The 121,896-nt window shown below is 48.8% G+C and overlaps 1 protein-coding gene across 12 annotated transcripts; it reads right to left on the bottom strand.

Annotated features, from left to right (window-relative positions):
- Positions 1-385: 385 nt before the first annotated feature.
- Positions 386-107,191, bottom strand: AHNAK2 (AHNAK nucleoprotein 2). 12 transcript variants are annotated; one of them, XM_077323823.1, is made up of 8 exons: positions 79,185-79,560; positions 35,286-35,353; positions 33,235-33,330; positions 32,115-32,177; positions 30,942-31,083; positions 24,559-24,740; positions 16,000-23,058; positions 386-15,282 (listed from the first exon to the last, which is right to left on the bottom strand). In XM_077323823.1, exons 1-8 carry the CDS (start codon positions 79,507-79,509, stop codon positions 3,814-3,816), a joined length of 19,404 nt encoding a protein of 6,467 aa, XP_077179938.1. In that variant the 5' UTR covers positions 79,510-79,560; the 3' UTR covers positions 386-3,813. The 12 variants fall into 12 exon arrangements, with proteins under 12 accessions (XP_077179938.1, XP_077179942.1, XP_077179939.1 ...); XM_077323827.1 differs by having other exon boundaries at positions 386-17,325; positions 18,043-23,058; XM_077323824.1 differs by having other exon boundaries at positions 386-11,466; positions 12,184-23,058; positions 79,185-79,559.
- Between the last annotated feature and the right edge of the window lie 14,705 nt (positions 107,192-121,896).

Below are 121,896 nucleotides of genomic sequence, written 5' to 3'. Positions count from 1 at the left end.
TATTGTTGAATGTGGACTCTGGGGAATGGTAGAGGACAGGAAGGCCTGGAGGATCATTGTCCATGGGGTTGCGATGGGTCGGACACGACTTCGCACCTAACAACGACAACAACATTGTTGCATGTAATTGTCATTTTTAATATTTTATAATTTCATGGGGTATATTGTTTTTATTGTTGTAAGCTGCCTTGAGACGACTTAGTCAGTTAAAGGTGGGATATAAATTAAAGGATAAATAAATAGAATAAATTCTTTTTTCTTAGTGAACCCACTGGGGAATCCTTCTCCTAAGGACCAAAGGTATAATTCAGACTTCCCAGACAGAAAAAAAAAAATCCATTCGCTTGTTTTGTATTTCATTAGACCAGGAACAACGATCACAACATGAGTAGTATTGCATTTATTTCCATACCAGGAACATAACCAGAAATACTTTCAACATTCTTGCTGCACAGTAATCCAAAGTACCCTCTGGTTGGCTGCATATTTGTAAGAAGCAATCGTATACTCCGAAAGCCAAATAACTATTTACAACTTCTCTCTCTAGAAGAGTCTTAACGCTGCTTGGATACGTTCCACCCTGAACATATTTGAAAGTCCTTACTCCCATGTATTATTCTCAGTTTTGAAGCTACCAGTCTATGATCCAGTTCCATTTAACTTCAGGCCCCAATGAATTCAATGGGGTCCGTGTTTGAATACTGACGTTTGATTCAGAGGTTTCTTTTTATCAAAGAGCCGTGCCAATTATTGGTCCTTTGGGATGGTTTGATGTGTTTCTTGCCAGTTTCGTAGTACGGATGCCTTTTTGGCAAAAAAATGGAATTTAATCTGCCTGGTGCAACTCCTGAAGACTAGGGTGTTACTTTAGATTGTGGAAAATACAGTGTACCACTTATAGAAATGGGCTCAACCAACAGAGCTGATGGGCAGTAGATTCAGGGCGGGTGAAAGGAAAAGGAATGATTGAAATGTGGAATTCACAGCCAGAGGCTGTAGTGACGGGCACAGGCACAGATGGCTTTAAAAGGGAAGCAGATTAATGGGAGACGGATTGATCATGGTGAGAAATGGAACCTGCACCTTCAGAGGGAGAATGTGTAATATGAGGGGGCAACGTGAGGGGAACGCCTCCATCTCTGTGCCGCTAGCTGGCCCTCCAGAGTAACTTTGTGAGACGGAATGCTGGACTAGCTGGATCACTGGTTTGATCCAGCAGTGGTATTCTTCTGCTTCATGTACATTGGGTTACATTACCATGTGGGAAACGGTTCTTTGGAGCGATTAAGGATGAACACTGACGAGAGGTAACTTATCTGCTGCGGTACGTACATCTGGATTAAAAAGCGTACTTACTGAGTATCCGGAAAAAGGGGCAAATTCTGTGCTATAGATGTTTAGAGAAGGGCCTGAAAACAGAGGAGCCAGAATTGGACCACGCTTGTATGAGTCTGTGGTGTGGTCACATTTAGAAGGCCACTGGAGCGGTTCTGATTCCCATCTCAAAAAGGGTATTGGACGGTTGAAAAAGACGCAGAAAAAGGGCAATGAAAACAATTAAGGGACCACCTTTCTTACAAGAAAAGGCTGAGGAGTTTGGAGCTTTTTAATTTGGAGAAGAGACGACTAAAAGGAGTGGTGGTGGTGGGGAAAGATTTCAGAATTAGGCCAAGAACAGAGAAAGTGGGCAGAAAGCACTCAATGAACTGGTAAGGCGGCAGACAGAGAGAAGGAAGCACCTGTTAGCTCAAAGAGTAATTCACTTCCTGCCACAGGAAGGATGGCCATCCGCTTAAATGCCTTCAGACCCTTGGAGGATAAAGTCCATCTGTGGCTACTCACCATGATGATCAAAAAAGAGTACTTTTAGGTTTATAGAAGCATCCCTCAAAATATATGTATGGGGGGGCAATGATAGGGGGAGGCAGTCTCTATGCCAGGGGTGGCCGAACTGCTGCTGACAGGGGCTCATGGGAATTGTAGTTTATGGACATCTGAAGAGCCACAGTTTGGCAACTCCTGCTCTATTCCTGACTCCCAGGGGGCATCTCATTGTCTACTGTACGGGATGCTGGGACTAGATGGGCCTTTGACCACTGCAGCATGAGTTACCACAACAATGAGGTGATGTTCTAAGCAGAATGACTTTCATGGTTTTTGGGGGTTTTTTTGCACCTGATTAGAATCTGAGGAAGTGGGGAAGAGGTAAAAGACATTTCATGGCATGAAAGCAAATGGACAACTAAAGTAACCGATCCTATATTTACTCCATACCAGGGAGCCTGAGTAGAAAAACACCTGGGGCTACTAGCCAAAAAGGAAAAACCTTCTTGCATCTGCTTCCAGCCAGTGGCCAGTTGGCTATGTGGATTTACTGTTTTGATGCTCCCCTGTAAAGGAAACAAATTCGCCATAGCATTATGAACGCCAGGTTCCTACACGATACAGTAGACGCACAAGCACAACGTACCACTGTGTGGAACAGTCAGACAGCAGGTAAGAGCTTTCATACGGTTACCAGGTACACTGAGGCAGAAGATGCTGATACGAACTCACATACCCAACGCTCTCTAAAAGTCACATGGACACAACTCTCAAAATATGGGTGGTTAGGGCCGTTGATGAGAAAAAGGAATGTCTGAAGTAGACGTCAGATATTGTTCTCTGGAATTGAAGTGACCCGGCTGGGTTATATTCACAGTTATGCCAGCACACCACCAATAAGAACGTCATTACAATACAACTGTTGCAGGAAACCATACATAGGTGCAAATGTTTAATTCTGAGATACAAATTGCTTTGGTGTTGTTCTTAATATTTCTGTTTAGCTGAGCTGTAGACAACTGATAATGCTGAAAATCTGTAAATATATGCGTATGTGTGTGTGTATATTTCCCTGACATAGAGGCCAAGCTTTTAAAAAGAGGCGAAATGTTACCCTACTTCCAAATAGGAAAAGAATAATTTCTGACAGAAATGCTGATTTTATGAACATAGGCAGATTGTGAGTGGCTGGGCCGGAAGGGATAGGTTGTGGCCCTTTTTTGCATACCCAGGGAATTGCTGATCATCGTTTTGGGATCAGGAATCTAATTCCAAGCTAGGCTAGATTCTGGAAATTTTTTTGGGGGGTAGGGGGAGATCACTTGGGCATGAAATTGGGGTCACCATGGTTGGACAGATATTTGTGAGTTCCTGCATTGTGCAGGTTGTTGAACTAGATGACCCCGCGGTCCCTTCCAACTCTATGATTCTGATTATAACAAGCACTGTAATATCTCATTATTATGTTTATGTTTGGTCTATGTCATTTTAAAATGATCCCCGGAATGAACCTATTGCTCTCTAAGAGAATGGAAAAATATATATTTTTCATAAGATAGCAGCAGAAATACGGTTAAAAAAATAAAATCTAAAAAAGAAATATTTTTTTTTAAAAAAAATTTCTCCCAGCGTTAGCGTCCTACTAGTTTCTGCAAAGAATCGAGAACAAAATAATTTGCGGTGTTTTCTCAAATACTCATGTTTACGGTCTTGCCCTGTCATTGTTCCAGTAAACTGGCTGGGAAAAAAAGAGCCTTTTTGAGCCCAGTAGCAGAAAAGGTATCTGTTGGCTTCGTTCGAAACACCGCCAACCTTCCATCAGTAGTTTGGCTGTTTACATACATATCCCATGCTGGGAATGTCATGACCTTGAAAAAGCGACAGTAGCATAATATTCCTTTATTTTTTTTACTGGAAAGACGATGACATTTTGGAGCAGGTTGTTCCATCTTCATTATCTTCCTGTGTGCGACTGAATGTGCATCACACTCATTTTGACGGCTCTTCAGGAACGCTTTGAGATGTAGCTTTCTCTTTCTCCAGCAATATCAGTTCGGTTCTTGCTGACGACGAAACAATGGCTGCGGCCCCTGAGATCTCTTCTGTCTCTGCACCCGTCTCTTTTGGTGGCAAACTTTCTTGGGCATCAAAAAACAGTTCTGATTTTTCGGTGGGACTTTCTTCCCTCTCTTTTGGGTCGATCTCTTCTTCCTTGTCGCCTTCCTTGATTTTCTTACTCGGAGATGAAAAACCTAACTTGGGAAACCTGAACCATCCCGTCTGCTTAGCAGAGTCACTGTCTGTTGCAGATGGCTCTTTGGGTGGCACATCTTCTAGAAAGGACGTTGGGTCTTCAGCTTTGGAATCTGCAGGCGGGGCATCGACGGAGGAAGAAAACCCGATACTTGGAAACCAGAATTTAAACCTGCCTGAAGAACTCCCACTGTCAGATTTTTCTTTTTGTTCTGTGGACTCTTCTGCAGGTTCGGAAGGTTCTGTTTCTTCTTGCTCCTGGGACACGGCAGAAACAGAAATCTCTGTTGGTGGCTTCTCGGCATAACTGTCTGCAAATTCACTTGAAGACTGTACTTCAACAGCAAATGGTTTCAGTTTCGTGGCAGTTGTGATAGAAGATGCTCCTTCAGTGGAATCACCAGCTATACCTGGGCCCTTGACGGATACTTTAAATCCGAGAGTGTCAGTCCTCTGTATTGCGATTCCTGACGCTTCCGGCTGGAGATCTTTACTCTCAAATGTTTCATTCACATCTTCTGTAGAAGAACATTTGACTGGAACGCTGACGCTCAGATGTGGTTCCTGCATCTTCAGTTTAAGCAGAGAAAAACCAAAGGTGGCAGTTTTGATTTCTGAAGGAGGAATCTCAGATTCTCTCACTATCTGAGTGGAGAATGTCTCCTGACGTTGACCATCGCTGTGACCAAGAATGGATGTGGATGTACTTACTATCTTTGTTTCCCTGATCTTGCCACGAGGTTCCTGAGCATGCACTGATGCATCTGGAGTGAAGGAATCTGCAGATGGGTGTTTGATCTCAAGGTGTGTTGTCTGAATGTCCGGTTCAGTCAGTGTTGTAATTTTAGCTATTGACTTATGGATAGTACTACCCATAGTGTCTATCTGCTCTTTAGGGAAACCACTGCTAAATTCCATTGGCCGCTGGATACGTACTGCTGTCTCTGCAAACATGGACTCTTTAGAAGATAGCATTTTGCTCTCCACCTTTGTTTTCTGAATAGCGGGTTCAGACAATGTTGTAATCTTGACTTTTGATTTCTGGATATCATAACCTGCCTGGTCTTCTTTCTCTTCGAGGAGTTTAGCTCTGGATTCCAGCAGAGCTACACCATCAAGGTCTGTACTTTCCCCATCCATTGTTTCTTCTAAAGTCAAAACTTGTCCTTCAGCGATGGGTGTACTGTGTGTGAATTTGGGCATTTTAAATTTTGGAATATGGAAACTTAGCTCTGAATCTTCAGATTCCTTGTCCGCAGTCTCTAGTTTTGTACTTTTTAGGTCAACACACCCTTCTTCCTTTTGAATCTGGATTTCCGATGCCGTGCCTTCCGTTTTAGCTAGCGACGCCTCAGCTTCCGCTTTTGGTGGATCAAGTTCAGCGTGAACTTCCGAGCCCCGTGATTTGGAACGCAAACTGCCAAACTTTGGCATCTTGAATTTGGATCCTTTTGTTTTACTTGATCGGTCTCTTTCTTCGGCTTTCGCCTCGACTTCTGCAGACACGTCCTTTTCGAAACCTTCAACCGGCAGCTCAATTATTTCAAAGTCTTCCTCAGTGATCGACGTGTCCAGTTTAATTTCTGGCAGGCCAGCCTCCGTCTCTTCTGGGTTAGGTATACCTTCAGCAATGTGGCCAGCGGCCTTTGAGGAAGACCATCCAAATGAAGGCATGCCGAACTTTGGCATTTTGAACAGGCTCTCTTTTTCTTGGCTGTCCTTTTTCGGTGATTTTGTTTGGCTCGACGTCTTCTCGGTTTTCACTCCTGCATCTTGGCTTTGTACGGCGACCTCTTCTTTTGGACCAGCCGCGTCAATTCTCCTTTCTGTTCCCTCCACAGTCACCTCAATGTATGCTGCAGCATCACCTCCCAGGTCTAAGCCTTTGGTTTCGATGGAAGACACCACAGAGGGAGTGTCGCCAGGCTGGGGTTTGTGTTGAAGTGCCACATCACATTTAGGAAGAGTTGTGTCTACTTGAGGTGCGCTTATTTCTGAACTACGGAGCTCATCTCTAGGGCCTGAGAAAGGAGGCTTCCGTAGCTCTTCAGCACCACGTTTAACTGCCTCAGCGTAGGTTTTACCTCCCTCCGCACTTAATTTAATATCTACTTTTCCTGATGGTTGCAGAAGGCTTCCTTTGCCTGCTGACAGGCCAAAATCGGAGCCCCCTTCTTTCTGCACTGAGATGCCACCTTCTGGAATTGTTATTTTGCCTTGGAAACCATCCTTCCCAGATGGCTCAATCTCCACGTGGCCAGACTGTGCCACGGTTTCAGCCGTCTCTATTTCAACGTGCACGTCCGAATCGCCTTTTTTCCCCTTCAAAGACGACCGGCCGAACGAAGGCATCCTGAACTTCGGCATTTTAAACCAGCCCTGGGATCCCTCCGTCTGAATTTCATGTTCTCCTTGTCCATCTACATCCTTCTCACTAAGGCTATGGGCAGACGTGTCAGAGGCCTTGGACTCAGAAGCGGCCATCTGTGGCGCTTCAGCTTTCACACCAGCAGTATCAGCTTGAACTTCCAGGACCGGAGCATCCCCATCAAGTCTCACTGTTGTTTCTGTTTTGGAAACGTCCACCGTCGAAACTGGAAGGGCAATCTCACTTTTAGGCACTTCGTCTTCAGGAGCAGAGATTCCAAACTTTGGCATCTGGAGCTTTGGCAGCCGAAATTCTAAGCCATCGCTTTTCCGACCAGCACTATCTATACAAGTTTCACCGGGGATTTCTTCAAATCCTACCTCCAAACTCTTTAGCTCAGATGGATGGCCTGTAGCAGGAGCTTTGATATCAGTTGTAAGTGTTGTCGTGTCAATATCTATTTGGGGAGTTTTGATCTCTGCTTTTGAAATGCCTTTTGGGATTTTAATGCTTATTTCCGTCCCTTCTTCTCCGGTGGTTAAACTACTTTCGATATCAGGTATTCGGACCGCTTCTCCTTCTCTTTCCTCAGTTGTGTCTTTCGACAGGCTGACCTGTGATTTCGGTAACTTGGGTTTAGAGAGAGAGATTTTGGGCATGGCAAAATGAGACCTTTTCACCTGGCCTTTTTTGGAAGACATCTCAGCATCGAGGTCCACCTGGACCCTTTGATCTTCTGCTAGAACGACTGTTAACTCTGCGTCCGTGTCCTCTGGCAACGTCGCCTGAGGTTCTTCCGAAGGTTCTTTTATGTCCGTTTTAAGACTTGCTTCTTTTTTAGGGGACCAGCTAAATGATGGCAACTTGAACTTTGGCATTTTGAAGTGTCCTTCTTTCTCGTCTGTCTCCAAATCTCCTTCCGGTTTGTCCCCCTTAGCTATGGCTTCTAAACCTTGGATGTCTTTTTCTGAAGGTGGCATAGAAATCCCGGCTGATGGGAGCTTCACGTCAAGTGCGGGAGTCTTCGTGACACCTTTAGGAACTGGAGAAATTCTTCTTTTTTCACCCACTACGATAGTTTCTCCACCAGTTACAGCATAATCCGTTTCAAACGTGGCTGCTTCTACAGCAATATCAGCAATATCTGTTGTCGGTTTCAGCTGGGGAACGTCTGCCTCCATTGATGGCAAAGTAACCTCAGCGTCAGGACCTTTTCCTTTCGAAAATGAAATCCCAAACTTGGGCATTTGGAATTTGGGCTTTTTCACCTTTCCTTCCACACCTTCAATTTTAATCTCAGCCCCATCGATGGAGAATTCAGCAGGCTGTCCTTCCGTTTTCACTTTCAGGCCTTTCAGTTCCCCTGCCACGGAACCCTTAATTTCGGAAGCTGCTACACTCACATCGGCACCCATGTCCCCCAGATGCATTTCTGGTTTTGACAGTCTGATATCAGCTGCAGGGAGCTGGACATCAGTCTGAGGCAAGCAGACCTCCGCTTCCAGCTTTGGAGCTTTAATATCGGGTTTGGAAAGCTCCAGGCTTGGGAGTTTAACTTTGGGCATTTTAATGCTTTTCTTAGCATCTTCTCCCGAGATTTCTTTCTCTGAGATCTGCAGGGATCTTTCTCCTTGATCTCCTTTCTCCAACGCTCTAATGTTGGTTTCCAGCGGCGGCACAGTCATCTCACCTTTATGAGCCTTCATTTTCGGAAGGGATAATTTTGGCATGCTGAATTGTGGCCGCCGAATTTTACTTCTCTCACTGTCTAGGTCAACAGAAGCATGACTATCCACTTCAACCGCCTCGCCCTCAATCCCTTCAATGGTGAGGGTTAACTCAGGTTCTCCTTCGCTTGCCGAAACGGTTAACGAGGGGTCCTCCAAAGAGGCATCAACATGACCGGTAACGCTTGCTTCTTTTTTCGGAGACCAGTTAAAGGACGGCAATTTGAATTTTGGCATCTTGAACTTGCTTTCTTTTTCGACTGTGTCCTTTTCACTGGCTTCCATGGTTAGACCTTTGATATCTACATCAGCACCCGGGATGGTACCTTCTGCTTCGGGAACGGAAACGTCGACAGAGGGAAGGCCAACGTCAATACCTGATATCTGAATGTCAGTTTTTGGTTGCTGGAGAACTTTTTCTGGTGAACTATGCATTCGTAGGCCTGAAACACCCAATTCTATTTCAGGGGTTTCAATTGTCCGGATATCCAAGATTTGCACATCAGTCTCTATGCCGGGTATGTCGACGTCAGCTTTGGATGTACTGACCTTGCTTTCTATGATTACATCTTTAGTACGTGATAACCCGAACTTCGGGAGGTGAAACTTTGGCATCTTCATCTTCCCCTTTGACCCGTCGACACTTATCTCTGCAGCACTGAAAGTACCGTCACCAGAAAGAACTTCAGCGCTCATCTCAGGCACTGTCTCACCGGCCGCCATTTCTATGGTCGGAACCTCAGTCTGGGGTCTGGATACTGTAATGTCAGTCTCAAGGGATGGCGTGACCACTTTGCTTAGGACATCAACTTTGGGGAAATGAGGATCTAAGGAAGGTAAAATAGCCTGGGGTCCAGAAACATTGATGTCCGTATCTATGGATGGTGCTACCACTTGTCCTTTCAGTTGGCTTTTCGAGATCTGCGCCTCTATGGACGGTACAGTGGTATCCACCTGAACAGTGGTTTTTCCTTTGGGAAGAGAAATGCCAAACTTTGGCATCTGGAACTTAGGCATTTTGAACTTCCGGTCCATGCCCTCAAGTTTTGCCTCTCCAACTTCTACCTCAGCTAATGGTGCCTCCAGATGGAGGTCTGGGGCTTTGAGATCGAAGGAGGCCTGGCCTGTTGGCATCTTTACCTCAGGTGCGTTGACGCTGATAGCGGAAATTTCTCCGGTTTTAAGTTCAGGTTTGGAGAGGCTGATGTCAGCAGATGGAAGCATGATGTCGACCTTGGGGGCGCTGATGTCCACATCGACTTTGGGACCTTTGACCTCTGCTTTGGAGAACCCCATGCTGGGCATCTTGAATTTGGGCATGTGTATCTTCATCCCACCTCCCACAATGCTGCCTTCTGCTTCGGCCAAATGGACGGAGACTTCTTGTTCCGGAAGTTTGGCTTCAACTTCGGGAAGGGAAACATCTCCCTCCACCTTTGACAGGCTCGCGCCCACCTGGGGCCCCTTGATTTTGGGCATTTTGACGCTTGGTATCTTGACCTCTGGCATTTTCATTTTGCCCCTTTCTCCTACCTCCACTTCTACGCTGGGGAATTCTATCTGGGGTCCAGATATTTTGATGTCTGTCTCGACGGATGGCGTGGTCCCTTTACCTTTCAGTTCTGCTGTGGGGATCTCAGCCTCTAGGGAGGGCGTGGTGATGTCCCCCTCAACAGCAGCCTTGCCCTTGGGAATTGAAATGCCAAACTTTGGCATCTGGAACCTAGGCTTTTTGACCTTCCCATCTATGCCCTCAAGCTTTGCCTCGGGGCCCTCCAGAACTACCTCGGCCGATGGTGCCTCCAGTTGGAAGTCTGGGGCTTTGAGGTCCAAGCACGCCTGGCCCGTCGGCATCTTCACCTCAGGTCCTTTGATGCTAATGTCGGCAGAAATGTCTTCTTTTTTCAGTTCAGGTTTGGTTAGGCTGACGTCAGCGGATGGAAGGCTGATGTCGACCTTGGGGGCGCTGACGTCCACGTCGACCTTGCGTCCTTTGACCTCTGGTTTGGAGAACCCCATGCTGGGCATCTTGAATTTGGGCATGTGTATCTTCATCCCGCCTCCCTCAATGCTGCCTTCTGCTTCGGCCACCTGGACGGAGACTTCTCCTTCTGGAAGTTTGGCTTCAACCTTGGGGAGGGACACGTCTCCCTCCACCTTCGGCAGGCTGACGCCCACCTGGGGGCCCTTGATTTTGGGCATTTTGACGCTCGGCATCTTGACATCTGGCATTTTCATTTTGCCTCTTTCTCCGAACCCCACTTCCACGCTGGGTGCTTCTATCTGGGGTCCGGATATCTTGATATCTGTCTCGACGGATGGCGCGGTAACTTTACCTTTCAGTTCTGCTGTGGGGATCTCAGCCTGAAGGGAGGGCATGGTGATGTCCCCCTCGACAGCAGCTTTTTCTTTGGGAAGGGAAATGCCAAACTTTGGCATCTGGAACTTAGGCATTTTGAACTTCCCATCCTCAAGCTTCACCTCAGGGCCCTCCAGAACTACCTCGGCCGATGGTGCCTCCAGTTGGAAGTCTGGGGCTTTGAGGTCCAAGGACGCCTGGCCCGTCGGCATCTTCACCTCAGGTCCTTTGATGCTAATGTCGGCAGAAATGTCTTCTTTTTTCAGTTCAGGTTTGGTTAGGCTGACGTCAGCGGATGGAAGGCTGATGTCGACCTTGGGGGCGCTGACATCCACGTCGACTTTGCGTCCTTTGACCTCTGGTTTGGAGAACCCCATGCTGGGCATCTTGAATTTGGGCATGTGTATCTTCATCCCGCCTCCCTCAATGCTGCCTTCTGCTTCGGCCACCTGGACGGAGACTTCTCCTTCCGGAAGTTTGGCTTCAACCTTGGGGAGGGATACGTCTCCCTCCACCTTCGGCAGGCTGACGCCCACCTGGGGCCCCTTGATTTTGGGCATTTTGACACTCGGCATCTTGACATCTGGCATTTTCATTTTGCCTCTTTCTCCGACCTCCACTTCCACGCTGGGGGCTTCTATCTGGGGTCCGGATATCTTGATATCTGTCTCGACGGATGGCACGGTAACTTTACCTTTCAGTTCTGCCGTGGGGATCTCAGCCTCCAGGGAGGGCATGGTGATGTCCCCCTCGACAGCAGCTTTTCCTTTGGGAAGGGAAACGCCAAACTTTGGCATCTGGAACTTAGGCATTTTGAACTTCCCAACCTCAAGCTTCACCTCAGGGCCCTCCAGAACTACCTCGGCCGACGGTGCCTCCAGTTGGAAGTCTGGGGCTTTGAGGTCCAAGGACGCCTGGCCCGTTGGCATCTTCACCTCGGGTCCTTTGATGCTAATGTCGGCAGAAATGTCTTCTTTTTTCAGTTCAGGTTTGGTTAGGCTGACGTCAGCTGATGGAAGGCTGATGTCGACCTTGGGGGCGCTGACGTCCACGTCGACCTTAGGTCCTTTGACCTCTGGTTTGGAGAACCCCATGCTGGGCATCTTGAATTTGGGCATGTGTATCTTCATCCCGCCTCCCTCAATGCTGCCTTCTGCTTCGGCCACCTGGACGGAGACTTCTCCTTCCGGAAGTTTGGCTTCAACCTTGGGAAGGGACACGTCTCCCTCCGCCTTTGGCAGGCTGACGCCCACCTGGGGCCCCTTGATTTTGGGCATTTTGACGCTCGGCATCTTGACATGTGGCATTTTCATTTTGCCTCTTTCTCCGACCTCCACTTCCACGCTGGGGGCTTCTATCTGGGGTCCGGATACCTTGATATCTGTCTCGACTGATGGCACGGTAACTTTACCTTTCAGTTCTGCCGTGGGGATCTCAGCCTCAACGGAGGGCATGGTGATGTCCCCCTCGACAGCAGCTTTTCCTTTGGGAAGGGAAATGCCAAACTTTGGCATCTGGAACTTAGGCATTTTGAACTTCCCATCCTCAAGCTTCACCTCAGGGCCCTCCAGAACTACCTCGGCCGACGGTGCCTCCAGTTGGAAGTCTGGGGCTTTGAGGTCCAAGGACGCCTGGCCTGTCGGCATCTTCACCTCAGGTCCTTTGATGCTAATGTCGGCAGAAATGTCTTCTTTTTTCAGTTCAGGTTTGGTTAGGCTGACGTCAGCTGATGGAAGGCTGATGTCGACCTTGGGGGCGCTGACGTCCACGTCAACCTTGGATCCTTTGACCTCTGGTTTGGAGAACCCCATGCTGGGCATCTTGAATTTGGGCATGTGTATTTTCATCCCGCCTCCCTCAATGCTGCCTTCTGCTTCGGCCACCTGGACGGAGACTTCTCCTTCCGGAAGTTTGGCTTCAACCTTGGGGAGGGATACGTCTCCCTCCACCTTCGGCAGGCTGACGCCCACCTGGGGCCCCTTGATTTTGGGCATTTTGACGCTCGGCATCTTGACATGTGGCATTTTCATTTTGCCTCTTTCTCCGAACCCCACTTCCACGCTGGGGGCTTCTATCTGGGGTCCGGATACCTTGATATCTGTCTCGACTGATGGCACGGTAACTTTACCTTTCAGTTCTGCTGTGGGGATCTCAGCCTCCAGGGAGGGCATGGTGATGTCCCCCTCGACAGCAGCTTTTCCTTTGGGAAGGGAAACGCCAAACTTTGGCATCTGGAACTTAGGCATTTTGAACTTCCCATCCTCAAGCTTCACCTCAGGGCCCTCCAGAACTACCTCGGCCGACGGTGCCTCCAGTTGGAAGTCTGGGGCTTTGAGGTCCAAGGACGCCTGGCCCGTTGGCATCTTCACCTCGGGTCCTTTGATGCTAATGTCGGCAGAAATGTCTTCTTTTTTCAGTTCAGGTTTGGTTAGACTGACGTCAGCGGATGGAAGGCTGATGTCGACCTTGGGGGCGCTGACGTCCACGTCGACCTTGGGCCCTTTCACCTCTGGTTTGGAGAACCCCATGCTGGGCATCTTGAATTTGGGCATGTGTATCTTCATCCCGCCTCCCTCAATGCTGCCTTCTGCTTCGGCCACCTGGACGGAGACTTCTCCTTCCGGAAGTTTGGCTTCAACCTTGGGAAGGGACATGTCTCCCTCCACCTTTGGGAGGCTGACGCCCACCTGGGGCCCCTTGATTTTGGGCATTTTGACGCTCGGCGTCTTGACATCTGGCATTTTCATTTTGCCTCTTTCTCCGAACCCCACTTCCACGCTGGGTGCTTCTATCTGGGGTCCGGATATCTTGATATCTGTCTCGACGGATGGCGCGGTAACTTTACCTTTCAGTTCTGCCGTGGGGATCTCAGCCTCAAGGGAGGGCATGGTGATGTCCCCCTCGACAGCAGCTTTTCCTTTGGGAAGGGAAACGCCAAACTTTGGCATCTGGAACTTAGGCATTTTGAACTTCCCATCCTCAAGCTTCACCTCAGGGCCCTCCAGAACTACCTCGGCCGACGGTGCCTCCAGTTGGAAGTCTGGGGCTTTGAGGTCCAAGGACGCCTGGCCCGTTGGCATCTTCACCTCGGGTCCTTTGATGCTAATGTCGGCAGAAATGTCTTCTTTTTTCAGTTCAGGTTTGGTTAGACTGACGTCAGCGGATGGAAGGCTGATGTCGACCTTGGGGGCGCTGACGTCCACGTCGACCTTGGGCCCTTTCACCTCTGGTTTGGAGAACCCCATGCTGGGCATCTTGAATTTGGGCATGTGTATCTTCATCCCGCCTCCCTCAATGCTGCCTTCTGCTTCGGCCACCTGGACGGAGACTTCTCCTTCCGGAAGTTTGGCTTCAACCTTGGGAAGGGACATGTCTCCCTCCACCTTTGGCAGGCTGACGCCCACCTGGGGCCCCTTGATTTTGGGCATTTTGACGCTCGGCGTCTTGACATCTGGCATTTTCATTTTGCCTCTTTCTCCGAACCCCACTTCCACGCTGGGTGCTTCTATCTGGGGTCCGGATATCTTGATATCTGTCTCGCTGGATGGCGCGGTAACTTTACCTTTCAGTTCTGCCGTGGGGATCTCAGCCTCAAGGGAGGGCATGGTGATGTCCCCCTCGACAGCAGCTTTTCCTTTGGGAAGGGAAATGCCAAACTTTGGCATCTGGAACTTAGGCATTTTGAACTTCCCATCCTCAAGCTTCACCTCAGGGCCCTCCAGAACTACCTCGCCCGATGGTGCCTCCAGTTGGAGGTCTGGGGCTTTGAGGTCCAAGGACGCCTGGCCCGTCGGCATCTTCACCTCAGGTCCTTTGATGCTAATGTCGGCAGAAATGTCTTCTTTTTTCAGTTCAGGTTTGGTTAGGCTGACGTCAGCGGATGGAAGGCTGATGTCGACCTTGGGGGCGCTGACGTCCACGTCGACCTTGGGTCCTTTGACCTCTGGTTTGGAGAACCCCATGCTGGGCATCTTGAATTTGGGCATGTGTATCTTCATCCCGCCTCCCTCAATGCCGCCTTCTGCTTCGGCCACCTGGACGGAGACTTCTCCTTCCGGAAGTTTGGCTTCAGCCTTGGGGAGGGACACGTCTCCCTCCGCCTTCGGCAGGCTGACGCCCACCTGGGGCCCCTTGATTTTGGGCATTTTGACGCTCGGCATCTTGACATCTGGCATTTTCATTTTGCCTCTTTCTCCGAACTCCACTTCCACGCTGGGGGCTTCTATCTGGGGTCCGGATACCTTGATATCTGTCTCGACTGATGGCGAGGTAACTTTACCTTTCAGTTCTGCCGTGGGGATCTCAGCCTCAACGGAGGGCATGGTGATGTCCCCCTCGACAGCAGCTTTTCCTTTGGGAAGGGAAATGCCAAACTTTGGCATCTGGAACTTAGGCATTTTGAACTTCCCATCCTCAAGCTTCACCTCAGGGCCCTCCAGAACTACCTCGGCCGACGGTGCCTCCAGTTGGAAGTCTGGGGCTTTGAGGTCCAAGGACGCCTGGCCCGTTGGCATCTTCACCTCAGGTCCTTTGATGCTAATGTCGGCAGAAATGTCTTCTTTTTTCAGTTCAGGTTTGGTTAGGCTGACGTCAGCTGATGGAAGGCTGATGTCGACCTTGGGGGCGCTGACATCCACGTCAACCTTAGGTCCTTTGACCTCTGGTTTGGAGAACCCCATGCTGGGCATCTTGAATTTGGGCATGTGTATCTTCATCCCGCCTCCCTCAATGCTGCCTTCTGCTTCGGCCACCTGGACGGAGACTTCTCCTTCTGGAAGTTTGGCTTCAACCTTGGGAAGGGACACGTCTCCCTCCACCTTTGGCAGGCTGACGCCCACCTGGGGCCCCTTGATTTTGGGCATTTTGACGCTCGGCATCTTGACATGTGGCATTTTCATTTTGCCTCTTTCTCCGACCTCCACTTCCACGCTGGGGGCTTCTATCTGGGGTCCGGATACCTTGATATCTGTCTCGACTGATGGCACGGTAACTTTACCTTTCAGTTCTGCCGTGGGGATCTCAGCCTCAAGGGAGGGCATGGTGATGTCCCCCTCGACAGCAGCTTTTCCTTTGGGAAGGGAAATGCCAAACTTTGGCATCTGGAACTTAGGCATTTTGAACTTCCCATCCTCAAGCTTCACCTCAGGGCCCTCCAGAACTACCTCGACCGATGGTGCCTCCAGTTGGAAGTCTGGGGCTTTGAGGTCCAAGGACGCCTGGCCTGTCGGCATCTTCACCTCAGGTCCTTTGATGCTAATGTCGGCAGAAATGTCTTCTTTTTTCAGTTCAGGTTTGGTTAGGCTGACGTCAGCTGATGGAAGGCTGATGTCGACCTTGGGGGCGCTGACGTCCACGTCAACCTTGGGTCCTTTGACCTCTGGTTTGGAGAACCCCATGCTGGGCATCTTGAATTTGGGCATGTGTATTTTCATCCCGCCTCCCTCAATGCTGCCTTCTGCTTCGGCCACCTGGACGGAGACTTCTCCTTCCGGAAGTTTGGCTTCAACCTTGGGGAGGGATACGTCTCCCTCCACCTTTGGCAGGCTGACGCCCACCTGGGGCCCCTTGATTTTGGGCATTTTGACGCTCGGCATCTTGACATGTGGCATTTTCATTTTGCCTCTTTCTCCGACCTCCACTTCCACGCTGGGGGCTTCTATCTGGGGTCCGGATACCTTGATATCTGTCTTGACTGATGGCACGGTAACTTTACCTTTCAGTTCTGCTGTGGGGATCTCAGCCTCCAGGGAGGGCATGGTGATGTCCCCCTCGACAGCAGCTTTTCCTTTGGGAAGGGAAATGCCAAACTTTGGCATCTGGAACTTAGGCATTTTGAACTTCCCATCCTCAAGCTTCACCTCAGGGCCCTCCAGAACTACCTCGGCCGATGGTGCCTCCAGTTGGAAGTCTGGGGCTTTGAGGTCCAAGGACGCCTGGCCCGTTGGCATCTTCACCTCAGGTCCTTTGATGCTAATGTCGGCAGAAATGTCTTCTTTTTTCAGTTCAGGTTTGGTTAGGCTGACGTCAGCTGATGGAAGGCTGATGTCGACCTTGGGGGTGCTGACGTCCACGTCAACCTTGGGTCCTTTGACCTCTGGTTTGGAGAACCCCATGCTGGGCATCTTGAATTTGGGCATGTGTATCTTCATCCCGCCTCCCTCAATGCTGCCTTCTGCTTCGGCCACCTGGACGGAGACTTCTCCTTCCGGAAGTTTGGCTTCAACCTTGGGGAGGGACACGTCTCCCTCCGCCTTCGGCAGGCTGACGCCCACCTGGGGCCCCTTGATTTTGGGCATTTTGACGCTCGGCATCTTGACATCTGGCATTTTCATTTTGCCTCTTTCTCCGACCTCCACTTCCACGCTGGGGGCTTCTATCTGGGGTCCGGATATCTTGATATCTGTCTCGACGGATGGCGCGGTAACTTTACCTTTCAGTTCTGCTGTGGGGATCTCAGCCTCCAGGGAGGGCATGGTGATGTCCCCCTCGACAGCAGCTTTTCCTTTGGGAAGGGAAACGCCAAACTTTGGCATCTGGAACTTAGGCATTTTGAACTTCCCATCCTCAAGCTTCACCTCAGGGCCCTCCAGAACTTCCTCGGCCGACGGTGCCTCCAGTTGGAAGTCTGGGGCTTTGAGGTCCAAGGACGCCTGGCCTGTCGGCATCTTCACCTCAGGTCCTTTGATGCTAATGTCGGCAGAAATGTCTTCTTTTTTCAGTTCAGGTTTGGTTAGGCTGACGTCAGCGGATGGAAGGCTGATGTCGACCTTGGGGGCGCTGACGTCCACGTCGACCTTGGGCCCTTTCACCTCTGGTTTGGAGAACCCCATGCTGGGCATCTTGAATTTGGGCATGTGTATCTTCATCCCGCCTCCATCAATGCTGCCTTCTGCTTCGGCCACCTGGACGGAGACTTCTCCTTCCGGAAGTTTGGCTTCAACCTTGGGAAGGGACACGTCTCCCTCCACCTTTGGCAGGCTGACGCCCACCTGGGGCCCCTTGATTTTGGGCATTTTGACGCTCGGCATCTTGACATCTGGCATTTTCATTTTGCCTCTTTCTCCCAACCCCACTTCCACGCTGGGGGCTTCTATCTGGGGTCCGGATATCTTGATATCTGTCTCGACGGATGGCGCGGTAACTTTACCTTTCAGTTCTGCTGCTGGGATCTCAGCCTCAAGGGAGGGCATGGTGATGTCCCCCTCGACAGCAGCTTTTCCTTTGGGAAGGGAAATGCCAAACTTTGGCATCTGGAACTTAGGCATTTTGAACTTCCCATCCTCAAGCTTCACCTCAGGGCCCTCCAGAACTACCTCGGCCGATGGTGCCTCCAGTTGGAAGTCTGGGGCTTTGAGGTCCAAGGACGCCTGGCCCGTCGGCATCTTCACCTCAGGTCCTTTGATGCTAATGTCGGCAGAAATGTCTTCTCTTTTCAGTTCAGGTTTGGTTAGGCTGACGTCAGCGGATGGAAGGCTGATGTCGACCTTGGGGGCGCTGACGTCCACGTCAACCTTGGGTCCTTTGACCTCTGGTTTGGAGAACCCCATGCTGGGCATCTTGAATATGGGCATGTGTATCTTCATCCCGCCTCCCTCAATGCTGCCTTCTGCTTTGGCCACCTGGACGGAGACTTCTCCTTCCGGAAGTTTGGCTTCAACCTTGGGAAGGGACACGTCTCCCTCTACCTTTGGCAGGCTGACACCCACCTGGGGCCCCTTGATTTTGGGCATTTTGACGCTCGGCATCTTGACATCTGGCATTTTCATTTTGCCTCTTTCTCCGAACCCCACTTCCACGCTGGGGGCTTCTATCTGGGGTCCGGATATCTTGATATCTGTCTCGACGGATGGCGCGGTAACTTTACCTTTCAGTTCTGCAGTGGGGATCTCAGCCTCAAGGGAGGGCATGATGATGTCCCCCTCTACAGCAGCTTTTCCTTTGGGAAGGGAAATGCCAAACTTTGGCATCTGGAACTTAGGCATTTTGAACTTCACATTCTCAAGCTTCACCTCAGGGCCCTCCAGAACCACCTCGGCCGACGGTGCCTCCAGTTGGAAGTCTGGGGCTTTGAGGTCCAAGGACGCCTGGCCCGTCGGCATCTTCACCTCAGGTCCTTTGATGCTAATGTCGGCAGAAATGTCTTCTTTTTTCAGTTCAGGTTTGGTTAGGCTGACGTCAGCGGATGGAAGGCTGATGTCGACCTTGGGGGCGCTGACGTCCACGTCGACCTTGCGTCCTTTGACCTCTGGTTTGGAGAACCCCATGCTGGGCATCTTGAATTTGGGCATGTGTATCTTCATCCCGCCTCCCTCAATGCTGCCTTCTGCTTCGGCCACCTGGACGGAGACTTCTCCTTCCGGAAGTTTGGCTTCAACCTTGGGGAGGGACACGTCTCCCTCCACCTTCGGAAGGCTGACGCCCACCTGGGGCCCCTTGATTTTGGGCATTTTGACGCTCGGCGTCTTGACATCTGGCATTTTCATTTTGCCTCTTTCTCCGAACCCCACTTCCACGCTGGGGGCTTCTATCTGGGGTCCAGATATCTTGATATCTGTCTCGACGGATGGCGCGGTAACTTTACCTTTCAGTTCTGCCGTGGGGATCTCAGCCTCCAGGGAGGGCATGGTGATGTCCCCCTCGACAGCAGCTTTTCCTTTGGGAAGGGAAATGCCAAACTTTGGCATCTGGAACTTAGGCATTTTGAACTTCCCATCCTCAAGCTTCACCTCAGGGCCCTCCAGAACTACCTCGGCCGATGGTGCCTCCAGTTGGAAGTCTGGGGCTTTGAGGTCCAAGGACGCCTGGCCCGTCGGCATCTTCACCTCAGGTCCTTTGATGCCAATGTCGGCAGAAATGTCTTCTCTTTTCAGTTCAGGTTTGGTTAGGCTGACGTCAGCGGATGGAAGGCTGATGTCGACCTCGGGGGCGCTGACGTCCACGTCGACCTTGGGTCCTTTGACCTCTGGTTTGGAGAACCCCATGCTGGGCATCTTGAATTTGGGCATGTGTATCTTCATCCCGCCTCCCTCAATACCGCCTTCTGCTTCGGCCACCTGGACGGAGACTTCTCCTTCCGGAAGTTTGGCTTCAACCTTGGGAAGGGAGACGTCTCCCTCCACCTTTGGCAGGCTGATGCCCACCTGGGGCCCCTTGATTTTGGGCATTTTGACGCTCGGCATCTTGACATCTGGCATTTTCATTTTGCCTCTTTCTCCGAACCCCACTTCCACGCTGGGGGCTTCTATCTGGGGTCCGGATATCTTGATATCTGTCTCGACGGATGGCGCGGTAACTTTACCTTTCAGTTCTGCTGCTGGGATCTCAGCCTCAAGGGTGGGCATGGTGATGTCCCCCTCGACAGCAGCTTTTCCTTTGGGAAGGGAAATGCCAAACTTTGGCATCTGGAACTTAGGCATTTTGAACTTCCCATCCTCAAGCTTCACCTCAGGGCCCTCCAGAACTACCTCGGCCGATGGTGCCTCCAGTTGGAAGTCTGGGGCTTTGAGGTCCAAGGACGCCTGGCCCGTCGGCATCTTCACTTCAGGTCCTTTGATGCTAATGTCGGCAGAAATGTCTTCTCTTTTCAGTTCAGGTTTGGTTAGGCTGACGTCAGCTGATGGAAGGCTGATGTCGACCTTGGGGGCGCTGACATCCACGTCAACCTTGGGTCCTTTGACCTCTGGTTTGGAGAACCCCATGCTGGGCATCTTGAATTTGGGCATGTGTATCTTCATCCCGCCTCCCTCAATGCTGCCTTCTGCTTCGGCCACCTGGACGGAGACTTCTCCTTCCGGAAGTTTGGCTTCAACCTTGGGAAGGGACACGTCTCCCTCTACCTTTGGCAGGCTGACACCCACCTGGGGCCCCTTGATTTTGGGCATTTTGACGCTCGGCATCTTGACATCTGGCATTTTCATTTTGCCTCTTTCTCCGAACCCCACTTCCACGCTGGGGGCTTCTATCTGGGGTCCGGATATCTTGATATCTGTCTCGACGGATGGCGCGGTAACTTTACCTTTCAGTTCTGCAGTGGGGATCTCAGCCTCAAGGGAGGGCATGGTGATGTCCCCCTCTACAGCAGCTTTTCCTTTGGGAAGGGAAATGCCAAACTTTGGCATCTGGAACTTAGGCATTTTGAACTTCACATCCTCAAGCTTCACCTCAGGGCCCTCCAGAACCACCTCGGCCGACGGTGCCTCCAGTTGGAAGTCTGGGGCTTTGAGGTCCAAGGACGCCTGGCCCGTCGGCATCTTCACCTCAGGTCCTTTGATGCTAATGTCGGCAGAAATGTCTTCTTTTTTCAGTTCCGGTTTGGTTAGGCTGACGTCAGCTGATGGAAGGCTGATGTCGACCTTGGGGGCGCTGACGTCCACGTCGACCTTGGGTCCTTTGACCTCTTGTTTGGAGAACCCCATGCTGGGCATCTTGAATTTGGGCATGTGTATCTTCATCCCGCCTCCCTCAATGCCGCCTTCTGCTTCGGCCACCTGGACGGAGACTTCTCCTTCCGGAAGTTTGGCTTCAACCTTGGGGAGGGACACGTCTCCCTCCGCCTTCGGCAGGCTGACGCCCACCTGGGGCCCCTTGATTTTTGGCATTTTGACGCTCGGCATCTTGACATCTGGCATTTTCATTTTGCCTCTTTCTCCGAACCCCACTTCCACGCTGGGGGCTTCTATCTGGGGTCCGGATATCTTGATATCTGTCTCGACGGATGGCGCGGTAACTTTACCTTTCAGTTCTGCTGCTGGGATCTCAGCCTCAAGGGAGGGCATGGTGATGTCCCCCTCGACAGCAGCTTTTCCTTTGGGAAGGGAACTGCCAAACTTTGGCATCTGGAACTTAGGCATTTTGAACTTCCCATCCTCAAGCTTCACCTCAGGGCCCTCCAGAACTACCTCGGCCGACGGTGCCTCCAGTTGGAAGTCTGGGGCTTTGAGGTCCAAGGACGCCTGGCCCGTTGGCATCTTCACCTCAGGTCCTTTGATGCTAATGTCGGCAGAAATGTCTTCTTTTTTCAGTTCAGGTTTGGTTAGGCTGACGTCAGCGGATGGAAGGCTGATGTCGACCTTGGGGGCGCTGACGTCCACGTCGACCTTGCGTCCTTTGACCTCTGGTTTGGAGAACCCCATGCTGGGCATCTTGAATTTGGGCATGTGTATCTTCATCCCGCCTCCCTCAATGCTGCCTTCTGCTTCGGCCACCTGGACGGAGACTTCTCCTTCCGGAAGTTTGGCTTCAACCTTGGGAAGGGACACGTCTCCCTCCACCTTTGGCAGGCTGACGCCCACCTGGGCCCCCTTGATTTTGGGCATTTTGACGCTCGGCATCTTGACATCTGGCATTTTCATTTTGCCTCTTTCCCCGAACCCCACTTCCATGCTGGGGGCTTCTATCTGGGGTCCAGATACCTTGATATCTGTCTCGACTGATGGAACGGTAACTTTACCTTTCAGTTCTGCTGCGGGGATCTCAGCCTCAAGGGAGGGCATGGTGATGTCCCCCTCGACAGCAGCTTTTCCTTTGGGAAGGGAAATGCCAAACTTTGGCATCTGGAACTTAGGCACTTTGAACTTCCCGTCTACGCCCTCAACCGTTGACTCTCTGCTATCAACAATTATTTTAGGTGAAGGTACCTGAATTTCAAGGTTTGGGGTCGTGAGAGCTGACACCTTTTCTGTTTTGATGTGAGCTTCAGGCATCGATAGTATGAGTTCAGCCTCTGGTTTCAAGTCTGTTTTCCTACCCACCACATCTATTTTCCATTCCTTTTCTTTCCCCTCGTCATCCCCTGTCTGTTTGCTTTGTATTTTTTCCATAGATCCTTTTTGTTTCTTTTTCCGAATCTTTGGAAATGATGGTTGCTTTGTTGGTGAATCTTGTATGTCTAATGTATATGGTGGTACCTGTGACGTTATAATTGTAGACTCCGTTTTTGTCGTTCCTTTTGATTTTTGTTTCTTTTCTTTTGGTCTTTTAATAGTGAGTTCGAGTTCTGGGCACTTCTCTGCGTGGGAAGTCAGTTCGTACGTTGTCTCTTTACCACCTTTTTTCGTGTCATCGTGCTCTCGTCTTTCGTAACCCTGTGCCCAAGTGGTAGAATCTTCTACTGTGATAGTTTCTGAGGGTTCCCCTGTAGTTGTGTATTCGTATTCTGTGAGTACTTTTCCTTCCAATTTAGACTTCTCTTCTGTTTCTTGCTTACTTCTGTACATCTTGAATCCAATGCTAGGGAATTTTAATTTCCTTTGGCTTCCTTTTTTAACCTTAGCCTGCATTTCCTCTGGTGGGAATTCAGTGTCAGTGCTTGTTGGTGATACATCTGGAATAGCATGCTCATATGCATCTGAAGTGCTACGAGATCGTCTGTGTCCCAAAATCTTTTTACCTCTGATTGATTGGAATTTTGGCCAAGAGAGTCTGTCCTTCTTTGGCCTTTTTTGCCTTCCCACTCTCTGTTTAACAATCAAATTTGCTTTGTCTTCTTCCGTAATAGTCTTTTCTGAGACCTCCAGTGTTTCCTTTCCCTGGAAGAGAGAGAATTTGGAATATCAAATTTTATATAGCATCACAGGTTGCTAGTCGTAGTTTTTTTTTTCTGGTAAGGTATTTTTTTCTTGGTTTCTTTTCTGTATGGTTTTTGTGTCTTGTCTTGTGTAGAGATAAAACTATTCCTGAAAGTAATTTAAACAAACTGTATATTTTTCTAGGGTTGTTTCTTGTAGATCAGGTTTCTTGATGGCTCTGGAAGGGTTCTTGTAGGGAGGGGAGTCAAACTTTATATATATATTAAAATTTGTGAGACATTTATCAGGTGATATGACAAGATGTAGCCATTTTGATCTACTACCACCCCTCCCAAAATGGCCACTGATGGGCCTGGAGGGGTGGGAATGGGAGGGTCCCCAGCTGGGGGTGTACACACTTGTGCTTCCTAATTATATTCTGCATGAGAGCCAGTTTGGTGTCGTGGTTAGGAGTGCGGACTTCTAATCTGGCATGCCAGGTTCGATTCTGCACTCCCCCACATGCAGCCAGCTGGGTGACCTTGGGCTGGTCACAGCACTGATAAAGCTGTTCTGACCGAGCAGTGATATCAGGGCTCGCCCAGCCTCACCCACCCCACAGGGAGTCTGTTGTGGGGACAGGAAAGGGAAGGCGACTGTAAGCCGCTTTGAGACTCCTTTGGGTAGAGAAAAAGCGGCATATAAGGACCAACTGCTCTTCTTCTTCTTCTTCATCATCATCATCATCTTCATCCACGGGGCTCACACAAGACATACTTGACAGTTATTGATATTGCTCTCGCAAAAGCTTTAGGTTTTGCACAATAGACATTGCCATCTGCGGGCACAGTTACTTTATGATTTGGCTAACATTTACTGCAATGTTAAAAATCTGGCTACCAAGCTCCAAGCGGGTCTGGAAAGTTCTCCTGTAGTTAAAGGTAAACTTCACCCTAAAAATAGCGCGTTCAAGTTCTGGGACAGACCAGGACCAATGGGATGAAACTAATTCAAAAGAAATTCCATCTAAACATCCGGAAGACGGATGGAAGAGCTCCCTTTTGGAGGCCCTGCAGAACTGTTTTAGCTCTGCCAGGGCCCAGATCTCCTCCGGGAGCTCATTCCACCAGGTGGGGGCCAGGACTGAGAAGATTCTGGCCCTGATTGAGGTTAGGTGGGCTTCTTTAGGGTCAGGGATCATTAGCCAGTTGGTGGCGGTGGGTCTGCCAATTGTTTCAGTCAGCTAAGACGCCACAGGAGAGCCACCGAGGTATTATGGCAAGAGCAACAGCCGGGGACATTCTGCTGCCCCCTGGCAGGGGCTCATAGGAATTGTAGTCCATGGACACCTGGAGAGCCACTGTTCGGCCGCCCCTGCTCTATATAACCCCTGCCTCAGAGGTGACCTTCCCTCCAACTGTACTGTCCCTCAAAAACGGCGCACGGAAATTAAATTTAACGAAGCCGTCTTTCCACGGCTCACGGCTTGACCTGAAGCGTAGTTTTGCAAAAGTGCATTACCTGGCTTAATTTTTCCTTTTTGGACAGTGTCGCGGAATGCATCATTTCCAGGTCCTCCTTCCCGCTGAGCTTTCTCTTGAGGCTGAACTGCACTTTGTACGGCTCGGAATACTGTAGAATCTTGAGGGCGTCTTCATACTTGATATTGTCAAAAAATATCGTGGCACTCAGGAGCTGGTCGCCTGCCAGGAAGCAGCAAAATAACAAGGTTTCAAAACTTTAAAGCCGGTTTATTGGTTCCCAATTTATTTCCAAAGAGGACTCCATCGTCTCCTGCCCAGAGGATGCTGCCAAAGTGCATTGAGGACCCCTGGGGATGAAATATTCAGTGGAAAGTACCCAGCTATGCGATTTAGAAATCCATACCGAAAGCCTACTGTCTATATCCTGCTCGTGAGAGCTTTTATGAATAATTAAGCTGTGGCATGAGAAATCTTGTTTCTCGAGGTCAGGCTTTCTCAACCAGGGTTTTGTGAAACCCTGGAGTTTCTTGATGGCCTTGGAAGGGTTTCCCGAATGGCTGGGAGTGAATTAATTTTTAATAAATTTTTTACATTTGTTAAACATTTATCAGGTGATATCACCATATATAGAAGAAGAAGTTGGTTCTTATATGCCGCTTTTCCCTACCCGAAGGAGGCTCAAAGCGGCTTACAGTTGCCTTCCCATTCCTCTCCCCACAACAGACACCCTGTGGGGTGGGTGAGGCTGAGAGAGCCCTGATATCGCTGCTCGGTCAGAACAGTTTTATCAGTGCCGTGGCAAGGCCAGGGTCACCCAGCTGGCTGCAGTCATGTTGGGCCCCCTGATGGCCAGTGATAGGCCTGGAGGGGGAGAAGGAGAGGGGCCCTGGGTGGGCATGTTCACAGCTCTGCTTCCCAACCAGATTCTCCACCATCGCACCACTTCTGGGGTTTCTCAAAGCCAAAAGAATGTTTCAGAGGTACTATTGGACTGAAACTCTGTTCTAGTTTCAGGGGGCAGCTGTGTTGGTCTGCAGAAAAACATCTATATTTGAGTTCAGTGGCAACTTAGAGAGCCAGAAGTAGAAGAAGAGTGGGTTTTTAGATCCCGCTTTACACTACCCACAATTACCTTTCCTTCTTCTCCCCACAACAGGCAACCTGTGAGGTATGTGGGGCTGAGGGAGCTCTGACAGAACTGCTCTGCAAGAACAGCTCTAACAGAACTGGATCTGTCCCAAGGTTACCCAGCTGGTTGCATGTGGAGAAGTGGGGAATCGAACTCGGTTCTCCAGATTTGAGGCCACTGCTTTTAACCACTGCACCAAGCTAGTTTAAGATATTTGGGGAATACGCTTTCGAGAGTCAAAGGCCCCTTCCCCAAAGACACATCTGATGAAGGGAGCTGTGACTCTCTAAAGCTTATCCCCCAAAAATCTTGTTGGTGACTAAGGTACTATTGGAATCGAATCTAGTTCTTCCCTTATAACCATCTGCCTCCTCTAAGCTAAACGCTACAGATCTTTTCTTTTGAGTCAAGTGTATCGCAGGGGAACAGAAGTCAGACTTTTCTGCTTGTTTTCTAGCAGCTTAAGCATTTCAGCATCTCCTTTCTACCTTGAGTTCCCTGTGGTCTCAAATGCATGGGGTGTCTCTGCATGAGACAACCCCCCTGTTTATACGAATTAAGATGACTTCGTAGGAACGGCGATTCCATGGACAGTTCAGAACCCAAAAGGAGCCATCCCAGATTCGTGGAAGGATGCACAGGCATGCAGAATGCAGGCTGGCCCTTCACCAGGAAAAAAAGATGAACCTAATCCTGACCTATGTCATGAGTCCATTTCAGCCATTGCAAGTACGTCCTCTCCATCATTTGGAAAAAGGCGTTCATTTCATGATGCACAAAATAGATTTAGCTTTATCTAGCCATGTGAACTAATCCTTTGGTTTGGCAGAGAGAGAGAAATGTCGTTACGGGCTAAACTGGGAGGCTGTTGGATAGAATCAGTTCCCCTCCTTATGGAAGTACATATTCATGGGCAGAGATGGGGCTCAAGGGGACATAAATAAAGCCAGGGTTAGCTTTATCCAGAGGGCTTTACCCACAGAACAGGAAACCAAAACAAGATCAGTCATTGCTTAGAGACATCACACAAGCCAGTTTTTCAGGTTGCACAGAGATTACTTTTCACAATCATGAAAGGTGTTGTTGTATGTCTTTGTCTCGTAGGCCACGCAAAGTGTGTCGCCACACCTGTCTGTTGTGGCAACCTTCCCTAAATACGCCCGCCCAGCTTCAAAGTGAATATAGTCTCCGAAAAAGAAACCTATCCAAAGGCGATACAATAAACTTAATAGTATCAGAAACAAGAATAGTCTCTCCTTATATGTTCTTTCTAGAGCCTCTTGTGGCGCAGAGTGGTAAGGCAGCCGCCTGAAAGCTTTGCTCATGATGTTGGGAGTTCGATCCCAGCAGCCGGCTCAAGGTTGACTCAGCCTTCCATCCTTCCGAGGTCGGTAAAATGAGTACCCAGCTTGCTGCTGGGGGGTAAACGGTCATGACTGGGGAAGGCACTGGCAAACCACCCCGTATTGAGTCTGCCATGAAAACGCTAGAGGGCATCACCCCAAGGGTCAGACATGACTCGGTGCTTGCACAGGGGATACCTTTACCTTTACCTATATGTTCTTTCTGTTCTTATTCCTTTACCAGCATCCTGGTTATGTCCTTTTTCAATGGAAGACAACTTTCCTCGGTGGGAAGTCCTCCAATTAGTCGATTTTCAAATACAATGGATCTCTATCCAATAGCTTATTTTAAAGCAGTAATAATAAACAAACGGCCACCGGTTCTAATGTGTAGTAATTGACACGTTTCTCCCCACACTTTTTAAGAGTAATTGACACGTTTCTTCTCCCCACACTTCTTAAGAGTAATTGACACGTTTCTTCTCCCCACACTTCTTAGAGTAATTGACACGTTTCTCCCCACACTTCTTAGAGTAATTTACATGTTTCTCCCCATACTTCTTAGAGCTGTTGGCCATTGGTATATTATTACTGGTTTAAAATAAGCTATTGGTTAGAGATCCATTGTATTTAAAAATCGACTAATTGGAGGACTTTCCATTGAGGAAAGTTGTTTTCCATTGAAAACGGACATTACCGGGATGCCGTTCTGGTAGACGTCTCGACAAATAAAGGAATAAGAAAAGAAAGAACATATAAGGAGAGACTATTCTTGTTTTTTATAGTATTAAGTTTATTGTATTGCCTTTGTATAGGCTTCCTTTTTGGAGAAAATACACCAGCCCAGCAACTTCAGCCTCACATTCCTAAATGCAGAATCCCCATGTTCCCATCAAGCACCTGGTTTTCCGTTACCTGAAATCAGCTACATATAGAGTTGCCAGCATCCAGGTGGGTCAGCAAGATGGTTTCCGTGAAAAGTGGTTTGCTCTTTGATTGCTAACATTCAGGTGGGCCCAGAATAATTCCCGCAATTACACTTGATCTCCAGGTGACAGAGATCAGCTCCTCTGGAGAAAACAGCAGCTTTGGAGGGGGGACCTGATGGCAAGGGATCCAGATGAGTCCCCTCCCCTTTCCCAAACCTTCTGCTCCCCAGGATCCACCTGAAAAATCTCCCCACCCAGAGCTGGCAATCCTAGCTGCAGTCTTTTGTGCAAACTTAACCTCATGTTAAGAGCCTCTTGTGGCGCAGAGTGGTAAGGCAGCAGACATGCAGTCTGAAAGCTCTGCCCATGAGGCTGGGAATTCAATCACAGCAGCCGGCTCAAGGTTGACTCAGCCTTCCATCCTTCCGTGGTCGGTAAAATGAGCACCCAGCTTGCTGGGGGGTAAACGGTAATGACTGGGGAAGGCACTGGCAAACCACCCCGTATTGAGTCTGCCATGAAAACACTGGAGGACGTCACCCCAAGGGTCAGACATGACCCGGTGCTTGCACAGGGGATACCTTTACCTTTTTAACCTCATGTTGCCAACAGGCCAGGCTACTAAAAAACTCAGACCAACATCTGCCAAAGCCCAAGTTTGAGTCTGGTGGCACCTTGAAGACCAACCAAGTTTCATTCTGGATATAACCTTATTTTGAGCATGCACACTTTTTAAGATTGTGCATGCACGTGAAGGCTCGTATCCAGAATTAGGTTGCTCTTAAAGGTGCCCCTGGACTCAAACTTTGTTTTGTTGATTCAGACCAACATGTCTCCCCGCCTGAATCTATACGACAAGGCCGTGTGAGCATAACCTGACATTTCTGTGTAGATTTACTTTAATGCTGTTGGAGCCATTGAACCTCCCCAAACAGCACACCCTAAATTACTTAAAATCCTGCATTGCTAGAAGGACGGTACAGAAAAGTCTCAAAGGGATGAAAGGGTCTGTCCTTGATGAACTGGAGAGGTCAAAAGTGTAGAACCATAGAATAATAGAGTTGGAAGGGACCTCATGGGTCATGTAGTCCAACCCCCTGCACTATGCAGGACACTCACAACCCTATTGCTCATCCTCTGTCACCTGCCACCCCCTTGAACCTTCACAGAATCAGCCTCTCCGTCAGATGGCTCTCCAGCCTCTGTTTAAAAATCTCCAAAGATGGAGAGCCCACCACCTCCCGAGGAAGCCTGTTCCACTGAGAAACCGCTCTGTCAGGAACTCCTTCCGGATGTTTAGATGGAATTTCTTTTGAATTAATTTCATCCCATTCGTTCTGGTCTGTCCCTCCGGGGCAAGAGAGAACAATTCTGCTCCATCCTCTATCTGGCACCTTTTAAAATACTTGAAGATGGTTATCAGATCCCCTCTCAGTCATCTCCTCCTCAGGCTAAACAGACCAAGCTTCCCCAACCTTTCCTCCTACATCTTGGTCTCCAAACCCCTCACCATCTTTGTTGCCCTCCTCTGGACACGCTCCAGTTTGTCTACATCCCTCTTCAACTGGGGTGAACACAGGACTCCAAGTGAGGCCAAACAAGAGCAGAGTAAAGCGGTACCATCACCTCCCGTGATCTGGACATGATACTTCATTTGATACAGCCCAAAATCCCATTTGTATTTTTAGCCACTGAGTCACACTGCTGACTCATGTTCAATGTATGGTCTACTAGATCCTTTTTGCACATGCTACTGTCAAGACATGTGTAGAACATGTCCTCCTTCGCTGCCTGTTATGTTCTGACACCCACGGCAATATACTTGCTCCTTTGCTGGACAGCTGGCACTCTCATCTGGAAAATACCAGGCTGTGGCAGGAAGATGGAAACAAAGAATGTACTTTGCCAGAGCCTGCAAAATCTGTCAGTCGAGACTGAATTCAGGGTTTATGTAAACATGAAGGAATTTTCAATTCGTTTCATGGTTTCTTAATATTAAACATTGTTTAATTGTTATATTTTCTAACACCTTAACTTAAAATTTTGATTGCTGGGCTTTTACGATTTCCTGGTCTTTGACTGCAGGATCAAACTCTAGATTCAGATGGGCAGCCGTGTTGGTCTGAAGTAGCACAACAAAATCAGAGTCCAATAGCACCTTTAAGAGCAACAAAGATTTATTCAAGGCGTGAGCTTTCGAGTGCAAGCACTCTTCCCCTGTAGTTCATTAGTCTGACGAAGAGTGCTTGCACTTGAAAGCTCACGCCTTGAATAAATCTTTGTTGGACTTAAAGGTACCACTGGACTCTTGAGTTGGTTGTAATAAAACTCTCATTACTTAAATTTAGGAGCCTCAAGCAGACAATTAATTAAAGAGTCCAAATTGAGATCTGCGGCTATTCATCCATCCATCCATCCATCCACCCACCCACCCATCCATCCATCCATCCATCCATCCATCCATCCATCCATCATCCATCCATCCATCCATCCATCCATCCATCCATCCATCCATCCATCCATCATCCATCCATCCACCCATCCCATCCACCCATCCCATCCATCCATCCATCCATCCATCCATCCACCCACCCACCCACCCACCCACCCATCCATCCATCCATCCATCCATCCATCCATCCATCCATCCATCCATCCATCCATCCATCCATCCACCCATCCCATCCACCCATCCCATCCATCCATCCATCCATCCATCCATCCATCCATCCATCCATCCATCCATCCATCCATCCATCCACCCACCCATCCATCCATCCATCCATCCATCCATCCATCCATCCATCCATCCATCCATCCATCCATCCAAATCAATCAAATCAATTAATCAATCAATCAACCCTTACTTTGCTCACCAGCAGAGAAAGAACTCAAGTGTTTGAATGAACAGTGTGTGTGTGTGTGTGTGTGTGTGTCAATCAATGAGTACGATGTCTAAAAACAGACCATTTCCCCAGAAAACAGGATAAAAACAAACAATCACGTAGTAAAACTGTACCTTCTCTCAGACTGAACAGCTTGGATGCTGAGGACTCCTTGAGCACTTTCTTCACAAATATTCCTTCGTTTCCTCCGCCGGCCACACTAAACCCACTTGCTCCAGATTCGATGTCGGTGTGCAAAGTCACCTCCATAGATTCCTAGGCATCACAAGTAAACGTGTCATAAAATCGCCAACCACGATACTCGACAACAACTCTTGTTTCAAATGTTTTTATCTGAGCGCAAGAGATATATGGCTTGGTTTCCAAAAAGCACCAAAGAGATTTGCAGTTTTTTAAACATTTTATTGTTGCATGAAACAGATGGGAAATAGGCTGAATGTTGTTTAGGTTACAGCGTATGCTGGAAACTGTCAGAATCAACTAGTATTGGCAGTTCTGGGTTGGGGGGGAAACGGAAGACTTTGGGGGTGGAGCTTCAAGAGGGCGGGGTTTGGGCATGGGAGGGGTTTCAATGGGAAACTTTATTGCTGGGGCGTTTTTGTTATTCGTCATGAGCTATTATGTGGGAGTGACGGGCTATGAATAAAATAAAATGCAAAAATAAAATGAATGAATGAATGAATGAATGAATGAATGAATGAATGAATGAATGAATGAATGAATGGGTATAATGTCATACAGTCCACCTTCTAAGCAGCCATTTCCTCCAGGGGAACTAATGTTGCTTGGAGATGAGTGGTAAATCTGGGGGATCCCCAGGTCCCACCTGGAGGCTGGCATCCCTAATGTCAACATCTCCATGCAGCTATTGTTGGGTCATAAAATGGATCAAAGGGCTGGGTTAAAAAATCACCCCAATCGAGCAAGAAGAGGAAGAAGAGTTGGCTTTTATATCCTGCTTTTCACTGCCCAAAGGAGTCTCAAAGCAGCTTACAATCACCTTCCCTTTCCTCTCCCCACAACAGACACCCTGTGAGGTGGGTGAGGCTGAGAGAGCCCTGAGATTACTGAAGAAGAAGTGTTGGTTCTTATATGCCGCTTTTCCCTACCTGAAGGACTCTCAAAGCGACTTACAGTCGCCTTCCCTTTCCTCTCCCCACATCCAGTCCCTGAGCCAGGAGTGTTATGGTGATTTCGATGAGAAGCTGAGGCTCACCGCAATTTGCTTGAAACCACAATGTCCCTTCTGTGTCAGAGGGTGCCACCGGCACGGATCAGCAGCTTACCTGTGAGTCACTCATTTTGATGGAAGAAGCCCTCCTTTGTCTGTTCTCGAGATCCTGCTGGAGCTGGAAAGACAAGGAGGATCTTTAGGACTTACCTGAGCCTGATTTGCAACTCTCTTTGGAGCGGCCGTCAGCCTGTACCCCATTTGTGAAATTTTGGGGGGAGGGGAAGGGCCAGCACTCAGTACCACCAGAAAAGAACGAAAGGAAAAAAAATCCCTGGACCTCAGAGACATTATTTGCCCGTGGGACAGCACTGAGTCAGGTTGAGTTATATGTGTGGTAAAGTTCTACACTTCCCAGGCATGTATGGGACCAATTCAGATCAGGACAACAACCCACAAAAAAAGAGGGGAGCTTAAGACATTTTCCGGACTGGAAGCGGCCCCAGAGGAACGCTATGTACACCACTGGGGAAACATAACATGTAGCGCACTGGGATACAAGCAGATGTGAACATGGCAAACAGTGCCCCCTAAGGCCAACTCCCGTTGGGAAAACAGTGTGGGGATGCTCTTCCAATACCCTCACGCCCTGCATAACATGAACCTAACCCGAAGGGGTATCCTACTCTGTCTTAATGTGTTTTTATTCTTTTTGTTCTATGACCCGCCTCAGGCGAGTTCCTGGAAAGACGGCATAAACATTTTCTAAATAAAGAAATAAGATGATAAACTAGGGAGAGGGGGATGCGGAAAATTGAGGGTCTGCCACTATTGCAGTGGTCCCCAACCTGCGGGCCGTGGCCCGGTGCCGGGCCGCGAAGGCCATGGCGCCGGGCTGCGGCTCCCTCTCCCCACCCCCCCGCAGTAAAAAACTTCCCAGGCCGCAAGTTTGCGGCCTGGGAAGCTTCTTACCGCGGGAGGGCGGGGAGAGGGAATTAGGGCCGGGCCGCACACCGCGCATGCGCTGCCGAAATCGTGCATGCGCGGCACTTTTGCTCATGCGTGAAAGTGCTGTGCATGCGCTGTTTCGGCCGCACCCGCGCAGTGCGCAGGCCGCGCATGCACGATGCGCGGGCAGGGCACTTGCCCTGCCGGTCCCCAGCCTCAGAAAGGTTGGGGACCACTGCACTATTGAAACCACATTACATAGAATATCCCATCGTATCAGCTCTTGCCTTCTTATTAAAATATTCGTCCTCTATGGAGTACTCATATACTGGAGAGGATCCTTGTGGCCTCGGGCGTACGTTCTCTGTGGTCACTTCATCAACCTAAGGTAAAAATATTTGGAGGTAAAAATATTTTTATTAAATTATCTCCGTTCTACAAAACACCATATATAAAGCCGATTTTTCAAAAATATATATAAACTCTTTTATGTGCAAATCTTTCAAGTAATTAAGTCCAGCTTAAAAATTACACGATTCAACATTAGCAACTTCGAAAATTATCAATTACAAGATTCACCGCTATATTAACCACAAAACACCACTCTAACGGTTAATTTTTTTTCTGCAGTAATTTATAGACACTGTCCCCCGCCTTATGTGATCGGCATTTCGCAACCCTCCAGCCACAGCTACCATCTGCACCAAACTTGCACCGGTTTTCGTTGTTTGTCATATGCAGACATGCTTTTTAACCAGTGTATCATGTTCCCCACTGTCCTGTCTACCGTCCCTGTTTTCATGCCTTTCATTTGTTTAAATCTAAGAAGCGTGAAGTGTAACATTACCACCAGGTTTATGATCCGTGCGGTGCTCCATGGCAGTCTCTTAGCCCTTTTCCTAGTCTGTAGGTCTACTCTAACTTGTGGCGTCCTTTTCTCATGCTCCCTCAGAAGAACTGATTTTAGCAAGGTGCTCTTCTTTTCTCTTTCTCCGTCCTGCACAGGCCTTTTCCCCCCTTGATTTAGGTTCCGTGGTTCTATTCCAGAAATGACCGTCTCCCAGTCACGATGGGAAAGGAGACGGACAAAATCAACAATTCTCATTATCCAAGGAGCAGACTTGTTATTTTAGCAGCTATCAGTTTCCTGTTACGAGTCCCTTAGTCTTGCTTTTAGTTAGGTATTTCTCGCTCGCTCAGTGTTTTTATTTGCCAAAATAAGCATTTGAAGCTCCTTTTTAGGTTACGCATGTGTGCGTGTGAGCCTCTTGTGGCGCAGAGTGGTAAGGCAGCAGACATGCAGTCTGAAAGCTCTGCCCATGAGGCTGGGAGTTCGATCCCAGCAGCCGGCTCAAGGTTGACTCAGCCTTCCATCCTTCCGAGGTCGGTAAAATGAGTACCCAGCTTGCTGGGGGGTAAATGGTAATGACTGAGGAAGGCACTGGCAATTTTCTTTGATGAAAAATCTTTTTTTCCCTCTTATGGCATGTCGATAAAGGTCATAATTTAAACAGGATAGTAACAAGACTTTTTTATTACTTAGGCTTTATTGTATAAAATAGAAGATTTTGGCCACACGTGAATCTTCGGCTCTATTCTGTCATATATTGCTTTTGTGCACTCCTATTTTGTGCTACACACACACATAAAGGTAAAGGTAAAGGTATCCCCTGTGCAAGCACCAAGTCATGTCTGACCCTTGGGGTGAGGCCCTTTAGCGTTTTCATGGCAGACTCAATACGGGGTGGTTTGCGAGTGCCTTCCCCAGTCATTACCGTTTACCCCCCAGCAAGCTGGGTACTCATTTTACCGACCTCAGAAGGATGGAAGGCTGAGTCAACCGTGAGCCGGCTGCTGGGATCGAACTCCCAGCCTCATGGTCAGAGGTCATGATCGCTGCCTTACCACCCTGTGCCACAAGAGGCTCATAGCCTTTACAGTAGTCAATGCAATAAAGCAGTAAAATCAATACTTCACCCCCAATTAAAAACATAAAACAATCAACCCCCCCAAAATAGCAATCACAAGATGACTGACAAAAAGCCAAAAATAACTCCCCAACTCCCACCCCACCACCCATATCATGCCATAATGGCATACAGTGGAATGACAGGCAGTCAGATGTACTAGTCTGATGTAGGCTAGAAGAAGCCATGTTGGATCAGCCCAACCCACAGATTGGTCAACCAACCCCAGGATCTCAACCAAAAGCCTGGTGGGAGAGCTCCGTCTTATAGGCCTTGCGGAGTTCTGATTCAAGTCATCGTTCAGTTTGACTCCTAGCCCTCAGAGGCAGACTCCAGATCTTAAAATGCTGAAAGCAAAGCATGGTACTCACAGAATCATCTTCTGCATCGGCCTCCCCATCCGCTTCTGTGTCTTCTGGTCTCAGTTGTCTGCCAGAAGCTGAAAGGACCATAGAAGATATCAAATTATTGTGTGAATTTGAAAAAATGTAGCTGCAAACCTCATGCCTAGTCTCCAATTCAGATGTGCACCGATCCTGAAACATCATGGCTCAGGCCCGCCTGGGGTCAGGGGCAGCTGTGGACAACCGGTGAACCTCCATGTACAATCAAAAGATAAATGCCTCTAGTTCACTAGAGCTCATAGGAGCGGTCCGATGAAAGGAAATACTTCTTTACTTTCTTTGCACATGGCCCTAGTTAAAAGGTGGTGAAAGCCACAAGCATAGATGGCTTTAAAAGGGAGATGAATAGAATAGGAACATAGAATTGGAAGGGGCCATAGAGGCCATCTTGTCCCCCTCCCCCCTGCTCAATGCAGGATCAGCCTAAAGCATCTAGGATAAGTAGCTGTCCAGCCACTGGTAAGGGGAACTACTCCGGTAAGGGGAACTACTCCGGCTAGGGGAGTAGTAAGGGGAACTACTCCGGCTGTGAACCCCCCCTCCCCAATATCTAGCCAGTACTGCATGCAGTTTAAACCCATTAGAGGTCCTCTCCTCTGCTGCCAACAGGAACCTCTCCCTGTCCTCCTCCAAGTGAAAACCTATCAAATTCTTAAAGAGAACCATCCTATTCCCCCCTCAACCTCTTCTTCTCCAGGCTGAACATTCTCAAGTCCAAATGGGTCGCCGTGTTGGTCTGAAGTAGCACAACAAAATCAAGAGTCCAGTAGCACCTCTAAGACCAACAAAGATTTATTCAAGGCGTGAGCTTTCAAGTGCAAGCACTCTTCACAGAATCACAGAGTTGGAAGGGGCCATACAGGCCATCAAGTCCAACCCCCTGCTCAACGCAGGATCAGCCCAAAGCATCCTAAAGCATCCAAGAAAAGTGTGTATCCAACCTTTGCTTGAAGACTGCCAGTCTTCCTCAGACTATGAACTACCATCATGACAGTGGGGATTTTTGCTTTATATTCCCACTGATTTTGATATTCCAAGTTCCTCCGCCTTTCCTCCCAAGGCTTGGGCCCCAGGCCCCGGATCATCATTGTCGCTTTCCTCAGTGCCCACTCCACCTTGTCCACGTCCCTTCTGAAGGGTGGCCTCCAGGACTGAGCCCAGGACTCCGGGTGGGGCCTGACCCATGCAGCATACAGCAGGTGTATGACATTACGCAATGGTGACGTGATGTCGGTTGACACAGCCGAAGACCGCATTTGCTTTTGTTACCGCCATATCACACCACCTGCTAATATTGAGCTTGCAGTCTCAGTGGCCGAATAGGAGCCCTTCCCCTTTAATCACAATTGCCCAAATGTTGAGTCAGCTGTGCTCTCCCATCAGCTCAGGCTAACACACTCCTCTGTGGAATTACAACTTCGTAGGCCCGAAATCTGGCAGGCGGCCCCAATTCGCAAGGCACCCAAAACCCCGCATGTCTCGGAGAATGAGAAATAGACAGCCTGGTTCGGGCAGACCTTGCCTCTTTTACTAAATAAAGAATACGGCCAAAGACACTCTTTACATAAATCCTTAACAAGCGAAGCTTTGTCTTGAAAGGTTTCCCCCCCCAGCCCCAACAAACATCATGAAATTCATCATCGTAACTATTTCCAGCCGACACCGGTTTCAAAACAAGGGAACGCTTTTTTGGAACGAGACCGTAGGAGTTCTGCGGATCCAAACATTTCAATATCATAAGACGGCCAAAACGCAGAGCGGATTAGCTGTCTTAAACGCAATGTAAAATGTAAAACGTGGAGAGGGTTCAGCATTTTGAAATATGAAACCCATCTGCCCCAGCCTTTCTCATGCCGTAGAAAGAGCCAGGCTGTTTTCGAAACTAGCTCATTTCCAAGCGCCAGGTAACTGGATCTGTTCAGAGTACAGAGTGCGGGACGGTGTGGAATGGGAGATAGAGGGTTAGGCCTCAGCTAGGCACATAAGAGAAACCATGTTGGATCAGTCCAACACTCTGGGTCACACGGTGGTCAAAACCCAGGTGCCACCAGGAGGTCCACCAGCAGGGCCAGAACTTCAGAAGCCCTCCCACTCTTGCCTCCCACCCCCCAGCACCAAGAATACAGAGCATGACTGCTTAAGTCCTAAGAACATAAGAGAAGCCATGTTGGATCAGTCTAACACTCTGTGTCACACAGTAGTCAAAACCCAGGTGCCACCAGGAGGTCCACCAGCCGGGCCAGAAATCCAGAAGCCCTTCCACTCTTGCCTCCCACCCCCCAGCACCAAGAGAGCATGACTGCTTAAGTCCTAAGAACATAAGAGAAGCCATGTTGGATCAGCCCAACACTCTGCGTCACACAGTGGCCAAAACCCAGGTGCCATCAGGAGGTCCACCAGCAGGGCCAGAACGTCAGAAGCCCTTCCACTCTTGCCTCCCACCCTCCAGCACCAAGAATACAGAGCATGACTGCTTAAGTCCTAAGAACATAAGAGAAGCCATGTTGGATCAGCCTAATACTCTGTATTACACAGTGGCCAAAGCCCAGGTGCCATCAGGAGGTCTACCAGCAGGCCCAGAACCTCAGAAACCCTCCCACTGTGGCCCCCTAAGCCTCAAGAATACAGAGCATCACTGCCTCAGGCATAAGAACGTAAGAGAACCCATGCTGGATCAGTCCAACACTCTCTGTCACATGGTGGCCAAAACCCAGGTGCCACCAGGAGGTCTACCAGCCGGGCCAGAACTTCAGAAACCCTCCCACTGTGCCCCCCTAAGCCCCAAGAATACAGAGCATCCCTGCCCCAGACAGTGTTCCATCTATAGTTTGCAGCTAACCACTGATGGACCTCCGCTCCATGTGTTTATTGTCTCTTGAAGCTGTCTATGCTTGGAGCCAGCTGGGTGACCTTGAGCCAGTCATAGTTCTCGGAGCTCTCAGCCTCACCTCCCTCACAGGGCGTCTGTTGTGAGAGAGGAAGGGTAGGTGACTGTAAACCGCTCTGAGACGCCTTTGGGTATTATAAAGCGGGGTACAGAAAGCCAGGTTCTTCATGTAGCCATCCATTCAAGTGGGGTCACTGATGAGCACTGCAGAGCCAATGGGCATGCCATTGGTGTCCACATCTGTTGTACACATAGGGTGAGAATGTGGCTCAGTGGAAGAGACTCTGCTTTGCGTGCAGAAGGTCCCAGGTTCAATCCTTGGCATCTCCAGTTAAAAGGACCAGGCAGTGGATGGTGGGAAAGACCTCAGCCTGAGACCCTGGAGAGCTGCTGCCAATTCAGAATAAGTCAGCTTCAAACCTCCTCGGGGACAGGGGCGGAAACGTTTCCTCAGCAAACAACATTTCACAACAACGTCCTAAGGTCTTCTCATCGGAGAACCTACCGGTTTATTTCCTTTCGTTTGCATCCTCGGCTTTGCAGAAATGATTAGCAGCAAAGATGCTGAATTGTTTTATTTTCCCCAAACGCATTGCTGGGCTGCAGCAACCTTCGGCCGTCTATCTGCTAAACGTGCCACGTCCATGATGCAAGCAACACCAAAACAGTTCTGTCTTGCTGTAATTTATTTTAATTATATTCCTTCCTCTCCACACATATATTCCTTCCTCTCCACCCATCCACATCCTATAATAGCAGCCATCACCATACTTACATCCAGGGGGGTTTTCTTGCAATGTCCGTCTGGCCTATGGGGGCCTATACTGGGAGGGACCCGCTCTTCCTGGCTTGGCCTCAACCAGATGTGTGGCGGAAGAGCTCCATCTTACGGGGCTTGTGGAACTGTGATTGCACCGGCAGGGGCCTTAGTTCTTCCGGGAGCTCATTCCACCTGGTCCGGGCCAGCTCCCCCATTCTTAGTCCCAGGTGTGCCTTTTCATGCAAGGGACTGACCCATGAGGATTTTGACAGAACGGTGGAGGGAGGGTGTGAAGACTGGCATTTGGGTCATGTCCCACCGATCAAGCCCAGCAGTGACTGTGGTGTGGATCTATGATGCACCCATCCTCAGCTGCTGTGTGTCTATGCCAGGGGTAGTCAAACTGCGGCCCTCCAGATGTCCATGGATTACAATTCCCAGGAGCCCCCTGTCAGCAAACGCTGGCAGGGGGCTCCTGGGAATTGTAGTCCATGGACATCTGGAGGGCCGCAGTTTGACTACCCCTGGTCTATGCAGTTAAAAGTTCTAAGAGACGCATTTAACAAAACCATCACCCATGCTGGCAGCTCAGCACAGCACAAGGTGGTGCCTGTGCGGCAATGAAGAGGGCTGGCGGTAGAGAATCAACCCTAGAAACAAGACAGAAAAGAACTTGGCAGCTGCTCAAAGCATGTTTTGTCAGTTTCACCGTGAAATTTTGTTGTTGTCGTTGCTTGAACTGAATTTCTTTGTGTTCCCTTTCACGCAAGGGGACTGAACCACGAGGATTTTAATGGAAGGCATGGGTTTGCTGGCTTCAGCCGCTCTTGAACTCCCCCTCTCTCCAAGCCTTTCATTCAAATCCTTGCGGCTCGCATAAACACACAAACCACCACTTCTGAACTCTTGTTTTCTTTCATTTCAAAAAGACCTCCACGCGTTTCTCGGCCTTTCTGTCAATATTTCCCCCAGCAATCCATGTTTTGCTCATATTGTGAGACTCGTATTGTGAGACTCGTATTGTGAGAGTTATCCCTGCTGGTAAAAACCCGCCAAAATGTATGTGATGGAAATAAGTAAGCAATAGTGGAGCTTGTACACTGACGAAGGAGGGAGAACTAACATTCTGCTAAGATGATCTGAGAGCAGGGTTGGGTGCTCCAGCATCCGAAATAGCTGTTCCAGGCCGAAGCAGCCAGCACCGTGGCGCAGGGAGGAGAGGAGGCACCGGCGGCAGTGTGCAACCTGGCACCTGCATGCAGGTGCAGAGCTCTGTCCCTGTTTGCGTGCACCGACTGGAGCTCCAGCATTGGCTGCTTCGGCCTGGAATGGCTGCTTCTGACGCCAAAGCTCACAACCCTTTGCTGTTATTGTTAGGTATGGTGTCTGACCCATCGCGGCTCCATGGACAATGATCCTCCAGGCCTGCCTGTCCTCCACCATTCCATGGAGTCCATTTAAGTTCCCACCAACTGCTTCAGTGACTCCATCCAGCCACCTCATTCTCTGTCGTCCCCTTCTTCTTTTGCCCTCGATCGCTCCCAGCATTAGGCTCTTCTCCAGGGAGTCCTTCCTTCTCATGAGGTGGCTCACAACTCTACCTGAGAGTAAATACTGACTGAAGAATCTCTATTAAAAAAAAAAAAAAACACGTCCAGAATGAAATGGACCAATAAGGAGCGACCAACCATGCTGCACGAAAACCCAGAAATTTTGGCATCGCAACAAATATTTCCCCGTTGGTATGCAGAATATATACTCCTCTGCAATTCCTAAGAGAAAAATCGGCAAAAATTGGTGCATTCAGTTATATAGTGATGGGTAAGCGATAGAACATCTAATTGCCACTGAAACATCCTACTGGGCCCTTTATCCTCTATGAAGTGGGAAGGTCCACTTTGCAGATGTACTGAGACCCTGGAAAGCTACACCAGTGGAACTCCAGCCTTCTGCAGAACTCTCAGAGTGACATAAGCCTTTTCGCAGGGGGCAAAGCAGAAGAAACTCCCTTTTCTGCGTTCTCTATATTTATGCTTTGGGCTGATCCTGCGTTGAGCAGGGGCTGGACTAGATGGCCTGTATGGCCCCTTCCAACTCTATGATTCTATGATTCTTGCCCCATGCATTCCTTAGCTTCCATTCCTTTTGACACTCTCCCTCAGTACATCTCTCAAACTTCCCTTTAATCCAAACCTCCTTAATTCCCCCCTTCCTGCTTAGTTCCTTTTTTTTTTAAATACACAAGTCGGGATTCCTTTCTCTGTTTCCTCCCCTCTGTAACTTTTCACCTCCTCCTCCTTTTCCTAGAGAGGCCTTTTCCCTGGAGGTCAGTCAGCTAAACCACGGAGAACCCCAATATGGTCAGAAACCCAGCTTGTTCTCTCCAAAGATCGGAAGTGTCAGCGTGGGGCCAAGGAATTTATTGGCCAACTTTGTAATGAGCTGGGTCTAACCTCCCGGGTTTTCCCCCCTTTTAATCCCATAAATGGCATGAAAGGTTGCAAAAATCTGACACTCGTGCATTAATAAGAACCAGGCATTTAACGGGGGCCGCTTGAAGGCAAGGTATTTATTGGTCATGAGACGGCAGGAGGCCCGCTTTATACTGTCGGTGTTTGGGGAGGGGCTCCGGGGCAGAGCATCTGCTTTGCACGTACCAGGACTCAAGTCCCATCCCCAGCATCTTCCTTGAAAGGGACTAGGCAGGAGGGGGATGTGGAAGGACTCTACCTGAGACCCTGGAGAGCTGCTCTCGCTCAGGGCCAACCCAGGCAATAGAGGGCATCCAAGGGTTGAATCCAGGGTTTCTCAACCAGGGTTTCATGAAACCCTGGGGTTCCTTGACAGCCCTGGGAGGGTTTCCCAAACGGGTGGAATTTTTATATGTTTTAAAACTGGTTAAACATTTATCGGGTGATATGACCCATATGGTCATGTTGACCTGCCCCCCTCCCAAAATGGGCCTGGAGCGGGGGGAAAGGGGAGGGGTCCCAGAGGGAATCAAACCCAGCTCTCCAGATTAGAGTCCACCTTGTCTGTCTGTCTGTCTGTCTGTCTGTCTGTCTGTCTTTCTTTCTTTCTTTCTTTCTTTCTTTCTTTCTTTCTTTCTTTCTTTCTTTCTTTCTTTCTTTCTTTCTTTCTTTCTTTCTTTCTCTTTCTTTCTTGTCTGTCCCCTTCCCCCACACCCACCCACCCACTTTCTTACTTATTTACTTCCTTACGTACTTATTAGATTTCTCAGAACTGACTCGCGATGGGTTACAACAAGAATAAAGCCCCAATACATAAAAACCATAAAACCAAAATCCCAACCTACTCTGGCGACAAGAAAAAAAAACCCTCCCACCTCCATCAGTGCCTCAGGGCCCCGGCCCCCAGGGACGCTGATAGTTCTTGGTTGCGGAGGGGCCCTGCGATCTGCTGTGACCTGGCCTGTGCCAAAGACCTGGAGGAAGAGCTCCGTTTTACAGGTCCTGCTGAACCGTGAAAGCTCCTGCAGGGCTCTCAGCTCTTCCAGCAGCTCCTTTCACCAGGTTGGGCCCTGGCCCTGGTTGAAGCCAGGTGATCCACTTGTGGACCAGGAATCAACAACAGGTTAGTACCCATAGAATGGAAAGCCCTGCAGGGAGCATAAGGCAATAGGCGGTCCCTCAAATAGAAGGGGCCTGGACTACGAAGGGCCTTAAAGATCAAAAACAGAATCTTGAAATTGATCCGGGCTGCAACTGGCAACCAATGCAGCTACCTCAGCACCGTTTGGATAAAGGCCCTCCAAGGTGAAGACCACTACACCATACTGGCCAGTGAAGACCACTACACCATACTGGCTCTCCTTGGTTACCCGTGAGGGTGTAATTCGCATCACTTCCCATCTGGTCTTTTCAACTAGAGACGCTGGGGATCGAACTGGGCATGCCAAGTAGAGGGTCCAGCACAGACTCCTACTGGAGACCCCGCCCACACCACCGTGATTTTGCCCAGCAAGCAGATCCCGAGTGACAGCGGGCTTGGCTTTTGGCTCAGCCTCTTCCCTAAGCATGTGATTCAGCACTCAAAACCACTTTCTGTACCCAAAATGATGAACAAGCATTCTGTTGTTCCAAAAGAGCCAATTATCTCAAAGTGAACAACAAGAATATTTGGAATCATAAGACATCAAGGGGAAAGGAAGTTACTGCTTGTTATTGCTTGTCTCGAGCTCCTACAGTCAGCTGCTAAAAACATCATTGGATTTCTTTATCATATGGCCAAATTTCACACAGGAAGCATATTATAATAATATAATATACATAGCCACATTGGTACGACGGTTATGCAGACAGAGTGGGCAATCCCCCTAAGTACTAAAATCCAAGTTTTAAATCCACTAAATTGCAGCCGGGGAGAGTACTAAGAGCTCTGTCACATCTCCCTGGGAAGCACAACGCTCACATTCCTGTGACAGAGAAATTAGTTTGGCGGGCCACACCACAATCACATTCGGGTCCAGGTATTGGGGCCCATTTAAACAACAGGGCTGCACAACTGCCAAAGCCTGTTCGTATTCTATTAGCCGTCTTCCATACTTTACATGGCACATTCAATCCTGTGGGCCTCTTGTTGGTTTTTATCAGGTTATGGGTGCTGGGTGGAACTCATTGCGTCTTGGCGATGCTACTGGACTTGAATCTACGTGTTCTACTGGAGACCAACACAGTTATAGAATCATAGAATCATAGAATCATAGAGTTGGAAGGGGCCATACAGGCCATCTAGTCCAACCCCCTGCTCAACGCAGGATTAGCCCTAAGCATCCTAAAGCATCCAAGAAAAGTGTGCATCCAACCTTTGCTTGAAGACTTCCAGTGAGGGGGCACTCACCACCTCCTTAGGCAGCCTATTCCACTGCTGAACTACTCTGACTGTGAAAAACTTTTTCCTGATATCTAGCCTATATCGTTGTACTTGAAGTTTAAACCCATTACTGCGTGTCCTTTCCTCTGCAGCCAGCAGAAACAGCATCCTGCCCTCCTCCAAGTGACAACCTTTCAAATACTTAAAGAGGGCTATCATGTCCCCTCTCAACCTCCTTTTCTCCAGGCTGAACATTCCCAAGTCCCTCAACCTATCTTCATAGGGCTTGGTCCCTTGGCCCCAGATCATCTTCGTCGCTCTCCTCTGTACCCTTTCAATTTTATCGATGTCCTTCTTGAAGTGAGGCCTCCAGAACTGCACACAGTACTCCAGGTGTGGTCTGACCAGTGCCGTATACAATGGGACTATGACATCTTGTGATTTTGATGTGATGCCTCTGTTGATACAACCCAAAATGGCATTTGCCTTTTTTACCGCTGCATCACACTGCCTGCTCATGTTTAGTTTACAATCCACAAGTACCCCAAGGTCTCGTTCACACACAGTGCTACCTAGAAGCGTATCCCCCATCCAGTAGGCATGCTTTTCATTTTTCTGACCCAGATGCAGAACTTTACACTTATCTTTATTAAATTGCATCTTGTTCTCATTTGCCCATTTTTCCATTGTGTTCAGATCTCGTTGAACTCTGTCTCTATCTTCCGGAGTATTTGCCAGTCCTCCCAATTTGGTGTCATCTGCAAACTTGATGAGTAGTCCCTCCACCCCCTCATCTAGATCATTAATAAATATGTTAAAAAGTACCGGGCCGAGCACCGAGCCCTGAGGTACCCCGCTACTCACCTCTCTCCAGTCTGATGAAACACCATTGACAACAACTCTTTGAGTGCGGTTCTCTAACCAATTCCCTATCCACCTAACTATCTGAAAATCCAGATTGCAGTCCTTCAACTTATCCATCAGAACATCATGGGGAACCTTGTCAAAAGCTTTACTAAAATCCAAGTAAATGACATCAACCGAATTTCCTCGATCCAGCAAACCTGTTACTTGGTCAAAAAAGGAAACTAGGTTGGTCTGGCAGGACCTGTTGGAGACAAATCCATGCTGACTTCCTTGGATCACCAAATTATCCACCAGATGTTTGCAGATCACTCCCTTTAATATCTGTTCCATTATCTTCCCCACAACGGAGGTCAGACTCACTGGTCTGTAGTTTCCCGGGTCATCCTTCCTCCCTTTTTTGAAGATCGGAATAACGTTTGCTCTTTTCCAGTCCTCCGGGACATCTCCAGTCCTTAAAGAGGTTCCGAAGATGATGGACAAGGGCTGTGCAAGTTCTCTGGAAAGTTCTTTGAGTACTCTCGGGTGCATTTCATCTGGACCAGGGGATTTGAACTCATCCAGTGCAGCTAAATGCCTCTCGACAACCTCTCTATCCATGTTAACCTGCCACCCAGACACTATCCTTTGGCTACAGCCATCTCTAGATGTGCCTAAACACTTTGACCTGTGGGAAAAAACAGATGTAAAATAGGCACTAAGCCTTTCTGCTTTCTCTGCATCTTTCGTTAGAGTTTGTCCATCCGCACCCAACAGCGGGCCTATTGCCTCCTTTACTTTACGTTTGCTCCTCACGTAACTGAAAAATCTTTTCTTGTTACAGTGGGCTTCCCTGGCCAATCTTAGCTCACTCTCAGATTTGGCCTTTCTGATGATTGATCTACAGTGCCTAGTAACCTGTAGGTACTCTTCTTTAGAGCTCTGTCCTTCCCTCCATTTCCTGAACATTTTCCTTTTCTTTCTTAGTTCCTCTTGAAGTTCTCTGTTCATCCAAATAGGCTTCTTAGAGCTCCTGCAGTGTTTTCGTATTTCTGGAATAGTCATTGATTGAGCATGCAATAGCTCTTGTTTGAGTAGCGCCCACCCTTCACATGCTCCCTTCCCTTCCAGCATTCTCGTCCATGGTATGACACTCATCATGTCTCTGAGTTTATTAAAGTTTGCCCTACGAAAATCCAACATCCGCGTCTGGCTACAAGCTTCCTTGGCTCCCCATCTCAAAAGGAATTCTATGAGGACATGGTCACTTCCCCCTAGGGTCCCCACCTCCTTCACCTCATCCACCAACTCTTGCCTGTTGGTCAGTATTAAGTCCAGTATGGCTGAACCTCTTGTGGGTTCATCTACCATTTGATAAATGAAATTGTCAGCCAAGCAGGTCAGAAACTTGCATGACTGAGGACGCTTCGCAGAGTTTGTTTCCCAGCACACATCTGGGAAATTGAAGTCACCCATGATGACAAGGTCCTGCCGTTTGGATATTTTCTCAAGCTGCTCACAAAGTGCAGCATCCACATCCTCTCGTTGGTCAGGCGGTCGGTAGCAGACACCAACCACCACACTGTTTGTTTTCCCCTTGCTTATTTTCACCCAGATGCTTTCCACTGTAGATATGCTCTCCTTCACTAGAATTTCCTGACAGGTAAGCCCTTTCTTCACATACAGTGCCACTCCTCCACCTCTTCGATCTATTCTGTTTTTTCTGAACAGTTCATATCCATCCACCATTACATTCCAGTCATGAGAATCATTCCACCAAGTTTCTGTGATGCCTACTAGATCATACCTTTCCATCAGCATGAGAAGTTCCAGCTCTTCCTTTTTATTGCCCATGCTTCGGGCGTTAGTATAAAGACATCTGAATCCTTTTACTTTTGGTTCCCTATGAGCTGGCCTTGCCGGTTGGGCTGCCTCCGATAGTTTTCCTTCCATACACTCCGTATGTTGATCGTCTCCTTCCCCTAGTGGCTTTAGTTTAAAGCTCTCCTGATGAATCTCCCCAGGTTCCTGCCAAACACATTCTTCCCCAGTTTCGATAAGTGCAGTCCATCAGGTGCTAGGAGGCCTTCCTCAAGAAAGCCTATCCCATGGTCCCAGAAACCAAATCTCTCCTGCCGGCACCAACTACGCAGCCAGTGATTCACCTCCATTATCTTCCTCTCCCGACGCATTCCTCTTCCCTTGACAGGCAAGATTGAAGAGAATACCACTTGTGCCCCCATTTGCTTGAGCTTCCTCCCCAGATCTTGATAGTCTTTTTTAATAGGAGCGATGGTATTCAGGGACATGTCATTCGTTCCCACATGGACCATCACAAATGGGTAGCGATCCGTAGATTTGAGGAGTTTGGGCAGCCTTTCTGAAACATCTTTAATTTTCGCCCCTGGCAAGCAACACATCTCTCGGGTTAGGGGGTCGGGCCCAGCCACATGGCAGTTACCGTCTTTACCCACCACAGCGGTAACTCAGTACACCCTCTCTATAGCCAAATTGGTGGCTCTCTGGATATCCATGAACTGGGAGAGGCTCATGGGAATTGTAGTCCATGGACATCCAGAGAGCCACAATTTGGCCACCCCTGCTCTATAGCATCACATCAACCCTGGCTCACAGGGCTGCCAACCTACAGGTGACACCTGGAGATCTTCCACTATTACAACTGATGTCCAGATTGCAGAGGTCAGTTCCCCTAGAGAGAATAGCCACGTTGGAAGGTGGACTTTGTGGCATTATACCCTGCTGAGCCATTATACCCCCCTCCCTGCTCCACCCCCAAAATCTCCAGGTCCTTTCCAACTGAGAGCTGGGAGCCTTACACACATAAAGCTTTTGCTGAGATCTAAGTCTAATTTTTTAATTGATTATCAGGGTTCCCCCAAGCAGCAAAAAGATTGGACCAGGGGCACCCAAAGAGGGAACCCCCCCGCCTTCGATCTATTTTGTATGGTCAGAACAGATCAGATAATCTCAGAATTTCCCTCCCTTATTGTAGGAAATAATCAAAATCAGATGGGGCCCCCTCTTTGGGCGCCCTTGGACCCAGAATCCAATCATTTTGCAACCTGGCAGTTTTTTGAGGAGAGGCGCCTGAAGCCACACTGCAAGTTAGGTGTCTCTACCTCAAACACCCCCGCCTACGCAAAACAGGATCTTCCCCCTCTTCTCTTTCCCTTTAAAGTTTCAACAGCCACTTACTCCACTCACTAAATTGAGCTGAATCGTGACTCAGTGATTTAAGAAGAAGAAGAAGAGTTGGTTCTTATATGCCGCTTTTCCCTACCCGAAGGAGGCTCAAAGTGGCTTACAATCGCCTTCCCTTTCCTCTCCCAACAACAGACAGACACCCTGTGAGGGAGGGGAGGCTGAGAGAGCCCTGATATTACTGCTCGGTCAGAACAGCTTTATCAGTGCTGTGGCGAGCCCAAGGTCACCCAGCCAGCTGCATGTGGGGGAGCGGGGAATCAAACGGTAAAAAAGGCAAATGCCATTTTGGGCTGTATCAACAGAGGCATCACATCAAAATCACAAGATGTCATAGTCCCATTGTATACGGCACTGGTCAGACCACACTTGGAGTACTGTGTGCAGTTCTGGAGGCCTCACTTCAAGAAGGACGTAGATAAAATTGAAAGGGTACAGAGGAGAGCGACGAGGATGATCTGGGGCCAAGGGACCAAGCCCTATGAAGATAGGTTGAGGGACTTAGGAATGTTCAGCCTGGAGAAAAGGAGGTTGAGAGGGGACATGATAGCCCTCTTTAAGTATTTGAAAGGTTGTCACTTGGAGGAGGGCAGGATGCTGTTTCTGTTGGCTGCAGAGGAAAGGACACGCGGTAATGGGTTTAAACTTCAAGTACAACGATATAGGCTAGATATCAGGAAAACGTTTTTCACAGTCAGAGTAGTTCAGCAGTGGAATAGGCTGCCTAAGGAGGTGGTGAGCTCCCCCTCACTGGCAGTCTTCAAGCAAAGGCTGGATACACACTTTTCTTGGATGCTTTAGGATGCTTAGGGCTGATCCTGCGTTGAGCAGGGGGTTGGACTAGATGGCCTGTATGGCCCCTTCCAACTCTATGATTCTATGATTCTAAACCGAGCTCACCTGATTAGAGTTCCGCACTCCTAACCACTACACCAAACTGGCTCTCCATGATTAAGCATGATTGGTCACATTTAAACTTATTGAGAAACGGGGATTCAGCCAGTTTGCGCCTGAATCAAAGCCGATTCGGGTGCTTTTCCGACGAATCAAACCGCACATGCTTAAGGGCAATTGTGTTTTTAAAAATACATTTTAGACCTAAAGAGCAAACACTTGACTTGGCTCATGGCCAAGTAGGCTATTGCAAAAGGAATGCATGCCGCCCACGGACTACAGCCTACAGCTGTACAGATGTAGCAGCAGGGAGCCAGGGGGCTGGCCTCTTGGAGTGTCTGTTATCAGAGGAGTTGTTGCTTGTGGGGAGAGCAGAACCCCTCTGAAGCCTTTCCAGACATTACCTGGAGTCAGGCTTCCAATAAGGCCCAGTTGGGGGGAGAATGCATGTCCCTTTAATAGAGCTGCTATGCATGGAATTAGGCAGTTGAAGCTTTTCGTAGAGGGTCAGTGACATTCATTCATTCATTCATTCATTCATTCATTCATTCATTCATTCATATTTGGATTCATAGGACTACCCCTCCAGGGCTCGGAGCGGTTTACGACAGTATAAAACATCACATCTAAAACTGGAACAATTAAACCATTAAAACCCGGGGTGGCCAAACTGTGGCTCTCCAGATGTAAATAGACTACAATTCCCATGAGGCCCTGGCAGAGGCTAGATAGATAAGATAGTTATTTGACAGAAATGCTGATTTGATGAATTTAGGCAGATTGTGAGTGCGTGGGCAGGGAGGGATGTGCCAGTGTCTGTCTCTTATGACCCTTCCTTGCATACCAGGAAATTGCTGATTATCACTGTGGGGTGGTAGGTGAATTTCCTCCAGGCCCAGCTGGACTACTACTACTACTACTGCTATTACTATTAACAACAGCTTGGTCTGTTTAGGCTGGAGAGAAGATGACCAAGAGATGATCTGATAGCCATCTATTCATTCATTCATTCATTCATTCATTCATTCATTCATTCATTCATTCATTCATTCATTCATTCATTCATATAAAGCCCTCCCCGAAGGCTCAGGGCAGTTTACGTGGAACAAGAAAAACGATACAGGTTTCCATTTGGTGAAGTCCGAGAGAGACAGTTTTTTTGAGCACCAGGCTTAGCTCCTGTTGTACATGACTGGTACGCTGCCTTTGGGATCGCCAAACAGTAAGGCAGCCTTTCTCAACTTTTTTACTGTTGGGAAACCCCTAAAACATTCTTCAGGCTTCGGGAAACCCTAGAAATGGTGCGATCATGAAGAATGGCTGTGGACACGCCCACCTCCCCTTCCCAACCCTCCAGGCCCATCACTGGCCATGGGGGGGGAGGGAGGTCGACATGACCATATATCATCATAAAGGTATCCCCTGTGCAAGCACCGAGTCATGTCTGACCCTTGGGGTGACGCCCTTCAGCGTTTTCATGGCAGACTCAATACAGGGTGGTTTGCCAGTGCCTTCCCCAGTCATTACCGTTTACCCCCCAGCAAGCTGGGGACTCATTTTACCGACCTCGGAAGGAGGGAAGGCTGAGTCGACTTTGAGCCGGCTGCTGGGATCGAACTCCCAGCCTCATGGGCAGAGCTTTCAGACAGCATGTCGGCTCCCTTACTACCCTGTGCCACAAGAGGCTCTATATCAGGGGTAGTCAAACTGCGGCCCTCCAGATGTCCATGGGCTACAATTCCCAGAAGCCCCTGCCAGCATTTGCTGGCAGGGGCTTCTGGGAATTGTGGTCCATGGGCATCTGGAGGGCCGCAGTTTGACTACCCCTGCTCTATATGATCATATCGCCCTATAAATCTTTAAAGTATGTAAAAAAACGAAGTAACTCCCACCCATTTGAGAAACTCTCTCAGGGCTGTTATGAAGCCCCAGGGTTTCCCAAAAGGAAACAGCCAGACCAACCTGCTCTTGAGCCTTTAATAATGGCTTGATAGGCTGCGATGAATACATGGGAAACTCGACACAGCGTGGAGATGAATTCCTGCAAACTGCCAGCAACAACTCAAGAGGACAGTTGGCAAGTTGGCAACCCCGGTGGCATTTATTTTGGCAGCCGCAACTTGGGTGGAGTTGGCTTTGAGCGTCAGATTTAAAAGAAAAAAAATTCTTATTTTATTCAGGTGAGGCCCATTTCAAAATGCCTGCAAAGAAAGAGAAGGATGGCCATCGCCTGAAGGGTGGAGAGCTCAGTCTGCAGAAATCCCGAGCTACCTGAACCTGTCCGCCTGCCGCTCCCTTGCCATCTGGCCCTGCCCCAGCCGAAGAAAGCCAGTCAAGAAAACCAGGACTGGAGATGCCACGCAGAAAGATAAGTAACAAGAGCCTTGCTGGGTCAGACCAGTGGTCCATCCCTGATAATGTCCTGTTTCAAACAGCCCTCAACCGGTTACGCTAAAGTAGAAGAAAAAAGTCTCAAGCTGGTGATGGCAAAGTGATTGAATGTTCAAAAACAGCATCACAACATTCGAAACAATTTCAAGACGGATTCCTGGGTATAGTCCGTTTTCGATATCTTCATCAGTGAATTTTAGTGACCTTGCTATAGAGGAATTACACATAGTGTTGTTAATATTAGTAGACCCCTACGAATTGGGAGATCGTGTGACAAGTTTGGGATTGAACTATATACCCGAAACATTATAAAAGACTAAAATTCACTGATGAAGATATCGAAAACTGATGAAGATATCGAAAACTGACGAAGATATCGAAAATGCCTGGGAATCGGTTTTGAAATTGTTTTGAATATCGTGATATTGTTTTTGAACATTAAATCACTTTGCCATCGCCAGCTTGAGACTTTTTTCTTCTACTTGATCACAGATGACGGGTCTTCACCTGTTGCTCAACCGATTATGGGGCAAAAGGTCATTGGTTCAATCCCCCACATCTCCAGTTAAAAGGATGAGATAGCAGGTGATGAGGAATGCCTCTGCCTGACTTTCTGCAGAGTTGACAGCTAAAGACAGAGCAGGATAGTGGTTTAGAACTGTGGCACGTATACAGTCCACAGTGCTCCACTGTGCACAGGTAGTGAAGCTAAGATGCCAGCCTCCAGGTGGGACCTGGAGATCCCTTGGAACTACAGCTCATCACCAGTTCTCCTGGAGAAAATGTCCGGTTTGAAGTTGGACTGTGTGACATTGTACCCCACTGAAGTCCCTCCCCTCCCCCAACCCCGCCCTTCTCAAACCCCACCCTCTGCAGGCTCTACCCCCCAATGTCTCCAGGTTTTTCCAGTCCAGAGTTGGCAACCGCAAGTGAAGCATGGATATGGGTGTGTAAAACTCATGCATCAGTTTATTATGTTATATACCTACTACATTTAAAGCTATCTTCTCAGAAGATTTGTTTCCTGTTTAATCATAATACTATAATGCCAAAAAAGTGTACAAAAGCTTCTCAATCTATCTAGGAATAGGTCAAGAGTGAGTTGAGTTAGTCTGTTTGCTGCAGTAGAAAAGTGAGAGTCCAGGAGTAACTTAGACAAACATCTGTAGTAGGGGAGGAACTGTCATGAGTCACCGCTCACTTCTTCAGATACTATTTTGGGTATCTGAAGTCGTCAGCCGGGACTCTCATATGGGGAACAGGGTTTGATTCCTCACTCCTTCCCCACAAGAAGCCTGCTGAGTGACTTTGGGCCAGACACAGATCTCTCAGAGCTCTCTCAGCCCCACCTGCCTCACCTGTTGTGGGAAGAGTCAGGGTGGTGCAGTAGTTAAGAGTAGCGGTTTATCATCCGGAACGCTAGGTTTGATCCCTCACAGCTTCTCCACGAGAAGCCTACGGAATGACTTTGTGAATTTCCTGCGTTCTGCAGGGGGCTGGACTAGATGACCCCGAAGACCCCTTTCCAACTCTATAATTCTATACTTCTACGATTCTGTCTTCAGGAGAAGACCTCGTACTTCGAAAGCATGAAGTGCCCGACTCAGGTTGCTATTGTATAGCAACGAGGGCACCACAGAAATTAAGCAAAATCTGGGCAGCATCAAAGGGGGGGGGAATGTTTATAGCTCCGTTCCAGATTCTGAGTCATGCCTCTGTTTGTTGCTATAGCGAAGTCACACACTCAAATCCCCGAGACTAAAGAAAAGTTTATGACCAGCCCTTGTCTCCGAGGACTGGAAGATCGGAATCGAGGAAACAATACCAGGCGGTGGCAAAAGGAAACACCTTTTTTTTTGGCAACGAATCTTTAGGGAAACGTTAAAAAAGAAGAGACACCAAGAATGGAAAACATGAGAAGGGAGGGGCTGGATTCCAGGCCTGTTTCGAAGGGAATCTCTGGCAAAAAAGAAACAAGGAGGATGTGGGGGAAAGGAGCAAGGAGCTCTAAGTTTGTGAAATGGCGTTCATAGAAGTCTGAGTTCGCCCAGATGCTTATCAAATTTCGGGGGGGGGGGGCAGGAGAAGAATGAGGGGAAATGTGGGGGCCGATGTCACTTCTAGCTTGGCTGGAAGTGACATTATTGGGTCCCTGCTAACTCTTTAGAACCACCTTTCTCATCTTTTTTACTGTGCAGGGGTAGTCAAACTGCGGCCCTCCAGATGTCCATGGACTACAATTCCCAGGAGCCCCTGCCACGCAGGGGCTCCTGGGAATTGTAGTCCATGGACATCTGGAGGGCCGCAGTTTGACTACCCCTGTCTTAAAGCTTTGAGAAACCGGAGAAGTGGTGTCATTATCCCGAATATGGTTGGGAGGCAGAGCTGTGGACACGCCCACCCAGGGCTCCTCCCCTTCCAGGCCCTTCCAGGCCCATCATTGGCCATTTTGGGAGGGACCATATGTGGTCATATCACCTCATAAATGTTTAACAATTTTAAAATATATTAAAAATTAATTAGGTCCTGCCCATTTGGAAACCTTTCGGGGGCTGTCAAGAAACCCCAGAGAAAACCTGCTCCAGAATCCCAGATTGCTTTAGATGGATGCTTGAGCCAGTTTGGGGTAGTGGTTAACAGTGGCCACCTCCAATCTGGAAATCTTGGTTTGATTCCCTGCTCCTCCTCCACATGCAGCCAGCTGGGTGACCTTGGGCCGGCATGGTCCCCTTTGAGTTCTCTCAGACTCACAGGCTTCACAGAGTGCCTGTTGTGAGGAGAGGAAGGGCAGATGGTTGCAAGATGCTTTGAGAATCTTTTGGGTAGTGAAAAGCGGGGTATAAAAACCAGCTTCTGCTTCTTGCTGGCAATGCAATGATGTCACTTCCAGGTACACCAGAAGTGATGTCATGACATTGCCAGCAATGTTGCTGGGGTATCCAGGCCTGTTCCACTGAGAAACCGCTTTAATTATCAGGAACTTCTTCCGGATGATTAGATGGAATTTTCTTTGCATTTTTTTTCATCCCATTTGTTCTGGTCTGTCCCTCCGGGACAAGAGAGAACAACTCTGCCCCATCCCCTATATGGCACCCTTTTAAATACTTGAAGATGGCTATCAGAGAAGATGCCCTCTCAGTTGTCTCTTCTCCAGGCTAAACAGACCAAGCTTCCCCTTTCCTCATATGTCTTGGTCTCCAAACCCCTCACCATCTTTGTTGCCCTCCTCTGGACAGACTCCGGTTTTTCTATATCCCTTTTCAACTGGGGTGCCCAAAACTGAACACAGTACTCCAAGTGAGGCCGAACTAGAGCAGAGTAAAGCGGTACCATCACCTCCCATGATCTGGACACAATACTCGGTTTGATACAGCCCAAAATCCCATTTGCCTTTTTAGCCACTGAGTCACACTGCTGACTCATGTTCAAAGTATGGTCCACTAAGACTCCTAAATCCTTTTTGCACATGCTACTGCCAAGACAAGTCTCCCCCATCCTATATTGGTGTCTCTGGTTTTTCCTACCTAAATGCAGAACATTTACATTTTTCCCTATTGAACTTCATTTTATTCAGTTTAGCCCACTTCTCGAGCCTATCAAGATCATCCTGAATTCTGTTGCTGTCTTCAGTTGTGTTTGCTACCCCTCCCGGTTTAGTATCGTCTGCAAATTTAATAAGTACCCCCTCTAATCCCTCATACAAATCATTTATAAATATGTTGAACAACACAGGCCCCAGGACAGATCCCTGGGGAACTCCACTTGTCATTCTTCTACAAGAGGATGCTGAACCATGAACAAATACCCTTGGGGTACCATCTGTCAACCAGCAGTCTTTGCATCCATCCTTTCCTTCTCCTTCTAACTCCCCCCCCCCGCCCCGAAAATCTAATAAACTCACTTGAGTAACCAGCAGGACAGGTTTGACTTGATCAACATGTATATGCAACGAAGGAACAATACCAGCTAGTGAAGATACATAGAAGATACTGTTTCCACGGTCAGATCTTAGTTTCCAAAATACAGAAGACAGCAATAATGGAAAAGGGTGGGGGCAGCCACCAGGAAAGGCACTGAGTGTTTATGAACCATTTTGGGTCCGACTCCAATGGTTCGGAAACTGTAGTCTGAAACTTGACCTTGACTCAATTCTACAAAGCAGCTCATAAATGATTGCGATTGTAGATATTTATAGGCAGAAAAATGACTTCGGTCAAATCTAAGAAAACATATTCTGTGTCGTGTAATCTTTCTCTTTTTTTTGCATACATAACATTTATATTGAGACTCCTTTGGGTAGAGAAAAGTGGCATATAAGTACCAACTCATATAGATAGATGGATGGATGGATGGATGGATGGATGGATGGATGGATGGATGGATGGATGGATGGGTGGGTGGGTGGGTGGATGGATGGATGGATAGATGGAGAGACGGAGAGACAGAGAGAGAGAGACAGACAGACATAGATGGATGGATGGATGGGTGGGTGGGTGGGTGGGTGGGTGGATGGATAGATGGATAGATAGAGAGACAGACTAGATAGATAGATAGATAGATAGATAGATAGATAGATAGATAGATAGATAATTTTTTAAATAAAAGAAAACGGGTTCTGGCAAGGTTTGCATAGCCGAATCAGGGCTTGCTATGCAGGATCAGTTCCGTGCAGCTTTCCTTCCGTGCTTTAAAATGATCCGCGGACTGCCTTATTGGTCTCCCCTGCTGGCAAAACGTAATGGCTTTTTGTTGACATTAGCAGCTCTGTGCTCAGACTTCGCAGTTGCTTTTCATCACAACATAACCTCTGTCCTCAACAGTTACCCCACGCTAATGCTCTCTGGAAAGAAAGTGGAGGGTTTTCTTTGTTTTGTTTTTAAAGCCAGGGCTGTGTTTTGTCAGCATCTGGGATCCTGGTTGACTTGCATAATGGCATTTCTAAAAGGAAATTATTTTCCTCAACCACAGGAGAGTCCTGGGATAGAATCAGGGGAGGGGGAGAACTTACAGATTCACCACCCTGGCCCTTATAGGAACTCTTACGGTCAAGAACAGAGTATTCCAGATAAGTGTCAGAATAATAGCCCACCGCGGTCATTCCAAGCAGGAGGAATGGACATTTGGTGGTGTTGCCAGGCAAGATCTTCCACCCCGGTTTTGACATTAACTCAGGAGTGTTGCTTGAAACATACACCTTCCATCCAACAGATTTCCTGTGGGCAAGGAGGACTTCCACTCATGTAATGTGACCGTCTTTCCACATCCATCCTGCTATAGTCCACGGCAGGTTGTCTCAACCAGGGTTTCCTGAAACTCTGGGGTTTCTTGATGGCTTTGGAAGGCTTTCCTGAATGGGTAATTACATATATATATATATATATATATATCAACCATTAGTAGCACTAATATTTGGGGAAAGCCCTGGTTGGTGGAGCGTGTCTGGCGCTCTGAGTGTCTGGACTCGATTTCTGGCCGGGCGGACACACTCTGCAGGCCAATCAGGACACGGCCAGAAAAGCTGGCTGCATCCTGGAGGGCTTGCCCACACACAGCCGTGGTTGTTGCTCCATTGAAACTGGAAATGCAGCCTGGTCACCCTCCGCGGGCCAATCAGAAAAGCTGGCCGTGCCCTGATTGGGTCGGCCTCTGGAGGTCTGACCTTCCCTAGGCGGCCGTGTGGCTCTCCGTGACCCTCGTCATGCAAAAGCCTGGCTGATGGGGGAAGCACGTCTGTGGCGCCCTGCCCGGCCCGACCCTTGCCCGGGCTCTGTCTTCCCCAGTATCGCCACACCGGCTTTCCCCGCCGCAGACACCAGATTCCAGCCCTGACCTTGGGCCCCCGCCATCCATTGGTGCTCCTCCGACCAATGGTAAGCGGTCATTTCTCACCCCGCTCCCAGCGCCCATTGCATTCCATGATGCAACGGGCTTTGTGGCTAGTATATATATATTTTCTTAAACATTTATCAGGTATCTTGGCCATAAATGGTCATGTCGACCCGGCCCCCCTCCCAAAATGGCCAATGATGGGCCTGGAGGGGGTGGGAATGGGAAAGGTCCTGCGTGGGCATGTACGCAGCTATGCCACCCGAGAGCCGTTACAGGTCTGAACAGACGGGGCTAAGCTAGGTGGACAAATGGAAGAACTCAGCCTTAGACAGCACTGTGCATCTATAGTCAAGATAATTTGATGAGTATAAAGGGAGAAATTGGGGGCCAGTGAGGGAGAGCTTGCAAAAGGTCCCAGGATCAATCCCTGGCACCTCCAGTTAAAGAAAGGATCATGTCCTAGGTGATGTGAAAGACCTCGAACTCAGACCCTGAAATGCTGCTGCCAGTCAGAGCTGGCAATGCTGACCCTAACAGACCGACAGTCTTGACTCAGGAAATGCTTGAAAATATCTGTCAGCGTCTACTTATAGCTCCAAGAGGATTAGGAGAAGGAACTTCCGGCTCCTGCCCTGTTTGTTTTCGTTCCCAATGGCACATATTCCCTCACCTCTGCTGCACATACAAGGTTAGAGAAATTTGGCGAGGACGTTGCCGGCAAAAGCCAAGGAAACAGGAGGCGGTGAGCACATACCCATACATCCTCCCCTCTGGTTTGCTACTGCGGATTCAACTCCTGACAAATTATCTGAAATCCTGCAGAAGCTTGAGCTCGCAATCCGGACCAGATTGGGCCACGCCGGTGCCAAATTCTGACTCCCCTCCTCCTCCTCCTCTTGTGCGGTGTAGTATTGTGGTCCCTGCTCCGCACGTCTTCCTGATTGCAAGAAATGTTAACCACACGCTGCCGAAATTAACTACTGGAAAAAGGGAGATTTATACTCCAGGATCGGCCGGCCAAAACTCCTCCCCCACCAGCAGGGGAGTTGCGATGACTGGAAATTACGGGGTGTTCTTGGAGAGGGGAGAGGGAAAAGAACCAAAACATAAGTCAGGGGGAGGAAAAGTCTATGCCGTACATCTCCTGTCGGCTGCAGTCCATTTGCTGAAACACCCTCCCTTTTCCCTTCACGTAGCCCGCATGGTTCTCTCGGCCTAACGCCAGTTCAGGAAAATGTAGGGTTTATTGAAAAGATTTAAAACAGAAACAAAACCCCAGGGTTTTCGCATTGGATTGTCACGTCCTCTCTCGAACGCACTGCTGGTGTCATAACCTGTCAGTTTAACATCCAATCTTGACAATGCTTTGGATGGACTACTGTAATGCAGGGCCACCCCTTGGAGATGGTTGAGAAATTGCATATGATCAATAACACGGCACTTCGGCTGACAGAAGAGTGAAGATTTAAAGCCACCAGAGAGGGCTGACACAAATTAGAAGAGAACGGCGTTGCTAAGTTCTGTAGAGATGCAAGGTTCACTGTTTTTCAGATTTTAAGCCTTGAGCTTTCGGGATACAGTCTGTCCCTTTAACAACCCTATAAGGCAGGCTTTCTCAACAGGAATTTTCGAAAATTCTGGGGTTTCTCAACCTCCCCAGAAGGTTACATAGTTACATATATGTCTTACAAACCCCTTTCCCCTTCCTCTCCCCACCACAGACACCCTGTGAGGTAGGTGAGGCTGAGAGAGCTCTGGAAGAACTGTTCTGTGAGAACAGCTCTAACAGATTTTGTTAAATTTGGGGAGTGAAGCCCGGGGTGGGCAGATATTTGAGGAGAGGACTTCAATAGGATATGTAATAACATACAGTCCAACTTTCAAAGGGTCCGTTTTTGTCAGGCGAACTGACCTCGGACACTTGGAGATCTGCTGTGACCGAGGAAACCTGCAATCACCACCTGGAGATGCACTACGAGGAGGATGGGAACGAAAAGGGCCTCTGGCAAGCAGCACACGAGCCTCTTGTGCAAGCTCAGCAATCCTTGGAGAGGGCCCTCCCACCTGGATCAACCCGACTGCTGAAGTCACAAATGTTTGTTGTCAAATACAAGACAATCCCCCTGTGGGTTTTCTAAGGTATCAATCAGCACAATTGAGAGGTTCCTGCCCAGGCCGCATCCAGTTCTGTTAGCATTCGGTGTCTCTGGTTAGACTGTTTTTGGGAGAGGGAAAAAAAGGATATCAGATTTACCACTCCAGGTGCTAACAAAGTACTTCTTTCCTGTTGAGGAAGCCCTAAAACATTCCTCAGGTTTCTAGAAACCCCAGAAGTGGTGCAGTCGGGTAGAATACGATTGGGAAACATAGCTGTGGACATGCCCACCCAGGGCCCCTCTTCTTCTCACCCCCTCCACGCTCATCATTGGCCATTTTGGAAGGGGTGGGGCAGGTCAACATGACCATAAATGTTTAACAAATTTAACAAATATATGTCTAAAATTAATCAACTCCTGCCCATTTGGGAAACCTTTCCAGGGCAGTCAAGAAGCTCCTGGGTTTCATGAAAGGAAGCCTGATGTACATGGTCATTTTCAGAGGCTGTAAATTTCCTTTCAGTTGATGCGCCCCCCCCCTCTCATCTAGAGATAAGTAATCGAGTGGTGGGTGTTATGCAAGAGCCAGTGTGGTGTAATGGTTAAGATTAGAATCATAGAATCATAGAGTTGGAAGGGGCCATGGAGGCCATCTAGTCCAACCCCCTGCTCTACGCAGGATCAGCCCAAAGCATCCTAAAGCATCCAAGAAAAGTGTGTATCCAACCTTTGCTTGAAGACTGCCAGATTGGCAGACTCCAATCTGGAGAGCCGGGTTGGATTCCCCTCTCCTCCTCCACATGCAGCCAGCTCGGTGACCTCGGGCCAGTCAGTTCTCTCAGAACTGTTCTCTCAGAACAGTTCTTTTGTAGCTCTCTCAGCGCCACCTACCTGACAGGGGATCTGTGATGGGGAAAGGAAGGGAAAAGTGCTTGTAAGCCACTTTGGACTCCTTCGGGTAGTGAAAGGTGAGGTATAAAAAAACCAGTTCTTCTTCCAAATTAATTTATTATTATTATTTATTTGTTGGATTTCTAGCCCGCTGCTTTCAGAAACCGGCTCATGGCCAGTTTGGTGCCAGTGGTTAGGAGTGCGAGTTTCGTGTAGTGGTTAGGAGTGCGGACTTCTAATCTGGCATGCCACGTTCGATTCTGCGCTCCCCCACATGCAGCCAGCTGGGTGACCTTGGGCTTGCCACGGCACTGATAAAACTGTTCTGACCGAGCAGTGATATCAGGGCTCTCTCAGCCTCACCCACCCCACAGGGTGTCTGTTGTGGGGAGAGGAAAGGGAAGGCGACTGTAAGCCACTTTGAGCCTCCTTCAGGTAAGGAAAAGCGGCATATAAGAACCAACTCTTCTTCTTCTTCATACAATACAATGAAAATCCCGTTAAAACCCCAATATCAATATACAATACAATACAGATGGCAAAAAATGTTGCCTCCTAAGACAGTACTTGACAGAGGCCGCATGGGGGAACCAAATGTTCGGTGGCAAGATATTTGGGCGCCAGAAGGAGAATTTAACCAGGCCTCCCTTCCAAGGAATAACTTGAATTGGCAGCACAATAAAGTCCCTTTTATATGAAACCGATTTTTCTAGTTTATTTCTTGAAGGCCTTGGGGAGCCCACTGAACATTGTGTCTCAAGAAATTGGCTAGAAAATTTGGTTTCCCATTAAAGAGACTTGATCGTACTTCCAATTCAAGCAGTTCCTTTTCTTCGGGCTGTGTCTTCGTGAGATGGGATGGTCTTTGTTCCCAGTCTCCTGGTGCCGGCTGGAGATCTCACTGTGATTACAATTGCTCTCCAGGCGACCGAGATCCGTTTCCCCGGAAAAAAACGACCGCTTTGTAAGGTAGCTTCTATGGCATTGTCCCCACCCTGAAGTCCTCCCCCCTCAAAACCCCATCTTCATCAGGCCCCAGCCCCCCAATTTCCAGTTATTTCCCAACCGGAGCTGGCAACTCCACTTCTAAGCTTGTACTTGGCTCCTGACCATGTTGGGGGAAAGGCCAGGTAGACGCATGGCCTAAATAAATTAATCCTCCTTCCGAGAGGCTCATTTCATTGGGTCTGGCTGCTCAGATCCTCCCCCAAACGGACGGTTTCTTCATTATTGGCTCATTTTTTACCTTTGCCTTGCATCACTTCTTGCCTTCTGACTCTGCTTTTCTCATTACGCCCTGTCATTTCACAGCCGGGTTCCAAGTTGGGGGTGCGAGCCAGATGGAGAAATGTTCGCGGGAATGGCATGGCTGGCGCCCAGAGTTGGCATGATGGGGCGCTGGCCGAGGCCCCCCGGGCCGCCAGCTAGAGACATTTTGCTCATGCAATCCCATGGTGAATGGGGGGCGTAATCTCCCATGTCACACTGAATGCAGTGTGCAACTTTTGTGCAGGTTTAGCCATGTAGCATTATGTAGAAGAAAAAGAAGAGTTGGTTCTTATATACCGCTTTTCTCTACCCAAAGGAGTCTCAAAGCGGCTTACTGTCACCTTCCCTTTCCTCTCCCCACAACAGACTCCCTGTGAGGGAGGGAAGACTGAGAGAGCCCTCATATTACTGAAGAAGAAGAAGAGTTGGTTCTTATATGCCGCTTTCCCCTACCCGAAGGAGGCTCAAAGCGACATTCATCCACCTTCCCTTTCCTCTCCCCACAACAGACTCCCTGTGAGGGAGGGAAGACTGAGAGAGCCCTGATATTACTGAAGAAGAAGAGTTGGTTCTTATATGCCGCTTTCCCCTACCCGAAGGAGGCTCAAAGCGGCTTACAGTCACCTTCCCTTTCCTCTCCCCACAACAGACACCCTGTGGGGTGGGTGAGGCTGAGAGAGCCCTGATATTCCTGCTCGGTCAGAACAGTTTTATCAGTGCCTTGGTGAGCCCAAGGTCACCCAGCTGATTGCATGTGGGGGAGCGCAGAATCGAACCTGGCATGCCAGATTAGAAGTCCGCACTCCTAACCACTACACCAAACTGGCTCTCATGTAGCACATGCTATGGGCCCTACTCTTCTAGGGGCCTTGCAGAGTGCCTTTTCTCTACGGATGAGCGATGGAGTCTCTCTCTTCTCTCTTTAAGGAGACTCGGAGTGACACCCCTTTCCACTGTGGAGGGCCACCAGCGCCCCCAAGTTTGGCTGCTCCCATTGCAATTGTAACCTGTGAGACTTCGCAAATCCGTAAACTGACTCTGGTGCTACAGGTCCTGCAAATCCTTAAACCAATCCCACTTTTGAGCTCTCTTTTGGCCCAGCCAGTGTCACAAACTATTCATGTTCAGCTCCCTAATTCAAAAGGCAATGTAGACACACATGCTTTGTGGGATCATGTGCTTAGGGGGTCGCTGGAGGCCAACTGGTCCTGTGTCCTCCACAACTCTCAGCCGGTTCGGGTACTCAGAGACGTTGCCTGGAATTTCCGAAACGGTGACGGGTGGCATTTTAATCCTTGGGCTCCAGCATTCCCCGCGGGCTCAGAGCAAAAGGTGCCCTGTGTAAGAAACCGCCTTCACATTAGCAAATCCCTAATGCGAAAGGATCAACTACGATGTTCTTGTAAGACTGTAAAGGATTTCCCCTGGACCAACTAAACACGTTGGCACATGAGGAACGAGCGATGTAACGTGGACTACAAAGCCCATGACAGAGTCATCGAATCCTAGAGTGGGAAGGGGCCATCCAGGCCATCTAGTCCCACCCCTTGCTCAATGCAGGATCAGCCTCAAGCATCCAGGAGAAGGATCTGTCCAGCCCCTGCTTGAAGACCCCCAGTGAGGGGGAGCTCCCCACCTCCTTAGGCAGCCCCTTCCACTACTTGGACGGTGAAAATGTTTTTTTCCTGATTTCTAGCTGGTACTGTCCTACACGTAGTTTAAAGCCAGTCCTGCAGGCCCTCTCCTCTGCTGCCAACAGAAACCTTTCCCTGCCCTCCTCCAAGGGACAACCTCTTGAAAACTTCAAGAGAGCCATTCTGCTCTAACCATTGTGCCACGCTACCTGGGCCGTACAGTGCGTTCATTCTTCAGAGCACTTTGTACGCATCGTCTTGTTGTGGTCATCACAACAGCTCTGCAAAGCGGGCCAATGGTATGATACCCACACGACAGGCGGAGAGGAAGGAAGACCGAGGTCGAGATATCCTAAGACCACCTAGGAAGGTGAACGTTCCTCTATCTGACCTCCTTGCTTGACTCAGCACATAGGGCCTGCTTTCTTGCACGCCAGGCTGCTATAAAAAGAAACAGGAGCAAAGCCAGGTAAAAACACCTGACGACCTGACACAATTGCATATGTTCTTTGCCACATGACTCCGCAGTGGTTTACTAGAAAGTAAAGTGCTGAGCTATCATTTCCCAGGAATTATGGGCAGTCCCATTGACTTATGGAAGCTCTCCCATCCAGAACAATGGAAAACCATTCTGTTGCAATAATAAAACAACCTGCTCTCCCCTGGAAAACACCGGGCAACGGCAGGCCCTCTAACCTTGTGACTCGTTCAGAAATGGCACGGCAGGCTTATCGGCGTATCTGTATTCTGCCTGCTTTCGACTGATATTAGAAACAGGAAATTCAGGGCTAGAGACAGGAAGTACCGGGAAAAAAACATGAAGTACTGAAAAAGTTTTTGAAGTACTGAAAAGGTTTTAAATATATATATATCAGCGCTCCTGATAAACATGCCTGTCTCTAAACTCCACCAAAGTTCCACAGTCACAGTCCGTTTATGGCCACAAGACTTTTGGAGCCTGTGGGCAGCTTGGGCATGAACCTCAAAGACTCTTAGTCAAGAGGTCCCCAACAGGGTGCCTGTGGGCGCCCTGGCACCTGCTGACCCCTTTCCTGATGCCCGCCAAGTGGTTTTAGAAAGTGGGCAGAGCTGGCTGTGCAGATTAAAAATCCTCTTAAACAGAGCTTCTGCCTGAGATGCTGAATGTACACCATGCTAGCGTAGCGGTTAAAAGCGGCAGCTTCTCAATTTGCAAGCTGGGTTTGTTTCCCCGCTCCTTCACAGGCAGCCAACTGGGTGACCATGGGCTAGTAGTCACAGTCCTGATGGTGCTGTTCTCACAGAGAAGTCCTATCAGAGCTCTCTCAGCCCCACCTACCTCACAGGGAGTCTGTTCTGGGGAGAGGAAAGGGAAGGCAATGTAGGCCACTTTGAGTGTCATTCAAATGGAGGAAGGCAGCATATAAAAACCAACTCCTCCTCCTCCTCCTCCTCCTCCTCCTCTTCTTCTTCTTCTTCTTCTTCTTCTTCTTCTTCTCTTGAGATGTTGAATATAACTTCCATCCCTGACATTTTGTGATTGGTCCCGCCTCCTGTGGCAGCCATTTTGTGATGGTGCCCAAAGGCCAGGGGGTATTTCATCTCCAAGTAGCCACGCTACTCAACCCAGCTTGGAAGGACTGTATCTGAGCCCATGACAAACAGATGGGTTTGTGAATTGAGAACCAGTCAGGACTTGTCCATTCTTCCTACGTGATGGGTTATATTTTTGTATTTCTTTGCAAGCCTCTCTGAGACCCTGGTGGGGAGAAAAGCAAGATGGCGGCCGTATCTCACACACATCGCCTGACTCAGGACTGACTCTATGGGCTTAGAAGGTGTTACGTGTGCCAGGCATTGTATGCTTGATCCAAAATCCCCTGTCCTGTGGGGATTTCAAAACGAAACAGAACAGTGTTTATTGTTAAAGACAAACTTAAAAAGCACAATTTTCCCACGGGATGTTTGCAATCCAAAATATACCTCAGCAATTGCAGTGGTTGAAACAGTTGTGGCATATCACAAAGCCCTTGAAGGTGAAGGAGAGGAGGTCTTTATACCCTGCTTTTTTCTCCCCTAAGAAGTTTCAAAGCGGCTTCAAAGTTTCAAAGCCTTCCCTTCCTCTCCCCACAACAGACACCCTGTGAGGTTGGTGAGGCTGAGAGAGCCCTGATATTACTGAAGAAGAAGAGTTGGTTCTTCTATGCCACTTTTTTCTCCCCTAAGAAGTCTCAAAGCGGCTTACCCTCGCCTTCCCTTCCTCTCCCTACAACAGACACTGGTGAGGCAGGTGAGGTCGAGAGAGCTTATACGCAGAGTCAAACTTTGGTGGTCTTAAAAGGTGTGACTGAACTCAAACTTTTGCAAGCCTGGCCTCCAGATGTCCATGGACTACAATTCCCATGAGCCCCAGGGGCCATGGACATCTGGAGAGGCTCACCTCGGCCACCCCTATGCTATTTGGAGGTCTCCCACGTTAGTCCCAACCAGGGCTGATCCCACTTAGCTTCCAGATTCTGACAAGATCAGGTTAGCCTAAACCAGGGATGGACAAACCATGGCTTTCCAGATGTCCGTGGGCTACAATTTTCATCAGCCCCTGCCGGCAGAGACTCATGGGAATTGTAGTCCATGGACATCTGGAGAACCACACACACACCCACACACACACAAACCCTCTGGGCTGTCCCTGGGAAATAGGAACAGACCGGATTATTATAGATATTAAATTCCGGCCTGACTGCTCAAGATCAGCTTGCCAGGGCTGCATTTGCACAAGGCGGGTTCCCTGCAGCTACCGCCTGCCCATTCGAGCGAAGCCGACCTAAACAAGGTCAAATGGCATGCTTTTGGAAAAGTAATACGGATGCAGGGCTTACTGATATTGTCTAAGCTTTGTGCAGAACAATAAAGGCCTCGCCCGAGGCCACCGAAGTTTAATGGTGCAGGGGAGGCCTCCGTTCAACCGCATCAAGAGCAGAGTTAATATTTGACGGGAAGAGAATAGTAGTATTTTATTCCTCTCCCCTCGCAAGCGTTCTCCCCCGTTCTTTAACGTTTACGGAGAGATCCTTTTGGGGATTGACAGCAAAGGTGGGTGAATTCTGATCATGCGTCCTACAATGGCCTCAAATCGGTCCCTAGAGCTATACATGCTGACAGAAGGGTATCCAAGCTCCAGGTGTGGCCCAGATATCCCCTCCAGAATTAGTAAAATAAAGGTAAAGGTATCCCCTGTGCAAGCACCGAGTCATGTCTGACCCTTGGGGTGACGCCCTCCAGCGTTTTCATGGCAGACTCAATACGGGGTGATTTGCCAGTGCCTTCCCCAGTCATGACCGTTTACCCCCCAGCAAGCAAGCTGGGTACTCATTTTGCTGACCTCGGAAGGATGGAAGGCTGGCTTGAGCTGGCTGCTGGGATCGAACTCCCAGCCTCATGGGCAGAACTTCAGATAGCATTTCTGCTGCTTTACCACTCTGCACCACAAGAGGCTCTCTCCAGAATTAGTACCGTGGAGCAAATGGCTATTCGGTGGGTGGATAATTATTACATGTTCAAGTACTTTTTGGACTGTCATAGAGGATTAAGAAGAGTTGTTTTCTGTTGCCCCAGAGAGTCGGACAAGAACCAATGGGATGAAATTAATTCACAAGAACTTTCAGCTAAACATCCGGAAAAAAGTTCCTGATAGTTAGAGCTGTTCCTCAGCGGAACAGGCTTCCTCAGGAGGACGTGGGTTCTCTTTCCTTATATTTGACCAACATTCCCAGATACCTTATTAAATATACTAATATAAGGAAATGCTGTAGGATTTTTCCACACTGACTAACTTCCAGTAATGTTACAACAATCTTATATTGGAGGACTCAACCACTGAAGAATCACAGAATCATAGAGTTGGAAGGGGCCATACAGGCCATCTAGTCCAACCCCCTGCTCAACGCAGGATCAGCCCTAAGCATCCTAAAGCATCCAAGAAAAGTATGTATCCAACCTTTGCTTGAAGACTGCCAGTGAAGTCACTGAAAACAGAAATTATCTAGGAACCATTATGGGTGATTCTTTTTGTATATAAAAATTGTATTAAAATTGAATATCTATTGTTAGAACAAGAATATTGCCTTGGATAGGTTCCTTGTTTTTGTGTTGATTTTATGAACTTAGGCAGATTGGGAGTGGGTGGGCAGGAAAGGATGTGCCAGTGTTTGTCTCTTGTGGCCCTTCCTTGCCTACCCAGGGAATTGCTAATTTCTACTATTGGGTGGTAGGTGTATTTCCTCCAGGCCAGGCTGGATTCTGGAGATTTTTGGTGAGGGGAATCACTTGGGCATGAAATTGGGGTCACTGTGGGTGGGCAGGTAATTGAGAGTTTCCTGCATTCTGCAGGGGCTTGGACTAGATGACCCTGGACATCCCTCCTAACTCTATGATCCTATGATCCCTCCCCTCTTAAAACCTCATTCTCTCCAGTCTCCACCCCCAAAATCTGTGGAATTTCCAAAACAAAAGTTGTCATCGCTAGCCAACAATCATTAATTTGTCGCAGGCTCCCTCATACACAAGCAGCTCTCTGTGGAGAATCTATATATGTGAGATATTTTATTTCTTCAAGCAGCTACCCTGCACCCCCCCAAAGGAACAGTATTGCCAACTCCAGGAAGGGAGATTCCTGGAGATTTGGGGCTGGAGTCCTGGGAATTTTGTAATTTAGACAGGGGGGAAAGCTCTGTAGGAATAAGATAGCCTGGCTGCTGTTTACTCCAGAGGAACTGATCTTTGTAATATGGAGACAAGCTGAAATTCAGGGAAATGTCTGTGCTATACGTGTTGAATCGGAAACAAGCCACGTTGCCCCAGTCGATTAAGGATAGTAGTTTAGTTTTTGACCACTGTAATAATTATAGTTATGTCCTTCGTGTATTTAATCAATAATATGCATTAGCAATATAAATAACCACATCTGTTTGTCTTTTTACATTACTGGTAATCGCTTTAAGAATGAAACATTGATATTTAGAGGATTCATCCCATCCAGAGGTTGGCAATCCTAAAAAAAAAAAAATCTAACTTGGGCAAGGTAACCTTTTTGGCTCGGGACATTCCTGGAGATCTGGGATGGAGCCAGGACGGGAGGGATGGGGGTTGATTTTACAAGTAGCAGCCATTTGTAGAGACCGCCCAGAGCTGAGGGTTTCGGGATGAGAGAGACGGTGATTCCTAGAGAGGTGTGACATCACTTCTGGTTTTTACCCGGAAGTGACATCACATCATAGACATGACAGCTTTTTATTTATTTTAATTTCTCTGACAGTCCAGAGTGGCAATGGGATATGGGAGCTGGAGAGGATCCCCCACACTGACTATGAAAGCTAGGGTTGCCAACTCTGGGTTGGGGAAACACTTGGAGATTTGGGGGTCGCAGCCTGAGGAGAGGGGATTTGGGAGAGGGACAAGACCTCAGTGAGGCATAATACCATAGAGTTGGCTCTCCAAAGCTGCCATTTCTCTCCAGGGGATCTCTGTCTTCTGGAGATCAGTTCTAATTCTGGGAGATCTCCAGGCCCCTCCTGGAGACTGGCTACCTTATTGGCAACACTAGGCCACTACCACCACACTCTTCACTTCACACGGCCAGCCTGGGTTATCCATCAAAGATGGCAGCTGCTTGTGAAATCAAACCGGTCAGAGGACTTTACCTTCACCTCTTTGGCCTTTTCACAGGTAAATGCGCAAGTCATCTCCTACCACGTTTAAATTACAGAAAGAGACGAACCCAAAGTTTAGTGAGGCTGGAGTTGCACCCAGATTGTTCCCCTGGAAACACTCCTCCCCTCCCCGGGAAACCTGCTCCCTTTAACTTGAGTTCCATTTATCACATTATATTGGCTGGGAGCATAAGTACAGCTCGGTGAGTCATAAGGAGGGCGGCCGACAGGCCGTATCTTACAGGCATGACCAGTATAATCGCAGTCCGTTAGATAACTTGTGCAAAGATGTGAAAAACCCATTAATCACACCTTATGCCATGCCCTATCCTTAACCTGCCGGGTTTGATCCAGCACTGCCAGGTCCCACCCCCGAGGCTGGGATTTTTGAAAACCGAATCACAAATTGTGCCTTTTTAGTACTGGATGGTACATTAATTCCCTTGCGGTTTCAAGACATAGCCCTGAAGCAGGCTTCGACTATTCTGCTGCTTATCTAATGCATTTAAAATAGGGTTGCCAAACTCCAGGTAGGCCCTGGAGGACTCTTGGGATTACAGCTGATCTACAGGCGACAGAGATCACTTCCCCTGGAGAAAATGGCTGCGCAGAAGAGCTGTTTTTTTGTATCTTCCTTTTTACTACGCAAAGGAGTCTCAAAACAGCTTTCAATCGCTTTCCCTTCCTCTCCTTGCAAACTGTGCGGTAGGTGACGCTGAGAGAGCTCTGAGAGAACTGGGACTGGCCCAACGTCATTCATGTAGAGGAGTGGGGAATCAAACCCAGCTCTCCAGTTTAGAAACTGTCACGGTTAACCACTACAGGGGTAGCCAAACTGTGGCTCTCCAGATGTCCATGGACTACAATTACCATGAGCCCCTGCACTATACCATGTTGACTCTCATATCATCCCCTCCCCTCCCCTCTTCAGACTCCACCCACATGAATTATATTTTCTGTAAACCGCCCTGAGCCACGAGGGGAGGGCGGTATATAAATATAATAAATAAATAAATAAATACATACATACATAAATACATAAATTAATAATTATCCAGGAAATCAACCCTAATTTAAACCTTCCCTGGAAATCAACCCTAATTTAAATCCATCATTCTTCCAAGTTCCTCAGGCCAACATAGCTGGCTCTCCCTTCCCATTTGGTTCTCACAACAATCTTATGAGGTAGGCAAGGCCGGGAAAGAGAGAAAGTGGCTGCCCCAAATCACACAGCAAAGGTGGCAGCATGGGGATTTGAACCCAGGTCTCTCAGTGCTCAGTCTGGACACGCCAATAATTACACTGCAAGAGTTGCTTCTCGAAGCCATGCACAGCCGGCGGGGTAGCAGAAGTTTTCAAACAAGGGGAAGGCCCACAGCTCTTCCTGTTGGGCTATACTCAGTGAACCACAAGGCACAGGGGTGTGCGCAGCATGATCATGCCCATCAGATATAGCTTAGCTTTATCATCCCCCGATTGCTGGATCTCGGTGTGGTTACTACCCTAAAATCTGGCCAAGGAGACACAAAGGCACGGTGACCTCACAGCCGGGAATAAACATCGACCTAACGAGACGATTCATCACAGAACTTAAAATATGCGCCATCCCCGGAGACCAGAATAATGTGCAAAAGAGAAACAGCCTACGCCCCTTCTGGGCAGCTAAACCTTGATGCCTTTCGCATGAAAAACAGCCTTGCCGTAGCGTAGAATGCGGCCGTGTTTTCAGCCCCCTCCGAGCCCGTCTTTTACACGCTTTTCCCCGAAGGTTTATGGGAGACGCCCCACCAAAGAGCAGAGTTTACTTTAGGGAAGTGCTGGACCAAAAATAGTCAAAACGGGCACATCACAGCGAAGCCGGCTTGCTTTCCAGCGGCCCCGCTGCCTTGGCCCACGGTTCAAACGAAAAAGCCGACATGGATTTTGCAACGGAGCGCGGGAGCCGGTTAGGGGGTCTGCAGGAGTTTATGATGCCTACAGGAGTTTAGAATCAAAATCAAGCGTGGTGAAGGCAGAGAGGCAGCAGCGGATGAGATCCAGGGATCTGGACAGCTGCAGAACAGTGAGGTGAACAGTACAGTCGGAAGTGGAGAACCGGAGGATGACCCCTTGAGCCCCTTCAGTTCTGTCCATGGAATGCAGGGGGGGATCTAGCCCGTCCCCCCTGCTCAATACAGGATCAGCCTCAAGCATCCAGGAGAAGGATCTGTCCAGCCTTTCCTTGAAGACTGCCAGTGAGGGGAAGCTCACCACCTCCTGAGGCAGCCCCTTCCACTGCTGGACTCCTTTGGCTGTGAATTTTCCCCCCTGATATGTAACCAGTACTGTTCTTCATGCAGTTTAAACCCATTACTGCGGATCCTCTCCTCTTCTGCCAATAGGATCTGCTTCCTGCCTTCCTCCGAGCGCCAACCTTTCAGATCCTTCAGGAGAGCCATCCTGTCCCCTCTCCACCTCCTCCTCTCCAGGCTGAACCTTCCCATGTCCCTCAGCCTTTCCTCCTAGGGCTTCATCACAGGCCCCGGATCATCCTCAACTCTCTCCTCTGCACCCTCTCCATTTTGGCCACCTCCTTTTTGAAGCGAGGCCTCCGTAGCTGCACACAGGACTCCAGGTGTGGTCTGACCAATGCGGTATGCTGTGGGACTATGACAATTTGCGATTCCTTGTCCGTCTCCAGACCGCTACTCTTGGGATGATTTCCCCCTTCTTCTCAGAAGTTACACACCTCCTCTCCCTCCTCAGCTAGAGATGTAGTTAAGAACCTCTCTGTCTCTCCTCTGCACTATCAGGTATGTTAGTTCTTAAATAAACCTGTTCTAACCTGAATTAGGTTGTGCATTACTGCTGTGTTAATTACTGTACCAACATCAAGGACCTTCTACATACAGAAGACGCAAGACACGTCTTCTCTTAGGAACTGCCAAGCCCCCAGTGGGGTGGACTCCCTGTCCCCAGCTCTTGCCACATACAGGACTGTGTGACTTCTGACCTGGAAGCAACACAGAGCAGCTCTAGGAATGGCTGGAAAACTCTATAGTTTCACCATGAAGTTTCCAGGGGATCCTGGCCGGAAGTGCTGCAGTGCTGCAGCTGATGTCATTCCTCCACGTCCTCGTCTACAATCCACTTTTTGGTTGCTAGGCTCTGATTGGAAGCCTCAGCTCTTCCACAGAGCCCCAATCCATCCCAATAAACAGGAGCCCGGAGGCATGAAAAAACCTGAGGCTGTCGATCCATCTACCTGAGTATTACCTGCTGTGATCGATGGTGCCTCTCCAAGCCGGGTCCTTCCCAACGCCCACCACCGGAGATCTTTGAAAATGCACAAGCTGAGGATCTGAATCCAGGACTTAACTAAGCACAAAATGAATACCGGTCTGGTGTTCTCTTGCCGAGTTGCCAAGAACTCTGGTCCTGTGATTTATTTCTTAACATGATAATGCTTATTATAGAACCGTACAGGCTGATGTGGCTATCACATGCTCCCGATTACAAAGCTTGTGTCCAAGGCTCAAGCCACATGCAACAGGGAATGACCCGTGTTTTCCTGTACCAATCACATTAAAAACAAAAAAAGGGGGGGGTGTGATTTGCAGCGCCAAGATGAGGAAGAGTGGATTTTATATCCTGGCTTAACTACCTGAAGGAGTTTCAAAGCAGCTTACAATCTCCTTCCCTTCTTCTCCCCACAACAGAAACCCTGAAAGGTCTGTGAGGCTGAGAGAGCTCTAAGAGAACTGTTCAGCAAGAACAGCTCTAACAGGACTGTGATGAGCCCAAGGTCACCCAGCTGGCTGCATGTGGAAGAGAGGGGAATCAAACCCGGCTCTTCCAGGTTAGAAGCTCCCCGATCTCTTAGCCACTGCACCACTACCTCAAAGGACTGCGGAATTGATTCCCCTTCCCACCGCCTTCGAATAGACTTAGGGTTTCTTCTTTGAACCTGGCTCTCATCCAGTATCACAGTCCAAGCGGAGGGGAAAAAAGAAATTCACAGGAATGTACTGGAGGCCGGAATACACAGCAGATTACACGCCCTCCAATCCATGTGCCCCTTTGGCTTTTTTAATCCAACTCGCGCCGCATCCTATGACGAGGCCTGACTGTGTTTGAAAACATTGTTTTCCTTTTCTTGCAGAGCAAATCTGTCAGAGCTCTCTCTGCTCCACCTACCTCACAAGGTGCCTGTTGTGGGGAGAGGAAGGGAAGGCGATCATAAGCCGCTCTGAGACTCCTTCAAGTAGTGAAAAGTGGAGTATAAAAAACAACTCTTCTTCTTCTGAACGAATAAATGAACAAATAACACACAGCTAATGAGAGGCCTACCACTTGCTGTAGATTTGAGGCCCAGTCACAATCATTCTTGCTCAGAGGGGCTTGCAGTATTCAGAGAAGGGGCTTACTCCCAGGTAAGCGTGCACAGAACTGCAACTGTGCAAACCAAGTTCATGCATATGTATTCCGAAATAACTTTAGCCGAGTTCGAGAGGCACCATTCTCAGTTTTGGACTGAGTTCACATTACCCGTTTTACCGGATCATGATCATGACCACCTGATTGCCTCAGGGGGGCAGCTGCGCTACCGGATCAGCATAACATGCAAGTTCAGGAGCACCTGAAAGACCAACCCAATTTTCCAATGTATATGTTTGTCAGCCAACCCCCCCCCGCCGCCTCCGCCAACCAAAGCCTCATGGGAGGGGTACTGTGGCTCACTACCAGAGCCTCTCCTTGGCATGCTGAAGGTCCCAGGTTCAATCCCTGGCATCTCCAGTTAAAGGGACCAGGCAGAAGGTGATGAGAGAGACCTACATCTGGAGACCCTGGAAAGCCATGGAGAGGGATCATAGCTCAGGGGCAGAGCCTATGCTTGGCATGCAGAAGGTCCCAGGTTCAAACCCAGGAATCCCAAAGAAATTCCATCTAAACATCCGGAAGAAGTTCGTAACATTTAGAGAGGTTTCTCAATGGAACAGGCTTCCTTGGGAGGTGGTGGGTTCTCCATCTTTGGAGATTTTTAAACAGAGGCTGGAGAGCCATCTGACGAAGAGGCTGATTTTGTGAAGGCTCAAGGGGGTGGCAGGTGACAGTGGATGAGCAATTGGGATGTGAGTGTCCTGCATAGTGCAGGGGGTTGGACTAGATGACCCAGGAGGACCCTTCCGACTTTATGATTCTACGATTCTAAATAGTGCAGGGAGCAAGTAATGCGGAGGGGGGGGGAGTTAAGAGGGAATAAAGATGGGGAAAATGGAAAAGTACTCAGTCTTGATTTTTAAAATATTGTTTTAAATAAGCCAAAAACGTGCAAATAAAATTTAGCCGATAGTCATACAGGCATTGCCTGATTTCTATAAAAAGTGTTCACCAGAGCTTTCATTATCATATAAGCAGGCTTCTCAACCAGGGTTTTGTGAAGCCCTGAGATTTCTTGACAGCCCTGGAAAGGGTTTCCCTGTGGGCGGGAATTAATTTTGTACATATTTTTAAAATCTGCTACACATTTATCAGGTGATATGATCATATATGAGCCTTTTGTGGCACAGACTGGTAAGGCAGCAGACATGCTGATTGAAGCTCTGCCCATGAGGCTGGGAGTTCAATCCCAGCAGCCGGCTCAAGGTTGACTCAGCCTTCCATCCTTCCGAGGTCGGTAAAATGAGTACCCAGCTTGCTGGGGGGGAAACGGTAATGACTGGGGAAGGCACTGGCAAACCACCCCGTATTGAGTCTGCCATGAAAACGCTGGAGGGCGTCACCCCAAGGGTCAGGCATGACCCGGTGCTTGCACAGGGGATACCTTTACCTTTACCTTTACGATCATATATGTTCATGTCAACCCACTCTCAAAATGGCCAATTATAGGCCTGTAGGGGTGGGGAGGGGCCCTCAATGGGTATGTCCACACCTATGCTTCCCAACCCTATTCTGCATGATTGCGCCACTTCTGGAGTTTCTTGAAGCCTGAAGAATTTTTCAGGGGTTTCTCAACGGTAAAAAGTTGAGAAAGGCTTTGCTAGAACTATGCAAAATCGAAGCGAAGGATCCACTTAAAAGACGTGGCTGGATTCGGACATGACACGGCTTGTTGGCTTTGCATTCATTCAAGACGCTCCGAAGGGCGTCTTCCACACTTAAAACAACTAAGGGCTGTCAGGGCTCTCTGAAATGCACCATGCACCCATTACAGTATTTAAAGGTAAAGGTATCACCTGTGCAAGCACCGAGTCATGTCTGACCCTTGGGGTGACGCCCTCCAGCGTTTTCATGGCAGACTCAATACGGGGTGGTTTGCCAGTGCCTTCCCCAGTCATTACCGTTTACCCCCCAGCAAGCTGGGTACTCATTTTACCGACCTCGGAAGGATGGAAGGCTGAGTCAACCTTGAGCCGGCTGCTGGGATCAAACTCCCAGCCTCATGGGCAGAGCTTCAGACTGCATGTCTGCTGCATTACCACTCCGCGCCACAACAGGCTCCTCTTACAGTATTTACTCCAGTGGAAAACTAGGTTTATTTCCCAGGTATGGCAGCAAAACATGTATGGGGTTGTCTTACATTATTATTATTATTATTATTATTATTATTATTATTATTATTATATTTATATACCGCCACTCCCTTGCGGCTCACAAATTAGAGTTAAAAAGTGCAAAGAGTCCACGAACACCTCGAAGATTAACACAATTTGTGGCAGGGAAGGAGCTTTCATGAGTCACGGATCACTTCTAAGATGGGTCGCCCTGATAGTCTGTGTGTAGCAGGAGAAAAGAGCCAGAGTCCAGGACCACCTGAAAGACCAGCAAAATTTTTGGCCAGGGAGGAGCTTTCATGAGTCACGGCTCATGTCTTCAGAGCTGTGACTCGCCAAAACTCTTCCCCTGCCACAGATTTTGCTGGTCTTTCAGGTGCTCCTGGACTCTGGCTCTTTTCTCCTGCTACAGACAGACGAACAGGGCTACTCATCCTGACCTACCACAAATCACAGTTATGTCCACTAATTAATTTTTTTCATGCGAACACCATTTTAAGTGGTCGTCTTACATTCAGAATCCGCTTCCTTGCTGGTCAATGTTACTGGCTGATTGATATTCTTTATTTGATTACTTATGTTCTGTATAGGGTCTCTTGTGGCGCAGAGTGGTAAGGCAGCAGACATGCAGTCTGAAGCTCTGCCCATGAGGCTGGGAGTTCAATCCCAGCAGCCGGCTCAAGGTCGACTCAGCCTTCCATCCTTCCGAGGTCGGTAAAATGAGTACCCAGCTTGCTGGGGGGTAAACAGTAATGACTGGGGAAGGCACTGGCAAACCACCCCGTATTGAGTCTGCCATGAAAACGCTAGAGGGCGTCACCCCAAGGGTCAGACATGACTAAGTGCTTGCACAGGGGATACCTTTACATTTTACCTTAATATTCTGTATAGTTTCCCTTTCTCACTGGGTCTCCTGAGGGATTTCACAGAGTGAGTCCATACAATCCACAGGTTGGGACATTCCTTAGACAACGAAATAGAAGAAGTGTTGTTTTTATATGCCGCTTTGCTCTACCCGAAGGAGTCTCAAAGTGGCTTACATTCGCCTTCCCTTTTCTCTCCCCACAACAGACACCCTGTGAGGTGGGTGAGAGAACCCTGAGATTACTGAAGAAGAAGAAGATTTGGTTCTTATATGCTGCCTTTCTCTACCTGAAGGAGTCTCAAAGCAGCTTACATTCACCTTCCCTTTCCTCACAACAGACACCCTGTGAGGTGGGTGAGGCTGAGAGAGCCCTGATATTGCTGCTCTGAAGGATCAGCTTTCTCAGTGCGAGCCCAAGGTCACTCAGCTGGATTTGGGGTGTGGAATCAACCAGAAATCTAAATAAACAGAATTGAAGCAAAGCCTAAGTCTTAGCATGACACATTAAACCAGGCTTTCTCAACCAGGATTTTGAGAAACCTTGCAGTTCCTTGATGGCCCTGGAAGGGTTTCCCGAATGGGTAGGAGTTAACCATTAATGCTGAATATATTTTTAAAATTTGTTACACATTTATTGGGTTATACAACCATATATAGTCATAGTGACCTCCCACCGCCCCGCCCCACAAAATGTCCAATGATGGGGTGGGGAGGGGAGGGTTTCCCACGTGGGTGTGTCTACAGCTCTGATTCCCAACCGTATTCTGCATGATCGCGCCCCTTCTGGGGTTTCTCGAAGCCTCAAGAACATTTCAGGGATGTCACAACGGCAAAAAAGTTAAGAAGGCTGCGTTAAATGATAGCCAAGCAAGAATACAGAGTTGCATCCAACTGACAGCAAACTACAGCAGCATACACCACAGTCCCTAATTACTCATCCAAGACATGGTAGAAAACTTTCTGTACAATGCCACCCGGTTTCCTGCATAGAACCCCCTTGAGAGCCAGTTTGGTGTAGTGGTTAGGAGTGTGGACTTCTAATCTGGCATGCCAGGTTCGATTCTGCGCTCCCCCACATGCAACCAGCTGGGTGACCTTGGGCTCGCCAAAGCACTGATAAAGCTGTTCTGACCCAGCAGAAATATCAGGGCTCTCTCAGCCTCACCTCCCTCACAGGGTGTCTGTTGTGGGGAGAGGAAAGGGAAGGCAACTGTAAGCCGCTTTGAGACTTCTTCGGGTAGGGAAAAGCGGCATATAAGAACCAACTCTTCTTCTTCCCCCTTGAATAATTCAGTTCTGCACGATTTATGGAATTTGTTCCCGGGGACTACAATCATGCAGTTCTTCAACCATCCAGAACACGGACCTGAGCAAGTATCTTCCCAGGATCATCCAAATATTAGAAAAGCCATGGAACCGGGCAGCCCCTCTCCAGAGTCTCAGGCAGAGAACGGTGTTTCCTGATCTCTCTTATGAGCAGCAGTGTCAGAGACCCAACCCTGGAATTTCCGCATGCCAAGCACAAGCTCTGCTGATCAGCCAAAGCCTGCTATTAGCGGTCAACAGCAGGGTGACAGATGTCTGCTTCTAAAAGCAGGGTGACCACCCAGCAAAGGAAACACAATTGACAGTTCCCTTCAAGTATGAGAAGTCCTGCGAAAGGTGAGAAGAAACAAGGGACACAGCCCGAAGTAGAAGAAGAAGAGCTGGCTTCTTATACCTCTCTTATACCCAAAGGCAGGGGTAGTCAAACTGCGGCCCTCCAGATTTCCATGGACTACAATTCCCAGGAGCCCCTGCCAGCATTTGCTGGCAGGGGCTCCTGGGAATTGTAGTCCATGGACATCTGGAGGGCCGCAGTTTGACTACCCCTGCCCAAAGGAGTCTTTTTCTGGCTGGGTCGCTTTCGTCGTGTCATACACCTGACATACACCTTTCCCTTCCTCTCTCCACAACAGGCACCCTGCGAGGTAGGTAGGGCAGACAGAGCCATGCGAGAACTGCTCTGTGAGAACAGCTCTGACAGGACTGCGACTAGCCTAAGGTCACAACAGCTGGCTGCATGTGGAGGAGGAGCGGGGAATCCAACCCAGCTCTCCAGATGAGAGTCTGCTGCTCTTTAACCACTACGCTACGCTGGCTCTCTGGCCAGCAGACGTAACACTGACCGACGGCAGGCATAAAAGCCAGAACACAAACTCCATCGCAAAACTGAAAGTTTTTTAACAGCCCAACCCTGTGATCGCCTGTAGAAATCAGGGATCCCGTGTCAGTTTAAAGACGGACACTTTGAGGATAAAACCAACTCTGCAGTCACAACTGACTCACAGGACTTTAATTCGGACTGTCAATCAGATCTCCAGCGGCCAATCAGAAGCCCCGCTGAGCAGGAGTTCACCTGGTCCCATCCTCTTTCTAAAAACACTGTCCAGTGCCAAGAAGGCATTGGCGGGTGCTGGAAGATCCCTCCATTATACCTTGCTGAAGTCCCTCCCCCTCCCTAAACCCGCAGTTTACTCAGGCTCCCCTCCCAAATCCCCAGGAATCTCCCAACCCAGTCTGGAAGGAGATTCGAACCCGGATCACCTTCTTTACCACTCTCAATTACACGAATCTCTCCAAAATTGACCCAATCAGTTAATCCACCGCTAAAACCCCACACCCACTTGGGGGAAAGTCCCATTGACTTCCGCGGGATCTGTGGGGCAAGCGCAGGGTTTTCAGGCGTCCGCCCATACCTGCCCCTGCGAAGAACATGCCTTACCGGTCTCCCATCCAAGTCCTAACCGGGGCCGACCCTGCTTAGCTTCCGAGATCAGATGCCAGACGTCTCGTTAAACACGACTAAAGCGACCCAGGCAGAAAAAGACCAGAATGCAAAAGCCTGCAAAATCCGAGAGTCGCCCCCTTCTCCCGGACCTCTTCACGCGTCCCCAAAGCGGGGGAGCAACGACTGCACGAGCCGCCCCAGCCCAAAGGGAGGGTGGCTTCCCAAAAACACGCCAAGGCTTCCCAGGGGGGGCGTGCGCGGCGCACCTGCGGCGCTGCCCACTACCTCGCGGGATCCGCAGAGACCCTTTTGCAAAGCGACCTGCAACTTTTTGGCCCTCTTTTGCGTCGAAGCGCGCGTTGCACGACTAAAACACCCCCGAATCGTTGTCGAAATGCAATGCAATGCAATGCAAAAAAAAAAAAAAAATCACCGTCTCCGTTTGCAAAGCGGCCGACTCACCCCGACGGCACAGGAGCGCTGGCGAAGTTGCAGAGCGGCCCGGCCTCTGCCGCCGCCCGGTTCCCCCACCGCCGCCGCCGCCCTTTGCACGCCCCGCCGCCGGAGTCCGGCCTTCGCAGGGCCGCTCCCACCCCGGGCGGAGGAGCCCCCGGGACGCCGCCCGTGAAACCCGATCGCCCTCCCCGCTGGCCGGCGCCGATGCGCATGCAGGGCTGGAGAGGCAGCCCCGTGGCTGGCGACGCGCAGGGAAGGGGAGAAAGTGGCGAGCCAAACATCGCCTTTCCCCGAGACTCTTTTCCAAGCTCGCCTCGGGGCAGTGAGTCATGCAATGCAACGCGTTGTTTCTTTTTCGTTTTCTCCCCCCTTGCGTTGCTGTCTTGCACACACGCACACGCTTGCACACCGAGCATGGCACACACACCAAACCCGCGTGCAAGAGGGCGAGCGAGCCCCGGCTGCAGACCTGCTCCGGTAGCCAAGCGTCCTCTGTTCTCATGCGCCCCGAGAGCACTGCTGTGCATGCACTTGGCCGTCGAGGTGCTTGCGCTTCGTGGCTCGGCTCTCTTGCTGAGCTCGCTGTGGCCCTGCTGCGTGTGGGTTGGCGGGGCCTGTGAGTCATGCTCACACGGCCTGGCGCAGGGCTAGGGTCGCGCACATGTGTGGGCCGAGCGACAATGGGACAAGGTGGCGGGGTGCCAAAGCTGTCCGGGTATGGATGCGTGCGATGTGAGTCAGGATTGGTCCTTGGCTGTTCGTGCCAAAAAAAAAAAAACCCTGCTAAATTTAAAATCCTGAATCATTGAGTTGGATGGGACCTCCAGGGTCATCTAGTCCAACCCACCTCCAGGGTCATCTAGTCCAACCCAACTACCAGCCTGTCCACACTGACCCCAGTTCTATGCCCAAGTGATCCCCCCCACACACACACATACACCAAAAATCTCCAGAATCCAGACTGGCCTGGAGGAAATTCACCTACCCTCCCACAGTGGCAGTCAGCAATTCCCTGGGTATGCAAGGAAGGGCCACAAGAGACAAACACAAAAGTTAATCTGGTGAAAGATTGCTAGACGGACGTTGTGGGGAGTCCTGCCCTTGAGTCACTGAATTTATGGTAACCTGATTTATGGTAGCATTTTCCAGGCAAGGATTGGTTTATGGGACCCTGGGCTTCGCTGGAGGTCTCCTACTTTAGTCCCAACCAGGGCTGATCCTACTTAGCTTCCAAATTTTGACAAGATCAGGTTAGCCTATGGCTCTCCAGATGTCCATGGACTACAATTCCCATGAGCCCCTGCAAGCAGGATCTGTCCAGCCGCTGCTTGAAGACCACCAGTGAGGGGGAGCTCCCCACCTCCTTAGGTCGCCCCTTCCACTGCTGAACTAGACTCACAGAATCCTAGAGTGGGAAGGGGCCATCCAGGCCATCCAGTCCCACCCCCTGCTCAATGCAGGATCAGCCTCAGGCATCCAGGAGAAGGATCTGTCCAGCCACTACTTGAAGACCACCAGTGAGGGGGAGCTCACCACCTTCTTAGGAAGCCCCTTCCACTGCTGAACTACTTGGACGGAAAAATCTCCTAGTATTAGAGCTGATCTTCAGCTGATAGTGATCAATTCCTCTGGAGAAGATGGTGAGATATTTGGCCAAGTTCCTCTTCTCACCAACTTCCCCTCCCTGTCCTAAGGCCGCAGCCCCAAATCTCCAGGAATTTCTCAGTGCTGCTGCCATCTCTGCTAGACTTACTATGAATGGTCATGGAAGTTGGACCATGGAGAAAGTCAATTTATTGGTAATGGGGTATTGGAGGAGAGTTTTATGGACACCATAGGCCCCACAAAAAGATAAACCAGTGGGTTCTAGGTAAAATAAACACTCTTTAGAAGCTAAAATGACTCAATTGAGGCTATCATACTTTGGTCACATTCTGAGAAGACAAAGAGTCACTGGAAAAGACAGTAATGCTAGGAAAACTGGAGGGCAACAGGAAAAGAGGAAGATCCAAGATGAGATGGATTGGAAGTCACGGTCCTCAGTTTGCAAGACCTGAGCCTAGCAGCTAGGAACAGAGTCCAGCCGTGATAACAGAAGAGGGACCCACATCACTGTTCCTCATTTCTTGTTGAAGCTGTATGGTATTGTCGCTGCCATCAATCCTTATAGTTAGGCAGGGCTTGTGGCTCAGCACACCAGGCTGCCAGCGTGGTGTGGTGGTTAAGAGCCGCAGCTTCTAATCTGGAGAGCCGGGTTTGTTTCCCTGCGCCTCCACATGCATCCCGCTGGGCGACCTTGGGCCAGTCACAGTCCTGTTTGTGCTGTTCTTGCAGAGCAGTCCCGTCACGGCTCTATAAATAGAATGGGGAGAGGAAGGGAAGGCGCTTGTAAGCCGCTTTGAGGCTCCAGCCAGTGAAAAGCGGGATATAAAAACCAACTTTTCTTCTCCTTTTCCTTCTTCTATCGAGCAACCAAAAGGTGCCGGGTTCCATTCCATGAGACAGATGAGAATACACTCAGGTACAGAGAGAGCTTCTACACGAGTGGCATTTTGAAGAAGAAATATTTGAAGGGCTCCAATTTGGATACTTTTCATTAGTATGCGAGCCTCGCCTTTCATATTGTTTACCACCTTATAGTCCCCATTACATCACAGGAGAGCATTTAAATTTGGATTTGTGCAATTGAGCGTGATACGCATGGATGTTTTTACGTTTTAAACATGCACATAGCTTGTAATAAATATTTGCATTTTAATTTTTGTGTCCTTCTACCGATTCTGCTGCTACTCAACCTTTTCAGGTTCCTAACTTGTGCACACAGGTTGGGTTACTTGGTTCCCTCCTTTTGTTGTTTCATGGGACCCTGGAGAGCGACTGCCTGCAGTCTGAGTACAAATATACTGATCCTGGTAGATCCATGGACTGAGAATCAGAAAGTCTTCACACATCGGTATTTGTTAGATGGGGCTTTGAGTCGAAGGTGTTGTCTCTCGTCTCCAGTTCAAAGGCTCAGATTGCAGATGATACAGATCGTCTTCCGATTCTGTGAAGGCTCAAGGGGGTGGCAGGTTACAGTGGATGAGCGATGGGGTTCGGAATGTCCTGCATAGTGCAGGGGGTTGGACTAGATGACCCAGGAGGTCCCTTCCAACTCTGTTATTCTATGATTCTATGAGACTCCGGGGAGCTGCTGCCGGTCAGAGTAAGGCAATGCGGACGTTGACAGGGCAGTGGTCTGACTCAGCACGTGGCGGCTCCTGGGATTTGTGATTTTTGTCCGTGAGGGGTGCAAAAAAGAAAGCCAGAAAAGAAGTTCCCATGCGGGGCCACCAAAATCGATGTAGAAATAGAAACTCGGCCGTTTGTTTTCTCACAAGAGAGAAGCCAGATGAGAAATTAGGATATTCAAATGGAACCGATGAGCCTGAGAAGTTTGGCCTTATCTCTCGGAGCGATCCTGAAAGACACAGGTGCCAGGACTCCCTGAAAGATGCCAAGGGGAGCCAGTGAAATGGGAGTTTCTCCAAGAACAGTAGCGAGGAATTTAGCTGGGAGGGAGATGCAAAGTGTGTTGCGTCATGGGACATATAAACCAACAACTGACGGAGCGCATTGCCAGGAGATCGAACGAGATGCAAAACAGGACCAAAGATCTGCAGGGATTCCCAGCTGGGAGTCCGTGGACCCCTGAGGGTCCGTGGGAGTTCTGAAGGGGGTCCACAGGAGCTCTCAAGTGATGTGGTATGAAGGAGGCAATCTGGACTCTCTTCTCAGCTCCTACTCTTCTTTCCGGCCTACATGAGGCTGAGCCGCCTTAGTAGTAGAAAAGGCATTGGGAAGGAACGAAAGGAAAGCTAAGGGTGTGGGTAGTGATGTCACTTCCAGGGGCATGGCAGGGGGCGTGGTCAGTTGACATCACTTCCGGGGCTCCTCGAAGTCTGAAAAATTATTTCAGGGGCTCTTCCACGGTTAAAAGATTGAAAAAGGCTGGTCTAGTGACTTGGGCCATAATATGCTTCTAAGAGTTGGCCTTTGGTCTGTTATGACCATTCCTTTCTTGACTGTACTATACACAACCCCCTAGCAAAAAACGAGGGCTTCTAGTGGGGACCAGTCAACAGCCTGTCCACCATTTTGGCTATCTTTCTGGATACTTTCTGGAAGTGCTAGAGCTGTCATGTTCCCCATGATTACTGATGGGGGAGGTATAATTGGCAGTTGCTTTAAAAAATGCCTTTAATTAGAGATTCTCGGACATGATAGAAAAGATATATATGACTATGCTGTTCCCATTGGCTGCAGAGGAAAGGACACGCAGTAATGGGTTTAAACTTCAAGTACAACGATATAGGCTAGATATCAGGAGAACATTGTTCACAGTCCGAGTAGTTCAGCAGTGGAATAGGCTGCCTAAGGAGGTGGTGAGCTCCCCCTCACTGGCAGTCTTCAAGCAAAGGTTGGATACACACTTTTCTTGGATGCTTTAGGATGCTTAGGGCTGATCCTGCATTGAGCAGGGGGTTGGACCAGATGGCCTGTGTGGCCCCTTGCAACTCTATGATTCTGTGATTCTATGATAGATGAAAGAAAGAAAGAAAGAAAGAAAGAAAGAAAGAAAGAAAGAAAGAAAGAAAGAAAGAAAGAAAGAAAGAAAGAAAGAGACATAAAAAGAGAAGGCTTCTGATCTTATTTATGACGAATATAAAACAACTTACTTATGAGTTACGCTACGATTATATGAAAAGAATAAAACCCCTCTTTTTTCTGTGAGCTCATATTTTCTCTCCTATAATCCTCAAAATCATACACTATCATTTCATTTACATTCATATCACCCGAAAAGGCTATAAACGGTGTCCGGTTAGCAACAAACAAAGATGTTGTCTTTTCATTAATTAAAGAAATATGTTTGGCCATCTTTACCAATTCCATCATTTTTATCAACCATTCTTCCATTGTGGGGAATATTAAACATTTCCATTTTTGTACATCTAAAGGCCTCGCTGTCGTCATATATAAAAACAAAGTTCCATGTCTTTTTTCAAGATATTTATCCATTCATCACAAAAGAATAGCCTGGTTTCATTTATTTATTAGTCTTAAAAATCTTCTGGATTAATATATATATATTGTGTCCAGAAGGGTTTTTTTTCCTTCTTACATGTCCACCAAAGAGGAATTGTCAAATCCAGGATGGGATACTTCTGGATATTTGGGGATGGATCCTGGGGAGGACAGGGACTTCTGTAGGGTACAATCCATCATCATAATTAATCATAATCATAGAATCGTAGAGTTGGAAGGAATCTCCAGGGTCATCTAGTCCAACCCCCTGCATAATGCCGGAAATTCACAACCACCTGCCTACCCACAGGGACCCCCCAATCTCCAGAATCCAGCCTGGCCTGGAAGAAATTCACCTACCATCCCACTGTGGTGACCAGCAATTCCCTGGGTATGCAAGGAAGGGCCACAAGAGACAAACACTGGCACAGCCCTTCCTGGCCACCCATTCACAACAAGCTTCAGTTAATAGATAACTGCTTAAAAACTTACAAGGAAGGAGAACCCACCACCTCCTGAGGAAGCCTGTTCCACTGAGGAACTGCTCTGTCTGTCACATACTTCTTCCGGATGTTTAGCCGAAAATTCTTTTGAATTAATTTCATCCCATTGGTTCTGGTCCAACCCTCGGAAGCAACAGAAAACAACTCTGCTTCATTCTCTGTGTGACAACCTTTCAAGGACTTGACCATCTCTGGGTCACCTTCTCTCCAGGCTAAACAGTTCAAGCTCTTGTTAATAGAATCATAGAGTTGGAAGGGGCCATACAGGCCATCTAGTCCAACCCCCTGCTCAACGCAGGATCATAGAATCATAGAATCATAGAGTTGGAAGGGGCCATACAGGCCATCTAGTCCAACCCCCTGCTCTACGCAGGATCAGCCCTAAGCATCCTAAAGCATCCAAGAAAAATGTGTATCCAACCTTAGTTATGTATAGTTATGTATATGATGGTTTGTTTCATGTATTGTTTATATGTTTTATGTAAACCACCCTGAGCCACCAGGGAGGGCAGTATATAAATATAACAAATAAACAAATAAGTAATCGTAATCGTAATCGTAATCGTAATCGTTATCGTAATCGTTATCGTAATCGTAATCGTAATAGTGGTGAGGATGGGTCACTGGCCTGTGCACCATTTTGGAACTCTCTGGAAGTGCAGTAATATCTCACTAGTGTTCAGCCTCCAGCTTTAGGCAGAAGGAGGAACCATTTAAATTTTTCATATAACATCTATTTTATACAATTGGGTTAGGGGGGCTTTCAGAAGATGCCTAAGCAAGATGCTTCCTGATTCATTGCTTCCTGGATGGCCCGCTCATGTTAGCCAGTTATTCAATACTGACAGAATACTGAGTATCAGCTTCTTAGGGACTTGATCAGAGCAGTAATTTCAAGTGTATTCTTTTGGAATATTCATGATCGATTAACCCCGGGGACTTGAAATCTGGTTTTTGCATGCGCTTGGCCTATTATTGCGACTTCAGGTCAGGGCGTGTTGGCAGCGCATCCAAGATGCTAATAAAAGAGAGCTGTTCCTCGGCGGTGGCAGAAACTGGTTTGTTCAAGTTTCGTTGAATCTCGCCGATAGCAGCTCCCCCCCCCCGAGCTCCCAAGGAGGAGTGGCAGGGAATGAAAGGGGGGCAAAACAACAGCAACGGAAGATCGGCATGTTTGGTCCAAAGCCAGAAGGCAACCTCTTTTCAGAATCTCAAAGAAACCACAATTGCTCAGCGTTTGGCCCACCCAAAACGGAGCGTGAATCATTGAGAAGCTGCCACACAGAATGGAAATACATGGAACTGGATCTTTAGAATTGCCAGGTCCCCCCTTCCCCCGGCCACTGGCATGGTAAGAGGGGTAGGATTGTCAAATCCAGGTTAGGAAATTCCCAGAACTTCGGGGATGGAGCTTGGGAAAGAGGGGGGCTTCAGTGGGGTACAATATCATGGGGTCCACCACTCAATCTTTCCAGCGAACTGATCTCTGTAGTCTGGAGATGAGCGGCCATTCCAGGGGGGTCCACAGGTCCCACCTGAAGACAGGCATGCCTGGGATCTTACAACTTCAAAGTGCTGTGAGATCTTGTGGCAACTGCGTGTCTTTTTCAAGGCAGGAGAGGTTTCGAGGTCGTTTGCTGTTGTCTGCTTCCATGCACCAAATTGCGATATCCGTGGGGGTCTCCCACCAAAATACTAACCCAAACTGGCTCTGCTTAGCTTGTGAGATTTAACAAGATCAGGATCGCCTAGGCCTTTTTGGCAGATGTTGGCAAATTCCCTTGTAGCTGCACTGGATGAGTTCAAATCCCCTGGGCCAGATGGCGTGCACCTGAGAGTGCTCAATGTCATAGAATCATAGAGTTGGAAGGGAACTCCTGGGTCATCTAGTCCAACCCCTTCACTATGCAGGACACTCACAACCCTATTGCTCATCCACTGTAACCTGCCACCCCCTTGAGCCTTCACCGAATCAGCCTCTCCGTCAGATGGCTCTCCAGCCTCCGTTTAAAGATTTCCAAGGATGGAGAACCCACCACCTCCCGAGGAAGCCTGAGGAATCGATCTAAAACATGTGTTATGCTTTGGCCATGTATTGGCTGGATTGCCTGACCTGATGTCAAAAACGTATTTTATACTTTTACCTTGTATTGCTTGTATCGCTTGACCTGCCTTGCTGTGGGTTATTTCCTGTCCTATCTGCATATTGCAGTATGAACCTTTGATCCATTGCTGATTGATTAGCATTGGTGTGAATATAGCTAGCCAGCCCATGGATTTATGAGGGGGTCCCATGTTTGAAGCTAGAATCATAGAGTCATAGAGTCATAGAATAATAGAGTTGGAAGGAACCTCATGGGTTCTCCTGAGCCATCTAGTCCAACCCCCTGCCCTAGGCAGGACATTCACAACCCTCTCGCTTATCCACTGGGACCTGCCACCACCTTGAGCCTTCACAGAATCAGCCTCTCCGTCAGATGGCTATCTAGCCTCTGTTTAAAAACCTCCAAAGATGGAGAACCCACCACCTCCCGAGGAAGCCACTGAGAAACCGCTCTAACTGTCAGGAACTCCTTCCAGAGGTTGAGACAGAATTTCTGTTGCATTAATTTCATCCCATTGGTTCTGGTCTGTCCCTCCTGGGCAAGATAGAACAATTCTGCTCCATCCTCTGTATGGCACCCTTTTAAATACTTGAAGATGGTTCTCAGATCCCCTCTCAGTCGTCTCCTCTCCAGGCTAAACAGACCAAGCTCCCCCAGCCTTTCTTCATACGCCTTGGTCTCCAGACCCCTCACCATCTTTGTTGCCCTCCTCTGGACATGTTCCAGTTTGTCTGCATCCCTCTTCAACTGGAGTGCCCAAAACTGAACACAGTACCCCAAGTGAGGCCGAACCAGAGCAGAGCTGTGGGAACGACTATCTTTCCCACCATCTTTGGGACTTCATCAGTGCCTGCATCTGTCCTGGCCATTTGATCAGGAAAATGCCTTTGTGCCCAAACCAATGGGTGGAAGGTTGATAAGAGGTAGGGTCTTTAGTCTTAGCAAGAGCCCCGTGATACTCAGTTCGCTCTTCTTTCAATAAAGAGATTTCCCTTCAATGAAGTTTGCTAACTGGGAATGATCGACAGAAGCTCACACTCAAAAGAAATTTCTCGAGGGCTTGCAGAACTGTGGTCCATCATCTTCAGGTCCTCTTGGAGGATGGGAGATGTGCCAGAAGACTGGAGGAGAACGAATGTTATCATAGTCTTCAAAAAAAGAGAGATGACCCGGGAAATTACAGGCTGGTGAGTCTGACCTCTGTTGCAGAGAAGATAATGGAGCAGATATTAAAGGAGGCAACCTGCTTTCATCTGAAGGATGGCACACCTGTATGGAGGAGAACTGCCCAGGCAAGGAAGATGTTGACCATCCCTGATCGAGAGCAGCCAGCCGGGTGTGGTCTCCCCTGGGCCTTTACATGCTAGCTATTCCGCTTGGAATGTCTGCCAGTGTCCTTTTTGGCTTTGCACTTCAAAGGAGCTAGAACATTATCCTTGCTGGGAAACTTCATTTGCAGGCCTGACTAATTCTACTGGTAGGCTGTGTTCAGCTAGGCAGAGAATGACTTACGTTGGCTTGAGCTGGTGGCCAGGAGAATCCCTGCTCTGTGGAAGGCAGCAAGAAGAGTTTGTCAAAAGGCAGGTACACGTGGCAAACTCTTCATGCCAGAGGCCAAAGCGCCTCTTTTCACAAGTGACAGAATTGCCAGGGTTCAACTAAGACGATGTTGCCTTGGGCAGTTTCTCCGGTGTCGTGTAGTGATTAAGAGCGGTGGACTCTGATCAGGAGAAGGAATCAGGTGTGGTTCCCCAGTCCTCCGCATGTAGCCAGCTGGGTGACTTTGGGCTAGTCACAGAGCTGTTCTTGGAGATCAGTTCTCTTAGAGCTGTTCTCGGAGATCAGTTCTTATAGAGCTCTCTCAGCCTCACCTACCTCACAGGGTGTCTGTTATGGGGAGAGGACGGGAAAGGTGTTTGTAGGTTGCTTTGGGGCCATCGGGTAGTGAAAAGTGGAGTATAAAATAACAGCTCTTCTATTTGAGCCGGAGCAGGAGTTGTCGGTTCAGTCGGCCTCAAGCAAATGCCTGGCGGAAGAGCTCCCTTTTGCAAGCCCTGCGGAACTTTGCTAGCTCAAGCGGGGTCCTGATCTCTTCAGGGATCTTGTTCCACCAGGTGGGAGCCAGGACAGAGGGAGCTCTGGCCCTGGTTGAGGTCAGACGGGCTTCTTTGTTTCTGCAGAGCATGCACAACTGAATTGTTTTAGTGAATCATAGAATCATAGAATCATAGAGTTGGAAGGGGCCATACAGGCCATCTAGTCCAACCCCCTGCTCAATGCAGGATCTGCCCAAAGCATCCTAAAACATCCAAGAAGTGGGTGGGTAACCCCATGCTTGGGCTATTTTAAGAGACGTAAGGAGATAGCCACGCATTTTAGTATTAATATTTTAATATTTGTTATTTGCTTTTAAGTTGCGTTTTTCCTTATTGGCTTTAATGTTGCCAGTTGCCACTAGATCCTTTGGGTGAGTGGTAATTTTTTAAAAAAATCTAATAAATGAACAAATCCTAGATTCAGGTAGGTAGCGTGTCAGTTTGGAGCAACAGAACAAAGTCTGATTCTGGTTTAGGTGGGACATCCTCTGGGTATGGAATTGGTTTCACTGTGGGGAGGCAGGTCGTCTTGAATTTCCTGCATTCTGCAGGGGGCTGGACTAGATGAGCTTAGAGGTCCCTTCGAACTCTACGATTCCATGAATCCCGTGATTCCTTTAAGACCAACAACATATAAGCTTTCTTGCGCATGGACACAAAAGCTTATATCCAGAATTAAACATTCTTGGTCTAACAAGTGCCACAGGATTCAACTTTTGTGCTAAATAAATATATATAGAATCATAGAATCATAGTGTTGGAAGGGGCCATTCAGGCCATCTAGTCCAACCCCTTGCTCAACGCAGAATCAGCCCAGAGCATCCTAAAGCATCCAAGAAAAGTGTGTATCCAACCTTTGCTTGAAGACTGCCAGTGAGGGGGAGCTCACCACCTCCTTAGGCAGCCTATTCCACTGCTGAACTACTCTGACTGTGAATTTTCCCCCCTGATATCTAGCCTATATCGTTGTACTTGCAGTTTAAACCCATTACTGCATGTCATTTCCTCTGCAGCCAACAGAAACAGCATCCTGCCCTCCTCCAAGTGACAACCTTTCAAATACTTAAAGAGGGCTATCATGTCCCCTCTCAACCTCCTTTTCTCCCGGCTGAACATTCCCAAGTCCCTCAACCTTTAAGTATTTGAAAGGTTGTCACTTGGAGGAGGGCAGGATGCTGTTTCCGTTGGCTGCAAAGGATATATATATAGTAGAATTAAAAAATGTTAACTTTGCATGTATGTTTTAAAAAATTATATGGACATGCCATCTTCTGAAACAGAAAACAGAAAAATCCAATGTCAGCTGCATTGCCTCACGTTCATTTCAAATTTATTTTCTAATCTTTGCAATTCAGATTCGGGGTTCGGCAGATTCATCATGGGTTAGGTGTGCCTTCGTGAGTGTTCTCCTCCAAGGCTTCGCAATCGGTTGCACATTGCGCATGCTGGCGCGGGCTTTGCCATCACGCAACATGTGTCTGTCTGGGATCCTGTCTGTAGAGCTAGGTGCCTGGTGCCCCACTGCAGTGCTTCTAGTGGATTCAAAGCAGATTACTGGAAGTGCCATTTAGCATTAATGCGGCACCAGCAGTGAGTGAGATGCTGCATAAAACACAGGAAAGGGGATATAATCGGAGTTTTAAAAAGGGTGGAAACCAGGCCTGCCTTCTAAAAGGATGTCCATGTTGAAACTGGAGACTCGTTGCTGTAAAAATAAGAGCTGGTGTACGTGCTCGATAGATATTGCAGAATGCAGAATGCTTACTGTGACTCAGTGTAGACATCACCCTTAATTTTGCATGCTGTCACTGAGAGCATAGTGCAATGGAGTGTTTAGAGTTTGCCAACCGGAGCTCACGCCCTGGGGACCACATAACATGGGGGTGCACTGGGTCCGTCAAGCCCCCGCCAGCAGTGGGAACTGTGTGCCCTGACCAACCATGCCCATGGGAATTGTAGTCCATGGGCCTCTAGAGAGCCTCAGTTTGGCCACCCTTGAGTTACAGCAGTGGTTCTCAACCTTCATGATGCGTGACCCTTTAATACAGTTCCTCATGTTGGGGTGACCCCCAACCATAAAATTATGCAAGTCATAGAATCATAGAGTTGGAAGGGACCTCATGGGTCATCTAGTCTTACCCCCTCCACATGCAGGACATTCACAACCCACAGAAATTAAACTGAAACTGACCAATGGCATGAAGCTCCATTGTTCATGATTGTATGTAAATTGTTTCCCCCCCCCAGGGTTTCTCAGTTCAGTTCTGCCTCTTGTCCCACCATGCCAATCTTCCTCTTTTCCGCTGCTCCTGATAGACGAACATGCTATTTCGATCTACCCCGTCCAAGCTGTTCGCCCTGCCGTGACCCTGTGAAAGGGTCATTCGACCCCCAAAAGGGTCCTGACCCCCAGGTTGAGAACCACTGACTTAGAGCATTGTAAACCATTGTCAAATCAAGCATCATGTCAACTTCCTACCTAGCCTGCCCTTCCTTCAGGGTCCTTCATATGGCATGTAGAGTTCTCCCCTCTTCTATTTTATCCTCTCAGCAAAAGTGGGAGAGAAGTTATGCCCAGGGTCACACAAAGAGATGGAACTGCTTTACACTGAATCACATTTTTGGGTCATGGTCATTATTGTCTGGCTGGAGCTCTCCAAGGCCTCAGCTGAGGTCTTTCTCATGAACTCCTGTCTGTCCCTTTAACTGGAGAGGCCAGGGATTGAATCGGAGACCTTCTGCAAGCCAAGCAGAGACTCTTACACCGAGCCACCGTCCCTCCCCACTGAGATAGAATCGTGGTTGAATGAGCAATGGGGACCAAGGCCCTCTGAGGAAAGGCTGAGGGACCTGGGAATGTTCAGGTTCACACAGCAGGTATCATTACCCTGGCTATTGTTGGCAGAGATTAAATTTGCATAGCGGATGAGAGCACTAGACTGGTTAAAATAATAAAATTGTTTTATTAAGAAGAGAAACAAACTTGGTATAGCAAGAGAAGAGAAGAGAAGAGAAGAGAAGAGAAGAGAAGAGAAGAGAAGAGAAGAGAAGGAGAAGAGAAGAGAAGAGTGTCTTAACTAATGGTTTTGTTCTGGAGGCAAGCTGGGAAAATGCCCCTCCCTATGCCGCACACAGGACCGTCCCTCTGCGGGTTTGAATCTGCTGGTGGTCTCTGGCCTACTGGAGGTATGCCTCGCCTCCACCTGGGTTGGGGCCTTCTCGGTCCTGGCCCCGACCTTGTGGAATGAGCTCCTGGAAGAGCTGGGGACCCTGGCAGAGCTGGTGCAGTTCTGCAGGATCAGCAAGACAGAGCTCTTCCACCAGGCATTTGGTTGAGGCCGGGGTGTGTAAGATCAGGGGTCCCTTGTCAAGATGCCTGGTGTACCTAGGTCAGGAGGTGCCCCTCCCCGCTGAGGTCAGCTGGGTGTTTGCCCACACCGGACTGGTAGGTTGAAGGGACAAAGAGGGGCTACGCTGCCAGGGGGTTTTATAACTGTATTTTATTGTTATTTTATGGAGGTTTTATTGTAAACCGCCACAAGCCGGCTTGGTCTGGGAGTGGCAGTCAATAAATTTAAAACAACAAAAAAAGTATGCTTAAAGAAGCAGGGAGTCTCCAAAGGGCCAGTCAGAACACTGGAGATTATTTGAAAAGCACCAAGAATTTCCCAGTCTAACTATGCTAAATACACATCTTCTCCAATGCCCCCTGCAGGACATTCTCCGTATTCCGTCCAGTCATGCACACTGCAGATCTTACATATTCCAGCAATTATGAATGGTAGAGATTGCTCCAGGTTACCATAGCAAGCGTGAATCCTAATGCCAATTTCTTAAGCCAACACTCAAGACTTTGACCTACATTAGCTGCAAAAGATCCAGCCACACCTGATGGGGAATACCCACGGAGCTGGAAAACAGGTGAGCGTCTGGATCACGTTCTACCATGTCCAGTCCTCCTCCTTGCAGATCCCCAAAGTGAAACTAATACATTATTCTGAGAACAGGACTATCACACCCATCTTAAAAAAAAGACACACTGCCTCATGCCAAGAGAGGCAGCTCTCTCACTGTTCCCCTCCCCTTTTAGGTTACTCACAAGGTGTGCTCTTCATAGAGAAAAGGTACAGGTGTTTAGGGGGAATGGGGGTGAGGAAGATACACCAAAGGCCAGTGTCCTGAGGCAAAGGCAGTGCCGCCCCAATGCCGAAAGTAAACAAACCTCATAAAATCCAGTTGGATGAAATTCGGCGACACCAAGACATGTGTGCTGCCATTGGCATGACTTCCTTGATCGCTGCATCATCTACTTGGCAGTTTTGATCCTTCGATTCTGTCTCTCTGCTTGCTGTTGCAAGGAGCTGCATGGATCCCAGAACCCCCACCCTGCACTGGACAGAAATCTCACTCAGAAGTTCCTTTGACTTCAGAGATCCTTGGACGTTGTGCAAACACCTTTGGCTGCATTACCGCGTGTGTAAGAGTGAGAAAGGTGCTTTCTAGATCGGATCACCAGAGAGCAGTCTGCATTGCTTTTGGGTGCTTTGGGCTGATCCTGCATTGAGCAGGGGGTTGGACTAGATGGCCTGTATGGCCCCTTCCAATTCTATGATTCTGTGATTCTATCAGGGCCTGCCTGAATCTTGGGTAGGATACAGCCCTGGCTGCACAGTTATCCATGGCTAGCTCAAGCCCTCAAGACCAGAACTCAGATTTCTTGGAGTAACTAAAGGCCAAACAGGCCAAACAAGAGAGAATGGCGTCCTACTGCCATTTTGAAATAATTTTAAGATGCTTTTAGCTTGGGATACCAGCCTCCAGGTGGGACCTGGGGATTCCCTGGAATTTTAGCTCATCCCATATCCTACCCTCCCCAGATTCCACTGCCAAATCCCCAGGCATTTGCCAACCCAGAGCTAGCCATCCAGCTTGGTGTAGTGGTTAGGAGTGCGGACTTCTAATCTGGTGAGCTGGGTTTGATTTTGTGCCCGTCACATGCAACCAGCTGGGTTGACCTTGGTCTCATCACAGCACTGATAAAGTTCTTCTAGCAGTAATATCAGGGCTCTCTCAGCCTCACCCACCTCACAAGGGGGTCTGTTGTGGGTAGAGGGAAGGGAAGGCGACTGTAAGCCACTTTGAGACTCCTTCAGGTAGAGAAAAGCGGCATATAAGAACCAACTCTTTTTCTTCTTCAGTAATACCAGGGCTCTCTCAGCCTCACCTCCCTCACAGGGTGTCTGTTGTGGGGAGAGGAAAGGGAAGGCGACTGTAAACCGCTTTGAACCTCCTTTGGGTAGAGAAAAGCGGCATATAAGAACCAACTCTTCTTCTTCACCCTAAAACCACTGTTTTCCTGTTGGTCTGAGTCCATCCCACAGTTTCAGAGTCTCGCTTTGTGGACTGGATCATTTGCTCAGTACCGCTTTGGGATTCTAGAAGACTTTTGCCTAAAGAAGAACTTAAGCAGAGGGGGGAGGGCTGAGTAGATTAAAGAGCCACCCTTGACATCCATGTCTATAATTTGACCTAAGTTAGCCTTTCTCAACTTTTTTACCATTGAGAAACCCCTGAAACATCTTGTGGGCTTTGAGAAACCCCAGAAATGGCATGAGGGTGCAGGATATAGTTGGGAAGCAGAGCTCTGTGCATGCCTACCCAGGGCCCCTCCCCTTCCCACCCCCTCCAGGCCCATCATTGGCCATTGGGGGGATCAACATGACCACATAAGGTTATATCACTTGATACAGGTTTCCTAAATTTTTAAAAATATGTTAAAAGATTCTCAACTATTCGGGAAACTCTTCCAGGGTTGTCAAGAAGCCCTAGACTTTCATGAAACCCTGGATGAGAAAGCCAAGAGCTAAGGAAGACCTTTGCACTTCCTCAAAAATACTAGGGTGTTGCACTACCTTGCAACTGTGGGAACATTGGATTTCTTCTCTGGAGTTCTCTGTGAGAGGCCTCCTAGGTTGGATCAACCTCCAGGGGAGCATCTAGGAGATATTTGAATATTCCCACAGTCGTCGCTGAGTATGGCTTCCTATCAAAGGGTCAGATTCTGGACCAGAAACGGCATTCACAGATCTTCCATAAGGTCTTGGGATGGCCTATCTGCACTGCAGTTTCCACCACAGATCCTTAAATGTGACATCGTGAAAATATCCTGCTATTTGTGGACAGTCGGCAGTATATGCAAACGATGGCTCAAAGGCCAACCAATCAAAACTGAACTCTAATAATGGACCAATCTGGAGCCCCAGTTAAAGGCCAATTAGGCTTCCCCATTATGGGCCAAACAAGCTCTCGGTGAGCTACCTGGATTGTATATAAGTTGCATGTGTGCCTGTTTTCTCTGTTCACTGTTGTTACTGAAGGATTTGGAAGAAGTGTTGGTTCTTATACATTGCTTTTCTCTCCCAGGAGTCTCAGAGTGGATGACAATCACCCTCCCTTTCCTCTCCCCACAACAGACACCCTGTGAGGGAGGTGAGGCTGAGAGAGCCCTGAGATTACTGAAGAAGGAGGAGGAGGAGGAGGAGGAGGAGGAGGAGGAGGAGGAAAAAAACGACGCCACGGAGTCCTCCCCCTAATCCCAGAATAATATTTTGATTCGTTGTTTGTGGGAAACATGAAAACATCAGGGGATCACTGAAGAAGAAAAAGAGTTATATGCCACTTTACCTGAAGGAGGCTCAAAGCGGCTTCCATTCGCCTTCCCTTTCCTCTCCCCACAACAGACACCCTGTGAGGGAGGTGAGTCTGAGAGAGCCCTGATATTCCTACTTTGTCAGAACAGTTTTATCGGTACTGTGGCGAGCCCAAGGTCACCCAGCTGGCTGCATGTGGGGGAGCGGGGAATCAAACCCAGCTTTCCAGATTAGAAGTCCGCACTCCTAACCACGACACCAAGCTGGTTCTTCAAGCTGGAGTCTGTGTCTTGCCGAACCCACAGTCTTATCACTAGTTATGTTATATTCAGGTGTGTATCCATGTTGGTCTGAAGTCGCAGAACTAAACTGGAGTCCAAGGGCACCTTTAAGACCAACAAAGCTTCATTCTAGGCGGGAGCTTTTGTGTCCAAGCACACTTCCTCAGACAATGCAATAGGAATCATCAGAGTGCAAACATAAGGCGAGAGTAAATTAGCAGGGAATTCATAAACAGCCTCATGCAGCTATCCAGTGAATATGCCACAGTGCTGATATATTTACGATGCTGTTTATTAATTTGCTGCTAATTTACTCTCTCCTCATATCTGCACTCTGATGATGCCTTTTTCATTGTCTGAGGGACTGTGCCTGCACAAGGAAGCTCACGCCTTTAATAAAACCTGGTTGGTCTTAAGAGGTGGACTCCAACGTTGTTTAGCTACGGCACCGACAACAGACACATTACAACAGACACATTACGTGTCAGTGATTCTGAAGTGGAGCACACGTAGCAGACTCAGCACACAAACATGTGCCGACACGTTGGATGACTCCAGGTGCTGCGTTGCTCGGCCAGGTGGTTGATTTCCGAAACTGGGCTGGTGCAAAGCGCTGTCAAGTCACAGCTGACTTACGATGACTCTGTAGGGCAGGGGTAGTCAACCTGTGGTCCTCCAGATGTCCATGGACTACGATTCCCAGGAGCCCCTGCCAGCGAATGCTGGCAGGGGGCTCCTGGGAATTGTAGTCCATGGACATCTGGAGGACCACAGGTTGACTACTCCTGCTGTAGGGGTTTCAAGGCAAGAGACGACACAGGTGGTTTGTCATTGCTTGACTCACACAGCAACCTTGGACTTCCTTGGTGGGCGCCCATCCCAGCAGTTACCAAAGCTGACCTTGCTTAGTTTCCAAGGTCGGACAATCGTTGGACTATCGTGGGCCATCCTTCTAAAATCACACCAGGACCGAGTCCTGAACATTCTCACTTTGCAAGAGAGCTTTGGTTGGCCAGTGTCATCGAGAAATCATGTATCTGGTTAGAGGAGAGACCTTGGGGGTGCTTTAAAGGTAAAGGTAAAGGTATCTCCTGTGCAAGCACTGAGTCATGTCTGACCCTTGGGGTGACGCCCTCCAGCGTTTTCATGGCAGACTCAATACGGGGTGGTTTGCCAGTGCCTTCCCCAGTCATTACCGTTTACCCCCCAGCAGCAAGCTGGGTACTCATTTTACCGACCTCGGAAGGATGGAAGGCTGAGTCAACCTGGAGCCGGCTGCTGGGATCGAACTCCCAGCCTCATGGGCAAACAGCTTCAGACTGCATGTCGGCTGCCTTACCACTCTGCGCCACAAGAGGCTATTACAGTGCTATTGAGTAGCCTTTTTTATTCCTTTGGATCCTAGAGGTATGCCTGAAATATATTTCAGGCTTCACAGCACCACAGAAGTAAAGTAAATCAGCTGGCCACTCCCCCCTGCCAAGTGCCCATGCGCAAACAGAAACTGAAATAAAAATATGCAAATGAAAATGTGGAAAGAATTATAAAAACCAGCCCCCATCTCCTCACCCCACCGCACTTTCCCTCAAATGGCCCATGTGCAAATTAAAGATTAAAAATTAAAATCAAATCAAAATATGTCTCCCCCCAGTCGCAGCCCTGACACCCAAGAGAAGACCCAATAGGTCAACTGACCCCAGCCGTAGGGCAAGAAGGAGTGCTGCAGTGTCAGTAACTGCTGGCTCAGCTCAGCCACCATCTTGGAATCCCCCATGCCACAGTACATCTGAGGGGCTCTCAGGGAACACTGCAGCTTCCCAGTTCACTGGTTAAAAACCCTTGCTCTAGAGAAGCCTTTTTCAACCTTTTGACCATGGAGGAGCCCCTGAAATAATTTTTTTCAGATTTCAAGGAGCCCCAGAAGTGGTGTTGGCAGACCACGCCCCTTGCCACGCCCCCAGAAGTGACATCATTCATAGAATCATAGAATCATAGAGTTGGAAGGGGCCACACAGGCCATCTAGTCCAACCCCCTGCTCAACGCAGGATCAGCCCAGAGAATCCTAAAGCATCCAAGAAAAGTGTGTATCCAACCTTTGCTTGAAGACTGCCAGTGAGGGGGAGCTCACCACCTCCTTAGGCAGCCTATCCCACTGCTGAGCTACTCTGACTGTGAAATCTTTTCCCCCTGATATCTAGCCTATATCGTTGTACTTGTAGTTTAAACCCATTACTTTAATGGGTAGTTTAAACCCATTCCCTGCACCCTTAGCCCTTAGCCCTCCTTTGGCTTCCTCCCCCTGTCTTTACTACTATGATGGCAGTTCTGCCTCATGAAGGTCGGAAAGAAGAGTAGGACCTGAGAAGACAGCCCAGCCCACCCCACCCCTCAAAACAAGCCACTACAGATAGTCTCTATCTGGGAGCGAGGGACTTAGTTGGTTTCAGCTAGACATCCACAGCTGACAGCACCGGGAGCTGCTCTGGCCTCAACCACATGCCTGGCGGAAGAGCTCCGTCTTGCAGGCCCTGAGGAAAGCTGACGAATCCCACAGAGCCCGTAGCTCTTCTGAGAGCTCATTCCACCAGGTTGGGGCCAGGGTTGGACAGAAAGGAGCTATGTGAAGGGAATGGGCTTTTGTGCAGCCAGACTCCATTCCCTGTGCTTCCTCTGACTTAATCCTCATTCGGAACACATCAGTTCACGGGACGCTGCCAAGGTCTGTAGAAGACTCGCTTGTCTTTTTCTTTTTTTTAATGAAACAAGCTTGGAAATCTTCCCGGATGAAACGAGTCATCCATCAGATTTATATCATAGGGGATACGAAGGTGACTGGACCATTGGTTGATTTGCATGAAAGGAAATAGTTTTATCAGAGGCGGGCTTGCTGACCTCCAGGTAGATTCTATCTCTGCAGGCTTTCTTTTCTTGCAGGTTATCTTTTCCTCCTCGGAAGTCCCAATGACTGGCTGCCGAAACAAACACTCCGATAGTTAAGAGTCCTCTTACAAATCAGTGAAGACCACCAGAACTCCCAGGAAAGTTTCCTGTTTCGAATATCTTCTTCCAAGGTCAATTAGGATTCCCACATAAGAACATTTCCATAGCAATCTGGTGGACTACAGCCTTGCATAAGAATGTCTTCAGAGCATGCTGCCAAGGCAAGAAAAGATAACCTGCAAAGAAAGAATCTAACAAAGGCTTCTTCTTCATTTGATTTATAGCCCGCCACTCCCAAGCAAGCTGGCTGATGGCAGGTTGCACATTTAAAACCCCATAATAAAACCCCAGTAAAATACTCTATCCCATCTTGGTGACAAAGAACCACCTTCCCCAAATTCCCAACTTCCCAACCCACTGCCTCAGGTGGTAGATGCAGCGTGCGGACTATGGACATTTGTTTTTTTATATACATGCTACGTGTTTTGAGTGAGGGCCTCCACTTTTTGCACACGGTACTGTGTATACTTTTGAAGTGCACATTCCTGTTACTGGGCGTCTTGTTGGGTGGAGCTTGACGTTCTCCTCAGAACCCCAACTGGTCTCTGGACTCCAGAGAATGGCTCCCCTAGAACAGGGGTAGTCAACCTGTGGTCCCCCAGGTGTTCAGGGGCTACAATTCCCATGAGCCCCTTCCAGCAAATGCTGGCAAGGGGCTCATGGGAATTGTAGTCCATGGACATCTGGAGGACCACAGGTTGACTACCCCTGCCCTAGAAGACGTGGCAGCTTCAGAGGATGGGATGTACGGCACCCCATCCACGCTGGCCTCCATCCCCTCCCCAAACCATCCCGTCCCCGGAATCTGCCCCTGAATCTCCATGGGAATTGTAGTCCGTGGACATCTTCCCTTCCCCACCCCCTCCAGGCGCATCATTGACTATTTGGGGAGCTGGGAGGAGGGGGGGAGTGGGTCGACATGACTATATATAATCACATAATCTGATAAATGTTTAACAATTTTTTGAAAATATTTGTTAAAAATTAACTCCCACCTGTTCAGGAAACCCTTCCAGAGCCAGCAAGAAACCCTGCTATTGCATTTAACGACAGCAGCACTGTATAATAAAGACTAATATAATTTGTAATAGGGTATGAGTTTTCCCGAGTCACCGCTCCCTTACCCTACGATGACTGTTGTTATTCTTTAAGGTGCTACAGGACTCCTGCTCTTTTCTACTGTTAAAAAGGTAAAGGTATCCCCGGTGCAAGCACCGAGTCATGTCTGACCCTTGGGGTGACGCCCTCTAGCATTTTCTTGGCAGACTCAATACGGGGTGGTTTGCCAGTGCTGTGGCGAGCCCAAGGTCACCCAGCCGGCTGCATGTGGGGGAGCGCAGAACTGAACCCAGCTCACCAGATTATACATCCGCACTTCTAACCACTACACCAAGCCTAGCTGTTGTTTGCAGTCATTCTTCTGTTCCGGAGGCCAACACGGGAAAGCATGCTCAAAGGAGCAAGAAGCCTCCCGCTGAGCTGATCACTGGAAGAGATAGTTTGAAAAATAACAGGATAATTCCCGGTCTAACTATGCTAAATACATATCCCCTCTGATGCCCCCTGCAGGACACTGTTGATATTCTGCTCAGCCGTTCACACTGCAAATCTTGCATATTCCAAAAATGTGGAGGCTGGTGACCCTATCACAGTTGCCTTCATCTTCCAGACATCTTTGAATCACCCCCACTTCCTGTAGAATTCTTAACCAATCTACTTTTATTTGCTTCCATTTTGACCTCTCCGTCTTCTGTCTGCTGCAGAATGTAATTTGACCTACACTCCAGGGATCTCCTGCCTTTTTGTAAAGTCGAATTTTTGCTCTAGTCTAGACAGTTCTGTTTGGCAAACATCTGGTGTCTTATTTTAGCAGTTTGATCACCAGTCTCCGAATCTTCCAATCCTAGTCCTTCAAAGGTTTGCTTGACGTCATTGGAAAACTCTTGTTAATCCGTAGATGTGCTTCTAAAAACGCTCAGAGCCGTGCGGAACGCCTGAGAATTCATCCTCAGCTTGTGCACATCTGGTTTCTGTATCAGTTATTGGCTTAGATGCTATGGAACGGAGTCCCAGGCGGTCATCATGCTGCTGCCAGGTCACTGCCTCTAGCCCAGACAGTGAGGTATCTGTTGAAATTCTGAAGGACCCATCTTGAGCATGAAATTGGATACCATCTCTTGAGATATCTCAATGTTTGATATCAGGCCCTTTTGTAGCAAATCTCAACATCGACTGCTCAGGTTTGTTTTTAAGAATGTTTGAGCCATGGTGACCCGAGTCATAGAATCATAGAGTTGGAGGTGACCTCCTGGGTCATCTAGTCCAACCCCCTGCACTATGCAACCCTCCCAGCCCTATCACTCATCCACTGTCACCTGCTACCCCCTTGAACCTTCACAGAATCATCCTCTCTGTCAGATGGCTCTCCAGCCTCTGTTTAAAAATCTCCAAAGATGGAGAACCCACCATCTCCCGAGGAAGCCTGTTCCACTGAGGAACCGCTCTAACTGTCAGAAACTTCTTCCGGATGTTCAGACGGAATTTAGAATCAGAATCATAGAGTTGGAAGGGACCTCCCAGGTCATCTAGTCCAACCCCCTGCACTATGCAGGACACTCACAACCCTCTCGCTCATCCACTGTCACCTGCCACCCCCCTGAACCTTCAGATGATTATCCAAAGATGGAGAACCCACCACCACCTGAGGAAGCCTGTTCCACCTCCCATCAAACAGTCCAGTAGTACTTTAATGACCAGAAAGAGTTTCAGGGTATATAAGTTATCCAGAGTCCAAGCTCTTTTGGTCAGATACCAAGGAAGTTTCCCCATGGTAGTCCACTGTTCCCAGGATGTATGGAACACTTTTATTGGAGCAATGCCTCATTTCAGGAGCAGGAACTTACTTCTGGCCAGGTTGAGTTGACTCATTCATTCATTTATTGTCTTTGAAAGCTCTGGGCGGGCCAGCCTGACTTCTGAATGAACCAAACCTGCCCTTCTTTTCTCTCTCTTTCTTTTCAGGCATCTAAAATTCTGGTTCCGTTTGTGGACCTCCTGATAGCACCTGGGTTTGGGCCACTGAGTGACACAGAATGTTGGACTGGATGGGCCCTTGGCTTGATCCAACATGGCGTCTCCTGTGTTCTTTTATTTGGGGCAGTCTTCTTGGTGTTTGGGGGACCAACAGTAGGAAGGCTGATGGAGTTCTTGCTCTGCTGGTGGACCTCCTGGTGACGCCTGGTAGGGGCCACTGTGTGACACAGAGGGATCCAACGTGGCCTGACCCAACATAACTTCTCTTCTAAATGTTACAAGTTCCCTGCAGATAGAAAACCAGTGCTGGTCTTCTATGCCTTGTTTGTTGGCTCTCTTGAGGAACTGCTTGACCTCTATGTGAGACAGGATGCTGGACATGATGGACCCTGGTCTGATGCTATTTCTGATGTCCTCTCCAGGTCATCTGGTCTCCGGGGAGGGATGGCAAGCCTTATGAGTAGTCATGCTCTACTCTGTTGTAAATTTGAGGGTCACTTAGCCGCAACCGCCAGAGAGATGAGGGCAGAGTCTGCACTTACTTTGTTTATTCCATTGTCAATCCTGCTGAATTCAGATCGCTTTGAACTCGGATCTTCCTCCCCCCCCTCCATTGAAACAGGAAAGTCTTCTGCACGTGGTTAGGGTAGTTCAGAAGAGGGGGGGGGGGAGCCAAGCCTCTTTCTTTTCTTGGAGGGGGTGGGGGATGATCAAAAAAGGCAGAGAGGGGAGAAAAAATCCAGGACCGACAGAAATTGAGAGAAATTAGGGGCTTCTCCTTTAAGGCAAGTTTGTCGCAGGACCACCTGTGGCCAATCACGGGTCCTCTACCACGGAGGAGAGCCCAGATTCAAAACAGCCTTTAAATATTGAGCATTAAAAGCACTCTAAGATATCACACAATAAAGGTAGGGTCACTGCGGATCAATCCTTCTTGCTGCAGAAGGAAAATTTAAATCGCCCCAAATTCCAAACGGAAATCGTATTCTGTGTAGAGGGCAGGGACTGAATCGATCTGGGGTTGGAATCAAAGCTCTGTGCAGTTTACACCGAGGTCACTGATTTGGAGGGGGGAAGTCGGAGCCATTTCTGCACTGCAGTACAACCCTGAGCAGAGTTACACCCTCTGAAGCCCATTGGCCATTGGACTTAGATGGGTGTCACGCTGCCTAAAACTGTGCACTCTGTTGCGGCTAAAGAACCCATGTCTTATAGTGCATGAAGGACTATCAGCGCAATCCTATTCAAAGTCACTCCAACTCTGTTGAAATCAATGGTTTTGAGAATAGGATCTGCATGCGTCGTTGCCACGGTCTGAGAGCCATTCTGCCAGACGCATGCATGCAACATGTCCTGAACTGAGGATGCGCTTCATGCATCTGGCAGAGAAAGATGAGATCGCTTTTGCCACAGCGTATCTCTAAGCAGGGTTGCCCCTTTCTAAGACCAGTGATTTCCTTTGACATTGGGGAGGAGCTGTGGCACACTGGGAAAGCCTTTGCTTGACATGCTGTAGGTCCCAAGTTCAATCCCTGGCATCTCCAGTTTACAAGGACCAGTCAAGAGGTGATGAGAAAGACCCTGGGGAGCTGCTGCCAGTCTGAGCAGAAAATACTGACCTTGATGGACTGACTCAGCATACAGCAGCTCCATATATGGGACTGCCCTGTAAACCTGTTAGTTTTTAATATGTCAGAAGACTCTGCAGAAGCTTCTAATCTGGCGAGCCGGGTTCAATTCTGCACTCCCCCACATGCAACCAGCTGGGTGACCTTGGGTTCGCCACGGCACTGATAAAACTGTTCTGACCGAGCAGTAATATCAGGGCTCTCTCAACCTCACCCACCTCACAGGGTGTCTGTTGTGGGGAGAGGAAAGGGAAGGCGACTGTAAGCCGCTTTGAGCCTCCTACGGGCAGGCAGAGAAAAGCGGCATATAAGAACCAACTCTTCTTCTTCTTCTTCTAAATGCATTCGGCTTTTGATGCATTGGCTCGAGGCTGCAGGCTGCAGGCAGACCTCCCGTGTCTCCACATCAAATCCCCTGATGTTTTCATGTTTCACCCAAACAACGAATCAAAATATTATTCTGGGATTACGGGGAGGACTCCGTGGCGTCGTTTTTTTCCTTTTGGAAAAACCGCCCCCTCCCTGCCATGCCCCCAGCATTGTGGAACATACACAAGTAGCAAAGTCACTGTTTTACAAGCGGAAAGCCTTGGGACGTTAAAAGCTGCCCCATAAATTCCAGTGCTTTAAGAAACAGGACCCCCCAGAGAATTGTAAGGAAAACCCAGAAAGTTATGCAAAGTCACGCATCCAAACATCCCACAACCCGCTTTACAATTTTTTTAACGGCTTTTACAAGCAAATTGGCCTTTTAAGATGGAACGGCTTTTGGCTAAGATGACTTCAGTGCAATTACTTAGAGCAAGGCTACTTATCGGGAGAGATGTGCCCCGGAAAGGCAGGAGGGTGGGGAGAGAGAGATTTTATATTGACTTTGATCTTGGGAGAGAGAAAAAAAAAAAGAGACCACTTTATCGGGAGCTCTCATTTCAGGCTGACCTGATCTGTCTAGTCACTACATTTCCCCCGCATTTCAAACACCTGGCAGCCAGCCAGCCGAGCAATTCTAGGTGTGGGTTTTTTTATTTGGGGTTTGTTTTTTAAAGTGATCTATGGGAAGGAATGAACCCATCAGGGTTGCCTCACTGCATGAATCATTTGGAGGAAAACTGGCAGGTACAAAACGTCGCTCCCTTTTCTCTGCAGAGGGATAAAGAGCAGAGAGGACCTCTTGGTTTTGACGGGGATAAACCCGGGCTGGGGTGGGGTGGAATCTCTAGCAGGAACTGTTGATGTTTCTCCGGCCTCCTTTGACAGCTCCCTGGCATTACCCTCCGTGCCAATCCAGGGCTGCAAGAAGGGCAGGGCAGAACTTGGTCCTGCTGCTTCAGAGCAACATGGCGACCCACCGTGATAACTGTTGTGGCGTTATTAGTCTGGTTCTTGGCGTCATTACCTTTTTAGCCAAACGATTACTACAAAAGTATATAGAGTAGTAGTTCTCAACCTGGGGGTTGGGACCCCTTTGGGGGTTGAATGACCCTTTCACAGGGGTCGCGGCAGGGCAAGCAGCTTGGCCGGGGAGGGGGCGCCATCCACACAACAGCCTTGCGGGGTAGATCAAGATAGAGCGTTCATCTGTCTGGAGTAGTGGAAAAGAGCGAGATTGGCATGATGGGACAAGAGGCAGAACTGAACTGAGAAACCCCAGGAAAAAAAACAATTTATATACAGTCATGAACAGTGGATCTTCACCCCATTGGTCACTTTCTGTTTAATTTCTGTGAAAGAACCCTTGCATAATTTTCTGGTTGGGGGTCACCCCAACGTGAGGAACCGTATTAAAGGGTCGTGGCATTAGGAAGGTTGAGAACCACTGATATAGAGGATGCTATTTGAAATCCTTGCCTCAGGGGGCATAATCGGCTCACTCTGGCTCTGTCTTTCACTGTTCTTTGGAAAAATATACAGGGAGGTCACCCTCTCCTTCTGTGCTGAGCAGGTACGTCTGAATTTCCCTGCCGCCCTCTAGGCCAGGGGTAGTCCACCTGTGATCCTCCGGATGTTCGTGGACTACAATTCCCATGAGCCCCTGCCAGCATTTGCTGGCAGGGGCTCATAGGAATTGCAGTCCATGAACATCCGGAGGACCACAGGTTGACTACCCCTGCTCCAGCCCACCCAAAACACCCCTACTCAAGGAGCAGAGGTTCTTCCCAGCTCCATCCAGAGTTCCAGAACCGCTCTTGTCCAAAAAAAAAAAAGAGCCATTTTGACATAGTTCTCCTTAGACCCCCGCCAGCATTCTGAGAATGCGATTCGAATTTTCTTTTTCAACTTCTGGAATTCATCGCTTATGGTGACCCTTATTCCTCTAACTGCGTCCATTCAGGAGCACCCACCCCCACCCCAGTCTTTGGCCCAGCTCTTCTTTAATGACGTCACAGGCATGTACACGCCTTCTGCCCATGCTCAGAGTGCTTTTCCTTTGACTCCAGCCAGCCTGCCTAAGAAACACAGACCAGCAGGGGTGCCCTTCAAGGCAGGGGGCAAACTGGAATCGCAGAAACGTCCCCACCCGCCCCCAAATTACACATCCGTCGCTTATCCCTTGAAAACAGAGCCTGCTGGTTTTTTAATAGCCCATAATTCATAGTACCGCTCTGACACCTGACGGCATCACCCAATCACCCCTTTTCTCCCATCACCCGGTTGCCCATAAACGGTGACCCTAAGCGGAATAAATTGTGCAGCTAATGCATCCAAACTATACACCACAGGATAAATCACCAATAAGTATGCAGTCTATATTTTGAGTCGCAGTGCAAAAGCCAGCTTGGGTGTTTTATTGGATCTTTTCTTTTTAAAAAAATCATGCAATATAAACAGTGCCTTGCCTTCTAATCGCCACGAAGGGCCAAAGGGTGGAGGTGAGGGTGGGGGAGTGGCGAAGGAAGGACTCAAACCTCTCATGCACTCGCAGACGGTCACATCCCTAGATCCTGAACATCCCTAAAGACACCCCACAGGAAGGTTTTCAAACGGGGCTTGGGCGCCAAGGCAAGAAATGGGGAAAAGGAGGAGGGGAGGGAAGTGGCGTCTTCGGAACTCCTCGATCCGGTCCGATCCATGCAGTCGCCGCGAAAGCCACACCCTAAAAGCCGCAGGGAGAAGAGGGAATTATTGCAGCCAGCAAAGGGCAGGGGGGGAAAGGCGTTTGGAGAGGCGAGCGGCGGCAGCAGCAGCAGCAACAGCGCAAGGAGGACAGGAGAAAGAAAGGAGCCCACCACTGGCTGGAGATCCGGGCCAGTTTGGAAGCACGAGGTGGAAACAGTCACACATCTTGGCGGCCGGCGGAGAAGAAAGAGGAGAGCAGAAGAGAAGGGAGGAGAGCCGCTCGCGGGCGCCCAGAGACACAGGCAGAGGCTGGCGGCTCGGCACGGCTGGAGCAGCGCGGCTCGGGCTGGAAGGCGCCGCTGACGTCCCCTTCTTGGCCTGCTCGCCTCCACCCCGTCGCCAATGCGGGGCTGGCGCGGCCGGCGGTCAATGCGGAGGCTGAGAAAGGCGCGCCGACGACTCCGCCCTGCGGGGCCCACTAGGAGCCCCCCCCCGCCGCCGCCGTCGCCGCCGTGCGCGCTCCTGATTGGCTGGTTGGCTGGCTGCTGCTGCTGCTGCTGCTGCTGCTCCGGCCGGAGTGAGCCCGACTGTCGGCAAATGGAAGGAGAGGCGCGGCTGGTGGCGGAGTTAGGCTCTGCAGGGAGAGTGCGCAGCACTGGACGGCTTAGATCAGGGGTAGTCAAACTGCGGCCCTCCAGATGTCCATGGACTACAATTCCCAGGAGCCCCCTGCCAGCGAATGCTGGCAGGGGGCTCCTGGGAATTGTAGTCCATGGACATCTGGAGGGCTGCAGTCTGACTACCCCTGGCTTAAAGGATTAAATTGTTGTTGTTAGGTGCGAAGTCGTGTCCAACCCATCGCGACCCCATGGACAATGATCCTCCAGGTCTTCCTGTCTTCAACCATTCCCCGGAGTCCATTTAAGTTTGCACCGACTGCTTCAGTGAATTAAATAGTAAGGTAAAGGTAAAGGTATCCCCTGTGCAAGCACCGGGTCATGTCTGACCCTTGGGGTGACGCCCTCCAGCGTTTTCTTGGCAGACTCAATACGGGGTGGTTTGCCAGTGCCTTCCCCAGTCATTACCGTTTACCCCCCAGCAATCAAGCTGGGTCCTCATTTTACCGACCTCGGAAGGATGGAAGGCTGAGTAAACCTTGAGCTGGCTGCTGGGATCGAACTCCCAGCCTCATGGGCAGAGCTTTCAGACTGCATGTCTGCTGCCTTACCACTCTGCGCCACAAGAGGCTCTATTGAATTAAATAGTAGGTTTTGTAAAAAAAATTCAGATCAACTGTGTATACAGAGGCGGGATTCGCTGCTAGCTGTTGTCTGCTGTCCATCTTCTGGGCAGGAAGAAGAAGTAGAGGAGTTGGGTTTTATACCCCACTTTGCACTACCGGAAGGCATCTCAAAAGTCCTCCGATCGCCCTCCTTTCCTCGCCCTGCCACAGACACCCCGTGAGGTCGGTGGGGCTGAGAGAGCTTGGACAGAACTGCTCTGTGAGAACAGTACTATCAGGAGGACTGTGACTGTCCCAAGGCCACCCAGCTGGCTGCAGTGGGGGATCAAACCCGGCTTGCCAGATTAGGAGCTGCTGCTCTTAAAACAAAGATTGCAACTTTTAGGGCAATTTCCTCCTTCTACTGGGAGGCGCCACATTCAGTCTTACCCCCCTCTCAGCAATCTCTCTCTCTCTCTCCTATTTCCTATCAAGTTTGTTAGTTCCTGAATAAACCCTTATGCCCTCTTTAATCAGGTCGTGCTCTGTTGCTGTGTTAATTACTCTGCCAACAGTTCATTGGGTGCCTTGTGCCGTCTGACCGAATCGTTTCTATACTACATACTCCGGATTGAGTCTCAACAAAAAGGTGGCCAATCCACGAAGGAAATAAGTAAGTAAATGGTGCTCCGACTTAAAGAAAGCTACACCTGTTAGATCCATGGCCTCAGAGACCAGGGCCTCAGGTCTTTATTGTGACCCTGGCATGATGGTACGAAGAGACAAAAGCTGAACCAAAGAAACCCACAACCAAGCCCAACTTATATACACAAGCCCCACAATAGATCTTCCCGCCAGTGTACGCTGTTGGTCAGTTTCACTGAATCTGGCGCAGGGGATCTAGCAGCGCATTGGCCAATTACACTGCAGGCCTCCGATCCTGCCTCGGACCTTGACCTTGGACCTCAGCAGGACTAGACACAACAGCACCCGCCCCTGGTTTGCATGCATCTGGTTGACAGGGGGCTTTATTGCTGTATCAGGCTGGCCTTGAAATGGCGGACGCCCCTTTCAGGGCTGAGGAATATTGTTTGTGTGTAGCCACTTTGATGGTGCACTGAATAGATGTGTCTCCGGCATGTGTGTGGGTCCTTCTCCTTGTAAGCAACCACCAATGTGTTCTACAAACCAAACCAGAGAGTAGTATCTAGACCAGTGGTGGCCAAACTGTGGTTCTCCAAATATCTGTAGACTACAATTACCATGAGCCCCTGCCAGCGTAGACGGCAGGGGCTCATGGGAATCGTAGTCCATTGACGTCTGGAGAGCCACAGTTTTGGCCACCCCTGATCTAGACCAATATTCAGCTACGCTTACGTTAAATGTAATGTGAGAATTAGTCAACACAGGTTTAAAGAAAAACCAGATGGACATGAATTGAAGGTAGATTCACTAGTGAACAGGGCTGGTCTGTACTGGCTAGTTGGTTATCCCAGATCTCCAGGTATTTGATGAAACCAGGGGTTTCTTGATAGCCTTCGAAGGGTTTCCTGAATGGCTGGGAGTTAATTAATTATATATAAATAATATTAATAAATAATATTAATAAACATGTTAAACGCTTTTTAGGTGATGTGACCATATATGATCATGTTGACCGCCTCCTCCCAAAATGGCCAATGATGGGCCTGGAGGGGGTGGGAAGGGGAGGGGCCCCGAGTGGGCGTGTCCACAGCTTTGCTTCCCAACCCTATTCTGCATGATTGCGCCACTTCTGGGGTTTCTCAAAGCCTGAAGAATGTTTCAGGGAGTTTCTCAATGGTAAAAAAGTTGAGGAAGGCAGCTCTCAAATGAATTGTAATTGGGTACTATGATTATGTCTAACAAAGTTGTTTCCTCTAGTTCATTGATGTATTATATTATACTCTGTACATGCTCTGTGGATCTGTTCTATATAGCTGAATATTTTCAATGCAGTTTTAACTTTATACAGTTTTGTACTGAACATTGGTCTTGGTCTGACATTATTGCCGTGAACTCCCTCTGAAGAAGGCTGATGCAAAACGGGGCTGTAGGCCGGACAGAGTGAATAGAATGAAATCCACCCTAGAGTTTGTACTTGGCATGTAGAATTTAGAGACAGGAAAAACTTTAACGGCTGATTTTGTGCAGATGTGAAAGGCCCAAGAACTCTGCCAGGAAACGGAAAGTTGGATGACTCAACAAAACTAATCCAGGATGCAAACTGACCCTCCCATCCATCCCCTCCCCCTTAAGAGCATTGAGAGCCAGCGTGGTGCAGTGGTCAACAGCGGTGACATCTAATCTGGAGAACTGGATTTGATCCCCCCCACTCCTCCTCCACGTGCAGCCAGCCCGGTAACCTCGAGCTAGTCACAGTTCTCTTAGAACTGATCTTTCAAAGCAGTTCTCCTTGAGCTCTCTCTGCCCCACTTACCGCACAGGGTGTTTGTTGAGGCGAGAGGCAGGGAAAGGGGTTTATAAGCCACACAGGGACTCCTTCGGGTCGTGAAAAGTGGAGTATAAAAGTCCAGCTCTTCTTCTTAATGGAAAAGTCTCAATTAGACGTGATACTGCATTCCTGACCATTGGCCATTGGGGTGTCTATGAGCAGCAGCCTCGGAGGCTCCAGTCAAGGTCACGCAGCTCCCTTTCTCCTGGAATGGAAACCATTTTTATTAACTTTGGAGTAAGATTTTCATTTCTGTTTTTTAAAAAATACTATATTTTCTCACTGAGCAGCACATCCAAGACATGAAGCTGCCTTCTACTGAGTCAGACGGCTGAATCATAGCATCAAAGCATGGTCATCTAGTCCAACCCCCAGGGTCATCTAGTCCAACCCCCCGCAGAATGCAGGAAATTCACAATTACCTGCCCACTCTCAGTGACCCCAATTCCATGCCTGGATGAGTCCCCCCCCCCCAAAAAAAAGAACAGAATCCCTGTCCAGTCTAGCCCAGTGGTTCTCAACCAGGGGGTTGGAACCCCTTTGGGCAGGGGTAGTCAAACTGCGGCCCTCCAGATGTCCATGGACTACAATTCCCAGGAGCCCCTGCCAGCGAATGCTGGCAGGGGCTCCTGGGAATTATAGTCCATGGACATCTGGAGGGCCGCAGTTTGACTACCCCTGCCTTTAGGGGTCAAACGACTCTTTCACAGGGGTTGCGGCAGGGCAAGCAGCTTGGCCGGGAGGAGGGGGCGCCATCCACACAACAACCTTGCGGGGTAGATCGAGATAGAGCTTTCGTGTGTCGGGAGCAGCAAAAAAGAGCGAGATCGGCATTTGGGGATCAAGAGGCATAAATGAACTGAGAAACCCTGGAAATAAACCATTTTATATACAATCATAAACAATGGATCTTTTTTTTTTGTGTGGTAGAATCTTAAAATGTCTATATTCTGGCATGTTGCAACCTGGCCTGAACGCTTTGGGGAAGGGCAGGATAGAAATACAATATTAAATTAAATTAAGTTAAAGCAGGCTCCTGACCCTTTCCTGAGATTGCTAGGCTAAGCCAACAGTCAAAGGTATCGTGCTGTGACAGGGCAGGGACAGCCAGAGTTCTACAGCAAAGAAAACACATTATAGGGTGAGTCAGTCAAGAAAAGCCCGTTTGGTGCAGAGAGACAGCTTGGTGTAATGGTTAGGAGGTTCGAACTTCTAATCTGGCAAGCCGGGTTTGATTCCCCACTCCTCCTCCAACTGCAGCCAGCTGGGTGACCCTGGGCTCGCCACAGCACTGATAAAACTGTTCTGACCGAGCAGGAATATCAGGGCTCTCTCAGCCTCACCCACCTCACAGGGTGTCTGTTGTGGGGAGAGGAAAGGGAAGGCAACTGTAAACCGCTTTGAGACTCTTTCTGGTAGAGAAAAGTGGCATATAAGAACCAATTCTTCTTCAGTAATCTCAGGGCTCTCTCAACCTCCCCTCCTTCACAGGGTGTCTGTTGTGGGGAGAGGAAGGGAAGGCAACCGTAAGCCACTTTGAGACTCCTTTGGGTAGAGAAAAGCGGCATATAAGAACCAACTCTTCTTCTAAATGGGAAGGAAAATGAAAGGAAAAGTCTTGCCTCTGAGGGAGAAAAGAGTCCATCTTCCTTGTTTTGTTGCTTACCTTTTCCATGCATCACTTAGGGTTGCCATCCTCCACATGGTGGATGGAGATCTCCTGGGATCAACTGATCCCCAAGCAACAGAGATCAGTTCCTCTGGAGAAAATGGCCACCTTGGAATGTAGATTCTATGGCTTTGTACCCCACTGAAGACCCTCCCTGCCCCAAACTGCAGTCCCTTCCTCCACTCCCCAAATCTCCAGGTATTTCCAGACCCAGAGCTGGCAACCTTACACCTTTTCCTCCAATCTCCCACCCTTTTTGTGCTTGCTTCTAATATTGGAACAAGTAAAAATATGCAGAGAGAGAGAGAGAGAGAGAGAGAGAGAGAGAGAGAGAGAGAGAGAGAGAGAGAGAGAGAGAGAGCAATACAAAATATTAATTTCCGCTCCAGGAGCCAAATGGATATAATTAATTTCTACCACTTTGGAACCATTGTTGCTTGGAAGAGAACTGGGACACAGGAGGGGGGAAAGCCCTGTTGGTGTGGGAGTCTGGCAGCCTCTGGGAAAGGAATCTACTTTATTTACTAACATGGAAAAAATAAAAATTTGTCCCACGCAACAGAGACCATTGGTTGTACAAATGTGAACAGAGAAATGGATTTGCTAAAAGCTGGGAGTCGCTCACAAAACACAGCCCAAATAGTGCCTCTCCAATTACCCTTCAAGTACAAAACTTTCTCAATTCCACCCCATAAACGTTACTTGGCACAAACCTGCCTGGTTTACTATGAAGCGCATTAAGGGAAGAGGGAGGATGACTAGGGTGCGCATGATGCCACCTTGGCACTACAGATGACCAACAGAGGCAGCGAACCTTAAAGAAACATGATGATGATGATGTGGCAATAGCAGAGGAACGTTTGTTCTCCTCCGCGGAGAGATTTTCGGTTTCGGGGTGGTAAATGGCTGGCTCTGGCCGCAGGCTGAATCACGTCCTGCCCTCAGCTGCTTTTGTAGAGAGAAGTTTTTAAAAAATCCCTTGCAGATAAATTTGGCTTGGCTGCACTGCCCAGCTGAGATATGCTGATGCCTGGAGGCAGAATCCCAGACTTTGCATACCACCCGGGGTTCGAACAAAGAAATCAAAAACGCCTGATAAAGGGAGTGCCCTTCAGTGGCATTTGGAATCTGCCTCTGTGAGGCGAACTGCCTCGATCTGCATCCAAGGAAGACCAGCCCAGCCTTGGGGGGTTGATTCTGTCCTGGGACATCCGTCCCATGATCATCCACTGGTTTGTGGATCATTGCTGAGAGCCAGTGTGGTGTAGTGGTTAGGAGCACGGATTTCTAATGTGGCAAGCTGGGTTTGTATCCCCGCTCCTCCTCCAACTGCAGGCAGCTGGGTGACCTTAGGCTCACCATGGCACTGATAGAGCTGTTCTGACCGAGCAGGAATATCAGGGCTCTCTCAGCCTTACCCACCTCACAGGGTGTCTGTTGTGGGGAGAGGAAGGGAAGGCGACTGTAAGCCGCTTTGAGACTCCTTCGAGTAGAGAAAAACAGCATTTAAGAACCAACTCTTCTTCGTCAGCAATATCAGGGCTCTCTCAGCCTCACCCACCTCACAGGGTGTCTCTTGTGGGGAGAGGAAGGGAAGGCGACTGTAAGCCGCTTTGAGACTCCTTCGAGTAGAGAAAAACAGCATTTAAGAACCAACTCTTCTTCTTTTTCAGTAATATCAGGGCTCTCTCAGCCTCACCTCCCTCACAGGGTGTCTGTTGTGGGGAGAGGAAAGGGAAGGCGAATGTAAGCCACTTTGAGACTCCTTCGGGTAGAGAAAAGCGGCATATAAGAACCAACTCTTCTTCTTCTTCTTCTTCTTCTTCTTCTTCTTCTTCTTCTTCTTCTTCTTCTTCTTCTTCTTCTTCTTCTTCTTCTTCTTCTTCTTCTTCTTGAGATGTTGTACGTAACTTTGATCCCTGACATTTTGTGATTGGTCCCACCTCCTGTGGCAGCCATTTTGTGACGGTGCCCAAAGGCTTGGGGAATATTTCATCTGGGCCTCATGGGAAGGGTGGGTTATAAAAATAAAGATTTCTAGTGACATATTAAATGTGGCTATTTTACTCTTATATATAGGTCACATAGCTAATATTTTGCCTTTTGGTGCTGTCCATAGAGTTTTCTCCGGGGAATGGTAGAGGACAGGAAGGCCTGGAGGATCATTGTCCATGGGGTCGCGATGAATCGGACACGACTTCTCAACTAACAACAACAACAACAGCTAATATTTACTTTATATCTTACACCATGTGTATTGCCTAACTCCTCATAAATGTTTCTCACAATGAGCCAAGGCACATATAGGTAAGCAGGTCTCCATCCTAGACTACTAAATTAAATACTGAATGTAATGCAATTTCTAGGAACACGGTACCAATCTGTAATTCTGTCAGGCCCTTTGTTTTTGTTTTTGAGGTCAATGCATGGATTTCCCATATGGCATTCTGACCTTAATGGTGTCTGAATCATGAGGGGTAATGATCTGTATGGATGCAAATGTGCATCTAAGATATTAGTATGCTTCATATTGCATTAGGAGTGGGGCTGGATAATCTTAATGCTTAATCCACTTTTGTGTGTTCCTTGATATTGAAAGGGATAGATTTTCACCATTCAGTCAGATAAAAAAAAAGAATGCATAGTAGAATACTGCCCACTGGATTCTGGCAGAGCTGTATTGATGATATTTGCGGGAAAGAATCTGCATAGATTTCATAGAATCATAGAGTTGGAAGGGATCTCCAGGGTCATCTAGTCCAACCCCCTGCACTATGCTGGACACTCACAACTACCTGCAATCTTATCGCTGCCTCATGGAGATATGTGAGGACTGAGGGCTCGGCTTGCCAACTCCAGGTAGGGAAATACCTTGAAGATTCATCGGCTGGTGGAAAGCAATGAAGGAAGGTGGCAGATGATTTCCCCTGGAGAGGAAGTTCCATAATCCAGGGGCCACGGCTAAGAAGGCCCTCTCTTAGACCACCGCCATCTTGCCTCAAAGGGTGGAGCTCCCCGAAGCAGGGCACCAGTAAAAACATTAAAAGGTAAAGGTATCCCCTGTGCAAGCACTGGGTCATGTCTGACCCTCGGGATGACGCCCTCTAGCGTTTTCATGGCAGACTCAATACGGGGTGATTTGCCATTCCCTTCCCCAGTTATTACCGTTTACCCCCCAGCAACCTGGGTGCTCATTTTACCGACCTCGGAAGGATGGAAGGCTGAGTCAACCTTGAGCCGGCTGCTGGGATTGAACTCCCAGCCTCATGGTCAGAGCTTCAGACAGCATGTTGGCTGCCTTACCACTCTGCGCCACAAGAGGCTCTTGTCAAAACATTAGCATGATGTAAAAAGATAATTATTTATTTTAGCGGTCGTAATGGGGCAATGTTGGCTTCAGAACGAATTGCAGTTTGTTTTGTTCATCACTCCAGAAAGTTCCTTCGAGCAAAACGTCAAAAGCGTTTTCCTCTCATTCAGCCCCAAGGAAATTGTAACGAACACTCCCAACATGCCATGCCTCGCTTGTTTCAATGTGCAAACCAAATTTATGGTTTCTTTTTTTTTTCTTTTGATCGCCAGAAAACCTGATGAGATAAACATGCTTCCCTTTCAATTAGGAGGCCTTTTAATTATAATTCTGCTCTCAGATAAGCAGGTGGTTAAATGCGGCATCAGCACAGGTGAGCATCTTGAGGGCTGGCAGCTCTTTTGGAGCCTTTAGTGTGTTGAAAGGGCTTAGAGGATAACGACTCCCTACAACCCCCTGAGCGATGTTATTTCCATCTTTAAAAAAAATAGACACGCTAATAAATTTAAGATAAGAGACCTGTCTAAACTCACCCACTAAGAGGATGTGATTTCAGAGAGAATGGGATATTACTGAGGTTCAGTTTAAGGAGAAAAAGAAATATGCAGTTTTTATGGGGTAGATAGGTAAAGGTAAAGGTATCCCCTGTGCAAGCACCGAGTCATGTCTGACCCTTGGGGTGACGCCCTCTAGCGTTTTCATGGCAGACTCAATACGGGGTGGTTTGCCAGTGCCTTCCCCAGTCATTACCGTTTACCCCCCAGCAAGCTGGGTACTCATTTTACTGACCTCAGAAGGATGGAAGGCTGAGTCAACCTTGAGCCGGCTGCTGGGATTGAACTCCCAACCTCATGGGCAGACAGATTCAGACAGCATATCGCTGCCTTACCACCCTGCGCCACAAGAGGCTCTACATGGGGTAGATACTTCCCCCAATAAACACAAATATTCAGTTCCCAGTTCAGGTCTGTCAGGTCGGCTGTGGTGGGACCACCTGCTGCCTACCTGTGAATGGGGGCAGGAGAAAAATAAACCTCAAAGAGATTGTTGGAATGATGTCATGATGTCACTTCTGGGGAAAACCAGGAAGTGATACCAGTCCTCTCTAGGATTGGTTGGGCACTCTATGGTTTTACCATCGAGTTTCTGGCAATTCCTATAAAGGCAATTTCCGCTGTGAGCGAGTGAAGGCAAATGGGAATGAGGTGAAGTGAGGGTAATGCTGATGAATAGGTGAACGTTTTTGCAAGGAGTGCTGAAGGATTGCTCAGATTGGGGGGGGGGGGCTTTTCTGGAATGGTTGAAAACATTTGTGGAAAAGGCCGAGTAGTTTCATTTCAGGATTATGTGTTTGAAACCCGACTTCCCGGAACAATTTGAAGTAGGGAAATGGTATATGCAGAAAGAGCTCGGTTCTCTGCCTTTGTGGCTCCTCCACTATCCTTTGCCTTCTCCCAAACCAAATTTCAAGGGCAGAAAAGGATCATTGGGCTACCTCTGAACCTGTGTGCATGTCACACTCACCCCTTATACCGCTAGACCTGCTTGTTACTCTATGCCCCCCGCAAGGCCCTGTGCTCTTCGGGTTCCAAATTACTGGTCATTCCCAGCCCCAAAGAGGCTCACCTGGCCTCAACCAGGGCTAGGGCCTTTTCGGTCCTGGCCCCTACCTGGCGGAATGAGCTCCCGGAGGAGCTACAGGCCCTGCGGGAACTTTCAGCTTTTCGCAGGGCCTGCAAGACGGAGCTCTTCCACCAGGTCTTTGGTTGAGGCCAGGGTGGAGAGAAGATCTGTGGGCCCCCAAAGGAAGGTATTCCACCACATTTTAGCAGTTCTCCCCTAATCCCAGCAGGGGTAGGTGGGGGGGTTGGTTTGCCGCCACGCTTGTTCTTGGACTCTGTATTTCTGCTAATTCTTGTAATTTCAGCAGGGTTTTAAAGGGACTTTGTATCTTTATTTTTATCTTGTAACCCGCCATGAGCCGGTTTCGCCGAGAATGGCAGGAAATAAATTCAAATAATAATTAATAATTAATAATAATAATAGGCACCACTGATGAGGCTCCTGATCTCAGGCCATTTCTGTCTCCTGCCTTGTGGCATTTCTGCATTTGAATCTTCACCGTTGTTCTTCATCTGGGGGGGGCGGAGGGTTGTTCTGCATTTCCCCTTCCATCAAGCCTCCTTTTCGGTTGGGCTTCGCTGCCGCTCTGTAAACAGCTCGATTCCCACACCGAAAGCCCCGTTTTGTCCCCCCTTTGCCATTTCCTGGCTCTCTCTGTCTTTATAGCCATCAAGCAACTGCGTGTGGTTCGGGATCAGCCTCTCAATCTCGCCAGGAAATTGGTCTCAGGGAAGCGTGCCAGAACTGCCAAGCACTGCATTCCCAGAGGGTGACATTTTAATCAGCTCTATCGGAGAGGGTGGAAAGTTCCCAGAGGTTTGTCCCTCCTGGCAACCGGCAGCGAATCAGGGGACTTAACGGGAGCAGCAGGGAGGCCCAGCTGACGCACAGTGATGTGTCGATGTCACTGCTCACATGACCCGGAAGTGATGTCATCACACCTGGGATGCCTGGACAACGTTCTGGTATATTTGGTAAGTTTGGCTTTTACCAGAGAGTTTTTGCCCAAATACCGGAGTGTCAACCCCAACATCCCAGGTGTGATGATGTCATTTCCGGGTCACGTGGGCAGCGGTGTGGAGACGGCGCTGCATGTTGGATGGTACTTTCTCTTTTTGCGAGAAGGGATTTGAATCGGGATTTCCCAGATCCTAGTCCAGCACTTTAACCATTCCTCTACGCTACTCCTTCATTTTTTAAATCAAGATGGGTGGTTATGTTAGTCTGTCTGCAGTAGGGAAGAGCCAGAGTCCAGGGCTGAATCTGCACAGAGCTTTTATTCCAATCCCAGGTCTATTCAGTTCTTACCGTCTACACTGAATGCAATTTCCGTTTTGATTTTGAGCTATTTAAATTTTTCACCTGCAACAAGCATGACTGGTCCGGAATGACCCTACCTTTTCCCCACAATATCCTGGAGTGGATATAACCCTCAATATTTGAAAACTCGGCATGAGTGCAGCTGTTTGCTTTTCCCAAAATAACTTGCTGCCGAGCCTCCAACGTTGTAGAAAAGCCCTGATTGGTCAGGGCGTCAGTTCCCGGTTCCCAGGTTGCAAGGCTTCCCTTAAAGGGGAAGCCCTAACTTCTCTGGGCAGAAGCTCCGGAAGCCCTAACTTCTCTCAGCAGAGATTTGCCTCTGGGATTTATTCCCCCTCCTCTGCTGTCCCCAATCCTCCCCCCCCCTTCAAGAAAAGAAAGAGGCTCCTGCTACACTTGGCTCCTCCCTCTTCTGAGCTTCCCTAATCACCTGCAGAACACGTTTCTGTTTCAATGGGGGGGGGGGAGGATAGAGGAAGACCCCAGTTCAAATCGATCTGAATTCAGCAGGATTCAAAACGGAATAAACAAAGTAAATGCAGAATCAGCCTAGGAGCACCTTAAAGATTAGCAAAATGTGTGGGAGGGAAGGAGCTTTTGTGAGTCACGTCTCACTTCCAAGACAGGTCGCCCTGTTAGTCTGTCCGTAGCAGGAGAAAAGAGCCAGAGTCCAGGAGCACGTGAAAGACTAACAACATTTAGGGAGGGGAGGAGCTTTCAGAATTCACTGCAAGCACAGGGACTCATGAAAGCTCTTCCTCTGCCACAAAAGTTTGTTTTTAAGGTGCTCCCGGACTTTGGCTCTTGCTATAAATTGAGCCTGGTGGGTGTACATTCCAAGGCGTCAGAGGAGGGCAAATTTTGTCGTTCTTGAAGGTGCTACAAGACTAAGGTGACCAGATTTTAACATTGGTAAAGCAGGACACCATTGAACGGGGGAGGGGGGGGTCTTGATTAAAAATTTGGTCTCTATGGAGCAACAAAAAGTCTCATAGAACGCATAGAATGCAAAAATAGTATTGTAATATATATATTACAGGGGTTGGTTGTGAGAGACCTCTTGGTCCCACATGTGATTTTGGAAACGGGGCTGCCGTAGGGTTGCCCGTAGGGTTGCCAACATCCAGGTGGGGCCTGGAGAACGCTGGCTATGACAGCTGATCCCCAGGTAACAGAGATCAGTTCCCCTGGAGAAAATGGCTGCTTTGGAAGGGGGGGGGGACTTCTGAAGCCCCTTCCTTTCTCCAAAGCCCATCCTCCTGAGGTTCAGCTGCCAAATCTCCAGGAATTTCCCAACCTGGAGTTGGCAAGTGGGCCCTTCCCCTGAGCGGCATTTGAGGGGAGGCGGCGGCGGCTGTATTTCTCCCTCTTGCTCCAGCGGAAACGGTTAAGAGCAAGGAGCAGGTGTGATGTCTCTGTTCTGTAAGGCCCCAGGAAACGCTTTGGTTCTTGCCCCTCGTACTTGAGCGTCTAATCATCTGGCTACGGACGGCCTCAGCGGGGGGATTCCAGCTCTGCAGGGAAGCAGCTGCTTTTGTTGCCGAGGCACGCTGCGTGCAAGTGTGGCCTGCCTCAGGGGTGGGAGGGGGAGCAACAGCTGGGGAAAGAAACCCGGAGATAACGTGTGATCTGGAGATGGATTTCCTCTCGGTTAATCAGCTAGTTCTCCAGGCGGCCCACTCTGGGCACGGGGCCAGTTGTGTTGGATGCAATGCGTGGCTGGAGAAGAAAAAAAAAAGGGAGCCGGGCCTTTGGCAGCAGGCCCCAAACTGAAGTCATTTGAAACAGCTAAATCAGAACTACTCTACAAGCCTAGCTAGGGGTGCCGTCCTCCAGGCGGGACCCGAGGATCTCCCGGAATTGCAGCTCATGTCCAGACTACCGAGATCAGCTCCTCGGGAGAAAAGAGATAATTTGGAGCAGGGGTGGCCAAACTGGGGCTCTCCAGATGTCCATGGACTACAAATACCATGAGCCCCTGCTGGCAGGGGTTCGTGGTAATTGTAGTCCATGGACATCTGGAGAGCCACAGTTTGGCCACCCCTGTGGGTGGACTCTAGGGCACTGTTCTCCACTGAACTCCCTCTCACTGGCAGTCTTCGAGCAAAGGTTGGATACACACTTTTCTTGGATGCTTTAGGATGCTTTGGGCTGATCCTGCGTTGAGCAGGGGGTTGGACTAGATGGCCTGTGTGGCCCCTAACAACTCTATGATTCTATGATTCTTCCCCAGTCTCCAACCTCAAATCTCTTGGAATCTCCAGAACCTGGAGCTGGTGAAGAGCTGCTTGATTTTAAGTGCTTTGTGGTCTGTGTTTACTGAACCTTCGGACACTTCCATTACCATGTCAGGATATCCTTCCTAGTGCTTGTGAGTGGAGAGGGAGAGTGTCCAGCGGGAGGGGGGAAGGGAGGTCTGGGGAGGTAGGATCACCACGAAAGTGGATGTTTCTTTGGCAAGATTCCCCCCCACTTCCTGAAACCCCCAAATCAGGGGTAGCAATACTAAAACATAGGCATGGGAGGGAAACAAGAAAGGCCTATTTTCTTGGCATGCCGCAGGTTCAGTAACCTGCAACTCATAGAATCATAGAGTTGGAGGGGACCATACAGGCCATCTAATCCAACCCCCTGCTCAACGCAGGATCAGCCCAAAGCATCCTAAAGCATCCAAGAAAAGTGTGTATCCAACCTTTGCTTGAAGACTGCCAGTGAGGGGGAGCTCACCACCTCCTTAGGCAGCCTATTCCATTTCCTGATATCTAGCCTATATCGTTGTACTTGTAGTTTAAACCCAATACCCAAGTCCTTTCCTCTGCAGCCAATGGGAACAGCATCCTGCCCTCCTCCAAATGATAACCTTTCAAATACTTAAAGAGGGTTGTCATGTCCCCTCTCAACCTCTTTTCTCCAGGCTGAACATTCCCAAGTCCCTCAACCTATCTTCATAGGGCTTGGTCCCTTGGCCCCAGATCATCCTCGTCGCTCTCCTCTGTACCCTTTCAATTTTATCTGCGTCCTTCTTGAAGTGAGGCCTCCAGAACTGCACACAGGACTCCAGTTGTGGTCTGACCAGTGCCGTATACAATGGGACTATGACATCTTGTGATTTTGATGTGATGCCCCTGTTGATACAGCCCAAAATGGCATTTGCCTTTTTTACCGCTGCATCACACTGCCTGCTCATGTTTAGTTTACAATCCACAAGTACCCCAAGGTCTCGTTCACACACAGTGTTACCTAGAAGCGTATCCCCCATGAAGACTCCACATAAAGAATCAGGTAACAGGTGAAACGCAAGACTTCTGTTTGACCGTCTACATTTCAGAGTAAACAGTTTTGACCACAATAGATCAATATAAGATGGGTACTTTTGTTCAGCAGCAGGCCGGCCCAGCTAGCAAAGGGGCTTCCAACCCTCTCTTGATGGATGGGCTCTTGATCCGTAATGTGTTTTGCCTGCTCCACTTGACACTGTGTAACCTGCCTTCTTGTGAGTAAGCGCAGTAGGGCTGTCGGCATCCAATCACCCAGGGAGTCAGCTGATTTACAGAAGCCTCCCTCATTAAGAGCCTGGCCGGCAGCCAACTATAAATTTGCCCAGCCAATCGATGGCAAGGCACCCAAAAGCTGGCCAACGCTTGGAAAGATCCCTCCGTTGAAAACCGAGGCAAAGAAAC

Source organism: Paroedura picta, chromosome 2 (genome assembly GCF_049243985.1).
Source record: "Paroedura picta isolate Pp20150507F chromosome 2, Ppicta_v3.0, whole genome shotgun sequence".
NCBI lineage: Eukaryota > Metazoa > Chordata > Lepidosauria > Squamata > Gekkonidae > Paroedura > Paroedura picta.
This window is presented reverse-complemented; position numbering and strand designations above follow the sequence as displayed.

Excerpts from the sequence above, each read along its gene's own strand:
- AHNAK2 (XM_077323815.1), bottom strand. The coding sequence starts at position 79,509 with ATGACTCACTGCCCCGAGGCGAGCTTGGAAAAGAGTCTCGGGGAAAGG. Across the intron at positions 32,178-33,234 it reads ACGAATATTTTAATAAGAAG|CTCCAGCAGGATCTCGAGAA; the intron begins GCAAGAGCTGAT and ends TTGTCTTTCCAG. Across the intron at positions 31,084-32,114 it reads TCAAAATGAGTGACTCACAG|GAATCTATGGAGGTGACTTT; the intron begins GTAAGCTGCTGA and ends TGTGATGCCTAG.